Below are 144179 nucleotides of genomic sequence, written 5' to 3'. Positions count from 1 at the left end.
TTTTAGTAGCTTGTGTTGTGGTTGTGATCAATGTGTACCCCAAAATTTGTAATAATTTTTTTTCCCGTCCTTCTATATGTGTCTCTTGAAGGCAAATGATATTAGCTCCAATTGATCGGAGAGCTATAGCTACATTTTGTCTTTTGCATATATCATTTAATCCACAGATATTAGCGGAAACAATTTTTAGTGTGGCCATCGAAATTTGGGTTTTTTTCCCGAGTATTCTGGCTGTCTAAGTTGTATTTGTGGCCTTGACGAAAAGTTACTAGTATGTGTAATTTTATTAGTAGTTAGTAATGTAAGCTGGGTGAGCCCTGCCCCCTCCCTCCCCTCCCCTCCCCCCCTCTCCCTTCCTATCCCTCCCCGCTCAGAGTGAGCATGCACTCCCCCCCTTACTTGAGGCGTCTTGGGTCATGGTTCCCCCAAGTGTGTGTGTCTGGGCGGTCCGGTCTTCCCTGCCCACTCCGAGACCCAGCATCTATACCTTAGATGGCCCAATATACTAGTATGTAAGTGTTCTTACAAATATACAACTATTTATTCCTACTCTATTTGAGTTCAGTTCAAAAGTATGAAAAAGAGATGGGAAAGCAAAGGGTAGAGAATTACATTATTCGGTTTACATCCCCCTCCCGCCCATTTATACTTGAGGAGTCATTAAGTCCTTTAGGTTTAACATCATATCGGAGATTTATAGTCTCTGTCTTTAATTACTCTTTAGGATTAGTTGTGATTTTCGGGGAGCAATGAGAGCCAGTCTCGGTAAGTGCTTTCAAATATGCCTCTGCCAAAATTTCACTTGTAAAGTTTTTAGTTGATCCCTTATAAATGATTTTCAGACGTGCAGGGTTTTGTAGATATATACGGTGGCACCTATTTTTTCAAAAGGGGCAAAAAGTTGTCGCAGCCTCCACCGGCGTTCTACTGTCGCATGAGCAAAGTCGGGGCGTGCGAAGAAGCTGATTCCTTTAAATTCTCTTTTACTAGTTGGTCTGGCAATATCGTAAATAATTTCTCCCAAAAGAAAGTTCCCAAAGTGGACCAGCATAGCTCTTGGGTATTTGTTTGCCTTATGTGAATATTTCGGGGCTGTCAGGGGAAAGCGATGAGCCCGTTGAATCTCTCTCTCTAGATCCCACGATTGTATTTCTGGGAGGGCTGTCTTTAAAAGTTCCGATATGAACCCCTTTGGATCATTTCCTTCTGCTCCTTCTGGAATTCCCAGAATTCGTAGGTTGTTTCTCCTTCCTCTATTTTCCAAGTCTTCCACTTTGGTCATAAGATCGTCGATTGTGCCTGACTGTTGCTTTTCCTTAGTTTGTAGATTGAGTACATCTGACTCGAGATTCTCTGTACGAGTTTCAATTGATTTCATTCTATCCACTATTTCTGAACAAGTATTGTCGATTTTTTGGATGGAGCCCTGTAGTTTTTGAATTGCAACATGATTGCGTTGATTATCTATTTTCAAATCTGCATGAAAGTGCTTTATAGATTTGAGAACATCATTCAAGGATGTTTCTGAATGGTTTTCTAATCTTATACTATCTTTATCCATGCTTTCGGTTCCTCCTTCTTCGTTGGTCAATTGTTTATGATGGGGTGTCCCATCTAATTTAGGAGTTGAGTTTTTCTTTGTATGTCTTTTCTTAGCCTTGACTTGCTCAGGATTGCTACCCTGATCAGTGGTTTCTTCATAGATTGGTCGTTGCGCTCTCCTATATTTTGTCTTCCTTTTATCATCTCTTTTTTCGGGACTATTGTCTTTCCTTGAATTATTTGTTTCCTTCTCATCGTGGTGGTCTGGGACCACTATGGTTGTAGCATCCGGTTCTTGATCATCGCTCGTTCTATTGCTCTCTGTTGTATCACCGGAGATTGAGAGTCCGGTTTCGTATATATCAGAATCCCCCTCGTCAGCAGACTCTTCGTTTGACGTCCCCGAGCGACAGGGTTGTATTATCATGTAAGACTGTTCTGATTCCAAATTGTCTTTGCTCATAGATGTTGCTTTAGTAGATTCGTTATCATGAGGCTGATGTTGTAAGATCACATTTTCTAATGCTTCCACAGTGTCGATATCATTGCTGACACGTTTTGCTTTGATTCCTTTTCCAGGAGGGAAGTCGTTTACTGGCTCTTCCCGGTTTGGATCTGATTCAAGACTTTGGGTATCTGACAAAGTACATTGGGGTGTTCCATTTTTCCCTCCTACGTTGGAATTTTCACGAGGAAGTAGACTGAATATAGTAGAGATCCTAGGTTGGTTCTCCCCTGGTTGTCCGGTCATTTTAGCTGCTGCTTTTAGATCTTTGATAGTTTGTAGGCGTTTTGCTTTTTTAGCCATGAGTTCTAACTGCTCGTCAGTGTTAGCGTCATTATTATCTTCACTGTCTTCCTTAGTATCACTGTACTCGCAGTTATTTAATTTTTTATGTTTCTTCATTTCGCTTCTCGCTTCTTTTTTTTTTCTTTCTCATTTTCATTTTGACTTGTGTATTTAATCTTATTTTTTTCCTTGCTTTCTTTATTTTTTTGTTTTTCGTGACTTTCTTTCCTGATTTTAGCTATCTTGTCTGTTTTGTCTACTTGCGCTTTAGATCCTCTTGTCTCAATTCTTCTATGTGTACTATTGTTATAGATTAGTTTCTGAGAGCCAATCCCTGTTTCTTCCTTCGGGATGTCTTCTCTGTCCTCTATACCTGTATTTTTTAGGGTTACTTCACCTTGATTTGTATGTACCTCCGTCATTTCTGACGCTTTCTGGATTTTGGTTATCTCCTTCTGAGAGCTGGCTTGATCCATCATTTGAGTAGTTCTGCACCTCTTGGTCCTCTTGGTCCTCTCGCCTTTACCCCTTCTCTGTGTTACGCCCCTTGTTACGCCCCTTGTTGTAGACACAGTTGAAGTTGTGGCATTAAAGACTTTCCTTAGTCCAAACGAGCGTCTAGCGTTCTTCTTCTTCTTCTTTTTGACAAATTCTACAATAACCTCCGTTGGGTTGTTGGCTAGAGGTGCAGTTGTTGCCTCTCTTGTCTCTCTTGTCGTTTTCTTTCTTATCCTTGCTTGTCTGTTATTACTTGCAACTGCTATTGCTATGGCTACTTCAGATCGATTCAAGCCGGGCGCTATTCCAATCCTACTAGCTATTGCAATAGTAGTAGGGCTTATAGAGGTTGTAGTTTTCGACCATAGCGCTGCACGCACTGTATGTGTTTTAGCAGATGAGAGAAAAGATGTTGCTAATAGTACATGTATTAAATGTTTTGACAGGTTTGTCATGGGGGATGTCTCTGGGAGCTATGGACCAACACTCAGTTTTTCTGTCGCAGTTTCTATGTCTTTGATGATGCCCCTTAGAACCCTTAGGTGCCTTGCTGCCTTGTTTGTCCAGCTGCCTTATTGCCTTGTTATTATTTATTATTGTTGCCTATTTATTTTATTATTTGTTGTTTATTTGTTTGTTGCTATTTGTTTTTGTTGTTGTTTTTTTTATTATTTTGTTGTCCTTGCTGTCCTTGTTGCTTTATTCAATAAGCCCCTTAGGTACCTTGTTGCCTCGTTGCCTTGTTGCTTTTAAATGATCCTTCCCAGCACAAGCCGTCTGTCGTTGCAGCATTGGTCTGCTGTTAAAAAATTTTTCTTATCCAGATAGTCCCTATTTCACGGGGCTGCAGGAGTTAAGGCTGATACGGCTCCGGTATGGCTTCGATTTTGAGTGAGGGCGTGGGTGAGCGTTGCCTGGCAACAGAGAACGCAAGTCCTTAACTCTGCGCAACACCAGTGCGCAGATGACATTCAGTAGCAGCTGCAGAGCGAGCGAAGGTTGTCAGCGGAAGCTTGAGGCTCACGGCTTTAGGGGTGATGGAGATAACGAAGGCTGTAGAAAAAGGCAGAAAAAAGCGCTGAGAGGGCAATGATAGCCGGAGGCAAAGGGCAGAAGGCAGCGGAGAAAAACCACGACTGAAAGACGGTAAGAGTATGCAGCAGCAAGCAGACACAAAGGCTGAAGGACTAAAAGGCTGACGAGGGGTAGAAAAATCAGCACACCGTTTAAACTGGGTGTTAATTTTGACTCACATTTGTCTGTTCTCCCCCTCTGTAATGCGCTGTCAAGATATAGTCCGCTTTATTTCTGCTTTATTTCCGCTTTAGTCCTCCACCATCAAATCTCTCCTTGCTCCGTCACTCACTGAATCCGATCCAATCCAAGTGACAATCCAAGTGACAATACCATAATCGGTTTTCTCATTTTCCGTTTCTCAAGGCCTCACTTAATCCATCCACCTATCCATGTGTAGACAAACAGACAGGCAGGCATGTGTCTCATGAATTTTTTCTTTCTCACTTGGCTTATTTGAACTCACATTTGGTTTTAATTTTGTTAAATTGTCTTGGTAAGGAATTACAATAGCTAAAATTACCCAAAATACTATCAACAATCCCATACATATTGAACAACATCTACACCGTTTTCTAAATTAGAACATTTCGTTTTATGGTTATTCATTGCCATTTTTCTCCAACACAATTTTTCTTCGACCTTATGTCACTCACAAGTTGCACACTACTCAGTTCACTGACAAGTTTTCTTCGACCTTGTGTCAATCCTTTTCTAAAATATTCTATAGTTAAGTTTTTCTAACAAGTTTCTTCGACCTTATGTCAACTCCGACCTCTTCTATATTTACAATATCCGTCTCAAAGGACTTCAGACTTTTTACTTTAATATCATATACTTTGAGCACCTATCTCTTTCTCTAAAGTTGACTTCTTTACTCACTTTTTCCAATCGTCTTTGGGTTGTACAGGTTTTCTTGACTGCTATTAACCTCAACAATTGGTGGTAGGACAATGTATGTCCACTCAGGCGATTTATACCTCTGATTCAGACGTCTTACTCTTTTTGGCCTTTGAATAGTCTCTATTTTCTTTCCCAATGTTTCCTTCTGGCTAGTAATTTCATTCACTTGTTCTTCTGGTTATTTTGTTTTGTTCACTATTTTAAATCTCAATCCACCTGTTTCCTTAGGCCAGTTGTCTCCTTTGCAGACTTTCTTAGTCTTTGGCTCTACTGTGTTATGCTCCACTCTCCAAGCTCTTTTTCTTGTACTTTTTCTTAATGGAATTTCGTCTGCACTGTCATTAGTTTCACTTTCAGTATCTTCAACTGTATCATTGATTATTATTTTCACAATGTCTTTGTCTTCATCAGACTCAGCTTTCTCTTCTGTTACTCTGTTAGGAACACTTTCATAACTGGTATTTGGAATCTCATCCTTATCGTGAGTTACTTCCTCTTCCCCAGTCTCAGGATTTCCGTTCCTGCTTTCAGAGTTTTCAACTTGCTTTTTAGTTTTCTCCTTTTCCACAGCTTTCTCGTCACTTTCTTTTGCGTCTTTACTGGTGTCTATCTTTACCGATTCTCGATCTTCAGATTGATCTTCTGAATCTGGTATTTCCACAATCTCCCTGGCTTCTGATACTTCCAGATATCGACGTTCTTGTCGATCTTCAGTATCTGATGTCTTTTCTGGTTCAGCTTCAGAATCAGAGTCAGTTGTACTTTCACCGTCGTATGGGTATTCAGGTTCAGGCACACAAATGGTGTGACTAGCATGAACTCACCTTTTCAGTCCAGCACACTTAACTGCAGTAGTACTGACCAAGATAACTTGACGTGGTCTCTGCCACCGAGGTACCAAGCAATTTCACCTGTTATGCACTTTCACTGGAACCCAGTCTCCAGGGACTAGATCATGAGCTGGATTTTTCTCTTTGGAATTTGACTCAGTTCCCACCTGGTGGAGCACAGAAGTTACCACATCAGACAGATTTTTGCAGTAATCCAGTATGATGTCATCATTAATTGTCAACAACTTATCAACTGGTACATAGGCCTGTCTCATCACCCTGCCCATCAAAATCTCATGTGGACTTAATCCAGTTTTCCTGTCAGGTATGCTTCTTAATGTCATTAAGACAAGGGGCAAGACATTGGGCCACTTGAGTCCTGTTGCTAAACACAAATTTGCCCAATGCAGCTTCTGGCGAAGGTCCAGAGCTTTAAAGATCATCTGCATTTTGAAAATGAGGGCCTCGGTCTGACTCAATCGTCACCGGGAACCCGAACCGTGGTATTATCTCACGCAAGAACAATTTAGCAACAGTTAATCCATCGTTTCTTTGCGTGGGGAAAGCTTCCACCCATCGAGAGAACACACAGATTATCACAAGAATATATCTGAGTCTGTTGCATGGAGGCAGTTCAACAAAATCCATCTGAACTCTTGTAAATGTACCACCCTCCCGTCCTATGGTTCCCAAACTTACAACAGTTCTCCTGTTAGGATTAAATTGCTGACACACTAAACACCTCTGGCACAAACTCTCAGCAATCATCCTAAACTTGGGATTATACCAAGTCTGCCTAAAGAGACGAATCATAGCATCTCTACCAATGTGGGCTTGACCATGGTACATTCGGGCCATGTCTGAGATCATGCTATCGGGCAATACTGGTCTTTCATCTTTGTAAACTCAGATTTCATCTTCCTCCCTTTGTCTGCATCCTGACTTTAGCCAAATATGCTTTTCCTCTGCTTCTGTCTCGTCCTGCATCTGTTTCACTTCCTGCCAAGTCTCAACTACAATGGTTAGCATTAAAGGACTTGGAACATGTTCTTTTAACTTCTCTCGATTGATTGAAATTTGATTTTTAGTGTAATGCTTTGCAATTGCATCTGCGTAATTGTTTCCACGAGTAATGTAATCCTCACTCTTTTTATGAGCTGAACACTTCACCACTGCTATTTTTTCAGGTAGCTGTATCACATCTATTAGTGTCTTTACAAATTCAGCATTTCGAATAGGTGTTCCTGCAGAAGTCAAATAACCTCTTTGGGACCAAAGCTGCCCATAATCGTGTACAACTCCATAACCATATTGACTGTCAGTCACTATAGTTACTTTCACCTCTCTTTCCAGTTCACATGCTCGTATCAAAGCAATCAACTCCGGCACTTGAGTAGAATGAATTCCTTTCAAACAAGATGCTTCCAGCACTTCTGCCACTGTACAGACGGCATATGCAGCACTTAAAACACCACTCTCTGTTCTCAAGCATGATCCATCCACAAACATTACAAAATCTGATTCAGGTAAAGGTTCATCTCTAATGTCTGGTCGAGGCTTTGTGCAATACTCCAGAACATCCAAACACTTGTGATCAAGCTCACCTTTCACTTCTACCTCAATGGTGTCAGGTAACAATGTTGATGGATTGACATTCACACATCTGGTAATGGTCACATTCTCAGCTCCCAAGATTATTTTCTCATAACGGGTCATTCTGCTGTTAGTCATATACTGTGTCTTTGCTCTAGTAAGAAGAATCTCCACAGAATGAGGTACATATACTCTCACAGGAAATCCCATCACTATTCCCTCACTCTGCTCCAGACTTACACTGCTTGCTGCTACTGCTTTCAGACAACCTGGCAAAGCTTTTGTAACAGGGTCCAAAACAGCTGAGAAATACGCAATTGGTTTTCTCAAATTTCCATGTCTCTGGACCAATACTGACAAAGCACATCCTTCTCGCTCACTGCAGTACAGTTCAAATTCTTTCTCATAATCAGGCATTCCTAAAGCTGGTGCTTCACACAGTTTAGTTTTCAGCTGTTCAAATGCTTCCATCTCTGTTTTGGTCAGAACAATAGGGTCTCTGATGTCTGCTTTTGTCAATTTTTGTAATGGTTTTGCAATCAATGAAAATCCACTTACCCACTGTCTGCAATACCCTACCATTCCCAAAAACATTCTCACTTGTCTTTGAGTTTTAGGTGGCTGCATTCCTTGTATCATTTTGATTCTCTCAATTGAGACCTGTCTGATTCCTTTAGCAATCTTGTGACCTAAGTATTGTACTTCATTTTGACAAAACTGCAATTTTGATGGAGGCACTTTATGTCCCTCTTTAGCCAAATGATTTAACAACGCCACAGTATCAGTTATACATGCATCCTTTGTTTTTGACGCAACCAAAAGATCATCAATGTACTGTACTAACTAGCTCCAAGATGCCCTCGGGCATTCGCGCGCTCTATAAATTCAATAATCAAATCAAATCAAATCAAACACAGACTCTCCAGGCATGCTCAGATTCTCTAACGATTTCTTTATTAGCTGATTAAAAATCGATGGACTCTCAGTGTACCCTTGTGAAATTCTACACCATGCTAGGATACGATTCTGGAAACGGAACGCAAAAATTGGTTGGCTTTCTGGATGCAACGGATCAGTAAAGAACTCATTGCACAGATCAATCACAGTGTACCATTCTGCATCATGAGGTATCTGGTACAAAATCACTGCTGGATTCGGAACAATCGGACAACATGGGACAGCAATTTTATTAACCTTTCTCAGGTCTTGGACAATTCTAAAAGTTCCGTTTGGCTTTTTCAATCCCATAATTGGTGAATTGCAAGGACTGCTCTCTATTTCTCTCAAAATTCCCTGCTCAATCATTTTGTCAATCACTGGAGTTATTCCTTCAATTACTTCTGCAGTCATTTAATACGGAGGTATATTTGGGTAATTTGCACCTTCTTTTACTGTAACTTTCACAGGATCGACACCTTTCATTAGCTATATCTTTTCCAGTGAAATCCCACACTTTTTCTTTCATTGTCTCTTTCAATTCAACAGGAGGTGCCGCTCGTTAAGGAGTGTTGGACTTTGCGCTCTGTGTGTTTTGTGCTCGCTCGTTTGCTGCCAGGAGCCCCGTAGGGCACAGAAGCTGTTTGGAGGGTGAAAGGGCTGCAGGAGGACGGGACTGCGAGGCTCGTCAGGCTGTGCGTGTAACAGCCAGCACACCTGCCGCCTCTTCCCGTGTCTCCGCCCCCCCTGCCTGAGCCTTGAAAACTCCTCGCGGCCCCCGCTCCGCGGGAGCCGCTCGTTAAGGAGTGTTGGACTTTGCGCTCTGTGTGTTTTGTGCTCGCTCGTTTGCTGCCAGGAGCCCCGTAGGGCACAGAAGCTGTTTGGAGGGTGAAAGGGCTGCAGGAGGACGGGACTGCAAGGCTCGTCAGGCTGTGCGTGTAACAGCCAGCACACCTGCCGCCTCTTCCCGTGTCTCCGCCCCCCCTGCCTGAGCCTTGAAAACTCCTCGCGGCCCCCGCTCCACGGGTGCCGCTCGTTAAGGAGTGTTGGTCTTTGCGCTCTGTGTGTTTTGTGCTCGCTCGTTTGCTGCCAGGAGCCCCGTAGGGCACAGAAGCTGTTTGGAGGGTGAAAGGGCTGCAGGAGGACGGGACTGCGAGGCTCGTCAGGCTGTGCGTGTAACAGCCAGCACACCTGCCGCCTCTTCCCGTGTCTCCGCCCCCCCTGCCTGAGCCTTGAAAACTCCTCGCGGCCCCCGCTCCGCGGGTGCCGCTCGTTAAGGAGTGTTGGACTTTGCGCTCTGTGTGTTTTGTGCTCGCTCGTTTGCTGCCAGGAGCCCCGTAGGGCACAGAAGCTGTTTGGAGGGTGAAAGGGCTGCAGGAGGACGGGACTGCGAGGCTCGTCAGGCTGTGCGTGTAACAGCCAGCACACCTGCCGCCTCTTCCCGTGTCTCCGCCCCCTAATTACAGCCCCATATGTATCTTGGATTCACAACGCGTTAGCGGGACGCGTGTGCGGGACATATCCCGGGACAAAGCCCGGACTAAGGGCGGACCCTCTGAGACCCTCCGAGAGCCGAGGAGACCGGACTGGGCATAGCCATTTATCTACATTTGTCTACAGGTACTGACAGTTTATTTATTTAATCATTGTATCACCTTCATCAATTGATATACTAACCGACCCCTGTTATTCATACATGGCAACTGTTAATGTTGAGCTGCATGTGCAGGACAAACAGGGTTTGTTGCTCAATGGGACTCTGGACAGTTACTTCTCCAAATCATCGCCTGATATCTCTAGGGAGATTGTTTTGGCGGAGCGGCGGGCAGACCGCCGACGTTCAGTGGAAAGTATGAAGAATGGGTCCGGTTTACCACCTTTATCTCCTGTGATTGGACCCCCTGCTAATGCAACTGGGATAATAGTCAACGAGTCGATCCCTTTATTAGATAGTATACTCCTGGATGTAAATACGGCTGTCCTTTCACCAGAAACCGTATCTAGAGCGGATATGATCGATCTGTCCGTAACATCTATTGGAAGTAGCTTAATGTCATCAAAGGGAGACGCTTTGTCACAATTGCATGCAGCCCGCAATAAGGCTAAAAAATTACCATCTACAGGGAAAATTTATGGTCCACCGCCGAACAAAAAACGACGGAAAAGGAGGGATCCATTGCAACCCAAATTGAGCTGTTCTGATTTTGGTAAAAAGTTGACCACAATTGCCAAGAATCCCTGTGTTGTTCAATCTGATTCCGAGAGGATTGATACCATACCTGCATCCCCACTCCCATTGAACACATCTGTAGATAAGGAGGACTGTATGGATACTAGTGCAAGAGGCGATGTTCATGTTGAGAATAAGGGTCCTGTATCCCTACTTGATATTGAGAATCTGATTAGATCATACTCTGCATCTATTCTGGAGAGGTTAATGGAGGTGGAGTGTAGATTGTCTAAAATTGAAAATGCATTGCCCAAAAAAGATCTTGTTGGCCATAAAGATGTTAACAACGTAGACAGTCAGACATCTAACTGTGCATCACAGGTTTTGTTATCTACTGTCCATCCTCCTCCACCTACTTCTCCTTATGTTGTTCCTACTCCTTCCTCAATTTTATCTATACCCAAATCCTTGGGGAATACAGTATCAGCTATTGTTCATCACCATGCAGCTACTAAACCATCTCAAGCCAAAACTGGTGATCAACTGCTGGGTACTGTTGTTAGTAAAACCAGTGGTAATACATCTAAAAGTACTGGTAATGCAACCAATTTAGGTTTGTCAGATTTAACAAGGGAGGCGAGGGAAAGTAGACGCACCTGGGGGAAACCAAAAAGAGTTCCGTTGCCTGAACTTCCACCAGAGGCATTACCCTATGTGGTAGTCCTAACAGGTGTGCCGGTCCTTGAACAAAATAAGAGGGAGGGTTTTTTCCAACTAAAATACAAAATAACGCATTGGTTGAGAACACATAGGCCTATTGCAAATTATATCAATGGGGAAATAGTTCATGTCAGACGCCTCGAATGGTTGGGAGGCAGAACTAAAGATATCGAAGGTGACATAGTGGTTGTTAATTTCAGGGATCCAAATGCTGTTCACTTTATATTGAATTGGCAGATGGGCAACTCTAATAATACTATAATCCCAAGACCTCTAACGTATTTCTATCCAAGGTCAGTGGTGTTCCCATCTCAGTTTCCCCCTTCTCACTGTATAACCCAAACCCAGCCACCTAATTATTCAATTGTACAGAATGTTGGGAGTAGTCAATATGCTCAGTGCCCCCCGATTCAACAGAATATGAGAAATATGTCTTGTGTCCCTTGCCCTGTAACAGCCCCAGACCCCTTGGGATGGAACTTTGTCCCAGTTAGACATCAAAACTTCCAAAACGCTCAAGATAGAAGATGGATTATCTAAAACCCTTCACACCACTTGAAACGTCAAATCGATTTGATGTTTTCAGTGGTCTTGATAACTGCGATTGAAGTTTTTTGAGTGGGGGGGATGAGGGAAGAGACATAAGGAACCTCACTGCTATGGGAGTTGTAACTGAGTGTAATGTATTGCCAACTGCTGTACTTCGATCTCTGGCAGAAAATGTAATATGTAACGATAACATTCCTGAAGAACTGTTAGAACCAACATGTACTTTAAGACACTTACCTTCTGAGGGAATACCCTTGGCAACCGAACAAGTGATATATGCTGGTGATGAGATGCCAAGGGTTAACACTGTTATGTCTTCTGTACTAGGGGCTACGGTTAAGCTGGTTAGTTGAAATGTAGCCGGGGTTGCCAGCAATTTGAGGGATCCTGAGTGGGCTGTTTTTATGGAATCTTTTGACTTTTGCTTACTTCAGGAGACATGGGCAGTTGATACTCCCCATAGGGTGGGCTACAAGACTTTTGGTATTGGAGCAATCCCATCTAGGAGTGGTAGGTCATCTGGGGGTCTCTTGATCTGGGCAAAAATCAACCTAAGGGTTAACATTGAGGTGATAGACACAAATTCTTTAGATATCCTAGCATTAAAAATAACAACCTCCAATGGGAATAAATTATTCCTAATAAATATTTATAATAGGCCAACCCCCTCATCAAAGGAATCTCCGACTGTTCTTAAATTGGATTGCTTTCTGAGAGGGTTGGACCCTGGGGAGGATTTTGTCATCTTGGCTGGGGATCTGAATTGTAACTACGAACTTGTTTTGGGTATAAGTGAGATTTTCAAGGAGGAAGATCAGGCAAATAACATCCCCCTCCTCGGGAACATCAAATCGGTGAAATGTTCCACTCTGGCTCTCCAACTGATCAAATTATGTACAGAGCATCACCTTAGGGCTTGTAACGGTCGGTTACCGTCTGACACCTTAAAAAAACCAACCTTTGGTAGGAATACATATAGGAGTAACTTGGATTTTGTGATGGTTTCTATCCCCCTTTGGTCGTATCTTATAGATCTTGAAATAATGGAGAGGGCCGAAAGTGACCACTTTCCATTAAACTTGTCATTAAATGCTGTATTATTTAGCGATCCTTTTTTACCACTCCCCTCCGAGGAAAGCGTTGGAGATGGTAATGATATTCATATTAGTAATAACAGGAGATCGCTAAAATGGCCATTTATTTTGGATCGTGGCGATATTCTCAGCGAAATATACTCACTTTTTGCTGGGACTTTTGCTACATACCTAAGTTTAACTCCAGAGGAGGAAGCAAAAACTCCTTTTCTGACCATACATCAGGAGTTCTTTCTAAAATTAAAATTACTGGTAACCAAAATGCCTAAAAAACTTCAGCAGACGACTCAGAATCTGTCTCACAGTAAGCCGTGGTATGACAGATCCTGTAGAGAGTCCAAAAGGGAACTGTTAAATGCTATCAAATCCAGGTCGCAATTAGATGTAAAAATAGCAAGAAGCAACTACAAAACTGCCCAAAGGACATCAAAAATTGCGTGGGAGGAAGAGAAGTGGGCTGAATTGTTGTCAGCTGCAAAATCACACGATACAGTGGTCTTCTGGAAGTTGATAGCAAATGGGAATAAAGTAGGTAGGGTGGTCAAAGATACTTTTTTAGACGAGCAAACCTGGGTAACCCATTTTACCAATTTGTACAGGAAATATGATGACCCTTATAAAACATCCAATGCAGCAAGTTTAGAAATTCCAGCAGATCCGCTTGTTTTTACCCTGGGAGAAACAGAGCTGGCTATAAGCCAAGTAAAAACTGGGAAAGCCCCAGGTTTGGATAAAATCCCCGGGGATCTTTACAAGCATGACTTGAAAATATGGGCACCATACATCAATCATCTATGCAACAAACTGTCTCAAAGCTTAGATTTTCCTGAAAGCTGGAAAGGAGCTGAAATTGTTTTAATATATAAAAAAGGAGACAGGAAGGATCCCTGTAATTATCGTCCGATAAGCTTAATGGACATCCTTCAGAAAACTTACTCACGTCATATTTTAGTAAGAGTGAGTAATTGGTTGGATGAAAACTTATTTTCGACTAAATTTCAAGCCGGGTTCAGAACAAAAGTCAGCACTATAGATCAGTGCTTTAGATTCTGCTGCCTCTATTGGAAGTACGTAAAGATAAAGAAGGCCCACTTATATGTTGCCTTTGTTGATTTAAGGGCAGCATTTGATCTGGTCCCACGTGATCTTCTGGGGAAGTCGTTGAGTGCAGCGGGTATGCCAAACAATATAGTAGCACAGATTATAAAATTACACGATGGGAACTTTGCGAGAATTAGATGGGGACAAAATGGCGAATTATCACGGAAAATTCCAATTGAGCGTGGAGTTCGCCAAGGATGCGTCCTGGCCCCCACTCTTTTCTCTATTTTCGTGAATGATATTCCCTCATATTTAGAAAGATGCAAAAATGATGCACCTAAATTGAATGGCGAGAGGGTAGCATCTCTATTGTTATCTGACGATACTATTCTGATATCCCAAACAAAAAACGGCTTGCAGACTTTATTGAATACTTTTAACGATTATTGTAGTCAAAAGGGGCTAGAGATTAACGTAAAGAAAACGAAATACATCGCCCTTAATCCAACCAAACCAGACAAGGGTTGTCTAACTTTAAATGGGATAAAGTTGGAATCAGTGCCTCACTTTTCTTATTTAGGGGTGACGCTAGATTGCAACTTTACCTGGAAAGCTCAATTGGAAAAAAGCAAATTGCTATATGCTCAGAATGTCAAACCAATACTTAGAGAGCAAAGCTTAAGCACCAGTAAAGCGGTGCGTCCAGTTATGGAACTTTTTAAATTTACGGTTCAATCATCAGTGCTATATGGTGCTGAACTGTGGGGGCCAGGGTCCAAGGAGACCTTTAGTATCAACGATAACAACTTTATGCGAAGTTTGGTAAGAGTCCCGCGAGGAACCCCATTAGTACCTCTGCAATTGGACCTTGATCTTAAAAGAACAGATCATCACGTTCTAATTAGACCGCTTATGCTCTGGGTAAGATTGTGGCACGTTCCTGAGCTTCAAGCATATAGAGAAGGGCTGATAGAGATTATGGCGTTGGACAGTCACAAAAAAATCCTATGGCTCACACATGTTAGGACTTGGCTCAACATCATAGGCCTGAAACATTTTTGGGAGCATCCTGAGCTGTTACCACCCAATCCCAAATTAGCCCTGAAAAAAGCTTTTTGGTCCTATATAGCCAATATGATTGTAAACACAAATACTTGTACTAATGGCTCATTAGTTTCAAAATTCTTAAGCTTTAAGGACGAACCTTTATATGAGCCCTTTATGGACGAAATAGAGCCTCCACTTGCCAAAACACTATTTCTAAAGTTTAGATATGGCAATCTTTTATTAAAATCAACTTTGGCTCGTTGGGCAAGGAGTCGTGATCCATCCGCTGAGGTATTGGACGAAGCTTGCTCACTTTGTGAAAATAATCAAACAGAGAATGAGCTGCACATTCTTTTCTTCTGTCCTATCTACGCCCATGAAAGAAAAAGATGGATTAAACCAATATGCCTATTATTGGGGTTAAGGTCCTGCCCTCAGGCATTGCGAATTTTGACTACAAACACTTCACAACAGATAGTTTTTAGTGTTAGTAGATTTTTACTTTCTATTTGCTACTGTAGGAAGAAACTGGGCCATCAGCTGTGAATCGAGTTCCCGACAGCCTTGACTTTGATGTAAGAGTTGAATTTGTCATATTGGCACAAATAGCACTATTTAACTGAATTTGCTCATAGAATTATTGAGGTGTCCTCCTGTCTCATATGATTTTTATTGTTATGCTCCAAGTGTTTTCCAATATGTGTTGCATAGTTATATAGAATGTATTTTATATAACTTTTATCAATTGTAATGTTTAAACTGTTCTTTTATGGCGTAAAGCCGAAATAAAGATTTGAAATGAAATGAAAACAGGAATCTTTTCTTTGTCCAAAACAGGAAATAGTTTATCCTGCTCTGCCTCAATCATGAGCATTGTCATTTTATACAAACTATCTTCATCTGGAGTTTGCAATTCTATGCCATCCGGTGAACAATATATAGCACAGTTCATTTTGCACAGTATATCTCTGCCTAGCTATCGCATACCACAAATCAATGCATGTCTTTGAAAGTTCCAATTTCTATTTCAACTGGTTTTGTTAAAGGAGTTTTTATCTGTCTATTAGCTACACCTACAACTTGAATGGTCTCTCCCGAGAGAGGAAGATTTTGAACTTCCACTGATCTGACAGTACAACGGGTAGCACCAGTGTCCACTAGGAAAGTTATTTCCACATCATTCACTTTTCCACTCACAAATGGACCTGACTGATCTACCTCAAGAGTGGCTCCAAGTACACACCCTTCTTCCTCTCTCAGGCACCGTCATAAGCTCTCATCCGGCTCACTGCCATCCTCCTCTTGTAACCAATACTGAGGACACGCATTCACTCTTTGCGGTCTTTTTACCTGTTCACCTCTGCTGAATCCTGTCTCTGCACTGTATCTCTGTGGGTTTACACTGTATGGCAGTGGCGGTTGCGGCACCTGACTTTGCCGATTTGCTATCTGCTGTGCTGCGGTTGCTGTTGGTTTACCTCAAACTGCACCTGCGAATTCAATGAGTTATTTTCTTCTTTAAGTCTAGGCGGACATTTACACTCTTGTTTCCAATGCCCTAACTTGCCGCAATTAAAACATGGCCTTTTCTTTTTCAATTCATCAATATTCCCTACCAATTTGGGTTTACTTTTAAAGTTAATTTGATTCCCTGTAATCTTATTCTCCATCTGTGCTACTTGTTGCTCCGCTACCTTCACTTGTGCCCACACAGCTTTCTCCTTCAGCTTTTTCTGTTTCGCATCAATTTCCTCACTGCAATATTTTGCTTGTCTCAGTACTTTATCTACTGAGCTCGACTGCCATCCTACCATACGATGTCTAATCATGTCTGAAATCTCTGGTCTCAAACCATATACAAATCTGTATATAAAATGGCTCATATCCTTTTCATTCAACTCCTCATAACCACTATACTGTTTAAAAACTAACAACAGCCTTTCATAAAACGAATGTACAGTTTCCTTTGGTTCTTGTGTGGTCCTGTCTATTTTCACTCAATCAGTTTCTTTTGGAGGTATTTTATTTTTCAGCCACATTATCACTTGTAAATACTTTCTCATTACATCTGGTGATGGAGCTCCTGTTGCTTTGTGTCTGGGAAACTCTTCTCTGGGCCAATCTACCGATATTTTACATTCTTTCCATAGTCCTGCTGGCACTACTATGTCAAACAATCCATCCAAATTGATCGATAAAACTTTTGACACTTTTACAAATCTGTCTACCTGTCTGTACCATTCAACTGGTTTCTCTCTCAATCTAGGAAAATCATTAGTGAATGATAATATGTCTTGCCTGCTCCAGGGAACATGCACATATCCTCCTCCAGGTATCTGTCTCATGGGAAACTCAGCTGCTACTGTCTCTTTTTCCCTAATTGGAAAAGCTAATGTTGAGTTATCACTAATCTCTTCTTTCTTCTTTGCCCACTTAACCCTCCATTTACTTACATCACCCCATTTTTGCAACAGCACAATCAAGTCTTTTATTTGAGCTAATCTTCCGGCAGTATTCATATTTTCAATGTCTCTTTCTGCAAAATCTATTCGATATGTCTTCTGCAACGATTTTATTTTTGAAAACTCTATGCCATTTTCACTTGCCACCTCTTCTAGCTGATCATGCATTGTTTTGGCCTTCCATGTTATGCTTTTACATAAAAACATGAGCTCGTCATCCTGGTATGTTTTTAATCTGTCTGTTCCAATATTTCCAATTATTAATTCTTCCATATCTACTTTTAATTTAGCCACATCCAACACTTTTGATTCCTGCTCTTTTAATTTTAAGGTTTTAATCCAATGACTCAATTCTTTATCTGATGGTCCTGCAGGTGTTTGCGTTAAATCTATTTTGTCTACACTTCTCTCTGGGGTTGCAGAGTCAGATTCTGCTCCTGTCGGGTATATGCATAATGAACTTTGATTAAAAGTCAATTCTGGTGGATTTACATTTACATTCCGCCTTATTTCTGACAAATCAGGATAAATATTCTCTTTTACTTTCTGCAGACTCTGTTGTAACGGAATTGTTAAGCTCGGCTCTTTTATTCTCTGATTTTCAACTACTGGTATCCCAGGTCCTATCGTTACTGGGATAGTTACAGCTTCCATATTTTTAGTAAGGTTTTGAATCAATTCATGTGCAGAACGTTCATAATCAGAAATATCTGGCTGCACATCATTTCGTCTTTCAGCACTTGGCACAATTTTGCGTGAGTCATTACTTTGTACAGGAGTACCTGAAATTGTAGCCTCTCCTATCGGTGTACTTGGGACATATCTTGTCTCTACTCTCTCAGGGAAATTTCAGAAATTTGATGTTTGTCTTGGCGTTTCACTAACTCTTTCATCTGCTATTGGAGCATTCGGGGTAGTCCATAAAGAACTCGGTTGATATGGTGGCGGTCTCCTATTTAATATTTCTTCTAATACAGCATCCTCTGATTCACTTTTGCCATAACTTTGATTCCCTGATTCAACATTTTTTTTCTTCTCTGTGCATTTCCGTCCCTCATATTCTTCTACCAATCTGACTGGATACATGCCATCACACATGCTGCCATTCCTCCATCTCCGCATTCTAGTCTCATGGGTTTCTCCCCATAAATCTCGACCTTTACCTCTTGGTCTAAGATGCCTACTTAACCACTCACTCTCCATTTGATGCATCTCATCTTCCCACTCAACCAGTGCTTCAAATTGAGTTGGTCTAGGTCTCGGTTCAAGTTTCATCATTTTGTCTCTCAAATTTCTCAAAATTGTCAAATCAAAAGATCCTCCTTCTGGAAAAGATAACACACCATAGTCCTTGGTATATCGTACCCAATTCTCCAACCAAACACACGTATGGTAACCATATTTCGATATCATATAAGAAGCAGGTGTATTCGGTGAAGGAAGTATTTTTCCCTCTCTCGTAACTACCTCTTTGTCTTTTACACGCATGTTCTTCAGTTTTTTAAACCATGAAGGTCTCTTCTTGTCGTCATCATAATAGTAGAACGACATTTTCAGTAAACTCTCCTACTTTCAAAAGATTGCGTACAATTCTATTGCTGTTTCCGTAAAACCAACCTATCGGAGCGCGGTTTAGACTAATGTACCAATTAGAACACGATACGTCACTATAGTGCCTAACCAATAGCTTTTGCTGCTTTTTGTGATGAACCAATCAGCTCCTACTCTGTCTGGGTCACGTGGACCAATCCCAACACGACACTTTTGACGTCACCAGCGCTCCGGCTTCTGCAGCGCCGACTGACCCCTCCTTTACAAGGTTTTTTTCAAGAAGCCGTATTTACAAGGTATTTTACAAAATCAGTTAGTAACTTACACAAAACAATACCATTTGCCTGTTTCGCTAATAAAGTGATAGATTTCTCAATCATACAAGCATTCTGTAACCGGAGTAGGCGTCACTTATCTTCTCAGAATTTTTAGACTCGTCGATAAAGTAGTACTACCCTACCTTACCCTTCTATCGGGCAATAACGAACTCGTTTCTCCAGGAAAGCATATACAGAGATCTTTTTCACCTGCTTAGAGACAATCCCAGAGTTTCACCAGAACGCGTATTGCATATTATATTTCATTTACACACGTTCATACAGAAAACCCTATTCATATATACATGAACTCTGTATCGCCAGTAGGCAGCGCTTCCATCTAACCCACCACAGAATTCCTCTATCGCTAGTAAAGTAGACGCCGCTTCTTTACCCTTCTATCAAGCTTGGGTTAAGTTCTATTACTCTCCCAGCAGTACGTTTTAATCAGGATACGCAATGATCCCTGTGCTTGAAGGCTGAAATTTTATAGACTGTCCTCACTATACATTTATCCTTTCACACCTAATGTCCCTAAACAGTGATATGCGACAATACCACCGCAGTATACGACAATACTCCTTTTTTTTTTAAACAGCCCAATGCACTGTGCGACTTTCCTTGCCACACTTCCTCTGCCTGCAGACAGAGGCACTAGCTTCACGCAACACTTGGAAGCCTTTTCAGAACTACATAAAACGTAATACGAACTCAACAGATGTTAGTCATAATTTTGTACGTCAAATTCTATATAGTACTTTATACATAACCCTAGCTAATTTCCTTAGCAACCACTTCTCTGCTACCAAGATATAACTGCTACAGCGGAACTCCAAAAAATCATTTCTAATCAGCACTCACCATTTCCCTGAGACCTTCAAACACACACCCATTCGTCAGTGGGGCCCATAACACTGCACTTTTACTCTATTCACTTTAACTTGGCCTCAAGGCTTTTGGTGAATCACAATGGAGAAATGCTGTAACATTTGGCGGAGTTTCTAAAACCTATTTAATCAGTTACTATTTACACCTACAGTTTATACATTTTACCATGGTTTAATCAAACTTGAATTTTATTCAGACACACCAACATAGTGGCAATGGATCTGCTAGAAAGAAAATTAGGCGTATAAAAAATCACAAGACCAGCTTTAAAATTCCATTATCCCAACTTTATTAAAGCAGAACTTTAATATGTTTGACATTTAGGCATTGATTAATTCTTTATTCAGTAAAAATCTTAAACTTTATTTCAAAATGATCATTTTATTTAGAGCTCGGAAAAAGTCGCTTATTAAGAAATCAGTTAAAAGTTTAGCAAAGAACAGATAGTTCCAAATTCATTCTCTCCTAACATCCCTAACTAACGCCCTCTCTAATCCCTATATCCTGAAAAGAAAACAAGGAGAAAAAGGTTAAGAGTCTCTTACATCTAAGAATCGATCTTCGGTCCAGCAGCACTTTGAGAGGAAATCGAAAGAGCGACGCTTCTTAAGCAAAACCAGGGGTTTTTATACACTAATTTCCTAACTTAATCTATCTAAAAAGTATCTAACATTACCAATTCGGGTTCTGATTGGACAATTTGGGGTGGGTGAGCATCTTCTCACCATTACAACATCATCTTCACAATGATTCAGCAGAAAAATAAAGGGGTTTTGTTTAGGACAGTCCATGGCCTAGTCACTTCCTTCACTCTCAACTTCAGGACTTTTTCCCAGGATCAGAACATTTGAACGTGCATGTTTGGCACCCATCCTAGGTTCCGGGGCATGGTAGCCTTGAACCTCCCCGAGCAGAGGAGGTTCACTCTGACTTGCAGGCTTTAGGCGCGCCTGCGCTGTCCAGCACTTGCTCACAGTTTACCCGAGCAGTCATTTTCTGACAGGCCTCAGAGGCCACTTTTTGGAACTATCATAGAAACAAACACAAATTCATGTTAAATATGGAACCAAAACCCTTCTGTTTACCTCCCACCATTCTAATGTTTCCCCATTAGTTGTTACCTAGCAAATAAGCTACATAAATGCGCTTTATACTTACATATCCGACGACTTTTCTAGCACTAAACGTGTACAATAAGCACATTTAAGCTGCGTTTGTTTATATTTAAGCTGTGCATTAATTCACAACACGATAACAACACATATTAGTTAATTTTATGGCATCAAGCAGGCAAAATTCGTATTCCCATATGTAAAAATGTATGCAACTTACTCTATGGTTGATTAATTTTAACACAACATACCATTAGTAAATATTAACGTTATGGAACATTGACTTTACCAGGGGTACACAAAATTTTGTCTTGCCACCTTGCTCCATCAATTCCCTCATCTGGTGATTGTATCACCAAACATCTCTCAAAATGTTGATAAATTTAGCAGAACATGTTTCAAATTCTTCAGTTTAGTATCATCTACACTTTAGTATCTTTCTCCTTTGAGTCTTTGAAAATCTTTTCTCTTATCTCTTCCATTTCTATTTCATTTTTTTCTCTTATCCTGCCTGTTGCTCTTCATTCCTTTTTCTTATTGACTTTCTATAATCTCTTCTACCTTTGTATATACAGCATAAAATTACTATCACTAAGATTGTTATCGGTATTAGTATTTTACCTATAAACGAACTACCTATTTCTTGGAACCAATGCTTAATTGCTGAGAAACTTTTACCTAGCCTTTCAAGGACACCTTCAACCTCCAGTGATTCAATTTCTTTATGCAAATCTGTAATATTTATAATATACTTTTCAATATTCTCACTTTTATCTGGGATATAAGTACAACAATGTTGCACCTTCAAAATCCCACAGACTCCTCCCTCTTTTGCTAAAATTATATCAAGGGCAAGTCGATTTTGCATAACCATAGCTCTCATAGCAACCATTTCAGTATTAACCATCAGGAATCCTCCTGCTGTGTCTGTTGATAATCGATCAACTATTGTAGACAAATTTCTTATTCTATTTGCATTAAACGAAATTCCCACTGCTGGTATCAGTGCTCCAAATACATCACCTATTATTTCTAACACACTCTCTCTTCTTTTTTGACTTTACCTATCTCATGCTTTCCATTAGTACCTCTATCTACATGGATAATTTTAGGAAAGACCAAACCCACATAACATGTCCCATACCAATGGTCTGGTAACCTATAATAAGCTCTATTTCCACAAATAAAATAAATTCCAGGAAAAACAGGATCATCTCCTCCTTTAAACCCCCAACCTCCTGTAATTCTATAGGTGTCTTTGCATTGACTTGCGCCCACAAAATAATTGTCATACATTGAATTGTCTCTTCTAATACAAAATTGTCCTAACATTGGAGCATCTATATTAATTGCTACATTCACATTTTTATCCTCAATATTCTCATCATCAAATGTAAAGTATTTAGATTTCACATGTTTCATTTTCTCATTTCGTTTGTATGCAATACTTCTTTCCTCAACCATGTTTAAAAATGCCTTTTCCTCAATCCTCATTTTGCAGGTCAAGTTATTGTTAAAAGCATACTCATGTGTCAACTCATCTAATTCTAAGAAATATTCTCCCATTTCTTTTGCAGGTTTTCTTTTATTCAATGTACCATCAATTTTTAATTTTGCAAATATTTCATCTACATTGGAATAATGATATTCCAATTTCCCAGTCTGATAAAACAAACTTGCAATTACACTACAAGTTACTCCATATGTAAGAGGAAGGTGGTGATAGGTAACCCCTTCTGACACTGATGCTGTCAATTTTACACATACATAACAATCATAAACATTCATAGTTTTAATGTACTCAAGTAACAACTTTGAAAAGGTTATCTTGATGCAACTCTGGTTTCTACACATGTGTCTCATGAATTTTTTCTTTCTCACTTGGCTTATTTGAACTCACATTTGGTTTTAATGTTGTTAAATTGTCTTGGTAAGGAATTACAATAGCTAAAATTACCCAAAATACTATCAACAATCCCATACATATTGAACAACATCTACACCGTTTTCTAAATTAGAACATTTCGTTTTATGGTTATTCATTGCCATTTTTCTCTAACACAATTTTTCTCCGACCTTATGTCACTCACAAGTTGCACACTACTCAGTTCACTGACAAGTTTTCTTCGACCTTGTGTCAATCCTTTTCTAAAATATACTATAGTTAAGTTTTTCTAACAAGTTTCTTCGACCTTATGTCAACTCCGACCTCTTCTATATTTACAATATCCGTCTCAAAGGACTTCAGACTTTTTACTTTAATATCATATACTTTGAGCACCTATCTCTTTCTCTAAAGTTGACTTCTTTACTCACTTTTTCCAATCGTCTTTGGGTTGTACAGGTTTTCTTGACTGCTATTAACCTCAACAATTGGTGGTAGGACAATGTATGTCCACTCAGGCGATTTATACCTCTGATTCAGACGTCTTACTCTTTTTGGCCTTTGAATAGTCTCTATTTTCTTTCCCAATGTTTCCTTCTGGCTAGTAATTTCATTCACTTGTTCTTCTGGTTATTTTGTTTTGTTCACTATTTTAAATCTCAATTCACCTGTTTCCTTAGGCCAGTTGTCTCCTTTGCAGACTTTCTTAGTCTTTGGCTCTACTGTGTTATGCTCCACTCTCCAAGCTCTTTTTCTTGTACTTTTTCTTAATGGAATTTCGTCTGCACTGTCATCAGTTTCACTTTCAGTATCTTCAACTGTATCATTGATTATTATTTTCACAATGTCTTTGTCTTCATCAGACTCAGCTTTCTCTTCTGTTACTCTGTTAGGAACACTTTCATAACTGGTATTTGGAATCTCATCCTTATCGTGAGTTACTTCCTCTTCCCCAGTCTCAGGATTTCCGTTCCTGCTTTCAGAGTTTTCAACTTGCTTTTTAGTTTTCTCCTTTTCCACAGCTTTCTCGTCACTTTCTTTTGTGTCTTTACTGGTGTCTATCTTTACCGATCCTCGATCTTCAGATTGATCTTCTGAATCTGGTATTTCCACAATCTCCCTGGCTTCTGATACTTCCAGATATCGACGTTCTTGTCGATCTTCAGTATCTGATGTCTTTTCTGGTTCAGCTTCAGAATCAGAGTCAGTTGTACTTTCACCGTCGTATGGGTATTCAGGTTCAGGCACACAAATGGTGTGACTAGCATGAACTCACCTTTTCAGTCCAGCACACTTAACTGCAGTAGTACTGACCAAGATAACTTGATGTGGTCTCTGCCACCGAGGTACCAAGCAATTTCACCTGTTATGCACTTTCACTGGAACCCAGTCTCCAGGGACTAGATCATGAGCTGGATTTTTCTCTTTGGAATTTGACTCAGTTCCCACCTGGTGGAGCACAGAAGTTACCACATCAGACAGATTTTTGCAGTAATCCAGTATGATGTCATCATTAATTGTCAACAACTTATCAACTGGTACATAGGCCTGTCTCATCACCCTGCCCATTAAAATCTCATGTGGACTCAATCCAGTTTTCCTGTCAGGTATGCTTCTTAATGTCATTAAGACAAGGGGCAAGACATTGGGCCACTTAAGTCCTGTTGCTAAACACAAATTTGCCCAATGCAGCTTCTGGCGAATGTCCAGAGCTTTAAAGATCATCTGCATTTTGAAAATGAGGGCCTCGGTCTGACTCAATCGTCACCGGGAACCCGAACCGTGGTATTATCTCACGCAAGAACAATTTAGCAACAGTTAATCCATCGTTTCTTTGCGTGGGGAAAGCTTCCACCCATCGAGAGAACAAACAGATTATCACAAGAATATATCTGAGTCTGTTGCATGGAGGCAGTTCAACAAAATCCATCTGAACTCTTGTAAATGGACCACCCTCCCGTCCTATGGTTCCCAAACCTACAACAGTTCTCCTGTTAGGATTAAATTGCTAACACACTAAACACCTCTGGCACAAACTCTCAGCAATCATCCTAAACTTGGGATTATACCAAGTCTGCCTAAAGAGACGAATCATAGCATCTCTACCAATGTGGGCTTGGCCATGGTACATTCGGGCCATGTCTGAGATCATGCTATCGGGCATTACTGGTCTTTCATCTTTGTAAACTCAGATTTCATCTTCCTCCCTTTGTCTGCATCCTGACTTTAGCCAAATATGCTTTTCCTCTGCTTCTGCCTCATCCTGCATCTGTTTCACTTCCTGCCAAGTCTCAACTACAATGGTTAGCATTAAAGGACTCGGAACATGTTCTTTTAACTTCTCTCGATTGATTGAAATTTGATTTTTAGTGCAATGCTTTGCAATTGCATCTGCGTAATTGTTTCCACGAGTAATGTAATCCTCACTCTTTTTATGAGCTGAACACTTCACCACTGCTATTTTTTCAGGTAGCTGTATCACATCTATTAGTGTCTTTACAAATTCAGCATTTCGAATAGGTGTTCCTGCAGAAGTCAAATAACCTCTTTGGGACCAAAGCTGCCCATAATCGTGTACAACTCCATAACCATATTGACTGTCAGTCACTATAGTTACTTTCACCTCTTTTCCCAGTTCACATGCTCGTATCAAAGCAATCAACTCCGGCACTTGAGTAGAATGAATTCCTTTCAAACAAGATGCTTCCAGCACTTCTGCCACTGTACAGACGGCATATGCAGCACTTAAAACACCACTCTCTGTTCTCAAGCATGATCCATCCACAAACATTACAAAATCTGATTCAGGTAAAGGTTCATCTCTAATGTCTGGTCGAGGCTTTGTGCAATACTCCAGAACATCCAAACACTTGTGATCAAGCTCACCTTTCACTTCTGCCTCAATGGTGTCAGGTAACAATGTTGATGGATTGACATTCACACATCTGGTAATGGTCACATTCTTAGCTCCCAAGATTATTTTCTCATAACGGGTCATTCTGATGTTAGTCATATACTGTGTCTTTGCTCTAGTAAGAAGAATCTCCACAGAATGAGGTACATATACTCTCACAGGAAATCCCATCACTATTCCCTCACTCTGCTCCAGACTTACACTGGTTGCTGCTACTGCTTTCAGACAACCTGGCAAAGCTTTTGTAACAGGGTCCAAAACAGCTGAGAAATACGCAATTGGTTTTCTCAAATTTCCATGTCTCTGGACCAATACTGACAAAGCACATCCTTCTCGCTTACTGCAGTACAGTTCAAATTCTTTCTCATAATCAGGCATTCCTAAAGCTGGTGCTTCACACAGTTTAGTTTTCAGATGTTCAAATGCTTCGATCTCTGTTTTGGTCAGAACAATAGGGTCTCTGATGTCTGCTTTTGTCAATTTTTGTAATGGTTTTGCAATCAATGAAAATCCACTTACCCACTGTCTGCAATACCCTAGCCTTCCCAAAAACATTCTCACTTGTCTTTGAGTTTTAGGTGGCTGCATTCCTTGTATCATTTTGATTCTCTCAATTGAGACCTGTCTGATTCCTTTAGCAATCTTGTGACCTAAGTATTGTACTTCATTTTGACAAGACTGCAATTTTGATGGAGGCACTTTATGTCCCTCTTTAGCCAAATGATTTAACAACGCCACAGTATCAGTTATACATGCATCCTTTGTTTTTGACGCAACCAAAAGATCATCAATGTACTGAACTAACTAGCGCCAAGACGCCCTCGGGCATTCGCGCGCTCTATAAATTCAATAATCAAATCAAATCAAATCAAACACAGACTCTCCAGGCATGCTCAGATTCTCTAACGATTTCTTTATTAGCTGATTAAAAATCGATGGACTCTCAGTGTACCCTTGTGAAATTCTACACCATGCTAGGATACGATTCTGGAAACGGAACGCAAAAATTGGTTGGCTTTCTGGATGCAACGGATCAGTAAAGAACTCATTGCACAGATCAATCACAGTGTACCATTCTGCATCATGAGGTATCTGGTACAAAATCACTGCTGGATTCGGAACAATCGGACAACATGGGACAGCAATTTTATTAACCTTTCTCAGGTCTTGGACAATTCTAAAAGTTCCGTTTGGCTATTTCAATCCCATAATTGGTGAATTGCAAGGACTGCTCTCTATTTCTCTCAAAATTCCCTGCTCAATCATTTTGTCAATCACTGGAGTTATTCCTTCAATTACTTCTGCAGTCATTTAATACGGAGGTATATTTGGGTAATTTGCACCTTCTTTTATTGTAACTTTCACAGGATCGACACCTTTCATTAGCTATATCTTTTCCAGTGAAATCCCACACTTTTTCTTTCACTGTCTCTTTCAATTCAACAGGAATCTTTTCTTTGTCCAAAACAGGAAATAGTTTATCCTGCTCTGCCTCAAGCATGAGCATTGTCATTTTATACAAACTATCTTCATCTGGAGTTTGCAATTCTATGCCATCCGGTGAACAATATATAGCACAGTTCATTTTGCACAGTATATCCCTGCCTAGCTATCGCACACCACAAATCAATGCATGTCTTTGAAAGTTCCAATTTCTATTTCAACTGGTTTTGTTAAAGGAGTTTTTATCTGTCTATTAGCTACACCTACAACTTGAATGGTCTCTCCCGAGAGAGGAAGATTTTGAACTTCCACTGATCTGACAGTACAACGGGTAGCACCAGTGTCCACTAGGAAAGTTATTTCCACATCATTCACTTTTCCACTCACAAATGGACCTGACTGATCTACCTCAAGAGTGGCTCCAAGTACACACTCTTCTTCCTCTCTCAGGCACCGTCATAAGCTCTCATCCGGCTCACTGCCATCCTCCTCTTGTAACCAATACTGAGGACACGCATTCACTCTTTGCGGTCTTTTTACCTGTTCACCTCTGCTGAATCCTGTCTCTGCACTGTATCTCTGTGGGTTTACACTGTATGGCAGTGGCGGTTGCGGCACCTGACTTTGCCGATTTGCTATCTGCTGTGCTGCGGTTGCTGTTGGTTTACCTCAAACTGCACCTGCGAATTCAATGAGTTATTTTCTTCTTTAAGTCTAGGCGGACATTTACACTCTCGTTTCCAATGCCCTAACTTGCCGCAATTAAAACATGGCATTTTCTTTTTCAATTCATCAATATTCCCTACCAATTTAGGTTTACTTTTAAAGTTAATTTGATTCCCTGTAATCTTATTCTCCATTTGTGCTACTTGTTGCTCCGCTACCTTCACTTGTGCCCACACAGCTTTCTCCTTCAGCTTTTTCTGTTTCGCATCAATTTCCTCACTGCAATATTTTGCTTGTCTCAGTACTTTATCTACTGAGCTCGACTGCCATCCTATCATACGATGTCTAATCATGTCTGAAATCTCTGGTCTCAAACCATATACAAATCTGTATATAAAATGGCTCATATCCTTTTCATTCAACTCCTCATAACCACTATACTGTTTAAAAACTAACAACAGCCTTTCATAAAACGAATGAATGTACAGTTTCCTTTGGTTCTTGTGTGGTCCTGTCTATTTTCACTCAATCAGTTTCTTTTGGAGGTATTTTATTTTTCAGCCACCTTATCACTTGTAAATACTTTCTCATTACATCTGGTGACGGAGCTCCTGTTGCTTTGTGTCTGGGAAACTCTTCTCTGGGCCAATCTACAGATATTTGGTTCATCATTTCCCCGCGCCTGCTGTTGCCAGACGTACTTACCCGCCACCGGACATAGAGAGCCCTGCCGAACATCCTCAGGCAGGGAGATCTTTTAACACAAACCCTTCATGTATAAGATTCGAGAATCTTTTTTAAAATCACTCAAGATCTCTGAAGTACAAGAATTCGATTTTCTAGGCAAATAGGAAGCCACCAAAAGCGATACGCTGCTAACAGATCATATCCTAGAACGGAAGCCTAGGCTCAAGATATCAAGAAAATATTGCAAACTCAATAGATACCCAGAATATCCCTGGAAGGAGTCAACCTTGGATATTATCCAGCGCTACTCTACATAAAGGGTTCCGGTTGGCGGGCAATAATTATTTAACTTCCAAATCAATCAGCTTCGGCAACACCTGACGTTGAAAGAATCATAATAAGAAGCAGAAACCTTGCTTGATCGTTCCTTAAAACAAAAGTTTCCTACTAATATTACGTGGCTACTCCAGGAAGAAGGCGCTGGCCGCCGAAACGCGCGTAGAGACTCATTTTTCTGCCACTTATCTACTATAGATAAAGAATCCTTTTATACTGTTTGTTAACTTCTGTGTTATGGTGTTTATGATAATGTACATTGTGAATTTTTAACTCTAATTTTGTTTTATGTAAATGAATAGTCAACTGTTTTAATTACTAAATAAAAAACCATGTCTTTTAGTCAGCTGTAGCCAACTATTCATCATTTCTTACCATTAAGGTATTTTAAATATTAGTTGCCTAGGTTGTTATTTTTCAATTGTAAAAACTAACAACAGCCTTTCATAAAACGAATGAATGTACAGTTTCCTTTGGTTCTTGTGTGGTCCTGTCTATTTTCACTCAATCAGTTTCTTTTGGAGGTATTTTATTTTTCAGCCACATTATCACTTGTAAATACTTTCTCATTACATCTGGTGATGGAGCTCCTGTTGCTTTGTGTCTGGGAAACTCTTCTCTGGGCCAATCTACAGATATTTTACATTCTTTCCATAGTCCTGCTGGCACTACTATGTCAAACAATCCATCCAAATCGATCCATAAAACTTTTGACACTTTTACAAATCTGTCTACCTGTCTGTACCATTCAACTGGTTTCTCTCTCAATCTAGGAAAATCATTAGTGAATGATAATATGTCTTGCCTGCTCCAGGGAACATGCACATATCCTCCTCCAGGTATCTGTCTCATGGGAAACTCAGCTGCTACTGTCTCTTTTTCCCTAATTGGAAAAGCTAATGTTGAGTTATCACTAATCTCTTCTTTCTTCTTTGCCCACTTAACCCTCCATTTCCTTACATCACCCCATTTTTGCAACAGCACAATCACGTCTTTTATTTGAGCTAATCTTCCGGCAGTATTCATATTTTCAATGTCTCTTTCTGCAAAATCTACTCGATATGTCTTCTGCAACGATTTTATTTTTGAAAACTCTATGCCATTTTCACTTGCCACCTCTTCTAGCTGATCATGCATTGTTTTGGCCTTCCATGTTATGCTTTTACATAAAAACATGAGCTCGTCATCCTGGTATGTTTTTAATCTGTCTGTTCCAATATTTCCAATTATTAATTCTTCCATATCTACTTTTAATTTAGCCACATCCAACACTTTTGATTCCTGCTCTTTTAATTTTAAGGTTTTAATCCAATGACTCAATTCTTTATCTGATGGTCCTGCAGGTGTTTGCGTTAAATCTATTTTGTCTACACTGCTCTCTGGGGTTGCAGAGTCAGATTCTGCTCCTGTCGGGTATCTGCATAATGAACTTTGATTAAAAGTCAATTCTGGTGGATTTACATTTACATTCCGCCTTATTTCTGACAAATCAGGATAAATATTCTCTTTTACTTTCTGCAGACTCTGTTGTAACGGAATTGTTTAGCTCGGCTCTTTTATTCTCTGATTTTCAACTACTGGTATCCCAGGTCCTATCGTTACTGGGATAGTTACAGCTTCCATATTTTTAGTAAGGTTTTGAATCAATTCATGTGCAGAACGTTCATAATCAGAAATATCTGGCTGCACATCATTTCGTCTTTCAGCACTTGGCACAATTTTGCGTGAGTCATTACTTTGTACAGGAGTACCTGAAATTGTAGCCTCTCCTATCGGTGTACTTGGGACATATCTTGTCTCTACTCTCTCAGGGAAATCTCAGAAATTTGATGTTTGTCTTGGCGTTTCACTAACTCTTTCATCTGCTATTGGAGCATTCGGGGTAGTCCATAAAGAACTCGGTTGATATGGTGGCGGTCTCCTATTTAATATTTCTTCTAATACAGCATCCTCTGATTCACTTTCGCCATAACTTTGATTCCCTGATTCAACATTTTTTTTCTTCTCTGTGCATTTCCGTCCCTCATATTCTTCTACCAATCTGACTGGATACATGCCATCACACATGCTGCCATTCCTCCATCTCCGCATTCTAGTCTCATGGGTTTCTCCCCATAAATCTCGACCTTTACCTCTTGGTCTAAGATGCCTACTTAACCTCTCACTCTCCATTTGATGCATCTCATCTTCCCACTCAACCAGTGCTTCAAATTGAGTTGGTCTAGGTCTCGGTTCAAGTTTCATCATTTTGTCTCTCAAATTTCTCAAAATTGTCAAATCAAAAGATCCTCCTTCTGGAAAAGATAACACACCATCATCCTTGGTATATCGTACCCAAATCTCCAACCAAACACACGTATGGTAACCATATTTAGATATCATATAAGAAGCAGGTGTATTCGGTGAAGGAAGTATTTTTCCCTCACTCGTAACTACCTCTTTGTCTTTTACACGCATGTTCTTCAGTTTTTTAAACCATGAAGGTTTCTTCTTGTCGTCATCATAATAGTAGAACGACATTTTCAGTAAACTCTCCTACTTTCAAAATATTGCGTACAATTCTATTGCTGTTTCCGTAACACCAACCTATCGGAGCGCGGTTTAGACTAATGTACCAATTAGAACACGATACGTCACTATAGTGCCTAACCAATAGCTTTTGCTGCTTTTTGTGATGAACCAATCAGCTCCTACTCTGTCTGGGTCACGTGGACCAATCCCAACACGACACTTTTGACGTCACCAGCGCTCCGGCTTCTGCAGCGCCGACTGACCCCTCCTTTACAAGGTTTTTTTCAAGAAGCCGTATTTACAAGGTATTTTACAAAATCAGTTAGTAACTTACACAAAACAATACCATTTGCCTGTTTCGCTAATAAAGTGATAGATTTCTCAATCATACAAGCATTCTGTAACAGGAGTAGGCGTCACTTATCTTCTCAGAATTTTTAGACTCGTCGATAAAGTAGTACTACCCTACCTTACCCTTCTATCGGGCAATAACGAACTCGTTTCTCCAGGAAAGCATATACAGAGATCTTTTTCACCTGCTTAGAGACAATCCCAGAGTTTCACCAGAACGCGTATTGCATATTATATTTCATTTAAACACGTTCATACAGAAAACCCTATTCATATATACATGAACTCTGTATCGCCAGTAGGCAGCGCTTCCATCTAACCCACCACAGAATTCCTCTATCGCTAGTAAAGTAGACGCCGCTTCTTTACCCTTCTATCAAGCTCGGGTTAAGTTCTATTACTCTCCCAGCAGTAAGTTTTAATCAGGATACGCAATGATCCCTGTGCTTGAAGGCTGAAATTTTATAGACTGTCCTCACTATACATTTATCCTTTCACATCTAATGTCCCTAAACAGTGATATGCGACAATACCACCGCAGTATACGACGATACTCCTTTTTTTTTAAACAGCCCAATGCACTGTGCGACTTTCCTTGCCACACTTCCTCTGCCTGCAGACAGAGGCACTAGCTTCACGCAACACTTGGAAGCCTTTTCAGAACTACATAAAACGTAATACGAACTCAACAGATGTTAGTCATAATTTTGTACGTCAAATTCTATATAGTACTTTATACATAACCCTAGCTAATTTCCTTAGCAACCACTTCTCTGCTACCAAGATATAACTGCTACAGCGGAACTCCAAAAATCATTTCTAATCAGCACTCACCATTTCCCTGAGACCTTCAAACACACAACCATTCGTCAGTGGGGCCCATAACACTGCACTTTTACTCTATTCACTTTAACTTGGCCTCAAGGCTTTTGGTGAATCACAATGGAGAAATGCTGTAACATTTGGCGGAGTTTCTAAAACCTATTTAATCAGTTACTATTTACACCTACAGTTTATACATTTTACCATGGTTTAATCAAACATGAATTTTATTCAGACACACCAACATAGTGGCAATGGATCTGCTAGAAAGAAAATTAGGCGTATAAAAAATCACAAGACCAGCTTTAAAATTCCATTATCCCAACTTTATTAAAGCAGAACTTTAATATGTTTGACATTTAGGCATTGATTAATTCTTTATTCAGTAAAAATCTTAACATTTATTTCAAAATGATCATTTTATTTAGAGCTCGTAAAAAGTCGCTTATTAAGAAATCAGTTAAAAGTTTAGCAAAGAACAGATAGTTCCAAATTCATTCTCTCCTAACATCCCTAACTAACGCCCTCTCTAATCCCTATATCCTGAAAAGAAAACAAGGAGAAAAAGGTTAAGAGTCTCTTACATCTAAGAATCGATCTTCGGTCCAGCAGCACTTTGGCAGGAAATCGAAAGAGCGACGCTTCTTAAGCAAAACCAGGGGTTTTTATACACTAATTTCCTAACTTAATCTATCTAAAAAGTATCTAACATTACCAATTCGGGTTCTGATTGGACAATTTGGGGTGGGTGAGCATCTTCTCACCATTACAACATCATCTTCACAATGATTCAGCAGAAAAATAAAGGGGTTTTGTTTAGGACAGTCCATGGCCTAGTCACTTCCTTCACTCGCAACTTCAGGACTTTTTCCCAGGATCAGAACATTTGAACGTCCATGTTTGGCACCCATCCTAGGTTCCGGGGCATGGTAGCCTTGAACCTCCCTGAGCAGAGGCAGTTCACTCTGACTTGCAGGCTTTAGGCGTGCCTGCGCTGTCCAGCACTTGCTCATAGTTTACCCGAGCAGTCATTTTCTGACAGGCCTCAGAGGCCACTTTTTGGAACTATCATAGAAACAAACACAAATTCATGTTAAATATGGAACCAAAACCCTTCTGTTTACCTCCCACCATTCTAATGTTTCCCCATTAGTTGTTACCTAGCAAATAAGCTACATAAATGCGCTTTATACTTACATATCCGATGACTTTTCTAGCACTAAACGTGTACAATAAGCACATTTAAGCTGCGTTTGTTTATATTTAAGCTGTGCATTAATTCACAACACGATAACAACACATATTAGTTAATTTTATGGCATCATGCAGGCAAAATTCGTATTCCCATATGTAAAAATGTATGCAACTTACTCTATGGTTGATTAATTTTAACACAACATACAATTAGTAAATATTAACGTTATGGAACATTGACTTTACAAGGGGTACACAAAATGTTGTCTTGCCACCTTGCTCCATCACTGGTAACAATAGTTCTTCAAAATACAATAAATTAAGTATTTTTAATACTCAGGTATAGTAGATAACAACTGAGAATGACAATTGTTTACATGTTTGGCATTATACTGACAAAAATACAATTCACCTTACTCTATATACATGACATACAATGGAGTACTTTTGGGTGGATGGGATATCCTTAACCTTTCAAGACAATTGAATACACAATACTATATAAAATATGGCAAATCATATCCGTACTATTTTATTTTTGCTAAACTCTCTTAACGTTTCATGTAGCCATAGCTCTATGTATAGTGGTGAGATTTGTGGCCAAATTCATGCACCTGTATTCATTGCTATTGCTACATATATATCAAAACAATACCCTTTCAGGCTTAGAGTGCTGCAAAATGTATGAATAAAAGAAGCAGAGAACTCTGGCTCTGCGTAGTTTGTAAGTTTACATGGAGAACAGCTCCTGTATAGAGCACCCTACAACAACAGCAACACTCTGAATTCATTCACCTCAAATGTCTGTTTTTCTGTCAAAGTTGTTAAGCATAGGATTAGGACAGCAGCACCCACTCCAAGAAAACAAGGGACAAAGGGCCTGATTAAGAGGTTTTCGGTCTTGGAGCAGGCTGCCATGCCAGCGCCCTGCTCCAAGACTGCCAAACCGTAGTCAGATCATCCGGTGGATTACGAGTTGTAATCCTGGTGGGCAGTCCTGTGGCGGCGGTCCCACAGTGGTGTCTCTCTAAGGTTTATAGGGGAGCCATAGAAAGGCACCTCCATAGGATCACCTCAGCCCATTCCTGCATGTTCAGAAATGCATAATACTGTGCATTTCTGTCCATGCAAGAACAGAGGGTGCAAAAATACAGTGGTGTACAACATGTGCCTCCTTGCATGCACCCCTGTGCACAGAGGCAACAGGGGGCCCTTCCTCAATGCCACCCTTTAATTTCAGTCGCAGAAAACAAACTGACTTCTTGACCTCTGTTTCTGAAAGCTGAAAAAATGTTGCAAGATAACCATATTTAAAAGCATTGTCATTTCTTATTCAGTTTGCTGAGTAAGCAGGACACCGGTTGTCAATTTGCCATGGTAATCCTTTAAAATAGCTCGTTTACATTAAATCTTGCTCGACATTGTACAAGCCCTGCTAATGTGGTGCATGTTTTTCCCATTTTCAAAAGCTTTCATATTCATCTACCTTCTTTTTCTCTTAAAAAAACGTAAATACGGTATTTTTGTTTTATAATCCAAGGAGCCGTCCAGCAGCCACTCAAATCTTCATTGTCCTTTGCATATTTCATATATATAAAAAACTCTATTCCATTCCAAAGAGTCACCTCATATTTCACCTACATCCTCTAATTTAGAGGTAGGAAGCTGAGCGATCTGCTCAAATGTGGGTTTCCAAAACAACTTAGTAATGAGAAATGCATTTCCTTAGTTTACTCATTGTCCCCTAAAATCAGTGACGTTGACTAAATGAGAAAATTAATAACTCCAGTCTCCAATCTCCCAAAATGATGAGTGTCTCTAATTCAATTAACTGCGCAAGCATGCATTTAGAGCAAGGCTTGCCGACGAGTAGCTCGGGAGCTACTGATGGAGCGAGATAGAAAACAAAATTTTGTTTAAACTCGCGAAGTCATATTTCCATAACATAAATAATAGTATTAATGATTTGTGATATGTCGTGCTAATACAACTTAGATTAAACTTTACACATGGGGGACTAACATGTGTGCTCATAAACGTGCATAAATGTTGCATCTTTTTGTTCGTGCAAAATAATAAAATAATTTATTGTTTTCGTTTTTGTCATTACTAACTGCTGCAAACTTAAAAGAAGCATGTGCTTGTTTTGCTTTTCCTTGTCTGTGTAATGTCATTTCTACTATTCTAGGTGCATATGAGTCTCATGGAATAACGGAGACTGGTAGATATAAACGCTGCTTTATTTGTTTGCAATGGCTAGGTAACATTTTGATTAATCGGGTGGGTTAATTAATTAGTGAATCAAGGGGTGGATACAGAATCTACATTATTTCTTACATTAATATTTTTCTTGTGTTTGTTTTATACTAGAAATCATAAGTTGCCTGTTTTTGGGCCTAGTCACTTGAGTCGCAGAAAAGAGCTGACTTGTAATTCTGCAAAAGTCACGAGACGCCCATTCTGAATTAAAGCGTTATTCAAAAGCTGCGTTCACAAAGCAAAAACTAATGTGCTGTCATCATTCTGTCGGACATGGCCAAGGTCGAAAGTGAACATTTTGCCAGCCTTAACTTGGCATCCGCGGAAGTCAATCGAAAGTCAATGGACGCTGCGAGAAAAACTTTATACATTTGTTGCAAACTCAGGAAGCTTCTGGTTTCACGTGGAAGAGACAATGGTCTCTAAGAAATGTGATTTAATGGAAGTTTTGGAAAGTGGGTGACATGTCACTTGTCACTCTCAGCCAATGGGACGTCGAAGATTTCTGAAAACTTTCCTTTGCGTAGTTTAGTTAGCATAGAAAGGTATAAAAAGTCATGCCCCTAGGGATGGGCTGGCTGCTGCTTTCTGACTTTCCGATGAGGGTGAAGTGCTGACGGACTTTACTTGGAGCACGTAAGAATCCTCAAAGAACTTTACTTTAATTTCTATCTATTTAGCTAAGTTAGGGAATTAGGTTTTAGAAATGCTAAACTTTATATATTCACTTTAATTTTGATTTACTTGCTTAAATTGTAATTTCTCATATTTCTTTACAATCATGCTTGCTTTATTGCTAATAAAATTCATTTATAAAACTATCAACTTATATACCATAATTTAGTAAATAAAATCTTATTTTTGACAAACAAGCTGGTCTTGGTTATTCAGAAGTGTAGGTTACTATTAGCTAGATCACGTCGCCAATGGTGGTCGTTTAAATGGTCAAGTTTTATTCTAATGACAATATTCTTTCCGCAGATGTATAAAATGTATATAGTTTGTAGATAATGTATATATAGATTTAATCTGACCACCTGATTCAGTAGGCCCAAAATATGTCAGGTTTATAAATGGGTCCATATTTAGTATAGATTTTTGTTTATAGGTTATGAAGTTGGGTAGCGTTGTTTATGATATATTTTCTATAGGCCGCTGGATCAATTCTCTGGTAGCAGAAATTGATGGTTGCTAAGGGTAACCAAGGTAATATGTTGGTTGCTAAGGGTTACTAAAGTGTTATGGTATGGAAATAGGATCGATGTTTTAACGCATGTTAAGTTCGTTTTTCGTGCTATCTGTAAGCTATACCGGTATAGATTGTGTGGCGAGAAATTAGTCACGCAAGCCATCTGTTCTGTTTGTAGTGATATCGCCGAGTATCACAAGAGGTATCGCCGTATACCATAGTGTTGTCGCCGAGCAGCACAGTTTTAGGGCTAGGTCTGAATCTTGTAAAGTGAGGGTTTTCTAAGAAATTAGAACAGCATGAGAATAGGGACAAAGCGCCTTCCATAAAACTCACTGTGATGAGAGTATTAGTTATATCCGAGCTTGAGTGAAGGGTAAATTAGCGTCGGTGCATGATTATCTATAAACAGGTTAGAGTCCTGTACGGGTACATGTTTCATATCTATAAACAGGTGAGAGCCCTGTACGGATAACGTCGTTATTTTGCTAACGGTGCATGATTTCTATAAACAGGTGAGAGTCCTGTACGGATTTCATGTGTGTTTGAAATTAGGGAAATTTCAGTGTGAAAGTGCGAGTTTGAATTGTATTTTATGTTCAAGTGAAACTCTTAGAACTTTCACTTCGCGGTGGGTTCAGAGCAAAGCGAGTTCATAATTATACGTGTTAGAAGGGTGGGGTAAGGTTACTCTACTGACAATTGAATATTATCCTTAGTGTGAATAGCGCCGTCTATTCCGAAGTGTGGATACTTGAATGTATGTAAACTATCCTAAATAGTGAAACGAACAGATGTTGTCTTTATAGTCATTGTTAAGAATTAAAATACACTAAAAAGTGTTCTTAAAATGGCGCTGTGAAAAGATTTTGTGAAGGAGGGGTAAGCGCCAGGAGTGAGAAACGAGAAACCGCAGCTGCTGTGTACGTCACAGAGCCGCGCTGGGATTGGGTGACCTACGTCACAAGCTATATTCTGATTGGCTCTTGAGTCTCTGACGGCCTGTGAGCTGATTGGTCCTTCGGAAAAACTCTAAATTTATTGGTTGAGCAGAAAAGTGACGTAGCTTAACTGTCATTGGCTTGTTGGTGTGTTTCGCGCACGGATTGGTTGTTGTACGGAACATCCCGGAAATATTTTACGAACGATTTTGTGAATTAGATTTAACTCTTAAAAATGAGTTATCATTTTAAACATGTTGAGAAAAAGCCAACATTATTTCAGAAATTTAAGAATTTATTTTCACCTGACAAGAAAATCGAAACGCGAGGTGGTAAACTACTTCATAAGTATAAAACACCTGCAGCGTATATGGAAGGTGAATATGGATATCATACTGTCTTATGGTTCGATAGTTGGAAACGATATACTAAAAACGACGGTGTTTTAACTTGGCCTGATGAAGGTTCATTTAATGTAAAGGTTTTAAGAAATTTACGAGAGAAAATGAATGCTCTTGTTCCAAAACCGAGACCAACTCAATTTGAAGCTTTAGTTGAGTGGGAAGACGAGATGTATCAGTTACAAAGAGAAGCTAGTGGAATTAAAAGACCTTCTAAAATTCCATCTTGGAAAAGAGAAACTCATGAAGATAGATTGCGAATGTGGAGACAGGGAAACATGAGTGAAGGATTGTATTTAATTCATGAAATGGTAATGGGTTCTCCTACAGGGAAATCTATGGAAAGTGAATCTGAGGATGCAGTTATGGAAGAAATATATACAACTGCTAGAAAGAATCAGCCTTTGAGACCTCCTAGATCATGGTCTACTCCGGTGGTTTCTACTGAAACTTCACCGAGTGCACCTCCAATTAATGAAGCTCCTAAACTTTATCCAAATAATTGTGAAATCATTGAAACTCCTAGAAGACCAGAATTCGAGAATGCTCGAAATGAAGGTAGACATTTTACAATGGCTCCAAGAGCAAGAGAACCTCCAAAAGATTATACAAGAGAGGCAAGAAATGTTGAAGATGTTGATTATAATGAATATTTAAGATCAAAAGAAGAATTAATTAAAAGAATGACAAAAGGCATGGAAGCTGTGACAGTTCCAGTAACAATTGGTCCTGTTCAGCCCGTATTTGACCAAAAGGAAACAAACAAAACTGGATTAACTATTCCTTTAAATACAGAAATTCAAAAGGCTGCTGAAAAATTTTATTCAGATTTATCTGAAATAAACTCTTCTAAATCGAGAATGCCTGATTTAACATTTAATGAGGATTTATCTCCAAAAACACCAATGGGTGCTATATCAGATATAGGGAGTCCTGAAGTCAGGGTAACCACACCAAAACTTGATGTGGCCAAATTAAAAGCGAATATCGAAGAATTAATAATTGGAACAATTGGTCCAGATAGTTTAAATTACTATTGAGATGATGAACTACTGTTCATTTGCAAAAGCATTCAGTGGAAAACAAAAAACAAATATGATCAACTAGAGGATCTAGCAGCAGAACTTGAAATCGATGTGAGTAAACAAAAGAATTTTGCAAAACATTACAGATTAGACTTTTCAGAAAGTGACATTGAGAGTTTAAACTCAATGGGAAGAATAGTTCACATTAAAGATTTGATTGTCTATATCAAAAAGCTAGGAGCAGGTGGAGGATATGTTCATGTCCCTTGGTCGAGACAGGACATTCTGTTATTTACAAATGACTTTCCAAAATTGAGGGAAAAACCAGTTGAGTGGTACAGGCAAGTCGATAGATTTATCAAAGTGTCAAAAGTTCTGTGGATTGATTTAGATGGATTTTTTGATATTGTTGTTCCATCTGATCTTTGGACAGAATGTAAAATATCGATTAGTTGGCCAAAAACAGAACCTGAGAGAATCAAAGAAACAGGTGCTCCAAATCCACTTGTAATGGATTTTTATGAAAAAGTAATTGTTTGGATGAAAAACAAAATTCCACCCAAAGAAGTCGATTGGGTTAAAATAGAAAGGACAGAACAAGAAACAAAAGAATCAGTTCATTCTTTTTATGAAAGACTACTGTTAATCTTTAAACAATACAGTGGTTATGAAAAATTAGATGAAAAAGACATGAGTCATTTTGTCTATAGATTTGTTTATGGACTAAAACCTGAAATTGGAGAAATGATCAGAAATAGTATTGTCGGATGGCAATCACTATCTGTAGATGATATTCTAAGAAAAGCAAAGTATTGCAGCGATGAAATAGAAGTAAAACAGAAGAAGCTGAAGGAGAAAGCCATGTGGGCTCAGGTAAAAGTGGCTGAGCAACAGATTGCCAGCATGGGTAATAAGAACACTAATTTTGTTCAAACTGGAAATACAAACCAGATACAAGGAAAGTTTAAGAATAATAATTTCCCAAAGAAATTTAGCCCAAAGATTGAGGAATTGAAACAAAGATTACCTTGTTTTAATTGTGGCGAAATTGGACATTGGAGAGACGAGTGTCCTCATCCTCCTAAAAACTTAAAGAATCCCTTATTGAATCCACAGATGCAGAATGGTGTTGACCTGCAGCGACAGCTACAGATACAACAGGGGTTAAACGAATTTAATATTCAGCGACAGTTACAGCAACAGCAACAACAACAGGTGAATAATCGTCAAGACCAATTGCCACAACCACCTTTTCCGAATTGTGGGGGAGTTCAAAAATATAATCCAAATGTGGGATTTCAGGGAAGTGAACAGGTAATAAAACCACAAAAACAGCAAAAGCAGCAAAGGGTTCAAATGCAAAATGCTTCACAACAATTTTTGTTAACAGAAAGTCAAGACAGCGATTCTGATGATTATTGCTGACGGTGCCCGAGAGAGGAGGAAGAGTGTGTTGTTGGAGCCACTCTTGAGGTTGACCAGTCAGGTCCTTTTGTAAACGGGAAAGTTAATGATGTAGACATCACTTTTCTAGTGGACACTGGTGCTACCCGTTCTACTGTTAGATCAGTGGAAATTGAAAACCTACCTCTCTCTGGGGATACCATCCAAGTTGTCGGAGTAAGTAATCAACAAATTAAAACTGACTTAACTGATCCAGTACCAGTTGAAATTGGGAATTACAAAGACAAACACAGATTTGTGGTTTGTAATAGTAGTCCAGTGAATCTATTAGGCAGAGACATCCTATGTAAAATGAATTGTAGAATATATTGTTCTCCTGATGGAGTTGAGTTACAAACAATGGAGGAAGATGGTTTATACAGAATGACAATGATGATGATAGAAGCAGAAGAAACAAAATTGTTTCCTACATTTGAAGAAAAAGATTTACCTGAAGAACTCAAAGAAACAGTGAAATCTGAAATATGGGATTTTACTGGAAATGAGATGGGTCTGATGAAAAACGTAGATCCAGTAAAAATTACATTGAAACAGGGAATAGAATTTCCAAACACTCCACAATATAAAATGAAAACAGAAACAATTGAAGGTATTACACCTATAATTGAAAAATTAATCAAGCAAGGTGTATTAAAAGAAATGGAGAGTAGCTCTTGTAATTCACCAATTATGGGAGTTAAAAAGTCTAATGGAACATTTAGAATCGTACAAGATTTGAGAAAGGTTAATCAAATTGTCGTTCCATGTTGTCCTGTGGTTCCAAATCCAGCAGTAATTCTATTTCAGATTCCACATGATGCTGAATGGTATACAGTCATTGACCTTTGCAATGCATTCTTTACTGTTCCCTTACATCCAGACAGTTATGAAATATTTGCTTTCAGATTCCAAGGTAAGACCCTCGGATGGTCAAGAATCACTCAGGGCTATACAGAAAGTCCTTCAATCTTTAACGAATTGTTAAAAAGATCCTTAGAAGACCTAGACTTACCTGGTAGGTCTACGCTAGTGCAGTATATTGATGATTTATTAATAGCTGCAAAGACAAGAGAAAATTGTGTAACAGACACAATAATTCTGTTAAATCGCCTTGCAGAAGAAGGACATAAAGTGTCCCCAGCAAAACTACAGTTTTGCAAACAAGAAGTAAAATATCTTGGTCACAGAATTGCAAAGGGAAAAAGACAAGTAACAATAGAGAGAATAAAAATGATTCAAGCAATGTTACCACCAAGAACACAAAGACAGGTCAGAATGTTCTTGGGAATGGTTGGTTACTGTCGACAATGGATAAGTGGATTTTCAGTAATTGCAAAACCACTACAAAGACTGACAAAGTCAGATGTAAAAGATCCAATTATTCTTAATGATGCTGAGATGGATTCTTTTGAGAACCTGAAAAAGAGCTTATGCCAAGCTCCTGCTTTAGGTATGCCAAATTATGAGAAAGATTTTGAACTGTATTGCAGTGAGAGAGAAGGATGTGCATTATCTGTGTTAATTCAGAGACATGGAAATTTAAAGAAACCTATTGCATACTTCTCTGCAGTTCTTGATCCAATTGCAAAAGCATTACCAGGTTGTTTGAAAGCAGTTGCAGCTACAAGTATCAGCCTCGAACAAAGTGAGGGGATCATTATGGGATTTCCTGTGAAAGTTTTTGTGCCTCATTCAGTTGAAATATTACTGACAAGAGGTAAGACCCAACATTTAACAAGTAGCAGATTGACAAAGTATGAGAAAATCATACTGGGAGCAGATAATGTTTCGATTTCAAGATGTTTAAATCTGAATCCTTCTACATTACTGCCTGATTCTGAAATTGTTGATGACATTGAAACAGAACATGAATGTTTAGATGTCATGGAATTCTGCACTAAACCGAGAAAAGACATCAAAGACAGACCTTTGTCTGAATCGGATTTTGTCTACTTTGTAGATGGGTCATGCTTAAGATCCGAAGGAGGTGTCTTAAAAGCTTCATATTCAGTTTGTACAGTCGTAGATATTGAAGAAGCATCATGTCTTGAAGGAGTTCGTTCAGCACAAGTGGCTGAATTAATTGCTTTAATTCGTGCATGTGAAATATCAAAAGATATAAGAGTTACCATCATTACTGATAGTCAGTATGGGTACGGAGTTGTGCATGATTATGGACAACTCTGGTCACAGAGAGGATACATGACATCAGCAGGATCACCAATTAAAAATGCAGTTTTCATTAGGAGATTAATCGAAGCAATACAATTGCCAAAAGAAATTGCCATTGTTAAATGTGCAGCGCACACTAAAGGAACTGATTATATTTCCAAGGGAAATGCCTTCGCAGATGAAACAGCTAAATACTGCGCAAGGAAAAATTATTCATACAATCGGGAGAGAAGTAAAGAAACTGATTCAAATTCATTAATGCTAACAACTGTTGTAGAAACATGGCATGAGATTAGAGATTTACAAAACGAAGCAGAAGATGATGAAAAGGACTTATGGTTAAGATCAGATTGTAGACCACGTGAAGAAGATGGAGTGTGGGTTTACAAAGATGGCAGAGTAGTCTTACCAAATTGCTTGATTGCTGACATGGCCAGATTATATCATGGTCCAGCTCATCTGGGAAGAGATTCTATGGTTAGACTTTTCAGAGAAACATGGTTCAATACCAAGTTTAGAACTATTGCTGAATCTTTTTGTCAAAGGTGTTTGTCATGCCAACAAATGAATCCAAACAGAAAATCAGTGGTGGGGACAGGAATAATTGGTCGAGAGGGTGGTCCCTTTACCAGGTTACAAATGGATTTCATTGAAATGCCCTTACACAATTGTTTGAAATATGTACTTGTAATTGTGTGCTTATTTTCGAGATGGGTAGAGGCTTTCCCTACACGACATTGTGATTCAATTACAGTAGCAAAACTAATGCTGAGAGAAATCATCCCAAGGTACGGTTTTCCAGTCACTATTGAGAGTGATGGAGGAAGCCATTTTGATAACAAACTGATGAAATTAATTTGCGAAGCTTTGAGCATTGAGCAGAAAATACACTGTGCATACAGACCAGAGGCATCAGGAGTAGTGGAACAAATAAATGGAACTATTAAAAACAGAATTGGAAAAATGTGTCTTGAAACAGGTATAAAGTGGACTGACGCTCTTCCACTTGTTTTGATGTCATTAAGAAGTACACCAGATAAAAAGACAGGTTTGAGTCCTCATGAAATTTTAATGGGAAGAGTTATGAGGCAAGCTTTTGTACCTGTAGGTAAACTGTTGAGCATAAATGACAGTGCAATTTTGGATTACTGTAAAAGGTTATCTGATATGGTAACTTCTGTGTCTAATCAGGTGGGAACTGAAGCTCAATCAAATGAAAAGGTTTTGACACATGATCTGAGACCTGGCGATTGGGTCAGAACAAAAGTACATCGGAGAAGGAATTGTCTAGCTCCTAGATGGCAGAAACCTAGGCAGATAATTTTGATCACTACTAATGCTGTAAAGTGCAGAGGATTGAAACGTTGGATACATCCTAGTCATACTATTCCAGTACCAACTCCTGAAAGTTCTGACGTTGAAAGTGATACCACAGATGATTCTGATTCTGAAGCAGAAGGCAAAACAGAAGGTGAAATAATTCCAGATTCTGAAGATCGACAAGAAAGTCGACATCTGGAAACTGTGCCAGTAAATGGAAATCTGACAAGAAAAGACTTGGAAATAATTGAAATAGATTCTGAAGGTGAAGAGAATCTGTTGAAAGGAAAAATAACTGAAGATTCGGTTGTCTCCATTGAAGACAAAGAAGCAGAACAAAAAGAAGTTTCAGACCAGGAGAATATCGAAAGGCAGAGAACAAACTCTGAAGTAAGGAACAGAAATCCGAAATCTGGGAAGTTAGAAGTAATTGAGGAAGAGGAGGAAAACGAATTACCGAGTACCAGTGATGGAAGACAAAGTGAAGTTCCTGAAGGAGTGAAATTGCCGAATAGAGAAGTTCCTGAGTCAATTGAAATTTCAGACTACGAAACTGAAGAAAGTGACGTGGAAGGTGAAAGTGAAAACAGAAAGAAAAGGACTTGGAAGTCAGAATCAAATAATTCTGAACCAAAGAAGAAATACGTGAGAAAAGCAGACTACTGGCCAGGTGGAAGATTGAGAGTCAGATTGATCAAAAAGCCAAAAGAACAAGTTGAAGAAATCAGTAGTCAAAAGAGTCCTGGAAAAGAAGTTGGAGTTGGAAGAAAAATAGAAGTGATATCGAGAAAAGGGAAGAGAATAATAAGACCAAACCAAAAATACAAGTCTCCTGAGTGGACTTACTTAGTAATTCCACCTGTTATTGACATATATGATAGTAGTGAAGAAGAAAACGAAATCCAAGAAATTAGTGACAATGATTGAAGTACAGAAATATTAAATTGGCAAAAGGCTGAAGAAAATTTGTTAGTTGACACAAGGTCGAAGAAAAACTGTTTAGTTGAAGAAAACTTATGTATGACATAAGGTCGAAGAAATCTTGTTTAGGGTTTTAAAAAAAAAAAAAAAAAAAAAAAATATTTTAAAAAGGGGGGTGTAAATATAAATTTAGAATTTTAAAAATTTATTTTTATTTTTTAGGCTAAACTAACCAAAAATGCCTTATGTTAAGGAGAGCACTTCAAAGTGTTCTGTTTTTAAGAGATGCTGTAAGATGACTCTGGTGTGTCTGCTCATTTTAGTTCTGCTCTGGTTGGTTCTAGCTGTGATTATCCCTTTAGAAATGAATAGAGAATTACACAAAGTTAACTTAACAAGCAAAGCTCTGGTTAGCCAAACTAAACATAGTGCGTCTGCAAAAGTTATTGATCATCAGCCTAACATTCATCAAGATAAATCAATAGGTGATTTTTCAAGTAATACATTCACAAAGCTATTGAGTGAATATGTTAAGGTAATGGATGCAAAAGACTGCTATGTCTGCGTTAAGTTACCTGCTTCTGTTTCTGAGGGAGTAACATATAATATGCTTCCTCTTACTTATGCTGTAACATGTAGTGTATTAACTAGTTTATTTTATCAAACTGGACGTTTAGAATATTACTATTCAAATTATGATGAAATTTTTGCTAATATTAAGATTGATAATGCTTTGAATAAGCATAAGAAAGCAAAACAAATGAGAGAATTTTTCCTTGTTACTAATGAACTCACTTACGAGTATGCTTACAAGAATAATCTAACATGTAAATTAAGTGCTGAAGGAAAGAAATTTTTGAACATGGTTGAGGAGAGAAGAGCAATTTATAAGAGGAATGAATTAGTCAAGCAGACTAAGTCGGCTTTCTGGCAAAAAGAGGATGAGAAATTAAATGGCAAAATGCTTGAAAATATTGCAATTCACATAGACAAACCAGTTAGTGGAAAGCTTTGCATTAGAAGAGATAATACACTTTTTGACAATTATTTTGTAGGTGCAAGCAATTGTGAAGATACTTATCAGATTTTGGGAGGTTGGGGATTTAAAGGTGGAAAAGATCCTATCTTTCCTGGGATTTATTTTGTTTGTGGTGACAAAGCCTATTACAACCTTCCAGACCACTGGTATGGAACTTGTTATGTGGGAATTGTTTTTCCTAAAGTGTTTCATGTTGACAGAGATTCAGAAGGATTGTTTAAAATTCATAATTATGTAAATAGAGTTAAAAGAGAAACTTTTACTGAAGTTCTGGGAGATATTTTTCAAGCTGTAATACCTTTTGTTGGTATAACCCTAAATGCAGGGAGAATCAGAAAATTATCCACTATAGTTGATAGATTGTCAACTGACACAGCTGATGGATTTCAATTAGTGAATGTTGAAGTTATTGCAATTAGATCTATGGTAATTCAAGACCGCCTTGCTTTAGACATACTCCTAGCAAAAGAGGGAGGAGTCTGTGGCATTTTACATGTACAACATTGTTGTACATATATACCTGATGAAAGTAAGAATATTGAAATGTATATTAAGAATATTACACAAATGCATTCAGAGATAATTCCTTTAGAAGAAGAAGATTTCACAGGGAAACTTTCAAAAAGGTTTCAAGCAATTAAAAACTGGTTTCATAATATCGGAAGTTCAATTCTTGGCAAGATTCTAGCACCTTTGATTATAATAGTATTCATTTTTATTTTGACCAAAATAGGTTGTTTGTTACATAAAAGAAAGAAACAGTTGAAAGAAAAGAAAAGAATCTATAAACTTAGAAAAGAACAAGAAAGAGAGATTGAATTACAGGAGTTACATGGAGAGCGTTATACTAATTCCAAAGATTATGCAGAAACAGACTTTTAGGTTTACTGATACAAATGAATTTGAATCGATTTCTTAGAAATTTAAATTATCAAAATTTTGAGTGCTGGTGTGGTGATTTGTTAATCACCAGATGAGGGAGTTGATGGAGCGAGATAGAAAACAAAATTTTGTTTAAACTCGCGAAGTCATATTTCCATAACATAAATAATAGTATTAATGATTTGTGATATGTCGTGCTAATACAACTTAGATTAAACTTTACACATGGGGGACTAACATGTGTGCTCATAAACGTGCATAAATGTTGCATCTTTTTGTTCGTGCAAAATAATAAAATAATTTATTGTTTTCGTTTTTGTCATTACTAACTGCTGCAAACTTAAAAGAAGCATGTGCTTGTTTTGCTTTTCCTTGTCTGTGTAATGTCATTTCTACTATTCTAGGTGCATATGAGTCTCATGGAATAACGGAGACTGGTAGATATAAACGCTGCTTTATTTGTTTGCAATGGCTAGGTAACATTTTGATTAATCGGGTGGGTTAATTAATTAGTGAATCAAGGGGTGGATACAGAATCTACATTATTTCTTACATTAATATTTTTCTTGTGTTTGTTTTATACTAGAAATCATAAGTTGCCTGTTTTTGGGCCTAGTCACTTGAGTCGCAGAAAAGAGCTGACTTGTAATTCTGCAAAAGTCACGAGACGCCCATTCTGAATTAAAGCGTTATTCAAAAGCTGCGTTCACAAAGCAAAAACTAATGTGCTGTCATCATTCTGTCGGACATGGCCAAGGTCGAAAGTGAACATTTTGCCAGCCTTAACTTGGCATCCGCGGAAGTCAATCGAAAGTCAATGGACGCTGCGAGAAAAACTTTATACATTTGTTGCAAACTCAGGAAGCTTCTGGTTTCACGTGGAAGAGACAATGGTCTCTAAGAAATGTGATTTAATGGAAGTTTTGGAAAGTGGGTGACATGTCACTTGTCACTCTCAGCCAATGGGACGTCGAAGATTTCTGAAAACTTTCCTTTGCGTAGTTTAGTTAGCATAGAAAGGTATAAAAAGTCATGCCCCTAGGGATGGGCTGGCTGCTGCTTTCTGACTTTCCGATGAGGGTGAAGTGCTGACGGACTTTACTTGGAGCACGTAAGAATCCTCAAAGAACTTTACTTTAATTTCTATCTATTTAGCTAAGTTAGGGAATTAGGTTTTAGAAATGCTAAACTTTATATATTCACTTTAATTTTGATTTACTTGCTTAAATTGTAATTTCTCATATTTCTTTACAATCATGCTTGCTTTATTGCTAATAAAATTCATTTATAAAACTATCAACTTATATACCATAATTTAGTAAATAAAATCTTATTTTTGACAAACAAGCTGGTCTTGGTTATTCAGAAGTGTAGGTTACTATTAGCTAGATCACGTCGCCAATGGTGGTCGTTTAAATGGTCAAGTTTTATTCTAATGACAATATTCTTTCCGCAGATGTATAAAATGTATATAGTTTGTAGATAATGTATATATAGATTTAATCTGACCACCTGATTCAGTAGGCCCAAAATATGTCAGGTTTATAAATGGGTCCATATTTAGTATAGATTTTTGTTTATAGGTTATGAAGTTGGGTAGCGTTGTTTATGATATATTTTCTATAGGCCGCTGGATCACTACCAGTAGCTCACCAGTTGGCTGTAAGTAGCTCTCTTTTGTGCAGTCCACCACACTAAATTAGAAGCTTTTGCTCGTTTAATTATTATAGGTATTCCAAAATTGAAAAGGGTTTATTAGGGAAAAATGTGCTTATTTTCAGAACTCATAAGCTGATGTTTGGAGAAAAATGGTTGACATTATTTAAACGTCATGAAATTAATAAAAAAATCATCTGGCGGTGGGCAAACCTAATATTATTCTCACGAACTTGGGGCCAGGAGTATTGCTGCTGGCAACCCCGCCTGATGTAATAATATGAACCCTGTTGGTAATCTTGCATATGGTGGTCATTAATTTAATCTTGGCTGAAGTGGTCACTATTTAAGCTTTCATAATATGAGTAGGTCAGGTCGTTTTTCATTGAACGTAATTAGCTCTCCTTACAGAAGAGGTTGGAGACCCTGAATTTAGAGCAGCCTCACCAAGTGAAGGTGGGGGGGTGTAGGAGTAATTCATCCTCATGGGGGTCTGATCGTACTAAGGGGGTATATCGCATTGGATATTGGCCAGAGGCATTCTAGTTAATGTTCTTTATCTAGACATGCAATATTTTAAGCAACCTTCTCTTGTTATGACTCCGCCATACTGTCTTCAGGGGTCGGGCCTAAGCTCTCCTCTCTCTTTTTATAATTTCCTTCTTCCATAACTCCCAGGAATCAAACATGGATTGTCTAGATCTGCGCCCATGTGATTGAGCTTCTACTGTCTCTATTTTCTGAGGGTCGAAGGAGCCAAATTTTGGCCAGGTATTATCCCTATCCTTTGACGTGTATTTGTCCCATAATGTGCTGTACATTTGATGAGAAATACCGTACTTTATGTATATTTCTCAACTCGGGGTACCCTCCCGGGGAGCCGGCTGACTTTCTTCCAATATCTGAGATCAAGAGGTGTGACAACAACACCATTCGTGCAAACTTTACTAAATGCGGGCATGTTTTTCTAGTTTCTTAAAAAACGTCTCTACAAATTTCAGAAAACTGGACAAATAGTCCACCTTACCCGCTTAACTTTCGTTATTTGCAAATATCGAAATACCAAGTCTGGATAACTAAAATACCAAAAAAAGGTGTCATCAATAACCTTATCAAGCGGATTTACCAAGCACGGGCATGCTTTTCAATGTTATCTTAAATAATATGTCTACAAACTTCAAAGGTCGGACAAAAAGTCCTCACTACCCGTTTATCTTCAATCTTTGCAAAGAGTGAAATCAAACAAATCAGACAACCAAAACCAAGTACAAACAAAAAGGTGTCGCAAATCAGCGACCCTACCAGAATCCTTTGTCTCGTTCTCCAGGTGGTCTCTTTACTGCAAAGATCGTCCAAGTCTATCGGGAACCCGAGTCAGGACCGGAGCCACTTGCAGGGGTCTTTTCGGATGTAGTGAAGGTCGGGTGGTGGCTACGAGGATGAGGGTCTTTTTCACGTAGGCATGCCCCACCACCGTCCGCTCAACTTCCTCGTCGGGACCCCTCGACCGGGAAACCGCGTCTCTGATCGGCCTTACATTTGGGCGTCAATTGTGGATTTTGGGGGTCTTTTGGGGGACCACCCAAAAGGTGTCAGGGTCACCCTATAGTCCACGGGTCCGGAATACAAACTGAGACCAACACTGGAGCCAGAGAGAAAGGATATTTATTACTAACTAATGAGAGAGAAAGCATCAACAACAGACACCCATAGCTGTCTGAGGAGGCAGTCTGATCAGTGCTTTGGTTCTGCACCTTATATACCCTTCATCCCCACCCTGTGCTTGCCAGGTGAACAGTAACGAACACCAATAATTTACAGACAAATAATGGTCAGTTCTGATACAAACGGCATGTGTTGCCTGTTTGGCTCCTGCAGGGCATAGGTGAAAAAGGCATGATTATATGTCAAACAAAGGTTAATCTGATAAGCACAGAGGGTAGCAGTGAGGCCCCTGCAGGGTGTATGCGAAAAGCATGTTTATACAAATAAATCCGCAAACGGTAGTTGTATGAGTCCTGCAGGGTGTAGTGTGCAAGGTGAGGACGATAAACATCTGGGAAACTCCCTGCCCGACTGGTTGAGCATGGGCTGGTCAGTTTGTGGCAGGCCAAAACATGAACAGGGTGTGAGTGTTCATGCAGGAATGTGGCAGGTCAAAAGTGGAGCTCCAGAGTGTTTGTGATACAGAGAGGTCAGTCAAAAGGGTATAGCACAAAATGGCGGAGTGAATGGCAAGATAACAGATATAACTTTATACAGAGCGCAAAATGGCTGAGTGAGTGTCAAGATAAAAAGCCTATTTTCCACATCCTGTGCCTCGTGGGAACAGTCCAGCCGGAACTGCCAAGACAGGTCTTCACTGGACTGTAAACAAGTATCCTGGGACCGGTTTTGGGGTAACACCCCTCATCAGCTAGGTTAGCTTGAATCCACTGGCAAATTAAGCAAAGGACCCACGTCTGGGCATACGCTGCCAACTTAGGGCAAATAAAGCAAACACAAGGAGATGATAGACAGAGTGCTGAAACTTTTCAGGCACTCACCACCAGTCACCGATCTGTGTTGAATCCATCATCGTTCTTTACCTCACTTCGCCACCCCAGTTCAGACCCAGCCATATGTGAATCAGTATTGACCCTGTGGCTCATGGGAACAGTCCAGCCCGAACTGCCAAGCCAGGTCTTCACCTGAAACAAGCATCCTGGGACCGTTTTCGGGGTCACACCCCTCATCAGTCAGGCTGTCTTGAATCCAGTGGCAAAGTGAATGAGCAAGGGGCATACCCTGCCAACTTATGATCAGGGCTCCATCACAGTCAGCCTCAAATCACATCTAGGTCTCATTCAACGATTCCATATATTACCATTGGCACTATATCTATATTTAAAATTTAAAAAGTTATATATCTGGTTCCACTTACATTTTCCTTGTTAAATTTTGGATAACTTATAAAACTGGACTGTGCTTTTTACAGTCTTGTATCTTTGAAAACCAATTTGCTACTTTCAAATGCATATGTTAAGCCTGTCTGCTCATTTCTATTGCACATTTACATTTCTGTAAGTTTGGACTGCATCTAACATGTTAGTGACGTCATAACTTATGGTGGACTAATATCCAACATCATTAACTAATCAATTTCATACAGTGAGTATTAAAGGTATGTATTTAGTATTAATACTCACACAGGATATAGGGTAGCAAGGTGCAAATGTGGAAGGTGGTGGCAGGTGGGGTACAACAGTTGTTTGGACAAAACCCCTCACTCACCCGAGGGTGACATGCTTCATCATTGGGTTCCTCCAACACACAGGGACCGCAAGGTACCCAGAGTGGGCTACAACTTCTCCACAGGGAAGGAGCGGGAGTGTTTTTAGAGCATGTCAAGTTTCAGTACCTCAAGGGTAAAAGTGAGGGTCAGAGTGCAACAAAAAGTGTGTGTTTAAAACTATCTCAGTAGGGACAACAGACCTTATTATTACATCCAACTGGATAGTGGATAAAAACAGTGTGAGACAGGGTTATGGATGTACACCCTGTAGTGTGGTCAACATGTTTCTGCCCTATCTGACGCCATAGTTCATGGCATTCATCAGGACCAAGATCTTGCTACACATGGTTGGTCAAGAGTAGAGGCCTGAGTATCTTTCTATTTACTTTTGATCTAACTTTTGACACATTTTTTCCAGCAGAGTGACTGAAGATCTTGGTCCTGAGGATTTCTTGGAGGGTTTCCTGAGGGTTGCCAGTGTATTGGCGCAGTCGGAAATCCATAAGAGGAGGCTGTGTGGTGATGTGTGTTGTTCGCGGAGGTCGGCGATGGCGTCTTGCAGAGGGCAGTGGCAAGCTGGTCTTCGGAGACCTTGTTCCAGCATCTGTGTAGGAGATCTGGTTGCTTGTGGAGAAAATGGGGTCGAGCATGTGTCCTGCTAATTGCGTTGGGGAGGTGACCAGTTGTTTGTGTTCGATGGTGGTGTGGTTCTCCATTAGAGCTAGGTGTTTGGGTCGCTAAGTTGTCCAGGTAGAAATTGAGATAGCAGAGGAGGATGCAATCTGTTCAGGTGAGGGCATGGTGTGTGATGAAGTCGGCTATGGATTTGCTGAAAGGGGTTGGGGTCCAGGGGTCTGTAGATGAGGGTGCTGTGGAGGGTGGAGTTCGGATTGGTCTGATCTGGAAGTGGAGTTAGAGGTGCTCCATGTCTGGTGAGTGGTCGTCGGAGCTAGCTGTGAGGGTGTTTTTGTGTCTGCGATGGAGATGCCTCCTATTGGTTAGTTGGCACAGTCTTTGTGGATGATTTTCTATCTGTGAGGGATGACGGTAGAGGTATCTGGTGCAGAGGTGGGGCTCATCCAGGTTTATGCGAAGAAGGCGACATCGGGGGAGATGTAGTCGAGCAGTTTCCAGTTTCCACAGCGTGTTTGTTGAGGGAGCGTGTGTTAAGTAGGATGCATCTGAGGTGGTCGAGTCCGAGTATTGGGGGCCATGTGGTTGGTAGGTCTGGTGTGCAAGGGCAGGAGAAGGTGTGCCAGAAGTTGCGGCTGGTGAATGGTCCTTGGGTGTCATTTGGTAGGCGGTTGAGCTTTCGGCATTGAAGGCATTGAGGATGCTGCTATCATATCGTTGAAAGACGCGAGGACTACAGTCCGTGGCACTGGGTGCAGTTCAGGTGCAGGCAGGTGCAGACAGGCTTGCCTTTTGCACACCAACGGCGTGCCAGCAGCAGGGCCATGCAGCAGTCTTCATTAAGTAGTGTTAGGGAGGTGGGAGGGGCTGATCAGGCGGGAAGGTGCGCTGGAAGGGCCAGGGCCACAGGGGTCGAGCAGGAACAGGAAACAAAGAGGCACAGAATGACACAGAAAACAGCAAATGAAAAGGCACAGTAAAAGGCAAAGAACAAGGCACAGAAAAGGCACGGAATAAAGAGAAATACAGCAAAATTAAAAGATAGTAACGCAGAGAACAGCAAGGACAGAACTCATCGCTGGACCCCCAGGGATGAGGCACATGCGGGAGCTTGCGGGTGGAGGAGGGGCTCACACTCGAGGACTTGAGCGCAGAAGGGGCAACAGCTACCAGGTGGAGCTGCATGGCAGGAGAGCAACAGACACTGAGGGTCAGCAAGGCAGTCCTTTGCACCAACATTAAATACAGCAGATGGTTTTCAGTCAGCCAGACAGATCGATCAGTACCTCCGTGAGAGAGGAACATGGGTCCATTCTCCAAACTCTAAATCAGGCCTTTGGTGCTCCCCTTGCACAAGGCGACACTCATAGTTTCAAAAAAAGGAGGTGCCGTTGCATTAAAATTTGTATGATGCCCCAGAGCGATAGATTCCCTTTGTTTCACCTCTCCAAATCCTGCAATACTTTATCTCATGCAAAAACAGGTTATTATTAAGCTTTATATTTAGATTGTGTAATAGCCAGCCACGGTAAACAACATAATGGCTTTATACATTCAAAATACTTCCCATTTTTAGCTCTTTTAGCTGTAGTATGAAACCTATTGCACTGTATCCATCAACTCTTTATTTCCCAATTATCGTTTAGGGTTATTAAAAGAGAGTATAGTGTCATCTTGCTTGCTTCTGTGCCTATATTTCAATCTCCCAGGTACGACTGAAACCAATAAACCAAGGTTCTAATAGTAGGAATAATAGCGGGGAAGTTGGGGTATTAAGAGGGCATCCCTACTTTGCCCTCAGTCAAATTTGAAAGGGTTGTAAAATATAGCAATTTAAATATATGCCTAATTACCCATGGGTATCCCACCTGATCAAATCCCGATTGTAACCTACGAATCTGCCAAGGGATCAAACGTTGCTGCCTATCAGTCAGGGCGTCGCCAATACTGTGGAGTCAAAGCACAACAGAGATTTGGGTCTACAGAGATTTGTGTCTAAACGTTTGACAACACAAAATACCCCTATCAGCTTTGAGTGAAAGCAGCATCTTATTACATTCCACCAGGAGTAATCATTGTACTTCTGCTTTAAAGGTAGCTTTGTATAATAGGTGGGGCAACTGCTGTTCTCAAGACCTACAAACTTCATTCAAAATCCATCGTTGCTAGAGAGGAGGTGTTCAAGTTGGCACGCCCTGATAAGAAGAGAGCAGGGCCTGATTTTGAGTTTTTGGTTCGACCCAGTTGCAACAGTTAATTAGTCAATTTCAGGCTAAAGGGGGGCAGGCATACTTAATGAATCCTGCAAAGTTGAAGATTATATTTCACGAGCGCACTCAGTTTTTACTTCAGAATGTCTCGGCCAAAGAATATTTGAAAAATATGTCGAGTGAATAATGTCCTATGATGATATAATGTTTTTCAAGTGGGTACATTTGGTGATGCTTACCATTAATGTCACTCAAAGCTTCTTCTCTTCTTTTTCTTTCCGTTATTCTCTCATTTATTTGCGCCTGAAAAGTATTATTTAGTGAATGACTATTTGTCTGATGGACAGAGAGAGAGGTGTATCTTCCTGTTCTGGTTAAAGGAGTATCTAGTCTATATGCGGGCAAGGGTAGGGATTCACGGCAGCGGACATCTGCAGGACCATAAGTCCTAAAGCCTTGTTAATGGTGGGGGGTGGTTGTGGGGGTGTTGGAAGTTATGGGGTTGCGGGTGGATGGCGGGTGTATGGTGGTGGGGTAAAAGGGGAAAACATTTCACAGATTCAGCGAGAAAGAATGACATGAAAGAAAACAATTTATTAAAACACTTATTCTTCAATTTGCTCGGCAAAGAGGTATCTAGCCGTCTGTCATTGATTGTAGTTTGGTTAGCTGATGGCCGTTAGAGGGTTTAGAATTTGTTCTCTAAACGTTTCTGGCCTCAATAATATTAATAAAAGGAGAAGAATAACTGCAGAGCTCCGTAACATCCAACCAGATATTGTATGTGTGCAGGAAACGCACTTACCCTGGGACAAGCGTCATTTATTAAAGGACTTAGGATATTCAATTGTCGCTGCTTCTCAGTAATCAGTAATGGTTCAGGGGTGGCGATTTTAGCCAAATCTAACACATACATGTTTAATCGTAGCTTAGCTGACAAATTTGGTCGTTGGGTCATAACTGAATGTAAAGGGAATAATTGTAATTTCACCTTATGCACTATCTATGGGTCTAACTTAGATGAGGCTTTAATTTTGGAAGAATTGAACTTAGATTTAGTGACTTGGCCAGCTCCGCTGATTATTTGCGGAGATATTAATATCAATCTAGCCAATCAGGATCTTATGGTGGGTCCTCAGGGCTATAAGGATTGGAAGCCTCAAGGTTTTAAGGCCTTGTATAACTTGTTAAAAGACCATGGACTGGTGGAAGCCTGGGGTAAATTATCCCCAACAGATCCAGGATATACATTTTATTATTTTCCCCACAAAAAAATGGTGAGATTAGATTATTTCTTTTTATCTTCCACTCTCTTGGTGGGAGCGAGAATGCAGATATATCCTAGAATCTCGTCAGACCATGTCCCTATTTTATTAGAGATGTTAGGGTGGGGAGAGGTTCTGACACCCAAAAAGTTTTCTTTTGATCGGAAATTATGTGAAAATGATTATTTTAGAGAACATATCACCAGGTGGTCGAAGGAGTTTTTCAATAACAACAGGAATTCAGCCAGAATTGACGTTGTCTGGGATACATTTAGGGCCTGTTTCAGGGGCAAAGCACTGAGTTTTGGACTGTTTCATTAAAAAAAACTAAAAACTGAGGTGCAGGGCTTATATGGGGATTTGCAAAGGGCAGAGAAACAACTAACATATGGCATTTCGCAACAGTGTAATATACATGAGTTAAAGGAGAACGTCGCCAGGAAACGGGCTAAAATAAGGGGCATCTGGGACAAAGAGAACGCAAGGACATTTTTGACACACAGAAAGCAATGTCATGAATATGGTGAATCAGTTGGGAGATGTCTTGCTCTTAAATTACGTATGAAGGAAGCTAACCGACGAATCTCAGTTTTAAAGGATAATTTAGGAACATTAATATCTGATCAGCAAGGGATTCTGACTATTTTTCATCAATTTTATTCAGAGCTATATACAAAGCAGAGCGGGAGTGTAGAACCAGAAGTAGGAAGGTTGTTGGGTGGAGCCTTCCCAGAGTTAGATCCAGAGGTGGCAATCCAGCTTGACAATCCAATTACCATGGAAGAGCTAGAATCTGCAGTAAAAACTTTAGCATCAGGGAAAGCTGCAGGCCCTGACAGCATACTCGGAGAGATATATAAACTCTTCTTTGGTTTACTTAAAGATATGATGATCGCTACGTTTAGAGAGGCTCAAAGGGGGCGGGCACCACAATCTTTGGAGGAAGCCACCATAGTAGTCTTGAGCAAAAAGGGAAAAGACCTTGAGCTACCTAGCTCATACCGTCCTATCTCATTATTAAATTGTGATGGGAAAATATATTCCAAAATATTGGCTAATCGTCTTTCTAAGGTTATATCAACTATAGTTTCACAAAATCAATATGGATTTATTCCTGGGAGGGGAACAGTGGCACATATTAATAAGGTGATCACCCTTTTTGATATTGCGCAAGTCGAGGAGAGACAATTCGGATTAATTTTATTAGACGCAGAAAAAGCGTTCGATTGGGTGGAGTGGGATTACCCAGCCGCGGTGCGTCCATTGGGGCGTAGGGGCGTAGCCCCACCAGCGACATGGACCCGCATCGCGGCCACATCCACTCTGCTGTAGTGTGTATACATTTACAAGCAACTTGATTTATACAACGAACTAAGTCAGCCGCTGAGCCGCCGGGACACACCCGGCGATTTCGGACTGCGCAGGGGGGGGTGGCCTGCTGCAGCTTGAGTGACAGACACACTCAGGCTGCAGCGGACAGACCGTAGTGCGCAAGTGCAAGCTGGGTTCCAACTTGCCCAAGCATGCGCACTGGAAGATCCCCAGCGGGACCCAGGGGTACTTGAAGCCTGCCGTAGCCCGGGTTTAGAAGGGGCGACAGGGCGAGCAGCAAATGTGCCCCCCTAGCCAATCCTGGCACTGCATGCAGCACCAGGATTGGCTGGTCCACCGCGCAGCATCCATCATTGGATGCCGCACGTGGGGGTGGCACACACTGCCTCAGCCACAACTTAATGGCCAATCACTGCATGTCTTCACACAGTGAAGCCATGCAGTGATTGGCCATTTCACCGGGATGCGTGCTGTGACGTCGGTTCTTGTAGCGTGGTCCCTGGAGCTCCCCACACCTCGTCCGCAGCCGCAGGCAGAGACCGTGTCTGTGACCGACTCCCTGAGGCGCCTCTCTGACGTCACGATTTTCTGCTGCTGCCTGTGCTGTGTGCTGACTTCAGTGACTTCTGTGCAACGAAAGGTAACGCATCTATCCCTTCACTCTCTCTCAATGTCCTTCACTTGCCCCTGAACAGCTATCCTTTAAAAGCACGTATATGACTGATAAGATCACGAGCATACCTGATATGTGTTGACCAGATGGTCTCTGATTTAAACTTTCGCCTCTATTCGTAGCAAGCATTTCAACCTCAACTCTCTGAAACACACATCAAATTTAACACGACTGTGCACACACATGCTGGGTGTGGAGTTAGTGTTCGTGATGAAGTTTATTTTTAATCACTTTCAACAGCGGGGATGTACAACTCGAATAAACTGCTCGAAAACACGAGTAATCTCTGCTTTTGCTGAAGCCCCAGTTACAGTACCATGTAATGTCATAACTGTCTGTGCCTTGGAACGTATGTGCTGCAAGTCCAATGTTTGTTTTCATGTGTGTGCTTTCTATGAAACCAAACAAATACGTCACAGATTGAATACGTTGTACCCAAAACAAGCCAGACCTGTACAACTGCTCGTTAACACCAATTTTTATTCAAAATCCGGTAAGAGAGTATGAGTGATATTGTTGCGAATAATCAGACCTGGAAAAGTTTCGATTCTGAACATAACAAGTATGAGATTGTGAATTTAGCATTCATTCCAGTGGTCAGTGGAAGGAAGAGTATCACCCCGAGGGTCTCATTCACTCCCACCCTTCGCTTCGCATCACTTTCCCCTCACTCTCTTAGGGCCCGATGTAGGTAATTCTTATGTACCACTTCTTAAATACCGAATTTTACCGATTCGGTATTTAAGAAGTGGTAAATATGAAGGGGGGAGATGTAGGTATTTCAGAATCTGTAAATACCGAATCGTTAAGATTCGGTATTTACCGATTCTGTAAATACCGAATCGGTATTGCCCATTGATTCCTATGGGCTTTGAAGCCCATAGGAATCAATGGGAAATACCGATTCTGTAATTACAGAATCAGTAAAATTACCGAATTTGCAAGGGTGACAGGGTGTCACTTTGACACCCTGTTGCACCCCTGTTCCTGGCTTGTGTGCCATGTGACACACAGACATGCCCTTAGGGCATGTCTGTGTGCCACATGGTACAGGTGTACATGCACAGATGTGCATGTACACGGGAATTCGTTATTTACCATGGAATAGTATTCCATGGTAAATAACGAATTCTAAAGGCCCTGTAGCACTGTTTAAAGTGCTACCTATATAAGAAAATACAGATTCGGTAATTTTACCGATCGGTAATTTTACTGAATCTGTAAAATTACCGATTCGGTAAAATTACCGAATCTGTATGTTTTTCAAAGCCCTACATACCAATGTCCAAATACCGGTCGGAAACGGCCGAAAATCGGTATTTTTGGCCGTTTCCGACCGGTATTTAGACACCTACATCTGGCCCTAGGTCCCTTAGATCCATTTCTCTCCCCAGATCTGTTTCTGACGTCCCTACATCTGCAGGTTTCACACTTCCTTATCTTCCTCCTCACCCTTACTGTTCACTGTCCTCTGCATGCACTGTCTTTCATCTCATCTACACCACTCGCTAATTTCCCACGTCATACTTCCCCCCACATGTAAACTACATCATTATTTTCTTTTCCTTTGTCATCTTCACTATTTCAATATTTGAAGCTTAACACTCCATAGGCAGGACCACTAGAATAATGCGACATGGAAAGGTAATGCAGAAATAAAATGCAAATTATCAGGTGAGATGTGGCACATTTTGCAGCAGTATTACTTTTTATTGTCTTACATTTATACTAGCTGGACAACGTTTTCACCTCTTTAGTATCAGTTTTACACCTAAATGAACAAGTTACTTAACTGCGATAACACTCTTTCTGGTAGAGAATATGTAGCCGCAGATTCTGACTGAATCCGGAAAGGGTTAAACAGTACGTCTTCTCGCAGGTAAGTGATGCTGTGCGACTCTGCACTGATGCAGTTCTGCTCTGGAAATGAGGTGCAGTGCCTATATAGGCGCCACTCGAGCCGCTGACGTCACTTGCCTTCGGGGCTGTCCAAACACCAAGAGCAGAGCCACAAAAGCATTTTATGTGTGACCAGTCTGAAGATTTCTAAGTTTGGGACTTAGGGACAGAGTCCAATTCATAGAACAGGAGATGGGGGATGGAGAGTCAGTTAAGAACCTGTGAGTAAATAGAGTCTCTACCAGAAAGAGCATTACCGAAGGCTAAGTACCTTGTTCTTCTGACAGAGACCTCTAACCGAAGATTATTCACCTTTTGAAGAGATACCAAAGCAGTACCTATTTGGAGGAGGGTGTCTGAATGGAACCAAACCAGAAAGTCCTGCAGGACCGAGCCGGCAAAATACCCCTTCAGTGAACCTGACTGTCCAAGCAATAGTGCTTTGGGAACGTATGGAGGAATGCCCACTTTGTCGCCTGACAGATGTCTAGGACAAGAACTCCACGTGCTCACACAGTGGTAGCAGCTTTGGACCTAGTAGAGTGAGCACGCAGTCCTTCCGGAGACTACCTTTTAGCCAATGTATAGCAGATGTTAATGCAGAGCACGACCCAGTGGGGGAGAGTTCTCTTATGCATGGCCTTGTATATTTTCACTCCATTGAACCCCACAAAGAGCTGATTGTCTACCCAGTGTTCTTTGGGTGCCATCTATGTAGAAGCTCAGTGCTCTATTGGGGTCCGAGCAATAAAGCCTCCCCTCCTCCATAGAAGGGTGAGGCAAAGCATAAAACACCAGCAAGGTGATGTTACCGAGGCTCCTGCAAACGCAAGTCCTGGCCGGCTGCAACTGCTCTCTTGATAGTATGACCAGACCAGGCCAGCGCAACACATTTTCTAGAAAGCCGAAACTCCTTGCAGTAGCGGCCTGTCTTTCTCTGTATTGCTCTGATCACGATGTCTAGAGCAGTTGGTCATTTCTCCCAAACCCAGTGGCGATTTTAGTGGGTGTTGATAAGCATTAAGATGTGTGTTAGAAGTCCATCTTTACTCTTTTCCCCAACTCGCCGTGGCTATGGTGAGTCCCGATAGTCTTCAGGATCGTTTTTGAGTGCTAGTGGTTGGCCTCTTAAAGGCAAATCATTTACTTTGTGGGATGCTGAAAATTCTCGAGGTGGGCAAAGTTGTTGTTTAGTTAATAGTTCTCACACATACATTGCTGTAAATGTTGCAAGTTGAGTTGACTGTCTTTAGGGCGAGTGCTTGTGGTAAATATTTTAGTAATTTACCGTGATCATAATTTCTATATCAATAAGGTTAAGTATGAAGAGCAGAGTCCGTGGTGGTTCGAATTCAGGGTCTTTATTCAGTAACTCGAGTTAAGGGAGAGCTCCGTCACCTGAGGAGGGTCGGAAGAATCTCTAACTTTATTATCTGAACACACAGTATTTATAACAAGAAAAAGAGGAAGGAGCTTCCCTTCAATGCATGCCCGGATCGTGTGTTGCAATAAAACAGAAGTCATGTAGGCCCGGATTATATGTGGGAATGAATCAGAAGTCATGACCATAAAAGGAGGCAACGTTGTCAAAAAGGGCACGTGGTAGAAGAAATAAGGCTGAGTCATGATTCAGAATGAGGAAGCACAAGAGAGGCAAAGGTGTGAAGAAATAACGCTAGGCTGGTTCCTTAGGTAAGAGAAAGAGAGACGTGACAGGATGTCTGTTTGTCGTGTTTCAGCATTCGGGGGCTCTTCTTCTCGGAATTGGTTGTCGTGGTTTAACAGAACGGGGGCTATTTCTCGGAATCGGTCTGATTATAGGGAAATGGTTACAGATGGGGGGGGGGGGTCTTGTTCTCGGCATTGGCTTGACCACAGAAATGCACGGTTTAAGTGAGGAAACTGGTTCGTGGAATTGCCTTGAGCATGAAGATGTAATGTTGCCTTTGGGGGAAGGCGAGTGCGTGTGCAACTTTGTGAGGTGCATGATCAGCGCGTGATTAGTTCGTGTTCGTGTTTTAGCAAGATGGGCTCGGGGACGTGACTGAAGAGGGTGTATGATGGGACATAACCTACGATCCACATTCCCTCCTTGTCCCATAATATACCCTTCTAAAATTCTTTGTCTTTTCTAATCCACTTCTATACTCATTAGGCTGTTTACTTGTTCCTGCAACATAATTCTTTCCTTTTCTTTTCTTCTGGACTGGGTTTTGGGAATACAGATAGTGGCACAGGAACTACAGAGTGCTGGGCCGCACTGAATACAGAGGCAGCAGGTGAAAAGAATGGCTAGAGCGAGACCTATGACTGTAAGCGCCTTCCATCCCCATGTGGACAGGAGGCCCCAGAGCCAACCTGTCAGGGACCAGGCACCAGTGTCTGCATCTAGTTTTCTAGAGAGTATATGGAGGCGTGAAATAGCAGAATATACTGAGGGTGCATTGTCTGGGATAAATACACAACAGCTGGACCCGATCCGTTCACATACACCACCACGGTTAGCCAGTATGATATCTAAGACCATACGGTTCTGTAACGTCATGAGTCTGTCGGCAGCCATCTCAGCGGTGATGTTACTTATTGCACCAGCTGTTACGTTTATGGCTCCCTGGACTACACGAGTCAGTTGTCTTATGTGGCGGCTATTGATCATAGGCCCCCAGAATGGGATGAATCCTTTAAAGAAGTCACCGGCCTCTTGGTCCGCTGTATCGTCAGCATCTATGGCTCCCCTTCGCCGTCTATTACTTACGGTCGGAGGGTCACTGAGATGATAATCTGCTGGAGCGGTGTAGGTAGGGGGAAGGAGAAATGCAATGTAGCATTTTCCGGACCAGCCTTGAGGTAGCCAAGTGCGTGCGTGAGGTCCACAGATAAAGTATGTGTTGGGGGCAGTGGTCATCGTTGGGAAATTTGGATCAGGTAGGGTGTACGTCTTGTTACATTCACTATCTCCCATTTTCTGACCCTTGCCCTTTCCTCTTACGCAGAATAGGCCCTTATGGGACACAACCCATCCTCCCTGGTCTGTCTGTCTCTTCTGGACTGAGAATGTTTCCCTAAATGAGGTAGAGTCATGGAAGAGAGAGTAACTGGTGTTTTCGCTATTGTCTGCTCGCCCCCATGTAGTGGTAAGTGTTATCATTCTTTCTACGGCTCGTGCTGTCTTTGTCTTTATTTCATTCCAGGTACTAGTGTTCTTGGTCTGGGTCTCGGGAATGTTTCTGACAGAAGCGGAGAATATCATAGAGAATGCATAGGTAGAACCAGCATAGCCAAAAGGGAGAGGAATAAAAGGCATTCCTCCATGAACAGAGTGTGGCATTAGGCCGCAGATCCAACAATTGGTCTTGTTGATTACCAATTGATGTTGATGGAGAGTGGTGATGAACGTGTTATTGAAGTATTCACTTCGTCTGCTCTTGAGGTGTGGAGGAAGATCTATGTATGAGTGAATAGCAGTGTTGTTCAACGGTGTGGGAGAAGATGGTGGGAAAGCTAGATGAAGGAACCAACCTAGACAAGCCATGATGCAGAAAATGAGAATCGAGGTAGAAAGGAGAATAGAGATCTTGGTTGGAAATAAATTCGCACAAAGGGTCTTTATCTTCATAGTTTCAGCTGCTTAGTCTTTGAGAAAGGAGGAGAAAAAAGATGCACCAGTGACCGGACTCTTTCCAGCAACCGCTTCACCAAGCGTCCGTCTTGGGCTTAAATAGCCACTGGCAGGCCGGTTTCAGGTGCAAAGTCTCAAGTCTGTTTGGGATAGGATCGCAGCCGCGATTTGTACTCTTCTTGGGGTAAAAGTTCTGGAAGGGGTAAAACAAAGTCTGTCGTTTCAGTGTTTTTAGAGTCTGGTTTTTCAATGTCTCTAGTCTCTGGATCAGCAACGGTGTCCGAAGGAGTTGGTCCGTAGAAGGGCTTGCAATGGGAGATGTGGAGCCAGCCTTTTCGTCCTTCGACCTTGATGGCGGTCCTCGTCGTAAGCAGTACCAGCTTTGGGGATGTCCACCTTTTCTCCAGAGGGCTGGTTCGATCAAAATTTCTGACAAGCACCCAGTGACCAGGCTGAAGGGGGTGCTCGTCGGGCGTGGTCTTTTCTGGAAAGGCTGCAGCCACCTGTGAACGACAAGAACGTAGTGCAGACATCAAGGAAGCCAAGTAATCCGTCAATACATTTGCGTCAATGTCAATTAACTTTTTAGGAGACGGGACACCCCAGACATTCGGAGGCCTCCCAAAGGTGACCTCGTAGGGAGATAGACCCGTCCGGGAATGTGCCACCATTCTCATATAGAAGAGGGCAACTGGAAGAGCTGTCACCCAATCTATGCGTTTGTCAGCACAAATTTTTGCCAATTTTGTTTTTAATGTCTGGTTGTGTCGCTCAACTAGGCCTGCTGCTTGGGGATGCCTAACACAGTGGAACTTCCAGGTGTATCCTAGCAGTAAGGAGACAGCTTCCATCAATTTAGAGGAAAATGGTTGTCCATTATCAGAGTATATGACTCTTGGCAACCCATATCGAGGGAAAAATCCCTCACCAATTGTTTAGCTGTCATTTGGGCACCATAGTCTGGGACAGGGTATGCTTCAGTCCATCGGGTTAAGGTACAGACTACTACGAGGACATATTTAAATCCTCGACATCTCTCCATCTGTATGTAGTCCATCTGTAAGACTTCGAAGGGGTGATCAGGAGGGTGAAACCCTCCTTGTTCAACTGAGATACTTTTCCCTGGGTTGAACTGACAGCAAATCATACAGGTTCGTACTTTTTGTTTGGCTGCTGCACGTAGATGCTTGTTGTGCCATATCAAATTGAGACTGTCTAACATTCCTTTTTCTCCTAGATGTGCGGGACCATGGGCAGTTTCTATCATTACGGGAACCATAAGGTCAGGGAGAAACCATTTGGACCTGTCTTTGGTTACCCAACCTTGATCTGTACGTGAACCTCCCTCCTCCTCCCATTTTCTCTTTTCTGTCTCTGTGGCTTGGTTTTGGATGTCCACTACATCCTTGGTGGGGTCTACGACTGTACAAATAGTTCTAATGGTGGTTTCGGTGTTTAGTGTTCCCTGCTGAGCAGCGTGTTTAGCTGTGGCGTCTGCTAGAGCATTACCTCTAGTGATAAAGTCTGTGACCTTGGTGTGTGCTTTACATTTCAGTATGGCTACTTCTGTGGGTCTGTGTATTGATTCTAGTAGCTGGAGGATAAGATCTCCATGTTGGATTTTCGTTCCATGAGAGGTTAGAAAACCTCTTTCTCTCCAAAGTATGCCAAAATTATGGACCATCCCGAATGCATATTGTGAATCGGTGTAGATATTGACTCGTTTTCCTTTGGACCATTCACATGCTTCAGTAAGAGCTATTAGTTCTGCTGCTTGTGCTGAATGCACGGATATTCTGGCTGCTAAAAGGACTGAGTTCTCGGTAGTGACAGCATAGGCCGCCGAAAGTTCGCCTGATTGGAGGCACATACAGGAACCGTCTACAAACAGTGTGTGTTCTGGTGTACTTAGAGGGACATCCGTAAGATCAGACCGGGGTTTTGTGACAAGTTCGACTACCTCTAGGCAATCATGGATCTGATTGTCGACTGGGACAGTAGGCAGTAGTGTTGCTGGGTTGAGGATATTGCATCTTTTGATGATGATGTGGGGTTGGAACAGAGTGACTTTGTAGCCTGTAAGGCGAGCTATGGTCAGGTGTTGTGTTTGTGTCCTATTCAGGAGCAATTCTACTGCATGGGGAACTTGTACTTCAAGAGAGTGTCCTAATACTATAGAGTCACTTTGTCGTATTGCTAGGGCTGTAGCTGCAACCGACTTCAGACAGGCAGGCAAACCTTGTGCAACAGGGTCAAGAGTGCTAGAAAAATAAGCACAGGGACGATGTTTGTTGGCTTGTGTTTGTGTGAGGACTGACAAGGCTGTACCTTCCCGTTCTGTGACAAAGAGGACAAAAGGTTTGGCATAATCGGGTGTAGCTAGGACAGGTGCAGAGCATAATGCTTGTTTGAGTGTGTCAAAAGCAAAGGTATGATCAGGTGTCCATGGTAATGGGGAAGAGGTTGTGGTTGTTAGCTGTATCAGGGGTTTGGCCAAGTATGCGAACTGGGGAATCCATTGTCTACAGTAGGACGTGAGGCCAATAAAGGCACGGACTTCCTTTTGTGTCTTGGGTACAGGAATGTTAAAAATGAGTTGAATTCTTTCAGGTGTGAGTGCCCTACCCTCCTTTGACAGCAGGTGTCCTAGGTAGGCCACCTGCTGTAAAAATAGTTGTAATTTTGAGGGTGACACCTTGTGGCCATGCTGTGCAAGGAACATTAGGACAATTTGTGATGCTTGTTCACATTCCGGTTCGGAGCGTGCAGTGATCAGTAGGTCATCGACATATTGTAATAATGTCGTATTGGTGGGCAGGACAATATCATCTAACTGCCTTTTAAGTGCCTGACTGTAGATACTGGGGCTTTCTGTATATCCTTGGGGAGCTCTTGTGAAGCAGAAGCTACGACCTTGTAAGGAGAATCCGAATAGGTACTGACTGTCTTGGTGGATCGGTACACTGAAGAAAGCATTCTTCAGGTCGATTACAGTAAAATGTGTAGCCTCAGGGTCTATGGCTGTTAACAGAGTACTGATGTCTGAAACTACGGGGTATTGTGGTACTACACATTTGTTGAGTTTGCGTAAGTCAACCACAAGTCTGTAGACTGGTGGCGCACCATCATCAGTTTTCTTTCGGACTGGCAGAACTGGTGAGTTACATGTGTTGGAAGGTACTTCTCTAACTACTCCTTTTTGTATTAGGTCATCGATAATCTGGATAAGGGCTTGTTCTGCATCTGGAGGTAGTTTGTATTGTCGGACACGAGGTAGGACAACGCCTTCCTTCAATGTCACTAGGTGTGGTGTAATATCCATGAACCCTACATCTGTTGGATCAGTAGCCCATAACATGACAGGAATGTCTCTTAGTCTGACATCTAGTTCTCGTGTGGTGAAATGGCCTTTGAAATCTCGGAGGAATAGTCTGACTCCTTCCGGAGAACAACATATTATAGCACCTAGTTCTTTTAGTGTCTGAATACCTAGGAGATTCTCGGGACAGGATTTTGTGAGCACTAAGTCGGTAGAAGTTTTAAGAGGACCAACTTGTAGTGATATTGGTTCAGAAACTTTGTTGATGACAGGTGTACCTGAAAAACCCAAGGAAATACTATTTGAGCCAGAGAGGGGTACCTTGGGAACTTCGTTGTGTTGTACTGTCGTCCTACTAGCTCCGGTGTCGATCAGGAATTTTGCTTCTTTACCTAGAAGTTTAGCATGTAGATAGGGACCCTCTTGGTCAACCGGGACCAGGATCAGTGGACGACTATCGTGTTCCCCCCAGCTGTCTCATGAAATCGTGGGGAATTCAGGATAGGATGACACTGGGTACTGATAGAGTTGGGTAGTAGGTTTAGTATCAGTTTGAGGAGCAGAAGGTCGAGGGGGGTAGTTACGAGGTTGTGTCTTCCCAGTGGCAATATTATGTTGTAATACTGGACAGTCACGTACAAAATGACCTGGCTTTTTGCAATAGTTACAAGTAACTTTTTCCTGTGATACTTGGGGTTGTTTAGGAGTCTGTTGGATCGTATTAGTCTGTGCTACCAAGACCTTCATTTTAGTATCTTTTGTTCTTTTCTTCTCTTGTTCTTGTTCATCTCTGATTCTATTCTGATGATATTGGAGCATTTGAAGTGCTTGTGAAGGAGAGCTTGCTTGTCAAGTACTCTCTACCTTCAGTACTCTATTTCTAATCGTTGGTACGGCATTCTCTACAAACTTGGAGACAAATAATCGACTATAGGCGTCTCCACCTGAGGAGAGACCGCTGTTGATGAGAAAAAAATGTTCTAACCTTGTATAATAGTCCCCTATGTCTTCATCTGGTTTTTGTTTGCATGCAGAGATAGCATCCCAATCTTCTTTCTTAGTGGTCAGCAACTGGGATAGTATTTTAGGGAGACAGCGAGGGAGTTCTTGAACTAGGGGTCCTAAACCTTGTCCAGGATTGCGAGTAATGTCTTCTGTCTCTAATTCCGCCCATGCTATCTTTTTCCCTTCAATCTCCCAGTCCTTTCCCTTCAACTTGTCGTATGTTCCTTGTGGTAATAAGACCTTAAGTAGAATATTGAGATCTTTGTAAGTAAAGGAACCCATTTGGAGGATATCCTTGAGGTCCCTATGGAAACCCTAGGGATCCTTTTCATGAGAAGGGACCATTTTCTTCATTTCTAGTATCTCTAATTTTGTCAGAGGGGTGTAAACATACGTTTGTTGTAACTTCCCTGCGGAGTCTGCTACAGGATGTACTTCTCGGAGAGGGAATTGTCCTTGGTCATATTGATTAGCATTTATACTATAACTATCTGTAAAGCATTGAACATATCGTTGCTGTAGGTCAAGGAAAATATTTAGGAATTCTTGTCCCCTGGCCACCCACCTCCCTTCTAAACAGTCCCGTAAGAGAGAGTGTAACTTTTTTGGTGGGCAGCCAGCGTCTTCGTACATTGTAATGAGGTGTTGAACCATATAGATGCTTGCTATCCTTTGAGATGGCAGAGGGATTGATAAAAACATTTGGGCAACTATATCAGGGCCATATATATAGTATTGAGATACCCAATGTGTACTCGATTTAGTGAGTTCCTTTTCTTGTGTGGTGAGTGGAGGCTCGTCATCCATCCAATCATCTAGAGCTTCTTGTGTTCGTTGGAACAACTTATCTGTGGTGGCCGATAATTTTTTATTTTTAATTCTAAATTGTCCATTATTTTGAGAATGAGGGATACGGGAACGTACGGCCCCATGAAAAGAAGTTTCATCTTCCCTGCCTTTGTTTGTACTTTCATGTTCTGTTTCCTGGGCATGGGCATCTTTCTGATGATAATCGGAAACCTTGCTCGTGAAGAGTGGAATAAAAAGATCTATTATCTTTATTTTGTTATAATTTCCTGCAACTACTGCTTGATCTAGTTGTAATAAATCATCAGGAACTCTTTTTCCTGCACTAGCTATCATTCTGATAAAACAAGTGATCATGAATCGTGAGAGGCATTTTTTATGTGCTATGGGTCTATTTTTGATAGCTTCCTGTAAGGCTTCTAAATTCTCTCCTGTTCGGAGAGCCTCGTAAATTTTATTCAAGCAATTCGTAACATTCGGCATCTCTTGTAAACCTTCTATAGTCTCTCGTAGGCGAAGAGAGATACTTGCTTGTGGCCCTTCCCCTGGGGTTGGGTCGTAATCGCATTCTAACATGGGTGGAATGTCGCTTGAGGTGACAGGGGTGGGTTCAGTTTGGGTGACTGTTCGTCTGGTTATTATCTGATTGGTATAAGCAGGAGGAGGTTCCATTAAGTAAGTGGTGATAAAATCATCGGGTACGGACAGGACTTTAGGGCGCGGAGGTGCTATAGGGGCATTAGGATCTGAGCTAACCTCAGACTCTATTTTTGGTGAGAGGACAGGATATATACCCGTCGCAGAGGCCGAGGCCTCTCTTTTCTTTTGTTCGAAACAAATATCATCATTCTGGTCCTGTAACTTCTTCATCTTACTTTCTTCTGACATTCTTTTTGCTTTCTCAACTTTCCCTTGCTCTTTCTGTTCCCTTCGATGTGCTTCCTTTCGCCATATATCGACGCTTTCTAACATCGAGGGTCTTGCTTTCTTTTCCCAACACCTCTTTTCAACCGCTAGTATGCAATTTAAATTCCACGTACCACTCTTTGGCCATCTGATCGCAATGTCCAAATCCTTGGTATAGTTTTCCCAAAGATCCAGATACAAGATGGCACCAATCCCATACTTGGTGTACATAAAATACCCTGGAGTATCCTTCGGGGGGGACTGGTACAGATTGTTCCAGTAACCCCTTCCGGGTACCCAGTTTACATAGTTTAGAGAACAGAGGCATTGTATCAAACACAAACAAAGACTTACACTTGAAAAACTAGATATACTCTGAGTATCAGAGTACAAACATACCGTTTTCTAGAAACCTAGAACCCGTCTTTACCGTGCTCTGAAAGATCAGAACCCGTCTTTACCGTGCTCTGAATAATTCAGAACCCGTCTTGATACACTCCCAGCAGTACTCACCGAGGTGCAGAGAACTCGAAGATCTTGAAGATCTGGATACTTGATTTACGCAGCGCTCGTGGACAGGGACTGGTCGGGTTTCAGACGACCTCGGACTCGGCAATCTTCACAGGTTTCGGGCTCTGGGTCGAGACTTCCGCTGTCGTCCTCACCGCCTCGTATGGATGGCTAGGCCGTGGCTCGGTCCCTCATTGACACGAAGGAGTTCATGCAGGAACACCCTGCAGTGTGCACTTGGAAGTCCGTCGACGTGTTGAAGAGACCGGTCTAGGTCCGCATCACCGGCGTGTGGGGAGAAAGGGAAGTACCTGTTCGGGCGCCAAATTAGCTGTGGTAAATATTTTAGTAATTTACCGTGATCATAATTTCTATATCAATAAGGTTAAGTATGAAGAGCAGAGTCCGTGGTGGTTTGAATTCAGGGTCTTTATTCAGTAACTCGAGTTAAGGGAGAGCTCCGTCACCTGAGGAGGGTCGGAAGAATCTCTAACTTTAGTATCTGAACACACAGTATTTATAACAAGAAAAAGAGGAAGGAGCTTCCCTTCAATGCATGCCCGGATCGTGTGTTGCAATAAAACAGAAGTCATGTAGGCCCGGATCATATGTGGCAATGAATCAGAAGTCATGACCATAAAAGGAGGCAACGTTGTCAAAAAGGGCACGTGGTAGAAGAAATAAGGCTGAGTCATGATTCAGAATGAGGAAGCACAAGAGAGGCAAAGGTGTGAAGAAATAACGCTAGGCTGGTTCCTTAGATAAGAGAAAGAGAGACGTGACAGGATGTCTGTTTGTCGTGTTTCAGCATTCGGGGGCTCTTCTTCTCGGAATTGGTTGTCGTGGTTTAACAGAACGGGGGCTATTTCTCGGAATCGGTCTGATTTTAGGGAAATGGTTACAGATGGGGGGGGGTCTTGTTCTCGGCATTGGCTTGACCACAGAAATGCACGGTTTAAGTGAGGAAACTGGTTCGTGGAATTGCCCTGAGCATGAAGATGTAATGTTGCCTTTGGGGGAAGGCGAGTGTGTGTGCAACTTCGTGAGGTGCATGATCAGCGCGTGATTAGTTCGTGTTCGTGTTTTAGCAAGATGGGCTCGGGGACGTGACTGAAGAGGGTGTATGATGGGACATAACCTACGATCCACATGCTGGTGGTTTTATTTGTCTTCCGATGCATCATGGTTGCTATCTTGGGTCCCTGGCATGGGTGTATTAACTGCACTTTCACAATTGCTTTATTAACCTTCCTGCTTTCTCAAATTTGCTTGAAAATGCACGATTTTTCTTCTTTTTTTTCAAAATTTTCTTGGGGGTGTAATCCCCCAAACCCTCCGTTTGGGGTTCGGGCATGCTAGCTGCGCTCGCTCGCTATGGTGCAGTATGCTAATCACTTTGCGCCCCACCACTTTCAAATGTCACCCACCGCCCCTGGGATTACCTGTGGAGCTTGATGGAAATTATTGGATTTCGGAAAGGTTTTATGACAGCTCTGCAGGTTTTGTACGCTTCCCCGATTGATAGAATTGCGGTAATGGGTAGAACTTCGAAGGTAGTAAGAATTACCAGAGGGACGAGGCAGGGTTGTCCCTGTTCCCCTTTACTTTTTGCATTATATATTAATCCTTTTGTTGAAATGCTTTGTAATAGCAGAGCGATACGACCATTTATTGTTCAAGAAGTCCCTCATTCAGTATTTGCGTATGCAGATGACATCGTGGTGACGTCTGAAGATCCGGCCACTGCATTATTAGAAATTGAACGGTTGTCTTCTGAATTTGGTCTGGTGTCGGGCTATAAATTAAATATTACTAAAACGCAACTTGTTTGTACAGATAATGTGGTAATACAAGACTCCAGAGCAGTGGCTCAGGCCACATATTTAGGCATTAAAATTAGGAATTCAATGACCGCACTAGTAGAAGCTAATTGGGGAGCTTTAGTTTGTAAAATTAAAAATTCACTGGATAGATGGGGGCGGTTACATCTTACACTAATAGGCAGAGGGAATGTGTTAAAAATGAATATACTACCTAGGGTTTTATATATATTTAGATCCATACCGCTTGAAATAACAACAACTCAATTGCAAAGGTTACAATCACTCTGTTCTAAGTTTCTTTGGGCCCCAAGGAAACCCCGGAGAGCTATTAGATTTTTGATGCTTCCTATTGCAAGGGGCGGCTTTGCAATACCGGATTTTACGTTTTATTATTATGTTTGTTTTCTGCAAAAAATGCAGGCATTATTGAGTGGAGAAAAAGATGAATATATTGTGGTAGCTCCATCAATTTTTCAGTTAATCTTAGGATCTGAGGCAAACTGTTGTCTATTCAGAGAAATTGATGGGCTATTACAAAAGGACCAGGTTCAAGGTCTTGGAAGCAGCCTTTAAAGTTTGGAGGAGAATACGCAAATTAACTGACTTGGAAGGTTTGACATATTATACCCCAATGAATGTGTGGAACCTACTGCCTACAATATTTGGTGACAGGGTAGTTAGTGGCTGGAGAGACAAGGGTGTTAGGCAGCTAGGTGATTTATATGGTGATGGAGGACTTTTAATTCAGTATGAAGACCTGGTTAAGCAATATCAGGTGTCTCACTCATAGTTTTTTAAATACCTCCAAATCCGTGATTTCCTAAGCCGTAGAAAGTAGAAATTGAGGTCTAATCCACTAATTGAGGCTGTTAGATCTGGCGGGAAGATTGGTGCTCTGTATAAAATATTATCTTTATATAGAATGGATGATCTACAGAAACACAACTCACAATGGACTGCCCTATTGGGAGAGGAGATATCATTGGAAGAGGCAATTGTTATGTCTAATGAAGTTTTTTTGTGTGCAAATTTGAAAGTACAATTTTTTAAAACTATATTCAATTTGTACTATGCTCTGCACGAATGTACAAATGGGGAGACAGATATGATGGCAAATGTTTCCGCTGTGGTGGAGATGATGTAGATAGCCTGCACATATTTTTTAGCTGTGTTAAATTAAATAACTTTTTGCAGGATATTGAAAGTTATCTATCAAAGATGTTCAAAGCACTATTCGTTATTACATCAGCTTTAATGCTATTAGGGGTTGGACAAGGGGTTGATATGGGAAATGCCTTTTATAAACAGCTGTATTTTGTATTTCTGTCAATGACTGTGGCTCGATTAGTTATAGCTTCTGCGTGGCTCTCCCCAGAACCTCCAAGGTTTTGATTCTTGGCGCAATAAAATGTTTAATTTAGCAAATTTAGAAACTAGCCTGTATTCAATAAAAGATAATAGGAAACGAAAATTAGGAAAATCTATATGGGGAGCTTTCTCCGAATTTATGACTGTAGGATGTTAAGTCTTTTATTCGCTGTATGTTTTTTTTTTTCTTTTTTTGTTTCTCTTTCTCTTATTTTCGCTTCTTAAATGTTTTCAGTTTCAATGACATAATATTTATATATGTCTTGTTTTTGTAAATTTGGTTGTGGTTCCAAGTCTTTTTTCTGCTGAACTGTGATAATAAAATAATTTTTAAAAAAAACTGAAAATCCATTGTTGCCTGTGGCTTGTAAGTTAACATATCTGAGTGACTGCTTTATCTCAGTTTAGGGCTAGGCTTGCGCTCAGACTAATGCATTTCTGCATCCAACCGAGATATTCAGTAATGTATTTGAATGTGTTAGTGTGGAAGGGTGTGGAAGGTTCTTCATTTCGTTTGCCATCGTTTGCCATTTTGAAAGCTGCTGTATTTTTGTGAAGCTTCCAGCAGCAACCCGCCCCTCCTAAATGGATTACCAGGTGGCCCAAACACTACTATAACAAAACAGTGCATTCAGTAAGTTCAAAATATATTTGTAAGATGTTGGTTTTGATTTGTCCTGGAGATTTCTTTTTTTCACACATACTTGTGATGTCTGATAAAATTTAATGCTAGTGGTTTAGTAGCTAGCTCCTTTAACACAGGTAAGTGATCTATCACAACCTGGGAACATGAGCGTTGATTCAATAAAATGTTAGGGTTAGCGGAAGTGACATCACATACCCTTTGGCCTTAATGACATCACAGGAAATGACTTCATATGACCCCTGATATTTTCCAGGAAGGCATGTCACATGACCTTAACATCACAATAATCGAAGATTTGCATTAGATAGTATCCCAAAGTAACACAAATTTGTGCTATGCTGTGCTATGTTTTGCTTTATTCTGTATCAAGGGGGCATTCTATATGTGGTGCATGGGCATTCTCATTGTAACCACCCATGGTTTTTGACAAAAATAACTATCTTTAAAAGTTTGTAGGCATGAATTTTCATAAAAATCTTAGCCCTCTTCAAGGCAGGTATAACAGGGAGAATTCTTATAACTTCTCTTTAATTTTCCAACTTAGCATTTGCGCTGCATTGTACAGCATTCATTAAAAATATGGGAAAAGCCTTAAAGCTTATTCTTTGTAGTGGAGAGGGCCCATTCCAATACAAATCCTATGCTTCAGAGAACATTCACACCCTTGCACTGTGGCCAAAGGGTGAGTGCATTGGCACATGGCTCCCAAAAGTGGCAAATGTTTTCTCTATCTATCTTTGACACAAGGCAGTGCCGCAACTTTGGTGTGGTGTTGTCTTTCATCAAAGAATAGCCCATCTGGGTCACAATCTCACTCACCATATGCCACTTGACTCCCACTCACTTTCACTCACACAAAGCTCATCCTAGGGTCTCATTAGGGCCTCTGAGGGCCTCATTAGGAGTTGTGTTTTGATTCCCACTCAACTAGCATTAAAAGTTTCCAGCACTTTCGGGATTACAAAAGGCAGGCAGTAACCCAGCGGACCCCTTGTTTGCCACCCAGAGGATGCCAAAGTCTTCAGGTGAAACTATGGGGAGAAATGAGTCTTAACTAGCAGAACTCGGTCAGGTATTTATAACTCTGCTTGCGCTCCTCACTTCTGAGGAGACCCTGCTTGTCCTCCTCATAATCTCCCAATACCTCGGTACCTCATATTAAAAACTTTACAGAATTGCATAAAGAAATTATCCTACTGGAGGTTGATGGTGTTTTAGAGAAACTTGGTAAGAGTTTTTCTACTGTAAAGAAATGGTTCGCAGAAATAGGTAGCTCATTGGTTGGGGAAATACTAATAATAGTAACAATAGTAATAATGGTAGCATTAATGTTGAGATTAGGATGTGGCTGTATTAAGAGAAAAAGAGCAGAAACAAAAAATAAGAATAAATATTGAAAAGAATAAGCAAAGAGAACGAGAAATGGGTGAAAATGAGCTAGAAGAACTCAAAGATAAAATGTATGAAAATTCAAGAGGTCAAAATATGAAAGAAACTAAAGTCTAAACTGAGGAACCTGAAACATGTTCTTAGAATAATTTAGGTGGGATGATTGTGTGGTGATAAAATTACCAAAGGGGGGGAGTTGATGGAGCAGGGGAAAGACAACATTTTTGTGTACCCCTTGTAAAAATAAACTCGCATAACTTTAACGAAATTAACAGAATGAAGCATGTAAACTGATCAACAAAATTCACTTAAACATTTTTACATTACACGTGGGAAACTAATTGCTGTTTGCGAAAATAATATACTAATAAATTGTAAACGAGTCATACTAATATAGAACTGTAATAATATATATTTAATCAAATAAGCATGTGTATTTGTGCTTAAAAATAGGGAAAACTACTTTGTGGCATGAGAAAAATACAATTGGTAAGTAAAGTGATGCTATCTGTTTTCTTATGCGAGGTAATAACTAACTGGGAAATTTAGAATGGAGGGAGGTAAACAGAAGGGTTATACTTCTAAATCTAATTTCTGTTGTGTTTGTTTTCACATTAGTTCTCATTGAGGCCTATGCGGCTGACTGTGGAAAATGGCTGTTCATTGAATCGTTGACATCACTCCGAGAAAGGATGGCCTCCACGCGTGTGCGTTTGATAGATTGTGTGAATAGAGTGGCCCGTACACGAAGTGAGAGATGTCATGGTCAGCTTGGCCTGGAATGAGGAAGCATGCCAAAGGATGCTTGCTTCTAGTAACGTGGGAAAGGAAGCTCAATTTAAAAAAAGAAATATATGATTTGAGCGACAAATAAACTTTTGGATGATGCGATGAGAATACAAAAAGGATGACATTGATCAAATGCAAACTGGTTTGGACAAAAAGAATACATGAGGTGATCATCACCAGCCCTCTAATGGACCAATCAGAAAGAACTGTGGACTCTAAAAGTTTCAATCTTAAGTTAAATAGTTAGAGAAAAAGGGTATTAAAAAGTCTGTGCGAAAAGAAAATAGAGAGTTGCTCCAGATATTTATTTTGCACCAAGACATGCTGTCGGTTTGAACAATATTATGGTGCTAGAGACTTTGAAATATTTTTGGACTTTAACTTTGATGGAGCAGAGAAGATGATCGATTGCAGAGTTTTTATTTTGGAAGGGAGGAATTGAGGAGAATTGAGAGCCAGCTTTGGGAACCTGTGTGACTCTGTCATTCACTTATGACAGATGGTTAATATTCTTTTCTGATTTTTAATCTCTTTTAACATGTACTAAATAAAATGTTTAAAAATTTTGATTGCCTAATTAAATTGCTAAATTTTCCTTTCTCAAATGAAATAGATAAAATTATTTTTAAATTTAAACTCGAGTCTGTTTATTTTTTAATAAATGTCATGGCAGATTAAAATGTTAAAAGTTATAGGATTACTGTGATTGTGCTGGTTTTAATAGCCATCAACTGACTTCTACTAGTTGGTCCATCGACCAAATAGCAGAGTACCTTGATGTAATGTATTCCTATTAAACAAGTTAGCTTGATATCAGAATTTATAAATGTATATAATGTATAAAGTGTAAAATGTAGGTCCCCCACTAGCCAGCAGCTTGCCTTCTTTTTCACTGATTCAGGAGTAGAGTGGAGTATTTATGTGTGACTCGCGGTGCTATGGGCCCCACCGATGAGTAGAAATAAGTTGCTCCTGGGTTAAGTGGGATGTGTATTGAGGGTTGTTGGAGAGCTCCGCTGGATCAGGCCCCATCCACAGGCAGCTCCAGAGCCAATTCAGACTCTAGACTCAGGTTGCCCTCCACCTAAGGGATCTCCTGCTCTTCCTTTTCTAGGATGTTATCCCCTGCTTCCTGGGTCTCAGTCCAGGCCCACAAAGCATTCCGTAGCTGCAGCTTGCTGGTGAAGCCTCTTGAAGAAACTTGAAAGTCCTTCCAGAAATATTTCAGCTGCCGCACAGTGTAGCATTCTAAACTGTCCAGCTCAAACTCAATTCCTGCAGGTGCAGTTGTGGCATTACCGGAGAGAGGCATGATTTTGCTGAAAAATCAAGAAGGCTAATCAGAGAGAATTGAAAAATAAAAAATGCCAATTAGCACAAGACAAACAAGAAGTTTGCCAATCAAGAGGAATAGAGTTGTAGTGAACACTGAATTGCTATAAGGTATTAGACAAACATAGGTCCTATCCTCACCATTGATCACAATGTTAGAAATTGTGTCTCTAGTTGGCAGAGGTTTGCACCCTGTCCAAGCAGAGGCCACCACCCTAGTCAGAGTATGTTAAATACACATCCTAAATTCATCTGTGCTCACCCTCTGGAAGCTTGGAACAGAGCAGTCAGGCTTAACTTTTGAGGCAATGTCTAAAGTATTTTTGTAACACTTCAATTAATGTAACTCAATGGAAACACCATAAAAAGACTCCATACATGCCTAATAATTAGAGAATGTTTATCTGAGTAAAATAAGACCAAAACAATAAAAATCCAATAAGTGGAAGTCCAGATATTATTTTTTGAAGAATAAACCAAAAATGGTTTTAGAAATCACTAGCTGTCAAAAGGTTACTTGAGGTCAAGAGGTTCTGGTGCAAAGTCAAAGTGTGGGCCGATTGCATTTGATGGTAGGCTGGATGCCCGGACCTACACTGGTTTTCTTTTTCAGGTTGTGAGTAAGCAGGTTCTGTTGATGGCAAGCTCCTGCTAGCATAAGCCACAATATGTCTTGGGGCCTTGGGATGTCCTGTGTGCTGGGTCAGGATTGAACACAACCCCACTGGGTTTGCAACAACAACAACCTACATCTGCATTTTCAGATCAAAGTATGCCATTTCAGTGACGTTCTCAATTGCATTTTGATTTTTTGGAAGCTTTGTTCACATTCATATGACCATCAAAATGGAATATTTAGTTATGTTAAGTCTCTCAATGGCGCACTCACAGTGGCAAAGTCACTTATATACCTTGAACAGTAACTTGCAATACCAAGGAAGGAACAAGTGTACGAAAAACACATTTAGGAAGATAGAATAATATTCCTAGACCTAAACAATCTACAAATTACAGCACAATATAATATGAATGCAGCCTGTCAGATTCAACATAAACCACAGATTTCTTTTTTTTAAAAAACTTTGTTTTTACTTTGGAATGATAGATCGTACATAAGACACAGCACTCCGTACCCCGGAGGAACTGCCACATGTGTATCACAGTATAACCAGCGATCTATATAATTTCTGAAAACAAAACCCCGAACTCCCAACCCCCCAGCCTTCCCCTAGCACCCCCCCCCCGCCCTTAGCCCGGCCCCCCCCCAAACCCCCCCAGCATAATGTCTCTGTGTTCCAGTGAAAAAGAATTGCATATATATAGCAGTGTGTAACAGTTCGCCCCCATATCCCCATCACCTCTGCCCGTCTGCTTCTCCAAGCAATGCTGGCGGTTCCAGCCAGAGCCCCCTGTAATCTGCCCATCTTTTCCATATTTTATAATGTTTCCTGGGGCAGCCCCTGGCCTCAAATACTGGTTTCTCTAACCCCATGCAAAAATCGAGGCCCTTCTTCCACACTACCACTTTGGGAGCCCGAGGGTCTTTCCACGCCTGTGCCATATCGCTTTTTGCGACCGTCAGTCATAGCAGGAGTAGGTGTCTCTTATACATATTGCCACCAACGCCCTCAAGGACGTGAAGAAGCCCTAGTTTGGGGGTGCGAGGGAGGTCCCAGCCCAACACTTCAGACAAGCAGTTCCACACCCCAGCCCAGAATCCTATCAAGTTATCACAGTCCCACACCATATGCAGGAATGTGCCCACTTCATGTCCACATCTCAAGCATAATGGGGATTCAATCAAACCAGCCCGCCACAATCTCTCCCTGGTGTAATAGGCCCTGTGTAAATATTTAAACTGAATGAATCTCAGGTGCACTGCTATGGCCGCTCCTCTAGAGGACTCGAGTGCTTCTCTCCAATCTTCCTCCTCTAGTTCCCCCACATCCTTCACCCAGGTGTCACGCAAATGTGTGGAGAGAGGATGAACAATGTGTGACTAACGTTTGATAAATTCGGAATATTTTTTTTTCTTCTAGGTCCCCCATGAACACCTTCACCTCTATCGGGCTAAATTCAGGCAAAGAGTCCAGTCCCTCCAATGCTGGCGCGAGGGCATGACGAAATTGCAAATATCTAAAAAACTGCGTGCGGGGCATACAGAATTCTTCGCTGAGCTCCTGAAAGGATTTAAGTGACGTGCCCTTCAGAACATGTCCTAGCATGGAGATTCCTATAGAATCCCAGCCGCGAAAGCCCCACAGCGATGCCAGTTCCGGCAGCCGCCCATTATGCCATAGCGGGGTTTCCACCGTAAGCCTGCCCCACCATCCCATACGACGCAGCGACTGTCTCCAGATCTGGAAGACCACTTGGGTGGCCCTGGGTAGCGCCTTCCTCAACCGTGCTGAGTAGAGGACAGTGTGTAGCGTCTCCGGGTCCATTAGGTATCGTTCAAGGGCATAGGCTGGGTCTCCCCTGTCCCCACACCACCATTCATTCAGAACCAGAAGGTGGGACGCCTGTTAATAGGACAGAATATCCGATGTCGCCAGTCCCCCGCAGTACGTGGACAAAAAGCAGGTGGCAACTCGCACTGCCTCTCCCGCCCACAAGAACTGCCCCACAGCCGAATTGACTTGCCTGAACCACTACGAGATCGGAAATAGGTGATTTTGTAGTTGGTTTAAAAGGCGCGGGAGGGCAACCATCTTGAAGATAGCCGACCTACCGTACAGATTAAGGGGCATATGAGACCAGGACTTCATCTCCGCCTGCACTCGGTCCCAGACAGGTACTATATTGCGTTCCCACGCAATAGCGGGGGAGGCTGTCCAAAACACCCCCAAGTATTTAAGGCCACCAGTCGCTTCCTGCAGTATAGATGCCCACGATCCAATCCCCCCACGGTCTCCCAGCACCCAAAGGGTAGATTTACGCGGGTTCAAATACAATCCCGACACCTCACCAAATATTCTCATAATTTCCAACACTCTGGGCCCGGATCTATTCACATCTGTGAGAAAAAATAGGATGTCATCAGCATATAGTGCAATTCTGTCTGATGGTCCTGCCTCCCACTCAAAGCCCCGCATTTGCGCATCTATCCGAACCCACGCTGCCAGCGGTTCCATAGCTAGAGCGAATAGGTACGGCGAAAGGGGGCACCCCTGCCGAGTACCCCGCCCTATGGGGAAGGCCACAGACGTAGCCCCCGCTACCCTAACCAAGGCCGTCAAGTCAGTGTACAACAGCTTTAGATATGACAGAAAGTGCGGTCCAAAGTTAAGACGCGGGATGAGTGCAAAGAGGTAAGCCCAGCTTAAGGAGTCGAAGGCTCTGTCAATGTCCCCCAGTAACAGCGCCGCCTGGGTACCAGTCCTCCCAATTGCCTCCACCGCCACATGTGCTCGTCTGATGTTATGCCTCATCGCCCTGCGGAGCATGAAGCCGGCCTGATCGGGGTGGATCAGGTCCGTGATATATGGGAGGAGCCGATTCGCGAGCACCTTAGCCAATATCTTAGCCTCAATATTCAGAAGAGAGATTGGTCGATAGGACTTGTGTCGGTCAGGGGGTCGTACGGGTTTACAAAACACGACAATTTCTGCGTGTCTCCAGTCCGCCGGCAGGAGTCCCATGCTTCCAGGGCTGCCTTGTAGTGTGATCCTAACTGAAGGTGGTGTTTCTTGAAGAACTCACTCGGGAACCCATTTGGCCCAGGGGACTTACCTGTATTGAGCTCCCCCAGGGCCGCGCCCAGTTCATCCGCTGACAGCGGAGTCTCAAGTCACTCTCGCACATCCTCTGGGAGTGCGCAGGGCGGGAGGGCCGCAATAAAGCCATCTATATCCGGTACAGAGAGGTTCTCCGATGGAGCGTACTGGGCCGCATAGTACCGGGCGAAGCTATCTGCCAGCACTTTCGGCGCCGAAATCGAGGCCCCATCCTCGTCTCTAAGACCCGGCAAAGCCTGTGCCTGAAATGTGTGTTGGCAGAGCCTGTGCAGCATTGTACTAGATTTGTCGCCCCACTGATAGATTCTGCTCCGTGTCGCCAGCCATACCTGCCGAACCTCATCAAGCAATATGGACGCATAGGACTGCTGTGCCAGGAGGAGCTGTCCCACAGCTCCACCGTCTCAGGTCACCCCACATTGGGCTTCCAGCAGCTCTACCGCCGCTGCAGCCTTCACCAACTCCTCCTTCCGTTTCCTACGTGCCGCCGCGCACCAGGTAATATCCACGCCGCGGAGCGTGGGCTTCAGGGCTTCCCATAACATCCCAACATCTGACACTGTGCCAATATTATCTTCCCAATAGTGGGTTATGGCCTCCCCCATATGGCGCTGATAGTCTTCCTGCTGCAAAGTCCAGGTCGAGAGGCGCCACCGAAACGGCTGCCTCCCCCTGTCTAAAGTAATATCCACTGTCACTGGAGAGTGATCTGACAACCCGCGCGGTAAGATGGACGCTGCGGCAACCCTCCCTATCACTGTGCTGGGGACAAAAATGTAATTAAGCCTTGAAAACGATTTATGTACTGCTGAAACAAATGTATATTCCCGATTTTATACATGGAGATAGCGCCACGTGTCCACCCATCCCAGTCCCTGCACCATATCTCCTAATTTGGTGGATGTGTCTGCGACTTGGCCATCCCCAGGTCTGTAGCGGTCCATGCGTCATTGCATAACATCATTCCAATCGCCCCCTATTACTGCAAGGCTCTCAGGAATCTCCGCCCACACCATATACAACTTCTCAATCAACAATGACCACTGCAGTGGGGGCAGGGCGTACACACTCCCAATTACCAGCTGCTCCGTACCAATCATCCCTTTTATAAACACATACCGGCCCTGTGGATCAACCCACTGTGTTGAGTGGATATAGGACAATCTACGATGGACCAGAGTGGCCACTCCTCGGGACCCTCTCACAAACCCCGCATGATAGACCTGATCATAACCATACCTCTGCAGGCTGAGCGTTTTATTACCCAACATGTGCGTCTCCTGTAACAAGAGATTATCCGCTTTCTCTCTCTTCCCCAGTCTCAGAACTGCACCTCTTTTTATTTTATCAAGCATCGCCCTCACATTCCAGCTTAGTACTCTCATGGACGCCGCAGGCACCTCCCGTCCAGGACCCTCAACCTCCATCCAATCGCAAGCACATCACAGGGCACTGCAACGAGCACAGTGGGCATGCACACACCAATAACAGTAATCCAGACAACATTGTGCCACACAACCCTACCCCCCAACCCTCTCCAACCTCCAACCCCCCTACTCTCCCCCAACCCCCCGCAACTTCCCATCCCCCCCCATACATCAGCAACGTTGAAGTACCTGTTGCGGCATAGGGTATCGCCGACCCCCAACGGGAGGCCGGATACCTTCTATCCCAATGGATCCCCATGAACTGCCCACCCAGTCCCCAACCTACCCCCCTGGGATATGAACTTCTCCGAACTTGGGGTGTGTGTCCGCCCTCTAATTCGCTCCCCCCCACCCATACTCACATCTCGTGTCAGCAACACTATAAGCAACCACACTTCCCCCACAGTAATCCCCAAGTTCTTAGTCTATCAGTATCCGGAGCATGTATGTCCGCTGAAGCAGTGCCCGCAGATCCGTACGTTGAACCTTGAAACAGAGCGCCACGAAGCCTCACGGATCTGGCTTTTGAGCGTCCGGAGTGATGGATTCCCCCTTCTCCATGCCTTTGGAGGGAGTGCGTCTCGACGATATGGACCTCCAGTTACTCCGACTGCGCGAGCGTCTGGGGGTCCGTGGCCGCATCGACGTCGAGGAAGAATCAGAGTCTCTAGCAGGCGGAGTGTGCACCCTGACACAGACAGTCTCATCGGTCCAGGCAAACACTTCTTCTGGAGTATTAAAGAACAGTGTACGGGATTAGAATATCACCCGCAGGCGGGCCGGGTAAAGCAAGGCATATTGGATTTTGAGGTCCTTCAGGCGTGCCTTGGCCGCTGTAAAGGACTGCCGTTGTTGCTGCACCTGCCTGGTGTAGTCTGGGAAGATCAGGATCCTCTGATTATCGAACATGAGGGGCTATTTCGCTCATGCTTACCGCAGGATAGTGTCCCGATCATGGTAGTTGAGTAGCTTGGCTATCACTGGCCGGGGACAGGCGCCAACCGGAGGCTTCTGGGTTAACGCTCGATGCGCCCGCTCGATTATGAAGCAGCGCAAGAGGGACTCCAGCAGAAGCCATCCCTCCAGCCATGTGGTCAGTAAAGCCTCCATGTTGCCCTTTTCACAGTCCTCTGGAAGACCAACAAACCTCAGGTTGTTGCGTAGGGCCCGCCCTTCCGCATCTTCCGCATCTTCTGCCCTGAGCCTTTCTGAATCCCCTCCATGTTGGCTACCTTCTTCTTCAAGGTGGCTACATCATCCTCAACCCCCGTTATTCTGGTCTCAGCTTCTGTGATATGGGCCACGGCATTTCGTAGATCTTGGCGCAATAAGGTGACGTCCGCCCCCACGGCCCCAATCTTCGCATCCAACATGTCTCTTGATTGTGTAAAAGCCGCCATGAGGGCTGCATTGTCTTGTCCCGGGGCCTGGTGGCCACCAGAGGCCCCGGCACCCCCAATGGGGCAGGTGAATTTGTCTATTGGTCCTTGTTTCGAGGCACCACCACCACTGCCGCCCCTGGTCATGTTCGATGGTTGCCGGGATCTCCACTCTGGGCACACCGCACGTGTCCCCTTGATTCTCGGCGACGTTCCACTGGGGGAGGATCACTCACCCTCACCACACTCGTTCTCCAGGGTCGAGGGGGGCCAGCCAGCGCACCTCCAATGTCGTTCACCGCCCTAGTGCATCGCGTCTGTCCGCCGCCATCACCCGCGGTGCCCCCTGGCTCTCTTCTCAGCGTGACTATCAAGGCAGCCCCTCTAAGATAATCCCCGGCTGCAGTGTCTAGTCCCCGCCACCACTCCGTCCCCGTGGCCTGAACCTGGCCGTTAGGCCCCACTTGTGGCACCTCCCGTCTGCCCAGGTCTATAGCCGGCCCAGCCAAGTCCGGCCCAGCCAAGTCCGGTCCGGCCGCCACCTCCGTATCGCTGCACTAGGGGCCAGTACCTCACACCCCTCACCGCCAGTATCTCCTTTCGCAGCCGCTACTGGGGTCCCTGTGCACACTGGGTCACGGTCTCATCCGATTACGCAGGCTCCCCCGCTCCTGGTCACCAACTTGGGCCCTCAGACCCCCAAGCACATAAGGGACCGCTGACTGGGCCCACTACTCAGGGTGTGGGTGCGACGTTCTGCCACTGTCCTCGAGGCCAAGGGGGGGAGGAGGGGGCGGGTGGCATATAGTTGCAGGCACCAGGTGTCTCCTTGGGGCCCCCCCCACTTACTGCCGGAGGGGCGCCTCGCCCCACCTCACTGTCCACTGCCGCCAGGCCCACCGTCACCTCCGTCGATCCGTTGTGAAGCGTCCGGGCCAAATCAGCACATCTTGGGGCACCCTCCAAAATTTAGGCCCCGGCTTCTCCCTCTGGGCTAGGCCTCCCCGTCACCACCAGGCACCAGTCCGGCAGTCCAGCTGCACGCCCAGCACTCCTCCTGCTGTCCAGCGCCTTCGCGGGACCTGGCCGTGCCTCTCGACACCCGCTGTTGCTGCTCCTTGTCCGGGGGCGGCGCCGCTCCTCCCACCTGCTTCCGCTGCCGCCGCCGCAAGGACACTCGAAACTCGAGGCCCCTGGTTCCACTCACTTTACAGGCCTCAAGCCCCCGGGCCACCTTCGCGGACCCCCCAGGCCCTGGTTGCTGCCACAACTTTGCGTGGGGCCTCTCAGCAGAGTCCGACGCCGGATTCTGCCTTTTGTGGCGTTACAAGGTGAGAGGAGGCAAGATCATTTGGCGGATATTAGGACGGCAGGACGGAGCTCCTCTAAGCTGCGTCCGCCATGTTCGGCTCCTAGGCCACGCTCCCCAATTTTTTAGATTTTTGTTTTATTTTTAATATTATTTATTGGTAGTTTATATTCTTAATACAGAACTCTGAATGTCTATACTGATTCAAAGATTCAAATTTTTAAGACAATGTCTGACATTGACATTTTTAGGATTCTATTGCCTAATACATGTCTTATCACTGTGCTGCCATATTAATTCTCGTTTTCAAAGTGTTTACTGAAATCCAAAATTTAAACAAATTCTTAATTCATTAAATATAGAAAAACATTTACAGAATAGAAAAGACATTCAATTGTAGCATGGCTATTAAATTTTGTTAGATCCTACACGTGTTTCGGCTGTGAGCCTTCATCAGGAAGCCATGTATATGGTTCAGTTAGAACCTTAGCATGAATGTAGGGTGCTCGTACATCTAAATATTGAGCAAACAAATGTAACCCCACTGCCAGCGTGTTTATGATAAAAACTTTATTTATGGTAATGAACCATGGATATAACCAAAGTTGGTAACCATATAAATTTAGAGCAAAGGTGATTACCAACAGTTATTGGTAGTCCCACGTACCAGACTTCGCAGATCTGGGGGCATGGCATTTTCATGCCTGGCGCCTAAATACTGGAATAGTCTGCCGTTGTCCCTGCGAGAAACCCCCTCATACCTGATGTTCAGGAAACATCTTACGGCTCTATTGTTCTAATTTTCTTCTACCTTCTGTCTCCCTGCTTTTCGGGTTGTTCTAGAGTTAAGCGCCGAGATGCCCCCAGGTGATTCGTGTGCTATAAAAGAGAGAGTAACATAACATAACATAACATAACATAACATAACATAACATAACATTTTCCACCACCGAATGCCTGGTAAGTCATGAAAGATGAATTTATCAGAGTTCTGATGTTCATCAGACATACGGCATAAATATAGGATGTATGCAACCTCTGGGGAACGGACAGCGTTTGATTCGAGTTGGCCCTTAACTTAATAGTAATCAGCATTAAACAACGTCGATGCTAATCGAAAAACAGACCCCGGGCACTGAAGTGAATGATATGCGGCTAGAAGCCACGTAGTAGTGAGGGACCGTCTGACAAAAAGCAGTCCGGGCGTCAATGGAGGTAGTCTACCGATTACAGGTCACAAGACTGCAAAGAGCACTGTACCTGTGCTCGTCTCCATCTGGTTCTGCTCCTGCTAGCATAAGCCACAATATGTCTTGGGGCCTTGGGATGTCCTGGGTGCTGGGTCAGGATAGATCACAACCCCACTGAACTTGCAACAACAACAACCTCCATCTGCAGTTTCAGATCCAAGTATGCCATTTCAGTGACGTTTTAAAAAAAAAATTTTAAACCTTTATTGAGGCAAAAAGGAAGTACACAGCTGTTATCACCTACATCCTGCCACGTGCAGGCCGGCAGCGTTCATGAAGATGTTAATGCAGAGTATGTAGTAAGAGGATCATATCTGACACAGCAAGCCGCCTACAACCCTTCCGGGCCGGCCGCGTAAAGGACTATCAGGAGCCGTGTTTAGCAGCATTCAATAATGGTAATGGTCACAAAATACACATATCGAGAATGCATGAGGTTTTCGGGTTTTCTTTTGTCTATCCCTCCCTCCCGCCCCCCAGTACAAACAACAACCAACTACATCTCAATCCTATTATCCTGTTACCTAGTGTACCCAGTGTGTTCGGTCTGTCAACCTCGATCCCCCCCTCCCGTGTCTTGCGGAGAAAAGGGAGACACCCAGGTCCGAGAGCGAGTACCCTGCGCTCAATGGCCCTGGTTGTGAAACCACGTGTGAACGCTCCCCATCGTGTGGAGATGTGTGTGGTACGGGGAGGAGGGAGCTGCGGGGAGGCATAGTAAGTTAAGCAGCAGGAGGTCGGGGTGTGGGCCGTAGCCCATGTGCAGGGATCGTACCTGTCAGAAACCGGAAGAGGCTATATGTGACAGGGATAACCGTGGAACATTACATGCTTAATTCGCTAGGCTGTGGGATGGGATGCGTGTTTTCCATACCCCACGGGCATGTTGATCGTTATGGAGCATAGTACAAGTGAGTCGCCGGGCTAGGGGCGCGGCTTGTGGGACATGTCGCAAGCACGGTACATGGTTTAATGCGCGAGGTACAGACAGCAGGTATTAGGGAGTGTCCGGCTGCGCTGCGGTTTGGAGACGCAGGAGGTATGCCGTTAGTGGACCCCATATGTCTTTGGGCCGTGATCGCTGTGGGAGGAGCTCTGCATAATTCTGTAGTTGGTCCTGCCAAGTGGACATTGTCATGATCCAGTCCTTAAACTTGGGTGCTCTGCCACGACCCCAGCGGCATGCCACCTGTCGCTTCGCGAGTAGGATCCCCAAAGCGAAAAATTTACGGTGCGTATGCGGCGCTGGGGATGTCTGTCCCAGCAATGCAATCTTCGAACAAGGTGACGCATCCACCACAACCATGTCAGACATAGCCGCAAACACCTCCTCCCAGTAAGCCGCTACCTTGGGGCATGTCCACGCAAGGTGGAAAAAATCCGCGCCCTCCACTTTGCATCTAGCGCATCTGTCATCCTCTCGGAGTCGGAAGCGGTGAAGTTTGGCAGGCGTATAGTAGAGTCTGTGTTTAGGAATTTGTAGTGTACGAGCCGAAGGCGTGAGTTCCCTGTCACTGCCGCCGTATGTGTACAACTTTCCTCCCATTGTTCGTCTGTCATTTGGGTGTTTAGGTCCCGGTCCCAGTCATGCCGCGCTCTGAGGGCTGGTGGGGTCGGAGCCGCCTGCGTGTGTTTATAAAGCAGTGAGACGACGTGTTTCGGTGCTTCAGATTGGAGCAGGGAATGAAGAGGTTGTACCGTCTCTGGTTCATCCGGGAAGGCGGGGGTGACAGCCTTTACATTCTGCCTCAAACGTACATAAAGGAAGGTATCCATGACAGTTGGGGAGTTCCCGCCAAAAAATTGTGCTGATGTTCGGAAGGTGCCCTGTAAGTACAGATCTCCCCACGTGTATAGCGCAAGCTTAGTCAGCAGTTTACGGCCTATTTCCTCGCATGTAACACGGAGCCGGGGGTCATGAGCAAGGGTCATTAGTGGCGAGTATAGGAACGGCGTATTCATAGCGGCCGCGAGGCGCCTCCAGGCCAGAATAGTACAGTCCACCGTGCTGGGATCTCGGTCTACAATCTTCCAGTCAGTGTAGATGTAACCCGCAGGTTGCATTGGTCTCATGTAGCCGTCTTCTACCGCTAGATGAGCCATAAAGGGGGGGGGATGTAGCCAGTACACAGCAAAATGGGCCTGCGCACAGTTGCAGTATCTCCGGAAATTAGGGACATCAAGTCCTCCCTGGTGGTAGGGAAGCATCAACGTATTCATGCCAATTCTGGGCTGCTTTCCACCCCATATCAGCCGTGACATTTGCGACGTGAGTGCACGAAAAAAGTGGGGGCCCGGATTATATGGGATGTTGGTGAAGAGGTACAGTAGTTTAGGTAACACTACCATTTTAATCAGGGAAATACGGCCCGCCATTGATAGTGGGAGGTGGATCCGTTTGGTGACTTTGTCGGTTATTTTATCCAGGACTGTGCCATAATTCGCTCTGATAAGAGTGTCACGGCTTCTTGTCACATTGATGCCTAGATATTTGATTTCCTCTGCTTCCCAGACGAGAGGATAGTCTAGGGGGAAAGGCGTGGTAATGTCTGTCAGCGGAAACAGAGCTGATTTTTACCAATTTATTTGTATTCCTGCGAAACCACCAAATTTGGTGACCTCACGCAGTAGGGGGTTAAGATTCTCCTTGGGGTTATGGACATAGAGGGTCATGTCATCGGCATACAGTGCAACAAGCAGTTGTCTCTCCGGGTATATGAGGGATCGGTGGTTATGGTGCTGACGCAGCTTGGCCGCTAAGGGTTCAATTGCGATGGCAAAGAGTACCGGGGATAATGGGCAACCTTGCAGCGTACCGCGTTGGCTCTCAAAATGGGGGGAACGAGAGCCATTAAGTAGCACCGAGGCTATCGGCTTATGATATAGCAACCGAATCCAGTCTAAAAAGCTAAAAGGAAACCCCATCCGTTTGAGTAACGCCAAAAGGTAATCCCACTCTAGCGAATCGAACGCCTTCGTGGCGTCCAGAAAAACGGCAGCCGCTTCACACGTGGGAGTGATGTCCTGTATTACTGCGTGGAGCGTGCACAAGTTGTGGGATGTAGCGCGGTTAGGGACAAAGCCCGCTTGGTCAGGCAAGACCAGACGTTCCATCAGCAAATTAAGTCGTGTTGCAAGCACCTTCGCCAGAATTTTTATGTCAGAATTTAGTAGGGATAGGGGTCTGTACGAGTCACATGACTCCGGCGGTTTGCCCGGTTTTAGCAGCGAGGCTATGAGAGCTTCTCGCATAGTAGAGGGTAAGGTATCCTCCTCTAGAGCTGCGTAATATACGCGTAGTAGTATCGGGGCGAGGACGTGAATGTAGGCCTTGTAAAAGTCAATGGGAAGACCGTCTGAACCCTGCGACTTACCCGACTTCATGGACATTATGGCGTCTGTGATTTCTTCCAGTTCTAGCGTGTGGTGTAGGACTTTTTGTTGAGATGGACCTAGCCACGCAAGCGCTGTGTCTTCTAGGTAGGCATTTAGATTTATGGGTACAGACCGTTGGGAAGTGTACAGTGTGGAGTAATGGTCGACAAGGATCCGCAGTTGTTCCGGTGCGCTGTGCTGAGGTGTGTTATGTTCATCTAGCAGTGTAGTTATGTAATTATGATGTTTAGGGGGGTTCACCGCGGACGCAAGCGCCCTGCCAGGCCTATCTCCCTCACCATAGCTACGGGCTGTATGTGGTTTCCCCAGGAATTTACATTCTTTTTCGGAGAGGTCTGAGTACTCATTCAGTTTTTCACGCAGCTGAGCCTGAGCTGCATGATTGGGATTGACGCTAGCTATGTCTTTTTCGAGCTGCCCCAGTTCCTGTTCCAGTTTTCGCAACTCGCCCCGAAGGGATCTGAGAACGCCACCCCCCTTAGCAATACACCACCCTCTAACAGGGACTTTAAAGGCCTCCCATACTGTCGTTATGCTGGAAACTGAAGTCATGTTGCGGTCAAAGAAATCTGTTATGTCTTGTTCAAGCTCAGCCTTGAAGGCAGAGTCGGTTAAGTGTGCCGGGTTCAGTCGCCAGTTTAAGTAGGGAGAGACGTCTTGCGGGATACGGAGCGTTACCAGCACTGGGGAATGGTCTGAGAAGGTGCGAGCTAGGTGGGACGCCGCAACAACCCAAGAGGAAAGTCCTGTGGAACAAAATATGTGGTCAAGACGCGCCCATGTGGAGTGCACTGCAGAATAGAGGGTGCCTTGAGAGTGAGTTGGGTGGATGTGTCTCCAGGTATCAGTCAAGCGATAGTCTTCAACAATACTCAAAAGGGTGCGTTGGGTGTGCGTGTAGTGCAGCGCCTGGGGCTGGGACCTGTCTATAAGTGGACGTAGCGCTGTATTGAAATCCCCGCCTAATACAACATGTGCAATCCCCGTCGATTGAATCTTGCCCCATAACGTAAGGAGTATGGATGGGTCATCCGTGTTGGGTCCGTAGTAACATGCAAAAAGAACCTTATGCAAGTACAATCTGCCCCACATCATACAGAATCTTCCATTCACATCTGTTTCCGACCCCTCAAGGATAAAGCGAACACCCCGCTTAACCAAGATCGTTACCCCTCTAGCGTAGTTGGAGTATGAGGAAAATACCCTGCTAGATGCCCACCGAGCTGCAAATAGTGGAGAGTTGCCTGACATCAAATGCGTTTCCTGGAGCATTGCGACGGAGACCCCGTGCCTAGACAGGTAACTTAAGATTTGCCTCTTCTTCCGTGGGTCGTTAAGCCCACGGACATTCCACGACATTAAATGCAGTTGTTGGATAGGTCGCTCATCTGTCACGTCTCCCATTCCAACAAGTGCAGAGATAAACATTGAACAAGCTTAAAACAGCGGCACAGCACACAAGCCACTGCAACCATGCCGGAATATAACGTCAAGTTCAGTCCGACCAGTGGACACAAGCTCATTTCGCAATTGCAATGATTAGGATTTCGGGTAGTTGGAACCCCTTCCCACCCACTCCGGCCACCCCAACCCGCCGGGTATAGAACCTCCCTCCACCCACCCAACATTCCGTAATAACAAAATACAGTAAACCAACAGTTCAAAGTCATCTCTTCCTCAAGGAGGGAGAGGTTATAAAGGGGATCGCCCGATGGGGGTAGCATTGCTAGGGGGCACCCGACCTTCCCCCCACCTCACAAGTCACACCCAACGGACGCCAGTATATCACCGGGTCGACCTCCTTGGGATGGAGGTGGGCGTCGAGCCCATTTCAGTATTCATATCGGTAGAAAGAAAGACTAGAAAAGTACCTCACCAGGGATGTAGCTCCTGGAACAATGTAGTGCACTCATGTGGGATGTTGTCACACCTCCAGGTCACAGTCTAAGTCAGTCTTGTTGTTCCAGTGGCGAGCTTGATCTGGAGCGACGTTCCACTTCGTTGTTTTTAGCACAATCGTGTTTGTGCTGTTTCAGGAAGTCTTCGACCTGCTGTGGGTTGGTGAAGATATGTGGCATGCCTTGGAAGGAGAGTTTCAGTTTCGCAGGATAGAGCATAGTATAGGAGAGTTCCGATGCTTGCAATTTCTTTTTCACGGCAGTGAATTTACGTCGAGGCTCCTGTACAGCAGGGGTGAAATCCGGGAAAAAGGACAAGGTGGCATTTCCATAGGTCTCTGTGCCAAGTTCTCGGGCGCGACGGAGCACTGTGTCACGGTCTCTGTAATTCAAGAAGCGTGCAATTATGGGCCTAGGAGGAGCTCCTGTGGAAGGACGAGCTGCCAGAGACCTATGAGCACGTTCGACAATAAGGTGTGGGGAGAAGGACTCCTTCCCAAACAGTTCCACGACCAGGGACTCTACAAAGTGCTCCATTCTTCCTGTGTTCGTTGTTTCCGCCAGGCCAAGGATGCGGACGTTATTTCACCGAGATCTGGCTTCCAAGTCCTCATTCTTATCCGCAATAACTTTGAGAAGTCTGTCTATTTGGGAGGTACGGCGGTTCACAGCGGTGGCTCCATCTTCTAGGCCAGATATTCTTTCCTCAGCTTCTCTGAGGCGGGTGTCATGCTGGTCAATTTTCGCCACGATGCCGTCCATGCGTAGGTTCATATTGTCTATCTTGGCGTCTATACTGGAAAGGCTCTGTTTCATGCCCAGTAGTAGGGATTTCCAGTCCTCCTCTGGCGGAATGGGGGCAGTGGGGCTGTCCTCCGGCCCGGGCATCGTCTTGTTCGGTTTTTTGGCTTCGAACGGGATTTTGGATTGTCTGGCGTCGCTACGGCCCATGGCACGCCTCGGCGTTCGTAATGTCGCAATTTTGAGTGTCCGCTTTAAGCCAGGCCAGTGTCGAACCTAGGCCACAGAATGGGGAGGGGGGCCTGGTCAGGAGGATTGCGAAGTAGTCCTGTTTTTGTTCGTAGCTATGGTTCCTACAGAATGGCCGCTTCGGCGGGTAGAGGAGTAGTTCCCGCTCGTTGTCGCAGCTGGTCTAGGCAGTTAGGGGAATAGGCAGCTGTGGGTGCCTCTGTGTGAACGTCCGGCAGTATCCGCCAAGCTGCGTAGGTAGCAAAGGATGGGTGCCTCTTCGCATCTAATGCACGTGCGGAAGGGGAGTTCTTTGGTGCGGAGGCCTCCGCAAAATGGCCACTGCGGCGGGAGGAAAAGGGGACCCTCCGCGTTCCACCAGTTAGCCTGTGCGGGGAGAGGAATGGGAAGCAATGGCCTCCGTGCCAGAGGAGCAGGTATCAGTGCACGGCACCGCCAGGTCGCCCAGTACTGTCTGCGCAGTCAGGCCAGAGATAGGAGCTGCAGGGCGGTCGAGCTTTTTCGCGCCTGATGGCCGTGCGGGGGCGAAACTCAGCGGTCTGGCGGGATAGCGGTGTTTGCAGGCCCTTCCGATGTCACCGTGAGGCAAGTAGGACAGCCGGCAATGCGAAAGTTAGGAAATGCGCTCACTTCCTCGCCGTGGGTCCAGGCGCGGCAGCAGGACAGAGCGGTGGGTGCCGAACTCCGTATAGTCGCAGGCGGGTGTGGGCAGGGGAGGGGGGGAGATCCGCCGAGGATGCTGTTAGACTGGGGCCCCTTACCTCCACAAGCCTCCGCCGCGGGAGATCAGTAGTTGCCTCTGTGGCCCGCGGGCCGGTCCACGTCCGCAGGCCTCGAGACCGCGGTGTTGCGTAGTCCGGCTCCCAACAGGGGGTGGGTCTCGGAGGAGCGCGAGTTTCCGCCCGCAGGCTCTGCGCTGGATAACGGCGGCTGTGGTAGTCGGATTTGAGAGATGAAAACTCCGGAATGATCCTCCCAGCAATACCAGTTCGATACCGCTGTGTAGGGGTCGATTTTCACCGGTCAGGATGGGATGAAGGATCGTTTCAGGCTCGACTGGGCGAGAGCCTCACTGCGGTGCGGCCATCTTGGTCCGGCGCCACCTAGCGCCCCCCCCATTTCAGTGACGTTCTCAATTGATTTTCTTGAAGCTTTGTTCAGATTCATATGACCATCAAAATGGAACATTCAGTTATGTTAAGTCTCTCAATGGCGCACTCACAGTGGCAAAGTCACTTATATATGTTGAACAGTAACTGGCAATACCAAGGAAGGATCACAGAATAGTTAGAACTTGTGGGGGAGAAGTGGATGCCAAGGCCTGTACGTTATATGGAGCTGGTATCATTCCCCCACCAGAAAAATATAACCAAGAAACTTGAGTTTTGTTTTATGAAACTCACACTTTTCTGCATTTAAAGTGGGACAAGCATCATCAAGCCTACAACACACTTGTGTAAGAGCTTCATCAAGTTCCTTTCATGTGGCCCCGAAAATTAGTATGTCATCACTGTAATTGAAAGCATTTTTGACAGGCCGTATTATGCAGTCAATGACATCCTGAAAGAGTTCTCCAGCTGATGACACACCGAAACTTAGCCTCTTTTATCTAAACAATCCAACATGAGTTGAAAAGATAGTCATGTATCTGCAATGTTCTTCTAGTTTGAGTTGGTGATACCCTTTGTTCAAATCGAGATGGGAAAAGACTTTGGCTCCATTCAGCTGCATAATCATGTCAGCAATGGGCGGACCTGGATGTCATCCTCTTTCAATTCCTTGTTCTCTAGATGCATATCAAACCAGATGTGTACATCACCTCCACTGTCCTTTTTGGGCACTACCACTATGGGTGATACCTATGGCGTCGACCCAGAGGATCACTCGAAGATGTCAGGTTTTAATATTGTCTCAATTTCTTTCTCAACAGCCTCTTGTAAATAAAACACAAATCAACAATATTGTTGAGCAACAGGACAGATATCCTCATTTATGTGAAGCTGCACTTGCACTTTCTTAAGTCTTATTAGTCCATTACGGATGTTTGACGTTACAACGCATACTTTTACAACGACTACCATTACCACGCAATTTTTACAACGCAGGATCCATTACAACGAAGTACCATTACAACGCATGTATTTACAACACAGATACCTTTACAACGCATACCATTACAACGTAAGTATTAGTAAGTATATAATATTTTTTAAATGTAAATTAATTAAAATTAATTTAATTTAATTTAATTAATTTAATTTAATTTAATTTATTTTAATTAATTTAATTTAATTTAATTTAATGTAATTTATTTAATGTAAATAATTTAATTTAATTAATTTAATGTAATTTAATGTAATTTAATATAATTAATTAATTTTAATTTAATTTAATTAATCTAATGTAATTTAATGTAATTTAATGTAATTTATTTAATTTAAATAATTTAATTTAATTAATTTAATTTAATTTAATGTAATGTAATATAATTAATTTATTTTAATTTAATTTAATTAATTTAATGTAATTTAATGTAATTAAATTAAATTAATTAATTTAATTTAATTTATTTTAATTAATTTAATTTCATTAATTTAATTTATTCTAATTTAATTTAATTAATGTAATTTAATTTATTTTAATTTAAATAATTTAATTTAATTTAATTTAATTTAATTAATTTAATTTAATTTAATTTAATTAATTTTTTTAAATTTAATTTAATTTATTTTAATTTAATTTAATTTAATTTAATTATTTAATTTAATTTAATTTAATTTAATTAATTTTTTTAATTTAATTTAATTTAATTATTTAATTTAATTTAATTTATCCTGTACCCCTTTACCCCAAAAACCTAAAAATACCCCTGTACCCCAAAACCCATACCTAGCCCTGAAACCTAAAAATACCCCTGTACCCCAAAACCCATACCTAGCCCTGAAACCTAAAAATACCCCTGTACCCCAAAACCCAAACCTAGCCCTGAAACCTAAAAATACCCCTGTAGCCCAAAACCCAAACCTAGCCCTGAAACCTAAAAATACCCCTGTACCCCAAAACCCAAACCTAGCCCTGAAACCAAAAAATACCCCTGTACCCCAAAACCCATACCTAGCCCTGAAACCTAAAAATACCCCTGTACCCCAAAACCCATACCTAGTCCTGAAACCTAAAAATACCCATGTACCCCAAAACCCATACCTAGCCCTGAAACCTAAAAATACCCCTGTACCCCATATCCTAAACCTAGCCCTGAACCCTTAAAATGCCCCTATACCCCTAAACCCAAATTAAATAAATGATTAAAAAAAGATAAACTTACCTATACTTACGTTGTAATGGCATGCGTTGTAATAGCATCTGCTATGTAATGCCATGCGTTGTAAAGGCAGTCGTTGTAAAAGATCCTGCATTGTAATAGTAGCATTGTAAAAGTAGTCCGTTGTAAAAGTTGCGTTGTAACTGTTGTTTCCCGTCCATTACACAAGGATGGAAACTGATTCACTATCTCCTGCTAGACATTGAGGTTGTATTTTACAGAAATCAGCCCCATGTCAGCAGCAATGCTGTAACTAAGTAAACATGCACTTAATGAGGTTCCTGACTGGACATGAATTGGTGCTTGTACTTAGGTCTTTTTATGCTTCACAGTTGCTACAAATGAACCTTGACTTTGCAGTGGAGTCAAAGCAGCCGTTTGATTTCTGATGGGGTTAAACGGGGCACTAGAGACAGTTCATTGAACTTTTCCTCTGGCGTAATGTTTATTGATGCACCACTGTCTATTATAAAAGGTATGGAGCACCCATTCACTTTCAGTGTGATTTTGAAACAATGTCCACATTTATTTTGTACATTAACTTGTTGATCTAGCTTCGACCGGCATTCTTCCTTGCAAGAACTTAATCCTACGTAATCCAGTGGATGGCATTGACATTGCACACCCATCTTCCTTACTGTCACTTGATAATGGTGAACCTTTAGATAAGGAATTTGATGACAATTGATGTTGTTAAGTTTCTACTTGCTTCAACTGATGTTGCTGCTTGGTCTTTTAGGTGTGGTAGGAACATCTCTGGAACATTATGGCATCCATTTTATTTTCTCAATGTGAGGCACTTGATCTTTCTTTCATTTTGTTTTCTCAACGTGACGCACCTGATCTTTCCCTCACTTTGCAACCATTACAAAATGGCTCTCTTTCCTGCTACCTTTGCATATCTGTCCAATGACAGGACATTTACCTTCATGTGGAAAGGAAAAGCCAATTTGAAAACACAACTTCTTTTTCTTTGAAGACATTACTACTTCTGGTTTTCTCTCTTGTATTGTGACTTACTTTTACTCTCAGCGCTGATTCATTTTGGGCTATTCCATCCTCCATACTGGCACTAGCAGTTTGCTGGAAGACAGCAAATTCTCCGGAAGAGTCCTCTCGGTTCATCGGATTACGAGGTTTACTTAATCCCCTATCCTGTTGCCAGTTGTAGCATCCTCCCCTGCCCGGGTATATGTAAATGATCATGTCACACACGGAGCTGGGTATTACATGTTTTTATTCCTCAGCATGTAGCCATTAACTGAACATTCTACAGCATGAATTTTATCCCCAGGCCCAAGCACTCAAGTCACTGTTCTACGGGGTCCATTAGGGTCCGAAAGGGTCCTGTCATTACTAACTCACAAGACACTACAATAGTGTGCCTGATAATTTACCTCAGAAGACTGCTAATGCACTGCTAATCCAGATGCAAGGAGGACAAAGGTGGAACCTTTACTTGAGGTGCTTGAATATCTCCCTTCATGCTTTAACAACAAAGGTGACATGATCAGAGAACGGATCACAACGGAATTCAATGCACCTGAATGCTTGCTAGCCATGTAGGTAAAAAGTGTTAGCTCGACTTCTGTGATTGGATTGTTTTATGCCCCTCTGTATGACTGAGTTTTGAAAATTACTGTCCTCAAGCAAAGGCAGCAGTTCCCCCAGTGTTGCAATTCCAGCTAAGTATCTACTAAAGGGCTGTTACCACTTTTTCTGCGTTCCCTTCTTTTCCTCTCTATTGTGTATCCTATCTTCTCCCTTCTTGGGCTGCTTTTCTTTCCTGAGTAATGGGAGTCAGGTGAGAAGGGCAGCAGTATAAAGAACCTCTGCTTTCTAGAACAAACGCTTGACTTTACGAAAAGACCTGGGAGAGAACGCTGGAGCGTTTCTCCGAATTTTCCCTTGAATCTTCATTTTGATATTCATTCCCGCTCCGTCACCTTTAGGAAAGCAGCCTCTTCCGTGTGTGTACCGCGGTAACGCCACCCGGATTTGGACGTGGCTGAAAACCGCTTGGGGGCACGTTTGAATACGCCGCCAGGCATTGAACCGCCGCCTTGGATTCTAACGCGGCTCCCTCCGCAAGAACCGGAACGCAGCTGAAGCTGCTTGTGATTTACGGCTCCCGCCACGAGGATTGGACTGCGGCTGAAGCCGCTTGTGCATTTCGGCTCCCGCCGCAAGGACTGGAACGCGGCTGTAGCCGCTTGTGTATCGCGTCTCTCGCCGCAGGAACTTGAACGCGGCTAATGCCGCTTGAGATACACTGCAACCGCCGGCAAGAATTCAATGGCCAATACCGCTAGGGAAACATTTAATCCAGGCCATCATTGCAGGTGGAAGAAAACGGCCCGAGTTGCCGACTATTTTCAAATAAAACACGTGTTATGAGACGCCATGGATTACAAGCAGTGTGGTGAAGGAACTGTAACTGCTGGATGACTTGGCCTGGGAACAGTGACTTGAAAAGGTGCCTTTTTTGTATTTGGAAGCCCCTACAAAACATTCCTTGTTCGTAGCCATATAGTTTCAGTTTCTTCTGTAGCAAAAGCATTGACCTATCCCACTTTCTTTTCATTTATCTCTGAGGCGCACGACAGGAGCCGGCAGCACCGCCTCCTTCGCCTGGGATTGCGAGACTTTGCATTTTGACGTCGTGGCTGGTAATCAAGAAGAACCTTCTGTGCCAGGAAAACATTGCCTATCTGACCCCACGCTTTTGCCTTTTTTTTGGTAGGAAGACATTGTGTGTTTTATTTTTTTTATTTTTATACATTGTAGGGCAGGAAGTAAAACACATCCTTCCTTTTGGTTCTCCCTGTATCTTTGCAATAGCTTTCTTTTTTTTTTCTTTTCTCTTTTCTTAGGACTTGTTGCAGGTCGTTTCCCCAGACTTCATGTAAAACTCTCTCTACATTGAACAACACCCCGGACATTCAGAAGAAGTTATATTTGACTTAATAGACACTCCAGATTTTGGTGTGATCCTTGGGGTGCCCTGGTTACAAAAACATAACCCCAAGATAGATTGGGTCCGGAGAATGGTGACCTTGGATTCTAATTTTTGTATCCAAAATTGTTATCATGAGGCAATCGATTGGGCGTCTCATTTAGTTTGCGCCTCTTGTAGCGTACATAGGTTGGATCCCCTTCCCAGCTGCTATGACCAATACGCTGATGTGTTTGATGAGGGAAAAAGCCAAGGCATTACCACCGCATCGTGACTTTGATGCGGTGGCAATGCCGTGACGTTGACCTAGATCCCGGAGGCATCTTACCTTGCAGTCGTATATATAAACCCACAAGTGGCGGAAATCTCGCATAAGAGGTATCACTATCCAACGCAGAGTCTGAAAAAGAACTCATGGTCAGGAAGAGTGCGAACACGGAACTCCAACATGGCCACAAGGCTGGAGTCGAGGTTCGTGGTCTAGTGTTTTTTGGCTGACATCATCAGCCAAGTTCAAGTGAAGCGCGCGCTGGTAATATTCTGCGCACTTCACCTGAGAACGTTACCGAGGAGGAACGAATTATAGTCTTCAGAGTAAATACTACAGAAACCCTTGTTAATGGTTTGCGTTCACCCCGTTTAACCCAGAGTGTGAACTAGGTCGAGTGAATGTCAGCTGAGGTCAAAGACGACCGTGAAGTAATTTGAAGGCGGCTCGTTTCCAGTCATAGTTTATAAGACGTCCGCAAATTATGACACGCGGCTCGCTTACCATCCTTAAATCTAGCGCGAGTGCCCAAAAGAAAATAGCGAGTCCATAGTATTTTCAGTTCCGGAATTACAGAGAAACAATCCTGAGCCCAAGTTTACGTCGGTGATACGACGCAACAACACCAGACCGAAGTAGTCAGAAAAGGCAGCGTGGCAGTTGGAGTTCGTCAGAAAACGTCTGCAGGATCAAGAAGACGATAAGTGGAAAGACTATTGTTTTGTAATGACATTTAGAGAAGTAGAAAGTTACGTATGTTAAGTAAATACTTACCTTGAACTGGGTGGCAAAGAAATCCGATTTACATAGCCATACAGGAGAGAAGTCAGAACCATCATATCTAAAGGAAAGAAAAGACGAAAGAATTAGCTAAGAAGCAGAAGAGATAATAATCATAATTATAGAGGAGAAAAACAGAATTAAAATACAGTAAGTCAGGGCTACAAAGAAAATAATATACTAGTCCTAGCAAGAGGAGAGTACAGAGTAATAATAAGTGTTCAATTTAACCCTACAGATAAAACTAGGCGGTTGAAAGGACAAGGAAACATCTAGGATAGGTTAGGTGAAGGAGGACAGCACAGAAGTGAGTAAAAGAACAGAGAAGTTAAGGAGTCATTAGTTAAGGTTATTTGCGCATTAATAAAGAGGAAAAAACATTTCTGTATTGCCGATAATCAAAAGAGAGTTCTGCCAACCCCTGCCTAGAAAAGAAGCTTAGAAGAGAGGGCAAGACTCTTGGTAAAGAATGGGAGGTGAGAGTTCAGGAGGGAAGTTTCAGGAGTAAGAAGGAGAGAACACGCGTGAGAGCTAATTGTATTTCTTATTTCCAGGGTCCTAGTTAAAAGACGGTCTGCAGGTCGGACTGACGAGAGGAACCAGCCGAGAAAGTCTCTTCTCTTGTTGTTTGTTATTTTATCCAATTTCCCCCTTCCCTTTTGGGCAACAATTCGGAGACCTGTATATACGGGCTCTTGGGTTGTGACTCGAGGGGGATTCGGGAGTTAGCATCTCTGTTCCTGTGCAGCTATCAAGAGTATCCTTTGTTGTATCTGACAGAGTGAAGTGCCCAAGTTGCACCTTGCACCCGAACAGAGATGGCAGAGGGAATTGATTTGCAAGGTTTAGGAGCCATCTTAGATACTATTCAGAAAGAGTTAAGCGCAGTGAAAGAGGAAAATCAAAATCTTAAGTTAGAGATAGTAAATTCCAGAAAAATAACAGCAGAACTAGCACACAGAATTAGGCAACCCTTTGTTTCAGGTCAGGATGCTCAAAATCCCCTAGCAGAAAGTACAAATAGAATGAACACTCAAGTTATCCATTCCTTGTCCCCGGTTATTCCTTCAGCAGCCCCAGAGCGATTCAGTGGGGATCCCCAAAAGGCGCAAATATTTTTGACCCAATGTTCATTGCATTACATGTGTCGCCCTTCAATATTCCCTGATGCGCAATCCAAAGTCGCTTTCGCCTTGTCCTACCTAAGCGGAGATGCAGCAGCTTGGTCCCAGCCGCTTATAACCAGAAACAATCCGATCCTGAGGAATTATGAAGATTTTAAACAAGAATTTCTGCGAATCTTTGATAGGAGGAGAATTTCTCAAGTGGTCGACAACGAATTACTGGATTTGAAGCAGGGAAATCGAGATCTAGTCGCATATTTGGCACAATTTAACAAACTAGTGGTTGAGACAAATTGGCCGGAGAGTAAGCGAGCAGCAGTATTCTACCGAGGATTGAAAGACGAACTAAAAGATGCCTTGGCTGGGATACCTAACGACCCACTGAGATTTCGGCATTGGTTGATCTCGTGCTAGAAATAGACTTTCGACAGGGACAAAGAAAAGGTGAAAAGAGAAAAGAATTCCGGCCAACGATTCCAAGATTTGATCGTGTCAGATCAGAAAATAGTCGAGGTAATGAAGGGTCCTCGGGAGTCGAACCCATGGAAATCGGAACAATACGCGGTCCACTATCAAAAGAAGAGAAGGAGAAGAGGCGAAGTAGCAACCTGTGTATGTATTGTGGAGCAGGGGGTCATTTTGTTAGAAATTGTCCCAAGAAACCCAAGACAAGTTATAAGCCGAAGGAAAACTAGTTGCACCATCTGTTGGCGGAGTTGAACAGGTGGGTGCGATCCTAGAAAAAACTCCCGATCAACACAGAGTGGCCAACACCCTGCAGTTGGCGGCTCCTCATTTGAGTTTATCTATGGAAGTGAGGTTCAGGCATTCAATCCTGACTGGAGTTTCCGTAATGATCGATTCCGGAGCCACAGGGAACTTTTGTGACCTGAAATTTGCACAAAGAGTAGGGATCCAGGCAATTATGAAAAATAAAAGCGAACCAGTACGAGCAGTGGACGGAACAAATCTATCTTCGGGTCCAATTGTGAGTCATACAGAAGTCATTCATCTAATTTCGAACAATGGTCATGAAGAAAAGATCCAATTTAATTTAATCGACGCTCCTCAATTCGAACTAATCCTTGGTCTACCTTGGCTCACCGAGCATAACCCAACGATCAATTGGAGTGACAGAACCATAAGGATGGATTCAGAGTATTGTATCGGAAACTGTTTTGGAAAAAAAGAGAAGATGCAAGAGGTCAATCTAGCTCATTCTCTGTGCCACAATGGAGGATCGGTGTGTGTAATAAATGCGCCAGAAATTCCTGAGGAGTATGCTGATTTCCAAGACATATTCAACGAGACAGAAGCGGAGCGTTTACCTCCACATAGAGTCTACGACTGCAAAATCGATTAGAACCAGGATCAAATCTGCCCTGCAGTCGAGTGTATGCACTAACAGAAAAGGAACACAGTCACGTAAAAGAGTATCTGGATAAATATCTTGCTAATGGTTTCATCAGGCCCTCGCAATCCCCGGTCTCGTCGCCCTTATTTTTCGTGCCGAAGAAAGAGGGAGATCTGAGAACTTGTATAGATTATAGAGCGATCAATCGGATTACCAAAAAAAACAGGTACCCATTGCCTCTTATATCTGTGTTATTGGACCAAGTAAAAGGGGCACAGATATATACAAAACTCGACCTGAGGGGGGCCTACCATCTGGTCAGAATGAGGGAAGGCGATGAATAGAAGACAGCTTTCAGAACCCGATTTGGACTGTTTGAATATCAGGTCATGCCCTACGGTCTTTGCAACGCCCCTGCAGCCTTCCAACATTTCATCAATGACGTGCTTAAGGAATATATCGACCAGTGTGCCATCGTATATATAGACGATATACTTATTTATTCTGCAGATCAGGAGAGGCACCAAGATCAGGTCCGAGGTGTCTTACAGAAGCTACGAGAAAACAAGTTGTTTGTTAAGCTGGAGAAGTGTGCATTTAACGTTACCCAAGTGGAATTTCTAGGCTTCATCATTTCTCCAACTGGCATTCTCATAGATCAGCAAAATATTGAGGCTGTAATTAATTGGAAGTCTCCAGAGAGTGTGAAGGAAGTTCAGAGCTTCATTGGTTTTGCGAACTTTTACCGACGGTTTATCAATGAATTCTCTCACAAGATCTTGCCACTGACTAAACTACTAAAGAAAGGGATCCAATTCGAATGGACAGAAGAAGCAGAGAGGGCTTTCAGACAGTTAAAACAAGACTTCACATCGGCTCCAATTCTTCAACATGCTGATCCAACTGAACCTTTTTACGTGGAAACCGACGCTTCAGATCAAGCAGTTGGGGGAGTTCTGTCCCAACGAAACAAGGTTACTGGGCAGTTACAGCCTGTAGCTTACAGGTCAAGAAAGCTGTCTCCGGCAGAATGCAACTATACCATTACAGAGAAGGAGTTGTTGGCAATAAAAGACGCCTTTAAAGAATGGAGACTTCATCTCATGGGTGCCCAACATCAAGTGACAGTATTTACAGATCACCGAAACTTAAAGTTTCTAAAGACAGCCAGAATGTTAACTCCAAGACAGCTGTGATGGTCCCTGTACTTTGCCGATTACGATGTCGTGATTACCTACCGACCGGGAACACAGAATGGAAAGGCGGACGCCTTATCGAGAATTGATACTGAAAACAAAAAGACGCCACTAAAGAACCAATCTATCATCCCTGAAGAAAAAATAATTGGTGTTACCTCTTCAGTGATTTTGGAAACAAGCATTTCAGAAGTAATGAGCTCGGAAGGCATGCAGGAATGGATTAAGAAAAAGGAGGGTAGAAAAATTGTTAATCAACTTCCTTACTTTCAAGACCAGTTATACATCCCTACCAAAGAATTGCAGCAGCAAGTGATGCAAGAATGTCATGACGCAAAGTTAGCGGGGCATAAAGGAGAAACGAAAACTAAAGAACTAATAACGCGTCACTACTGGTGGCCAGGTATGGCTAAGGACATCGAGGAGTACGTCAAGACTTGTGAGATTTGCGCACAGGGAAAATCTGAACGGCAAGCCCCGAAGGGATTGTTACAGCCTTTGCCCACACCACCTTATCCCTGGCACACAGTCACCTTAGACCTCATAGTAGACTTGCCCCTTAGTCAGGGCTATGACACCATATTAGTAGTAGTGGATTCATTCTCCAAGATGGCACACTTTACAGCGTTACAGGGGCTTCCTTCCGCTAAACAGCTAGCTATACACTTCAGTACTGAAATAGTTAAACTACATGGAATCCCAAAGATTGTGATTTCTGACAGAGGATCGCAGTTTATTTCACATTTTTGGAAATCCTTTATGGAAAGTTTAAAGACAGAGGTGAGATTCTCTACCAGTTACCATCCTGAGATCGATGGTCAGACAGAGAGAGTGAACCAAGAATTGGAACAATACTTACGATTGTTCCTTTTGAAACAGGATGGGAACTGGTCAGAGTATTTATGGGCAGCAGAGTTTGCTTATAATAATGCCAAGAGTGTGTCCACGGGCTTCTCCCCCTTCTACATAAACTATGGAAGGCATCCAAATTCCACGCTTAGACAAACTGAAGTCACAGTCCCTGCTGTAAAAGATTTAGTGTCTCACCTAGAGCAGATTCACCAAAAGGCAATGGAAAGTCTGAAGGTAGCAAAGGAAAAGTATAAGAACGATGCAGACAAAAGGAGACGAGAAGGGCCAGTTTTGGAAATAGGGGACAATGTTTGGTTAAGCACTAAGAATCTCAGATTGAAGGGTAATCGAAAGTTCCAACCCCGATTCATAGGGCCTTACCCAGTGGAGAAAAAGATTAACCAGGTAACTTACCGGCTAGTCTTGCCGTCCAGACTAAAGATTCATCCAGTCTTTCATATCTCATTGTTGAAGAAAACTCCAAGTAATTTACGAAAAAATCTACCTCCAAAACCTCTTTGTCTAGAAACTGGAACAGAGTATGAGGTAAAGGAGATTTTGGACTCAACATTCTTAAAAGGACAATTGTTCTATTTGGTGGACTGGAAGGGTTATGGTCCTGATGAACGGTCTTGGGAACGAGAGGAGGATGTTCATGCTCCAAGATTAATCAAGGCTTTTCATCAACAATTCCCTTCAAGGCCAAGTCGGAGAGGATCTACCTTGTTGGGGGGTACTGTCAGGAGCCTAAACCCACAAGTGGCGGTAATCTCGCATAAGAGGTATCACTATCCAACGCAGAGTCTGAAAAAGAACTCATGGTCAGGAAGAGTGCGAGCACGGAACTCCAACAAGGCCGCAAGGCTGGAGTCGAGGTTCGTGGTCTAGTGTTTTTTGGCTGACATCATCAGCCAAGTTCAAGTGAAGCGCCCGCTGGTAATATTCTGCGCACTTCACCTGAGAACGTTACCGAGGAGGAACGAATTATAGTCTTCAGAGTAAATACTACAGAAACCCTTGTTAATGGTTTGCGTTCACCCCGTTTAACCCAGAGTGTGAACTAGGTCGAGTGAATGTCAGCTGAGGTAAAAGACGACCGTGAAGTAATTTGAAGGCGGCTCGTTTCCAGTCATAGTTTATAAGACGTGCGCGAGTTATGAAACGCGGCTCGTTTACCATCCTTAAATCTAGTGCGAGTGCCCAAAAGAAAATAGCGAGTCCATAGTATTTTCAGTTCCGGAATTACAGAGAAACAATCCTGAGCCCAAGTTTACGTCGGTGATACGACGCAACGACACCTGACCGAAGTAGTCAGAAAAGGCAGCGTGGCAGTTGGAGTTCGTCAGAAAACGTCTGCAGGATCAAGAAGACGATAAGTGGAAAGACTATTGTTTTGTAATGACATTTAGAGAAGTAGAAAGTTATGTATGGTAAGTAAATACTTACCTTGAACTGGGTGGGAAAGAAATCCGATTTACATGGCCATACAGGAGAGAAGTCAGTACCATCATATCTAAAGGAAAGAAAAGACGAAAGAATTAGCTAAGAAGCAGAAGAGATAATAATCATAATTACAGAGGAGAAAAACAGAATTAAAATACAGTAAGTCAGGGCTACAAAGAAAATAATATACTAGTCCTAGCAAGAGGAGAGTACAGAGTAATAATAAGTGTTCAATTTACCCCTACAGATAAAACTAGACGGTTGAAAGGACAAGGAAACATCTAGGATAGGTGAAGGAGGACAGAACAGAAATGAGTAAAAGAACAGAGAAGTTAAGGAGTCATTAGATAAGGTTATTTGCGCATTAATAAAGAAGAAAAAACATTTCTGTATTGCAGATAATCAAAAGAGAGTTATGCCAACCCCTGCCTAGAAAAGAAGCTTAGAAGAGAGGGCAAGACTCTTGGTAAAGAATGGTAGGTGAGAGTTCAGGAGGGAAGTTTCAGGAGTAGGAAGGAGAGAACAGGAGTGAGAGCTAATTGTATTTCTTATTTCCAGGGTCCTAGTTAAAAGACGGTCTGCAGGTCGGACTGACGAGAGGAACCAGCCAAGAAAGTCTCTTCTCTTGTTGTTTGTTATTTTATCCAATTTCCCCCTTCCCTTTTGGGCAACAATTCAGAGACCTGTATATACGGGCTCTTGGGTTGTGACTCGAGGGGGATTCGGGAGTTAGCATCTCTGTTCCTGTGCATCTATCAAGAGTATCCTTTGTTGTATCTGACAGTGGGTTTATTAGACATTCCTCCTTGCCTGTCTCTTCTCCCCTATTTTTTATAGCAAAAGAGGAAGGAGTCCTTCGCTCTTGTATTGATTGTAGGTCACTAAATAAAATTACAATAAAAAACAAATACCCGTTGCCACTCATTCCGGTATTACTGGATCAAATCAAAGACACCACTGTGTTCACAAAAATCGATTTAAGAAGAGCATACCACCTCATAAGGGTACGTGCCGGAGATGAGTGGAAAACGGCTTACCGGACCAAGTTCGGACTGTTAGAATATTGTGTAATGCCGTTTGGGCTGTGCAATGCCCCTGCGGCATTCCAATTTTTTATTAATGAAATATTTCGGGATTTCCTAGATAGATTTCTGATTGTCTACATAGACGATATATTGATCTTTTCCAAGAATCAGAACGACCACACAGAACACGTCAAACAAGCATTACAAAGGTTAAGAGAACATCATTTGTTTTCCAAACTCGAGAAATGCACTTTTCATGTGAGTACAGTGGACTTTTTGGGGTTTGTGATTTCTGCCAACGGGATAAGAATGGATAAAAAGAAAATCGAGGCTATTTTGTCCTGGCCTATCCCTACCAGTGTAAAAGACATACAGTTATTGCTGGGATTCGCAAAATTCTATCGGAGGTTTATTACACATGTTTCAGAAGTAGTGATACCCATAACAAGACTGGTTAGAAAGGGAGTGCCATTCGTATGGTCTATCAAAACACAAAAAGCCTTTGATACCTTAAAAAGGGCTTTTACTTATGCTCCTGTCCTTATACATCCTGATCCTTCCCTCCCCTTTTTTGTAGAGGCAGATGCTTCACAATACGCGGTCGGAGGTGTCCTCTCCCAAAGAGATACCAACGGACAGATGCATCCTATCGCCTTCTTTTCTCATAAACTATTGCCAGCAGAACAGAATTACACAGTGGCTGAGAGAGAACTCCTGGCCATCCGGAAGGCATCCTAAGAATGGAGGAATTACCTTTGGGGAGCCAAACATCCCATTACGATATATTCCGATCACAAGAACTTGGAATACTTTCGGACAGCTAGAACATTGACCCCCAGACAAAAGCAGTGGATTTCATTCTTTAACAAGTTTAATTTTGTGATTACATATAGGCCAGCAGCAAAACAAGTGAAATCAGATGCTTTATCTCGATTATGTGTGTCACTCCCGCACGAGAAAACTAACCCTGAACTAGAAGCATTTATTCCCCCAGGCCGAATCCCAGGGTATGTCTCCTATGATCGGTTTTGCCAAGATCTGAAAGAAGCGTTAAAGGAGATCGATTTGTCCCCCCTGGTTGGAACACCCCGAGTGTCATTTGATAAGGGGTTTACTATATCATGGAGACCAATTATGTGTACCAGAGGTGCTAAGAGAACAAGTACTACAATGGGTACATTCTTCCGCCTTGGTGAGCCACCCAGGGATTAATAAAACCCACAACATGTGTAACAGATGGTTTTGGTGGGAGACTCTGGTCAAAGATATCCAGAGCTATGTTTCCTCCTGCCCTATATGTGCCACACAGAAAGCCCCTCATGCTACTACAGAGGGGGTATTACACCCTCTTCCAGTTCCTCCTTACCCTTGGCATACAGTGAGTATGGATTTTATCACCGACCTCCCCCCAGAGGAAGGTATTACCGCCATACTAGTCATCGTAGAGTCTTTTACCAAGGTAGCGCATTTTGTGCCTCTACCCAAAGTTCCTACTGCTAGTGAGTTAGTAGCTGTTTTCATACATAATGTGATCTGATTGCATGGAATCCCTTCAGTTCTGGTGTCAGACTGAGCCCCCAATTTGTTTCTAAATTCTGGCACGAAATAGGTGCTGCATTACAAATGGATCTTCGTCTGTCTTCCGCGTATCATCCACAAACGGATGGACAGACAGGGAGGGTAAATCAAGCCATGGAACAGTTTTTACGGTGTTTATTAGCCACATTAACCAGTAACTGGGTTCAAGCTTTACCAATCGCAGAGTTTGCCTATATTAACAGTATTCACTCTGCTTTGGGGATGTCACCTTTCTATTGCTCCATGGGTTTTCATCCCAGAACGGTGCCCTTGCAACCCACTCTAAAAGTCCAATCTGTAGATACCTTGTGCACTAACTTAAAGGGGATATGGAAGGCCGCTTGTATACAGCTACAAGTAAACAAAGACAAGATGAAAGCAGCCGCTGACAAACATCGGCGCCCTGCACCAGAGTATCGCATTGGTGAAAAAGTATGGTTATCCTCAAAAAACTTGAAACTACCAGGTCCAAAAAAGTTACAACCCCAATATGTAGGGCCCTTTGAAATCAAACTGATTATACATCCTGTAGCCATGAAACTGTCCTTGCCAGATGAGTATCACATACATCCTGTTTTCCATACATCTCTTTTGAAACCTTTCACTTCTTCTTCACGTGATATGGTGCCACCCCCGCCTTTACTAATCAATGATCAAGAGGAATACGAGGTGAATTCACGTAGAAGAGGTGGGAAGTTGTACTAGTTAATTGATTGGAAGGGATACTCTCCCGAGGAGCGCTCTTGGGAACCTGCAGGAAATGTTCATGCTCCTCAATTGGTGCGGAGGTTCCATGCCAGTCATCCCACAAAACCTCGTCCTGTAAGAAGAGCCTTAAGGAGGAAGTAATGATGTCACTTTTTCTGCGTTCCCTGCTTTTCCCCTCTATTGTGTATCCTATCTTCTCCCTTCTTGGGCTGCTTTTCTTTCCTGAGTAATGGGAGTCAGGTGAGAAGGGCAGCAGTATAAAGACCCTCCCCTTTCTAGAACGAACACTTGACTTTAGGAACAAACTTCTTGTGTCAGACCTGGGAGAGAACGCTGGAGCGTTTCTCCAAATTTTCCCCTGAATCTTCATTTTAATATTCATTCCCGCTCCCTCACCTTTAGGAAAGCAGCCTCTGCCGTTTGTGTACCGCGGTAACGCCACCCGGATTTGGACGTGGCTGAAAACCGCTTGGTTGCAAAAAACACAGTTGATGGACAGAATGTAGAACAATGTCATACATTCACCCCAGTACAAGGATCTGGGCCTAAATCCATCGTTTTTTTGCACTCCACACCACCCCAGTTCAGACATGGCCATATGCAAATCAGCCTTGACCCTGTGCCTCATGGGAACAGTCCAGCCTGAACTGCCAAGCCATGTCTTTCCTGGACCGGAATCAAGCATCCTAGGACCGGTTTCTGGCTATCAGCCGTCTTCAGCCAGGATAGCTTGACTCCAGTGGTGTGGAGAGCATGGGACTCACGTCTTAGCATAACCATCCCACTCGGGCTGACAAATGCAAAACAACAGTTGATGGACAGAATGCTGAAGCCGCTTGTGATTTACGGCTCCCGCCGCGAGGACTGAAATACGGCTGAAGCCACTTGTGCATTTCGGCTCCCGCCGCAAGGACTGGAACGCGGTTGTAGCCGCTTGTGTATCGCGGCTCTCACCGCAAGAACTTGGACGCGGCTAATGCCGCTTGAGATACACTGCAAACGCCAGCAAGAATTCACCAGCCAATACCGCTAGGGAAACATTTCATCCAGGCCATCGTTGCAGGTGGAATAAAACGGCCCGAGTGGTATGAGACGTCATGGATTACAAGCAGTGCGGTGAAACAACCGTAACTGCTGGATGACTTGGTCTGGGAACAGTGACTCGAAAAGGTGCCTTTTTTGTATTTGGAAGCCCCTACAAAACATTCCTTGTTCGTAGCCATATAGTTTCAGTTTCTTCTGTAGCAGAAGCATTGACCTACCCCACTTTCTTTTCATTTATCTCTGGGGCGCACGGCAGGAGCCGGCAGCACCACCTCCTTCGCCAGGGATTGCGAGACTTTGCATTTTAACATCGTGGCTGGTAATCAAGAAGAACCTTCTGTGCCAGGAAAACATTGCCTATCTGACCCTACGCTTTTGCCTTTTTTTGGTGAGAAGACATTGTGTGTTTTTTTTTTCTATTTTCAGACATTGTAGGGCAGGAAGTAAAACATATCCTTCCTTTTGGTTCTCCCTGTATCCTTGCAATAGCTTTCTTTTTTTTTCTTTTCTCTTTTCTTAGGACCTGTGGCAGGTCGTTTCCCCAGATTTCATGTAAAACTCTCTCTACATTGAACAACACCCCTGCAGACGTCCCATTTTGGCAGCTACTCTACGCATCCTAAACCTACCTCACAAGTGAGGTACCTTCTCCCCCTTCCCCTAGAAATCCATCCCCCACACATATATACACCTTGTGTGACGGATTGGTTTGGAAGGGAGAGGGGAGGTTCTCTTCGTTCCTGCGGTACCTGGGTTTCAGGTGAGTGGAATACTGACAAGGGCAGAGAAATGGTCCCCTGACCATAGGGCTAGTAAATAACACATTGAGTATTGAATCCTTGAATGTATCCTTGATCAAATAAGCAAGAATTGACCCCTCCTTTAAAAAGACCACCTTGAAGGCCTACAACCTAGGCAATTTTTTGCCTATTTCTCTTTTACACTTCTTTGCGAAACCCTTAGAAACAGCAGTCACCTATCATTTGCAAGAGTTCACCACTATGAATTCAGTTTTCTGTTCTTAACATGCCATGTAATATTCCATGCTACATGGAAGTGCACTTTTGCTTGTTGATTTATCATCTATTGAACTCTTTTTGCACATTTGCTGCATTTACTGGGGTTTTCCCTGTTGATATATTGCTATGGCACACAGATGTTGTTGGACAAAGTTCCTTAACACTTGTCTCGGGTCCGGAGTTTTCCTCATGATGGATGAATGTTGTTTTCTATAGGCTTAACCCGTCTAATAGAGAGATTTTCCTAAGTATGAGGTCAACTTGAAGGATACCACTTTCTGACCTCAATAGATGGGTTTGGCACCATCTCTCACAAGTGAGATCAGGAATTTAGCAGTGCACGCAGGCACATGTCTGTCCTTACCTTCTCAGATTTCTGGTGTGACAAAAGATTGCATTTTCCAATAGAGAGGCCTTCATCTCATTCTGCCCTTCTTGAATGTGTCTTTCAGGCTATGGTAGTTAATGCTTTGCCTATTGTAGGCTGGATCAATGCTGGTGTCTAGCTGAGGCATATCTAGTCTACAGCATGTTCAAATCAAGCACTGCCAGAATTAAATCCTTGAACTGGTTGCCAGTATGTAAAAGGATCTTAATAAATTCTGCATGTGTTATGCACTGGACCATTTAACGGAATTTTCCTTTCAAATTGCACATATTTCATACCATTCTTCACCACCAACCAATGTGCGATCCAGTAATGCTTTTGTATTGGCCCTTCATTTAGACTCACCTGATGAGTGCAAGATCTGTTTTGGTTCAATGTCCAAATTGTTAGGCTCTCTTCCCCTCCACCTCAAGACGGAATTAAATGTATTGTTCTTTTGGAGGAAACCAAACTGCATTGTGAGAGATGAAGCATCCCTTTGATTGAATTAAAGGGATTCAAGTAATGCAGCTTGGAACTGAAAAGTTGTGTTCCAGGCATACATAGGTATCTCGTTTCTCTAGTCAAGCAGGATTATCTCAAGTGCTAGAAACACAACGCCCCCATCGTAAAATACCATACGTCTGGTAACAAAGGACCCAGTCATCAAGACTTAACACAATTCCAGTAAATAATTGACAGGAATTATCTGAACAGTCTAATTGCCCTCTAAATGTCATATTGACCCTGGAAATATTACCCTCTAGAATTACTCATTGCCCCAACCGGATTACCTCTATTCTTACTCCTAAGTACTGAAAGCTCTTCCACCTAGTTAGACATAACTGTTCCCACCTAGTTGTGCTCCTTGTATATTTCTCTGTATCCCTTTTGCCTCATAAATTCTATCATACCCCATATTTCGTATGCCCCATTCAATATAGTTACTCTTCTCCGCACCCCTGGAACCTGAGAAAAGCTGCATGCTCATTGACAAAGATCTACCTTAACAAGCTTATAACCTGAATTGCTCTGCATGACTTTATTTCATTAGTTCCAAGAGAACCTCTTCACTACTGGGTGGATAGTGTGCTTTGCAAATCATAGATAGATAGATAGATAGATAGATAGATAGATAGATAGATAGATAGATAGATAGATAGATAGATAGATAGATAGATAGATAGATAGATACATAGATACATAGATAGATCTGATATAATTGGTTGTTCATGGGGGTGGCAGCAGTGGCTGAACAATATAGTTTGGGGTATCGATAACACAGATGGGAGGCATGCAGGCAGAGTTTTAAATTGGGATATACATTACACTCCCCACCCCAATCAGCTGCAGTTCTCAGTAAAGGCAACCGTTGTCAATTAAATATCGTACTTCTGCTGTAGGAGTACTCTTTGCTGACATGGGCAACCCCTACCCTCAGATGTTTAATGGTTTCTAGCTCCCATGTTCTAGACACTTGGAATCAGCTAGAGAGCTCCATGGGCCATGTTCGTGTCGTCACAGCATGGGACTAAAGGCACAGCAGCAATAAAATATGACCCTTCTGCATTCACTGAATGTTCTCTTTCATATCTCTTGGTTTTGTGTTTAGAGTATAATGTGTTGTCTGTGTGTTCAGGCACAAGTGAGCATTGTTCTCGTCTTGTGCTGCTTCCAGTAAATTATAGACCTCTGTGTTTTTCTTTCTCCCACCACTGCTCTAAATAACTCCCTAAAAGCTTATGAAACAACACATTTTTGTTAATCGAAAGTAAACATCGCTGTGACTGAATAGAATATTGTCCAAATAACAAAACCCCTGCTTATTAGGCATGTTTCCTTGTGTAAATGTAAGCCTGGGGAAATTGACAAGAGAAAACGTATTGTGAATGCAAAATCTCATAAAGAACACAATCAGAAGCACCTGGTCAGGCTTCCATTTTAAGATCAAATCAAGGAAAACTGATTCATGCCAGGATTCCGATTGGTATTGAAAGGGATAGTCAAGGGGGGCGAGAGGTACCCCTCTTATTTTAATGACCTCTGTTTTCCTATCACCCCTCAAACGGTGTTTGTGTATTATTGATGACGTGTGTGGTATTCGCTCTCTTCCATTGCAAATATAACGATTTCTTGCATAAAAGTAACAGTTCATCTGCAAATCTAATACATCAAGCATTTATTACAAGCCCTCTATTGAATGCAATCAAAGATATTGTGCAAACGAAAAGCAGCAAATACCTATCAGTCATTGAATCCAAAAGGCATACTTCGGGAATGGTACAGACAGGCACTCTCTTGTCAAGTAAGTATGAGTTCAAACAATATTTGGAAACATTGTGTAAGTGAAGTGGCATTTGAAGAATTGTCATTGTAAAATGTGAAAAAGAACCCAATACACCACCGTCATACAAATTGAAGGTATAAATGATGAGCACATGGGTTTAACATGCTTGTGGAATGCTTTGAAAAAGCAACAAAGACAAGACCAAAATTAGCACAAGAAGCTATAGCCATCATCCCACTTTGTCTTTTGAATCCAGGAGCATGGATGTGGAGAATCTGGAGACTGAGAATCAGCTGGCAAATTGCTCTGAAAAATGCAGAATTTCAGGTGTCTACTGCCTAGAAGGGACTAAATGAAACAGTGACAAATTAGGAGACAAAATCCATCGCTTGGGATGATTATATAAAAGAGCAGACACTCACTATACCAGAGTACCTGTTTGCTACTCTCCCATTATATGTATTTTCTAGTGCTGAAAATGCTGGTACCCTTCCATTAAAATATTGTATCATTGGAGAGAAGTGCTGGTGCTCTCCCATTAAAAGCACTGGACCCCTACTGAGACGTGCTCGTGCTCTCCTTTACAGATCTAAGAAGTACAGGCATTTTGTTCCCAAGAGTACCTGTCTATTTAAAGCATTAACTATATAAAACAAGAATATCTTCAAAGATTGACAGTGCATGGGCATGGCTAGGAGTTGTTCCATACACTGCACAAGTTGAGGAAGGTTATTGAAGCATGAAATCATGAGGAAATCAGGAGCTCAGCCAATGCAATCTTTCCTTCCAGCAATCCAGGCAAGGGCAAGTGCCAATCCCTGGAATCCTAGAATGCCGCCCTGTCATAACATTCTGATGGAGAACCCCCACCAAAGCATGAGACACAAGTACCAAAAACCAGCAAAAAATATAATGCATACTTTGTAGCTTACGAATAAACATTACAACATGTACATTACAACACATGGCTTACAAGTTTTCAGTTTCCTCGCGTGTGATCTATCCATGTTTGTAATGAGTCTTCGGGCGAGACAGCACAGAATGAACATGCCGCAGTAAGAGCGAAAAGATGTGTTATTAGGGCAGGTTTGCAGCTCCTGGTGGCTCGCTGCACTGAGCAACCCCCACCCCGACAGACAATGCACACAACCTCTGCATCATATATCATTTACTAATGTGCCCCTTAGTTGGGATCAGAATTCTCTGTCAGAAAGCAATCATCTCACACGTAATTCTGCTCCTCCAAGGATCCCTATTCATTGGCTTGCAATTGACAAAGAGGCAAACAAGGGAGGAACTATGTGATAATGTAGTTCCATGTCGGCGCAAATAAGGCACAAACTGCGTTGGCTGATGCCTTACTGCTTGTTTTACAAAGAAGAATAAAAGACACTTAAAGGACTTGCTTAACATATTGTGACTTCTTTCCTGGTGCACCTTCCATGATCTAAAACCTTCTTGTCTGGATTCCAGAGAAGCACAACTGCGGCGGGTTTTGGAGGCGAATTGCACAGGACTCAACAGGGATTGATGTGCTGAACCTGTGGTCAGCTGCTGTTTGGAGTTTTTCATATTACAGGAAACGACAGAATGTTCATAACGCCGCAGCCAGACTGGTCCTCCACATTCCGCCCTGTAGCCACATAACTCAGCACCTCTAACAGCTCCACTGTCTCCCAGTCATCAAAAGAATCACCTTCAAGCTCCTCACCCACACCTACAAAGCTCTCCACAATGCAAGTCCAGCATATCTGAAAAACAGCCTCTCCTTCCATATACCCACCAGACAACTCGGCTCTGCCCAACTTGCCCTGGCCACCGTCCCACGGATCCACAAGACTAGAACCGGAAGAAGATCATTCTCCTACCTTGCCACAAAGACCTGGAACACCCTGCTCCCCACCTCAGCCAATCCCCACTGCTAACCCAATTTAGGAAGAATCTCAAGACCAGGCTCTTCGACTGAACCTCCACGCCCAGAAGGATGAGTAACCCCCCTTCAGCACCTTGAGACCCTCACAGATGTTTAGCAGCGCTTCACAAACTCCTGCTTGATTGGTTGAGCTGAAACTTTACATCAATTTCAACATATACAAACACCACCACACTAATTCAATTAATAAACCTATTCCCCCACCCTAAAACCTACCCCCAACCTCAACAAGCCCCCAATAAAATACCCAAACATTTAGTACCAACACTCTGTTAATTCATTCACTGTCCTTTCACACCTGATCCAAGCATCGCTCCTTTGAACTTCATCTGCCAATGTCCCAGGCGGCAAGGCCCCAGTCTTTCCAGCCTAGAGTGTGAGGCCTATGCTTGTGTGCCACCTGTCCAAAGTTGACAACTAAAGCCCAAGCCCAAACCTGGAAAAAAACAATAAAGCTAGTCCAAAGCAAACCATGCCAACTAACCCTGAAAAAACGTGGAGAGCGTGTCTACGAAACCACAGCCCACAGTACTGAACAGGACCAGAGGGCACTTGGCAATGTGCTAATCTGTCTAGTACATCCCTGTCACTTAAACCCCACCCCTGTCCCCAAACTGGGCAAACTTAACCCACCCTGGGCCTGGACTGCCCACTCGCTTGAAGCTTCCACTGGGACATCCCAATGGGGAACACCCCAGGGAGCACTCATTATATGACACTTTGAGCTGTATTTTATAGCGAGCTGACAGAGGACTCATGTTTACATAGCAAGGGTGATTTCACAAACTATAATTTTTTTGCAAAGCAATAGACTAGAAAGGGCCTAGGTCTGAAAGTGAACCTTTCCAGATGCTTTAAATGTAAGATTTCTAAAAACGACATTCTGTCTCCGTGGAGAGCCGCACTGACCACCCACAACAGGTGTCCCAGTCTCTGATAATACATTCCTCCAGGCAAATTGTGGCTTTCTTAGCACTTATTACCCCAGCATAGGGTAATCACATTACTCAATGCTTGTACTGCATTTTCCTGGCCTTAGACCTTTTTTTCTTTAAGATGGTGGTTACTTATAGCTACCAATATGGCAACTGGTGCAATGGCAGTGAGGGCCCACATACATGATTAAGGCTATGTTTTACTACCAAAATTTGGCAGTGGAACCTCATACTCCAAAATTCATGACACCCCAAATTTACGGAAGTATAGTTATATGCCATGAAAGCTCAAATACTATGTACAAAATCAGAAATCAGAATTATTCTAGCCCCTAGTGAAAGCAATTTCAAGAAGAAATCAGGCGGAATTCCTAGAGGAATATCCTAAAAGTTTGGCTCACCCCAAAAAATAAGTTTAAACAATAGAGTTCTTTCCTACAAAATTTGAGAAAACTGCAGTCTCATGGTGGCATAACTAAGAGTAACCAATGTTGGACTAATCAGAGTGGGCAGCGTCATCATAAGGCCTAAAACACAATCTAATTTTTAAGAAAACATGAAGCATCTATGATCTTCAGCAGCATGTTGTCACAGGAAATTCAGTTAATATGCAGCATTTCTAATGGGCTATGCACCAGTGGAAGAGTGGTAACCCAACAGCGGAACTATAGCAGAAGGACCTTGCAGGGGGGGTGGGGTTTGGGGGGGAGAGAGTGGGCGCAGGGGGGGAACGGGTCATAAAAATAATAATTTAAAAAACGTACCTGACACCATGACCGTGCCGGCTCGCTCTTGCTGGCCTCTTCCTGGGTCCCTGCAGCCCCAGGGACCCAGGAACAGACTCCCAGGCAATGCTCGTGCTGCAGAGCAGTGCAGGGATTGGTCTGAGCAAGCTGAAAGGACGCCCTGGTGGACGCCCTGCACAGACTAGGGAGTCTCTGGGGGTTTCTCACGCCCAGGTGCTGAATGCAGCCAGGCTAGAGAAACCAAAGTGTGCATCTGTGTTTAGCTCGGCCTGAGATGGCTGATCAAACACAAATGAGCACTTAGGGAGTGCACAAGCACTCCTCCTCCACCCGCCCATGCCCCCCGTCCCCCCATGCACAAGCTGGCAAGCGGAAAATAAAACCTGCTAGAGCATTGTTTTATTTTTCCTTTGCTGGCTCTGCACCAGGCAGTGAGGCGACGCTCCTCCGCCATTGCACAGGAGCCGCCACTGCAATACATGTACAAAACTACTGATATTACTCTGTCTCTGCTGTGAGAAACATGTTGAGAGATGTTCAGGGAGACAGGATGGGAGCGGGAATCATCGTATGTGAAATGAACAGCATCAGAGCAGCATCCATGTTAACTCAAAATAGAGTTTTCAGCAAAATGTGTCCTAATCCAAATATGTTAACCCCTTTTGTACATGATTTTAAACGAATCAACTGCATTAACGTTAGTTTTGTAATACCATATTGGATCCAATATTAAAATCCTTTATTCAAATACATTTACCCATTTTCCTTGCATGCAACGAGGAGGGCAGGTGCATAGGTACAGTAGATGTGTATCTACCTGCATTGCTACACAACTCTGCCTGACAACTTAAAAACACTCAAACACAGGCTATTTATCATACTAGCCAACATTTCGAATCAGGAAAAAGAGGGAGCTAGTGAAAAAAATCGGGGGAATTTATTATTTTCCCCCTCGACTAACATTGCGACAAAGGTTATTTCAGGCGGGTGAAAGCTAAAAAAAAAAAGGCTTTAAAAATCATGAGTCTCCGCATGAATCGGATTTGTTGACATGTATGGACTGTATTAATTCTCTTTAGGCGAATGTGGTGACCTGCAGCATGGGTATTGGTTGTCATCCAGCAGGGGGCGCTGCTCCTGGCTAAGAAGCAGGAAGTGAATTGCTGACATAACCGTGAGGCCAAGCGACTCGAGCGGTGGAATAACCAGTGTCGGGTAAATACGTTTGCATTCATATGAGTTTTCCCTCTAAAATAACGTCAAAATATTGGAAACAAGTTAACATTAGTGGCTGGTAAATATTATGAGAAAAAAAGAGTAGAATGATTACTGGGCCCTGGGTTTGACCCTTGCCCTTGACTAAAGACTGTTCCAGGACATTTGAAACTGTTGACAAAAATACCACTCTTCCATCTCTTACTTTCATATTTATGTACCATTAACTACGGGAAACAAGAACTGAAGGAAGTTCCCTGTGTAGTAGGATATTTTCTAAAATAACCCTTAAACATTTTCTGTCAACAGTCCGTCATCCCCACTTGTATTGTGAGAGGATAGACCTCGTATTTACGAAAAATACACCTCTACCTGCTAATACCTAGATTCTTTTATTTGGTAAATGTGGCGGGATAACTTAGTACCTTCTTATGGTAGAAACCCAACTAACTAACCCCAGGTGGAGTGAGTTATGAAGCCACAGATTATACTCACTAAATGTGCCTTCATGTAAGTTATTTACAGCCGTGCCATATATCCCACTTTTTGTTGCGATCATCTAAAAAAAAGAAAAACTGAACACTCATTTCGACAGCCAAAATATTATTTTAAGTCCAGGATTTCTGCTGTGACAATTGGAAGACAGGTGAAAATTGGTGTTGCATTTAAAGGAAAGCACGTGCACCTCCAACAGTGGTGTGCAATTTTGTGAGCTTGACTGCAGCGATAAAATACTGCAAATCTGCAGCGTTTAAGCGAAATGAGTTTTTCCTCACAGGTGTCGGCTTGGTAGTATAGCATTTCGCATCGCGTCTTGCCCCAGAGACCATACGAGCAGCTTCTGACATTGAAAATAACAGATGCAAAGGCTAATACAGTGTTTTCTGGGAAAATCATTAAAAATGCGATGCCTAGTTTTAGTAATAGCCTTATTTGATGTACTTGTAAAAAGTACACTTACGTATTAAGGGAACAATAATGCAAATGAGGACCTGGGTCTAATTGAAATTCTATGTATAGAAAGTGAGGTAGCCTGAAGTCCTTGTGCCCTGTGCAATGAAAAAGGCATATTCTAATAGCAGGATAACAAGCTAAGACTACTGCAGACAAAGTATTAACCTTAGTCATAAATGTTATCTATTGTCAGAGTAGTAGTGGTTTAGCTCTCTCAACATTGAGGCATGTAATTTATTTGTGGGACTCCTCTAAAATAATATATGTTCTTTGGAGACAATATTTCCATATAATGTCCTTTACTGACTAAAGCCGGTCATGGTCTGTTATGAAGTGTATTGTCTATAATATGACAATAACATATCATTCGTTAAAATAGATTCCATACTTTAAGGTCGAAGAGTACCATATTCTGAAGAGCATACTCATCCATTGCAAAGTCCTCTTATTTTGCTCAGGAAATGTACAACAAATTGTTTATGATGGGTCAAAGGCAGCTCAACTGATTAAAAATGATTTCACAGAATTGGGTTATGTAATAAACACCGATCAAACTCCCTTTTTGTGTGAGGTACTATTAAGATATGCTGGCATTAATTTAGAGCATTACAGGTATTCTCACCAGCTCCTTGCCTCTTGTCAATCTAAGATTTGCCCACAATGAAGCAGAATTATATTCCATTATGTGTTGCTTTCTGGGTTTCCTGTTTCTTGGTGCAGCCTGATCACCGCTTGACGTTTTAAATCATTCAATTAAAGTACTTTTGTTGAATAATTTTGTTTAATATAAATCCCTATAACATACACATTAATTACAGTGACATTGTTGATCGCTACCAAAGAGGCAGTGAGATATTCAAGCAAATGGGTGTAAGTTTAGAACATTCCAAAAGCAGCGCAAGATATAAAATTGTCCATATATACTCAGGTATATCATTCCAAATGAAGAGACCTTGGTAAGAAAATTTATTTTTGCACACTGCTAATATGATGCTGTTGTAGTCAAATATCAGAAAAACCTTCACCTTCACTTTCCAGAGTACCATTTTACTTTGATTTTCATGTTTACTGCTACAATTCCTAAGATGACTTCATGTAATGCTAACAACATAAATCTAATTTTGATTTCACTGATAACAGCGGAGCCTATCTCACACCTGTGCCACATATATCCTGATTTTAAAAAAAGGATGTTATCTGATGATCCAAAATGCCCGACCTCTGTACATGCCAAAAGCATTTGATCACGATGTTTAGAGGGACCGTAGGAGATGTGCAGCTGGCAGAGATACCTCAGTCTCTCCTATCAGGTCCCCAAGGTGCTTAAATGTGACTGGTCCCTCACTATGTATGCTGCAGTTAGCCCCATGAATGACTACCTTACAAAGTGGGATGGATCTTTATAAAAAACTAAGTACTGTCAACCTAACACACTGGGAAAATCTCCCAGCACGGTAGAGATAGGCTGGCATATCAGGGAAACTGTTTACGTGGCCAGTGACAAAGATCTCTCCTTCAAGGTGTAAATTGATTGTAGCCATAGCGATATCAGAAATTGTAACAGGCAACCAGTCTGATAGTGATTCCTCAAATATCGGTCTGCTTTGGTTGTGGTATCTCTGCCAGACTTCAAACTTCAGTGTAATCTCTACAAGTGTAGCAGATAATCTAGTTCTGTCCTACTAATGGATAAAAAATCAGCAGTGACAGATCAGCAAGCCTTTTCTCATCTGAAGGTTGCATTTTGATCCAATTGCATGTTTGCGCAAAAGGGCCTGCTGTGAAATTTACGGAGTTAATTAAAATAATCCTTCTTGGCAGCCTCCTTCATTGGAATACACTGCTTGAGGTTTTTTTGCATTATGGATATGTAAGAGTTCTCCTTAATGTTAATTTCTACTTGTTTCTTTGTGTGCTACCTATCCCTCTAGAGCTCAAAACACTTTGCAACAGAGAGAGGGAGTTTCCCAGTGGTGGAGGGAAAGAATTTGAGTGGGATTGTTTTGAAGAAAACATCTGTTCCTAGGAAAATATCGTACATTTTGGGTGTGTTTGGCTCCATTCAGCTGTTTTCATTCACCCATTTCAGAATATCAGGCCTTTTAGTTCAACAAGTCACATTGATCTAATTCTCCTCGGTAGTTATTTACAGCTTTGTATATTAACTGCTGTTAGTATACAATTGGCACTTTAGGCCTGAAGAGAAGATCAGATGAAGTAAAGTGATTGAAAACTGTATTTACAGGAATGGGGTGGGGACTGTGAGATTGGTACTTCACAGGACACACTATTAGAAGATGATTCAAATAGCCTGACTACTACCCTAATTAACCAGTGGGACAGGAAGGAATAACACCACCAAGTCCTCAGGCAACAGTTAGAGTACCTCACTGAGATTGAAAAGGGTATTTTGCATCACCACGCTATCACATGCTGGTCGGCCATATTAGGGTCAGTCCTCAGCTGTTTACAATCATCTCTTATATTTCCTTTTTGCATCATTTGAGGCAAGGCCGAAATTTCAATCATGGCAGTTCTGCATACCTCACGATTCCATACAACGGTTAGTATTATTTTTGTATGGAACTGATTGAATTCCTTTTAGAGCATTGTGCCATGTTGCACAAACGAGAATGCTGATTATTCAGAGGTCTGTTTGGGTGTGTCAGGTTTCCAACATTGGGGTCCATTAGGATGGCGGACGGTGGCACCACCGTGGTGTTGGCGGGGCAGAAAAAAGCCCTTTTCCGCCCGCGAGCAGTGGTACTCACGTCCGCCATATTAGTATAGCAAAATATAGGTCATTTCCCGACCGCCGCGGAGCGACGTGCACCGCCATCAAAGTGCGCCCTCCACAGTGGCGGTGGGAGCCAATGGAGACTCACCGCAGTGCGGAATGACATCCGGCCCGCTCCACAAATTAGGATGAGCCAAACAGGCAGATGCACTGCAGCGGAGACACCGCCCAACCAGAGACGGCGGAAACTCGACAGCAGAGCGCGATAGCAGAGACCCGGTACTCTACACCCGGCCATGAACGCCATGGACCCAGCTCTACATATGCATCCGGTGATGTACCTGCTACAGCACTACCATCAAATGGGCCGCCGCGGACGCCGCCGCAGTTACGCAAATACACAAATACAACACACGGGCTGACACAGAGTCCAATTCCACCACAGACACCCTGCTGGGGGTCACAACACATCTACAAGGGCACCCACACATTACCCACCTGCCAACAAGTCACCCCTCTGCATCCGGTACACACATCAACCGCGAACTAGCAGCAATGTTCCCTTCCCGGTCACGTCACCGCCGCCGTCAACACATGCGCACAATGCAGAAGGCAAGGCCACTACAAGGCATGGGCAGGGCACAAAGACCACAGGGACACACCACCCCCAACCACACATCAACACACCCCATCAAGTCTCAGGCCAGGCGCCCATCCTGTGCACCCCCATGCACAGCAACAAGCAAGCACAATACACACCCTGCACCACACAACAAACAACAAGTGAGACAACCACTGCAGGAGTGGCTGACAAGGAACACGCAACACCAGTGCCTCACACACTGAAGGCTGCCAATACTTCCCAGCACATACACAAACAAACACACACCATGGGTGTATCCACAAACAGAACAGACACACAGGGAAACCTGAACAGATGCCTACACACAAACTACACACAAACACCACAGGAACACACACACAAACCCAACAGAAACAGACATACCCTGTCAGCCAAGCTGTGGAAAGGCAATGGGAACACAAACACAACATGAGTGCACAACATCATCACTCAAGAACAAAACACACACACAACATACAACAAATCATACAAGAAGTGCACCTGCCCAGACCTACACTGCCACATCAAACCAACCACAGATGCCCATGAAAGCACAAATCATCAAACACCACAGGACATCAGGGGATGCACATCAGACAATGTGAAGCCCACATACACACAGCACTGTATGCACAACAAGTAGTGTGTGCATAACAAGCACAACAGCTACACGCAGACATGACTGACACAACCTCAACACACACACCACAAATCAGCACAGCACAAAAACAACAGCACACCCAGGAAGTTAAGCAATAACACAGCCAACACACAGACATCCAACACAACAACAACAGGATGCACCACTCTGGGATACAATAGCAGAACCACCTACACCAGAGCACTGGGCAGCACACACAGCCCAAGTGCACATGGGAAATCCTCACTGATAAATAGCTCAAGAACATCACACATAAACCATTGGGGCAATGTCCAGAGTGCAACATCAATCTTGGCCCAAGAACTGCACCCCAAGGCACAGTCTCACAAATGAAGTGATGGGGAGGCACATACACATGTAAACAAAGGGGACAGCTGACATCAAAGTCAACCGACTTGCATGTCAGTAGTTGACATGTAAGGGGTGTACCATACACAACTAGAGGGAGTGCAGACCCACAATGTCTAGGCACAAGTGGAACACATAGGGGATGGTATCACACCACACACATCATGCCATGCAGGAGGAGAAAAGGCACCATGTGCCTGCAATGCATAAGAAACACAAACACAATGCCAGTGAGGAGCAGCTGGGCCACACAGCCTAACCAAACACACTCAAGACACAATGATGATCAAACAAACACAACACTGATGTGCAAGTTACACACTTTGCACACTCATAAGTGACCAGAACAACAAGGAGGAGTCAGACAGAACTGCATGGACACACCAATACACTGCACAGTGCACAACAGACAACTCACACAAGTGCATACAATCATTTACACAGGGCAGGACAATCCAAACAACAGGCACACAACTCCTGGGTGACACATGTGTGTCTATCACAATACAGGGGCACACACCCACACCCACACCCACTACAAAGTCACACCCTTCACACTGCATACCTCCTCACCACCCAAGAGCACACATCTCATGCAGGCCAGGGCACCAGGACTAAGGGCCAACACAAAATGAACATACACATACACAGCTGGGCACAAATACAGGAATAACACACTTACATCATGGCATTGCCCAGGCTGCATGCAAACTTGTGCACAGCATCACACCCTGTGCTGGCAGTGTACCCCAACCTGACATGGCAACAACGTGTCTTAGGGATCACATATTAAAATAATTTTTTAGATACCCTTTTGGCACTTTTAATATATACCTCACCGCACGCCCTTCACACACAACCAGCTCCGCAGTCTCCTGGCGTCGTAGCACACCGAAGAGGCACTCGGCCTCTTTGGTGGGGCCCGATGATGAAGCATGACACCAACCAGGTCGGTGTGTGAGGGCTTTCTAAACCACCCAGAGTGGATGTGTGATTCCTGAGTGGCTTTGCTCCTTCTCTGTGGCGTATGAAGCTCACATAACCTCTCTTCTTTTGTTGATTTGATGGCAACAACGTAGCCAACAATAGCAAACCACTAAAAAGAGAACTGCATGACAGGTAAAAGAGCCAACACAGATAACACGAGTATCAGTGTTTGAATGGACTGAAGACCCTGTCACCCCTGTTTAAAAATATGATGCGGGCAAAGAGCTTGGCAATGTAGAAGTGACACATAAAGCATGGGGCACAGGTAACCAAATGCACACAACAAAATAACTTTAATCAGCAAGTACACTGACAAAACACACAACAGGAGTAACGGTCTTTATTCACATATTGCACAGATGTGACAGTAGAACAACCGTAGACAAGAGCAAGGCACAAAATGCTGATCATATGCAAGATAATACAGGAAGACCAGTGTCCATGGCAGTTGGCACAGCAGGTACACAAGAGGCTGCACAGGGGAGAGTCCAACACAGTAGAGCAACAGGGCCAGTGTCCATGGCACAGGGGAGAGAACAACACAGCAGAGCAACAGGGCCAGTGTCCATGGCAGGTGGCACAGCAAGTACATGAGAGGCTGCACAGGGGAGAGTCCAACACAGCAGAGCAACATGGCCAGTGTCCATAGCACAGGTGAGAGTACAACACAGCAGTGAATGTCAATATCAGTGGCCAGGGAGAAATGCGGATTCAGGACATGAGAAGCTGCACAGTGAGTGTGTTTGACTGTACCCTTCCATGACCAGCAACACACCCAGGTGGCAAACAATGGTCAGGACTAGCACACCTGTATGCGAGACAGGTGTATGAGGGGGACTGCCTCTCACATTTGTCTGTCAGGCGGACTTGGATTTGACTGTGTGTCGGGGACAGCAGGAACACTTGAGTGGGGAGACAGAGGCGCAGGTGATGTAGGGCTATCTGTAGTCTGGGAAGCTGGAGGGCTGTTTGGACCAGGTGGCGTAGTGGTACGTGGAGGTGGAGTCATGCAGACCTGTGACACAGTGTGGGTGGAAGAGGTTGGAGGGGTGCCCTTCCACTTTTTGAGAATACGAAATGGCTTCCCTGTCTTGGGGTTAATGGGAACTGGTGATGACATAACAGGAACACACACCAACTGTCCCGCATCAGGTGCAATCACTGGCACTACCTCTGGTGATGTGCTGGATCCTGCGGAACGCTTTGTCTGGCTGCGCCTCAGGACCACCTTCCCCTGTACAACACAGCAGTGAATGTCAATATCAGTGGCCAGGGAGAAATGCGGATTAAGGACATGAGAAGCTGCACAGTGAGTGTGTTTGACTGTACCCTTCCATGACCAGCAACACACCCAGGTGGCAAACAATGGTCAGGACTAGCACACCTGTATGCGAGACAGGTGTATGAGGGGGACTGCCTCTCACATTTGTCTGTCAGGCGGACTTGGATTTGGCTGTGTGTCGGGGACAGCAGGAACACTTGAGTGGGGAGACAGAGGCGCAGGTGATGTAGGGCTATCTGTAGTCTGGGAAGCTGGAGGGCTGTTTGGACCAGGTGGCGTAGTGGTACGTGGAGGTGGAGTCATGCAGACCTGTGACACAATGTGGGTGGTAGAGGTTGTAGGGGTGCCCTTCCACTTTTTGAGAATACGAAATGGCTTCCCTGTCTTGGGGTTAATGGGAACTGGTGATGACATAACAGGAACACACACCAACTGTCCCGCATCAGGTGCAGACACTGGCACTACCTCTGGTGATGTGCTGGATCCTGCAGAACGCTTATTCTGGCTACGCCTCTGGACCACCTTCCCCTGTTTGCCAGGTCTCCCACCTACAGTGCCCTCCTTTGCTCCTTTGCCAGGGGTGGTCCCTACAGTGTCCTCCTTTGCCTCTTTGCTAGGGGTAGCCCCTACAGTGCCCTCCTTGGCCTCTTTGCCAGGGGTGGCCCCTACAGTGCCTTCCTCCACCTGATTCACTGGGCTTGGAATTGGAGTTGATGTGGTAGGGGTATGTGACCCTGTGCCCTTCCTAGGTGTACCCTTGCTATACAACACCTCCTCAGTGGGCACAGACACTGCACGCCTAGCTCTGTGTGAAGTTTCAGGGACAGGAGAGTCCTTTGCTGGTGATGCCTATGAGGCATGTGAGCCTGATGTCAGCCTCATTGCTTTTTCGGCCTTGCACTTCCCTGATGGGCTCTTGTCCTTGCATTCTGCGGTGGCTCTGCTCTTTTGTGGGGATGGTATCTGTGGGCGGGACCGCTGGGGTTGTGTCTGCTGAGTGCTCCTTGTGCTGTATCGTGTCTGTGACGCATGCGAACCGTGGTCACTGTCATCTGATGTGGCCACGGACTGAGTGTTGGACAAAGGCACTTGAGCAGGAATGGGAGCATGTGCTTGTTGAAGGGCAGACGTCACTGCGGATGACAAAGCTTGGACTGTACGGTGTAGCCCACCCACGTCAGAGTGTATGCCCTCCTTGTAGGCAACCACCTGGCCTAATTTCTTGTCATGGTCTCTGAAGGCATTGAGCAGGCCGGTCTGGCCCGCACAAAGCTGGCGCAGGAGCTCAACAGACTCAGCACTGAGGGCAGCAGGGGGGACAGGTGCAGGCTCAGCGGTGCCAGGTGTGAATGTAACTCGTCCCCTCTTACTGACACGGACTCGTGCAGCACGAGATGAATTGGATGGGAGGCTGGGCACTGGCTGCTGAGTGGCAGATGATGTTGTAGACTCCCCATCCCCTTTGCCTGCTAACATGGATGCATCACTGCTGGCATCAGATGATGTAGTACTCTGTGTCTCAGCCACGGATTCCTCCGGCATACTACGGTCCCCTTCAGATGCGCTGGTGAGCTCTGTGTCACTGGCCTCCGGTGCAGCTGTGGTGCTACTCTTGCCCCTCTGGTTTCCGGCTCCCGTTCCTCCGTGTCCAGTGGCAAATCTGCATGAGAGGGAGATGCAGGGTTGTGTTACTGTCATCATCTGGACAAAGCAATCCAATCAATGCAGTACAGGGGATGCCCAAATCAACATGGCGACCACCACACCCTGCAATCATGTTGCAGCAACACACTACATAGACCACAACAGTGCCTGTAACCCTGAATATCTGCCATGACTGAGCCATGTAGAGGCCACACAGCACAACACCATGCCCGTGGATGAAGTGTAACAGACACACAACTTGCCCTGCCCACACCTATCATGTCCCAACACTCATTGCCACTGACAGACCTTCAGGGAACAGGAGGGGACAACACACACACCTATTAGGACATGACAGTTCACAATGTCAAGTAGGCCATACCAAGCACCATGTGGTACTCTGGGTCCCCTTGTTGTCAGATGTGTGGACCTCACCGATCATGGTGCATGCACAGTAGGCATACATGATCCTGCTGTTCAACCCCTAATACATTCCCCACACTACACCAATGCTGAATGAACATGTGGATCCTAACACATCTGGCTATGAGAAAGCACAACAGGGAGGATCAGCTTTGTAAGGCCAGTTTGTCCCAATACCTGACACCAGCACACATCCCAGCAGCCAGTCACATGACATAGCACAGCACCACCACATGAACTTCTCATGGGCCACCGCTGCCACAGGCCCAGTGCACATGCATCCGCTCCCAGCCAAAGTCACCCTTCCCAAATACTCACCCCTGCCTTGCTGGCGATGCTCCTTCAGACGTGCATCAATCTCAGGATTAGTCACTGCCAAAATGCGGGCCATCAGTGGTGTTAAGTTGTGCCATGCCAAACGCCCAGTGCGCGGTTGCAGCCCCAAAGTCATCTCAGCCACGTTCTTTGCCAGCCGGCTGATGCCGTCCCACCTCTTGTGGCAGTGGGTGCGTCGTCAGTTGGATACCCCCAGGCCTTTGCTGCAATGGTCCTCCACACGGCCTTACGCTGGTGTACCTTGAGCTGCAGGTAGGGGAGAAAAGAAGGGTAAATGAGAAGTTACACAGTGTCATGTACCAACATCTATCAGTACAGTGGCAAGACACAGACTCAGGACCTATTGTAATCTCCCTCCATCCCAAACTGGGGGACACCTCACAAGTGCACTCTGCATGGGCCAAACAGATGTGATTGCATGCATACATGAGGGCGTAGAGGGTACCTGATAATCACACACACATGCAGGATGACTGCACGGAACCCCCTCAGTGGCTCGCAGACATCACCAGTCCCATGCATGTCTGACACCCCCCCTGCGCCATCAGCTCCCTTAATGATAACGTACCACTACATTGGGGACACCATAAAGCCTTGGGTACTGTGCCAGCACCTCGTCCACTAGGACCTCCAGCTCATCGCTTGAGAATGAACTGGCACGGATTTTCTCTGTCCTTGCCATCCCTGTGGACATGGAACACCTGTGGTTGATGTGAGTGGTGAGGGGTCCTAGGCAGCAGGCACTTCAGGCAGCAGCAGGAGAGTGTCCCAGGCAGCAGGCTCTTGAGGCAGCAGCAGGTGAGGGTCCCAGGCAGAAGGCTCTTGAGGCAGCAGGAGGAGAGTGTCCTAGACAGCAGGCTCTTGAGGCAGCACTAGGAGAGGGTCCCAGGCAGCAGGCTCTTGAGGCAGCAGCAGGGGGGGGTCCCAGGCAGCAGACTCTTGAGGCAGCAGCAGGAGAGGGTCCCAGGCAGCAGGCTCTTTAGGCAGGAGCAGGAGAGGGTCCCAGGCAGCAGGCTCTTGAGGCAGCAGCAGGAGAGGGTCCCAAGCAGCAGGCTCTTCAGGCAGCAGCAGGAAAGGGTCCCAGGCAGCAGGCTCTGTGAACAGTGGAAATGTGAGGCTCACTCCCACCGATTTATAGCCCCCTGGGGTTATTTGTAAGGTGCAAAGCTGCAACAATTGGTTGTCCAGGTCTGCCTCATTCAAAAGCATCCAGTGACAGCCTCCGCAGTGGTGTAGCACGCCTTCCGCGATTTTCAAAAGTGCATCATGCCACCACAATCATCGCTCCCATTGGCTGTAGGCAATGCTCCATGGCGTGATGCACCGCACGGGCCCGGGTGCGCTACCGCGATGGTGCATCTTTCAAACCCATCCAATGACCGCCTCCGCGGTGGCGGAGCACGCCTTCCGCGATTTTCAAAGGTGCATCATGCCACCGCAATCATCGCTCCCATTGGCTGTAGGCAATGCCCCATGGCGGTGTCACACTGCCGTTGTCAGGCGGTAGCTACCGTGATTTGGGTGGCGGCGCATGCCCACCGCCATCTACCCATGTTTCCATGCCAGTGGCTACCGCACTTGTGAAGGGGTGGTGCTGGTGTCACATCGCCGTTGCCAGGCGGTAGCTACCGCGATTGTGCATCTTTCAAACCCATCCAATGACAACCTCCACGGTGGCAGAGCACGCCTTCCGCGATTTTCAAAAGGGCATCATGCCACCGCAATCATCGCTCCCATTGGCTGTAGGCAATGCTCCATGGTGGTGATGCACTGCAGGGGCCCGGGGTACGCTACTGCGATGGTGCATCTTTCAAACCCATCCAATGACCCCCTCCGCGGTGGCGGAGCATATCTTCCGCCATTTTCAAAAGTGCATCATGCCACCGAAATCACCGCTCCCATTGGCTGTAGGCAATGCCCTATGGTGGTGTCACACCACCATTGCCAGTCAGTAGCTACCGCGATTTGGGTGGCGGCGCATGCCCACCGCCATCTACCCATGTTTCCATGCCAATGGCTACCACACTTGTGAAGGGGGTGGTGCTGGTGTCACACCGCCGTTGCCAGGTGGTAGCTACCGCGATTTGGGTGGCTGTGCATGCCCACCGCCATCTACCCATCTCTCCATGCCAATAGCTACCGCACTTGTGAAGGGGGTGGTGCTGGTGTCACACCGCCGTTGCCAGGCGGTAGCTGCCACAATATTGGGCACATGCAATGGCAATGTCCATCGTGAACACTGCATATCAGTACACAGCAGCAACATGGTTAAGGGCACATCATTGTGCACACAATGCCATTATTCCATATTATGCACAGGTGGTTGCACGTTATGTGTGACGCACATTGGTCTGTGGTGCCTGCAATGTCACTTATGCATTTGATGTTTGATGAAGCTTCACAGTGCTAAGCTGGTGTCAATGATGTGTGACAAATCAATGTCTTGTGAGTCAGTGCAAGGCTTGTCTCACTGTCTGGTGTTGTTACTTACTTGTGCTACCATATCAGCTCATGCACACAAGTTACAGTTTTCCTGCTACTGTGATCGTTGGACTCTTGATGTGTGCCAAGTTCACATGATGCATTGAGCTGTGACAAGTACAGCAGATGGGTATGAGCCAGTCATGGTCATTTGACACACTTTTGTGGATGGTATGGTACGAGGCATGCACATGTGGAATGTGGTGTTCTGTATGTGTGCATTCCCATTGACCTATGTGTTGTTTGCGGCACTTGTGTATTGTAAATGGAGAGGTGTGCCCTCTGTGTGTCTCAAATGTCCACCCATGTAACCTGGCGTGCCACGCATCTCTCATGGCAGTCTTTGTTTTTGCATGACATCCTTAACGGTATGTGCTGTGGCCACCTCATGATGGTTGTCATTGACATTTGAACATTAACATCTCAACTAGGAGGAGGCCTAATCTCATACGTCACCTGACTGTGCTGGAGGACATGGAGGATATAGCGATCATTTGCAAATTCCACCTCGACAGACCGACCCTAAAGATCCTTTGTGATCTGTTGGAACCCCACCAGCAGCCTCGTCGCCACTACCCAACAGCATTCACACCCACATACAAAGTGATGGCAGCCCTCCACTTTTTTGCAACTGGTTCCTTCCAGGAGACCATGGCCAGCGCTGCAGGGATGTTGCAACCCATGTTCAGCATGGTGCTGAAGGATGTTCTTGCAGCCATGATGATATATAAGGATCGTTACATACATTTTCCCAGGGGAGCAGAATTGGCAGGTGTGAAGGGTGACTTCTATCCCCTTGGGCACATACCCCATGTTGTTGGTGCCATCGATGGCACCCATGTAGGTCTGGTGCCACCTCAGGCGGCTGAGCACATTTTTAGAAATCACAAACATTATCATTCGATAAATTTGCAGGTGGTGTGCCTTGCAGACATGACCATATCACATGTGTGTGCAAGATTCCCTGGCTCAGCCCATTATTCGTACATCCTGAGGAACAGCATGGTGCCCCCGATGATGGCAAATCTGCTTCCGGAGCGTGCTTGGATTGTGGGTGAGTATGCCTAGTGATATGGCGTGCTGTGTGAGCGTGACCTGCTGGCCTCTGCCTGTGCAACATTGCAATGTGTGTTTGTCATTCACAGGTGACTCTGCATATCCCAGTCGGCCATGGCTGCTGAGCCCACTACGGAATCCCAGGACCCCGGCTGACGTCAGGTACAATGAGGCCCATGGCAGGACCCGACGTGTCATTGAGCGGACTTTTGACCTGCTTAAGTCAAGATTCCACTGCCTTGACAGGACTGGAGGTACACTGGCATACTCGCCTGGGAAGGTCTGCAAGATCGTTGTGGCATGTTGTATGCTGCACAACATGGCCATTCACAAGGGTATTCCCCTACTCCTGGATGATGGTGAGGACCCAAGGCCCCCACCTGCCCAAGGACCTGAGTCCAGTGATGAGGACAGTGAAGAGTAGGAAGGAATTGACATGCGTCAACAGCTCATCACCCGCTACTTCACTTGAAGGTGGGTGAAGATGTACGACTTGTACATTGTCTGTTGTGATTGCTGTTGTTGTGACGGACTATGGGTGGATGGTACAGACAGGCACCTGTTGAGTCACCTGTGTGTGGAAAAGTGGCTGTGACATTTAACATGTGAACGTATGCAGAACTCTGTTTGTTGGCACTTGCTGCACATTGTGTTGTCTGCCTGTAGACTTATGTGTATGTTTTGTGTAGTGTTATGTCTGTGATGGCACACTGACGCCAGTGACTGTTATTCTGTTGTGTCTCCCTAGGTGCTTCAAAATTATCCTGCCCAACATACTGTACATCTTTTGGATACATCATGGACATTTTCAACACTGTAAATATGGCACTAAAAACAAAACAGCACAAATTCAAGTGAGTAAGCTATTTTATTTACAAAGGTGATATGTGAGGGGTGCAGGCATATTTACATGATAGTGGTGATGGAGCAGTGAGTTGACAGTCATGGTAGATGATATGCAAGAGTAGACACAACATGGATGTGGTGACCCAGTCCAACAGACAGGTGCCATTCATAATGCAGTGTGAGGAAGGACAGTCCAAACAGTCAATGCAGTGGGGAAGAGAGTTGCCACCAGGGCTGGCTCCGTGACTGGCATGTGGCTGGTGCTTTGCCTCCAGAGACTCCCAGGCTCTTCTTTAGACGCCCCCTTGATCGCTTTGGTGGGGGGGGGGCCTGCTGCATGGCTATCTGCGTCTGAGGACTCACCCCTCTCTGTGGCCACAGGAGAAGATGGTGCACTGTCATCCTGCAGCACAACAGAGGTGGGCGGAGGTGTTGTTTGGGACGCAGGCCTGTCCCTCAGCAACACCACTTGCTGGGCCATGAGGTCCACCATTTGACCAATGCGTGTGTCGATGGACCTCATCAGCAGGATGAGCTCACGTAATAGTTCGTCAGACTGGCCACTTTGTCCCTGGACCTGTTCATATGCCCCGATGACTGGTGAAGTGGTCCAGGGATGGTGTGCCAACCTACGAGGTCTGGGGGTGACAGTGGCCCTCCCACCTGCCCTGCTGCCACGGACCTGTTGCCGCACTACGGTGGGTCCCCGACACACTCTCCCTGGCCTCCATAGTTGGTGGTGTGTCCTGGTCATTCCCTGGGACAGGGAGGGTGCTGGTGGTGGTGGTGGTGGTGGTGGTGGTGGCGGCGGTGGAGGCACAGGGAGTGACTGCAGGGGTCTGCTGTTCTGTTGTTGGTGCAGCAGACATGGTGGTGGGGAGGATGGGGTCCTGGGACCTGTTGGTCCTTGGCACACCAGATGAGCCGGCCTGGAGCTCATCGTCCACACTATCCTGGGAGTCAACATTTGAGAGTCCATGGACCGGGGTGGAAACTGGCTCTGCTGGTCATTGTTGTCCTCAGCAGCGAGTTCCTCATCACCTGTGGATTAGATGGGGAATGGTCAGTGTTGGGCACTGTGCAAGTATTCTGTTAGCTGCATGTCAATCCCTGTCTGTACACTACACAATTGAGACAAATTCCCTATAATTGTTAAGTGCAATAGTGGGTGTTATTACATGGTGCAGAGGAACATCAATTACTCGTACATGTCAGGTATCGCTGCATTGCATGCAATTGGTGCAGTGTGTAGTGATGCAGGTCTCACATTCACAAACAGCCAGACCAGGGAAGATGGCTACCTACCTGTAAGTTTGTTTGGTGAACTGTGCAATGGCTGACATATGCTCCTGGGTGGGGGAGGCTTCCATGCTGCTGGGGAGTGGGACAGGGGGCATGGTGGGAGTAGTAGTGCATGCCACCCTCCCCCAAACAGGCCTCACAGTGAAGATGGCTACCTACCTGTAAGTTTGTTTGGTGAACAGTGCGATGGCTGACACATGCTCCTGGGTGGGGGAGGCCTCCATGCTGCTGGGGAGTGGGACAGGGGGCATGGTGGGAGTAGGAGTGCAGGCCACCCTCCCTCAAACAGGCCTCACAGTGAAGATGGCTACCTACCTGTAAGTTTGTTTGGTGAACAGTGTGATGGCTGACACATGCTTCTGGGTGTGGGAGGCCTCAATGCGGCTGGGGAGTGGGACAGGGGGCATGGTGGGAGTAGTAGTGCAGGCCACCCTCCCCCAAACAGGCCACACAGTGAAGATGGCTACCTACCTGTACGTTTGTTTGGTGAACAGTGCGATGGCTGACACATGCTCCTGGCTGGGGGAGGCCTCTATCCTGCTCAGGTGTGGGACAGGGGACATGGTGGAAGTCGTGGTACAGTCCTCCCACCCCCAAACAAGCCTCCCAAGCCAGATGGCTACCTACCCGCTAGGTGAGGGTGAACAGTGCGGTGGATGACACATGACCCTGGGTGGGGGAGGCCTCTATCCTGCTCAGGTGTGGGACAGGGGGCATGGTGGGAGTCGTGGTGCAGCCTTCCCACCATCAAGCAAGCCTCCCAAGCAAGATGGCTAACTACCTGTTAGGTGAGGGTGAAGAGTGCAATGGCTGACACATGCTCCTGGGTGGGGGAGGCCTCCATGCTGCTCAGGTGTGGGACAGGGGACATGGTGAGAGTGGTGGTACAGCCCTCCCACCCCCAAACAAGCCTCCCAAGCCAGATGGCTACCTACCTGTTAGGTGAGGGTGAACAGTGCAATGGCTGACACATGCTCCTGGGTGGGGAAGGCCTCTATCCTGCTCAGGTGTGGGACAGGGGGCATGGTGGGAGTCATGGTATAGCCCTCCCAGCCCCAAACAAGCCTCCAAGCCAGATGGCTACCTACCTGTTAGGTGAGGGTGAACAGTGCAATGGCTGACACATGCTCCTGGGTGGGGGAGGCCTCCATACTGCTCAAGTGTGGGACAGGGGGCATGGTGGGAGTCGTGGTACAGCCCTCCCACCACCAAACAAGCCTCCCAAGCAAGATGGCTACCTACCTGTTAGGTGAGGGTGAACAATGCAATGGTGTTTGGGTTGTGCAAGGAAGTACTTATCAGTGTGTTGGTTGCCATTTGTTTGTACTTACCAGCCTCCATTCCCCCGGCTACTCCTGTGAGACTCTCAGGATGCAGTATGGCAAGCACCTTCTCCCCCCATGGTGTGAATGTTTTCTGTGGGATGGGAGCGCCACTGCCAGTCCGGTTAGCCAGCTCCCAGTCCTTGCTCCTCCTCTCTTTGACAACCCTCTTCAGATAATGCCACCGCTTCATGATCTCCTTCTTGGATCGCGGGGGGGTCCCTACTGCATTGACCCTTTGAACTATCCTTTCCAACATTTGTGTCCATGTGGCTAATGGTGTCTGTTGGACCAGGCTACTAAACAGTTGTGGTTCCACTCTCACTATCTCATTTACCATGACTGTCAACTCACTCTCTGTGAATTTTGGCATTTTCTGTCCTGCCATGGTGCGTGGTGTTTGAAGTGTTTGTGGGTGCAGGGGTGGGTGTGATGGGTGTGGTGTTGATGTGTGAGGTGTGTTGTGTGCTGGGGGATTGTTGGTGCTGGTGTGATGGTGGTAATGGTGGTGGTGGTGGTGTGCGTGCTGTGTTCTTTTGCCTCTCCTATCAGATGTGGTGTATGCCCTTCTCTACTAGAGTGTTGCAAAGGGGCTGGTTTTATACTCGGCTGTGTGGGTGTGTCCAAATGGGATTTTTTTATTGGTGTGTGTTTTGTGTATTTGGAGGGCATGGCTACTTTGATTTGTGCTAGATTTGGCATTGTTGCGGTGTTTTGGCATCTTCCGCCATGATTTTCATGCTCCAACTGGGTTGGCGGCACACAATATTAAAGGAATTACTTTACATTGTTTATTAATGCTACCAGTAGAGCATGACAACAAATTACAATACCACAAGCTATCTGGAGAAGCTTCTTGTGAAGTTTCAAGAGTGTTGAAGAAAATGAAGCTTCTCATTATTGATGAGGTAAGCATGGTCTCAAACTTAATGCTTACCTTTGTGCATTTAAGAATGCAGCAAATTCTTAAAACAGAGTATGACATATTATTCGGAGGAAAACACGTCATAGTTTTTGGAGATCTTCTACAACTTACTCCTGTAAAAGGACAGCCAGTGTTTAAAACACTTGTGCATGAAGATACTAGAAAGTCTTTGGGGAGTATTGGCAATGTAAACATTTGGTCATATTTTCAGTATAAGGAACTTACTACAAATATGCGACAAGCAAACGATGTTGATTATGGAACTATTCTTCAAGATATAAGAATTGGAAAATTGACCGAACATGGAAAACAAGCTTTACAGACACGATTACTTTCCAAATGCAAATATTGTCCCAGAAAAAATATACATGAGAATTGCAGAAAACAAATCTGTAATCTGCTTAATGCCAACACTGCGTGAATGTTCTATATTCAATGAAGAAATGTTAAAGTTGGAAAATGAGGAAATTATAAAATTGGAAGCAATTGATAAAATAGAACATGAGAGAATCAGTATTATTTTGAGTGAAAACTTGAAGAGGAAATTGGATTGTTTAGAGAAATCGATAAGTAAAACTGCTGGTTTAGAAAATAATTTGTGTGCATGTGTAATTTGTAGAGTAATTTTGCAACGTAATTTGGATGTGCAAAAAGGTTTAGTAAATGGAGCAATGGGTAAAATTGTTGATTTTGTTAATTATGTAAACAGAGCTGGCATTGAATTTTTGAAAATCAAATTTGATGAAATTGCTGAAGTACAACAAGTTAGTCGTGGTGCAGCTCGTTTTTTGCTTGTAAAAGATTTGTATGTCTGCAGAAAACAGTTTCCTGCTTGTTTGGCATATGCGGTGACCATTCATTAATCTTAAGGTTTAAGGGGCACATGCATCAAGGTAAATTGCATTCGCAAACTGTGCGAATCGCAAAATTCGGCCGTTTGCGAATGAAATTACCCTTTTTGGGATGCATCATGTTTTGTTATTTTTTCGCTATTTAAGGAATCACAATTATGTTGTGATTTCTTAAATTGCGATTGCATTTAAGAAATCGCAATTTGCGATTTCTTAAATGCAATGCATCACACTTTAGAAATTGCGAATTCGCAAATAGGGAGAGTTAAATTATCATGAAGTTCACCTTCATGGTAATTTGTGAAAACGTTGAAAAATGCACAAAAGTGCATTTTTCAAAGTTTCATTTTACACACACACATGCCCTTGGGGCATGTGTGTGTGAAAAATGTTCTTAAAGTTAAATTTCAGGGGTGCAGGGTGGGTCCTTTGGACCCCCCCTGCACCCTTGAAATAGCATTCTCATTTTGCGATTCCTTAATTGCGAATCGCAAAATGAGAATGGCTTCCCATTCATTCCTATGGGCCTCCAGGCCCATAGGAATCAATGGGAAGGGATTCCTTAATTGCGATTCGCAAATTGTGAATCGCAATTAAGGAAATTTAAGAAATCGCAAAAAAAATTGCGATTTCTTGATGCATAGCCGTTTGCAATTTCTTAATTGCGATTCCTTAATTTTCGCAATTAAGAAATCTCAAACGGCAACAATGATGCATGTGGCCGTAAGTGTAGATTGTGCATTAGTGAATATTGGAAGTACCGTGTTTAAAGAAGGTATGGCATATGTTGCTTTGTCTCGAGTCAGAACTTTATCTGGATTGTACTTGATTAATTTTGATGAGACAAAGGTTTCTGCAGATACAAACTGTGTGAAAGAGTATAATAGGTTAAGAAGAGAATATGCACCCAATTTAGATCTATATCCAGTGATTGAAAAGTGTGTGGTAGGTAGAAAAAGAAGATTTGAGAATATCGGTTCTGAAACTGTAGAGAAAGAAAAAAAACAAGATGAAGTTGCGCCTCCAAGCAAAAAGACAAAGGACAGAGTTGAAGAGAATGTTGGTTATCGATTTGAAAATAGTTCTGGTGTCAACTGCTATGCTAATGTAGTTGTTAATGTTGTTTTTCTTAAAAGTTTCCAACAGCAAATTGTAGAAAATTGGGACAAAAGATTCTGTTCATTGTTGAATTCTGTTTATGAGAAATGTACTAGTGATAAAAGTAAAATACAAAGTGTTTCTGATATTCGAAATGTTTTGGACATATGTTCTGGTTCTACTCAATTTACGCAGAATATTCAGCAAGATTGTCAGGAATTTTTAATGTTTATGCTTGGTGTACTGGAAGATGAAGGTATAGATGTTGAAAACCTTTTTGGCCTTTCTTATAAATGGCATCATGACTGTCCAAATTGTTTGTTTGCATGTAGCACTAACATAGACAATGAGAGATTCATATATTTGACTTTACCTGACTGTGAATCAGTGTCTCTTAACAATCTAATTAGAGGAGCAAGTCAAAACATGGAGTGTAGCCAATGTAAATCAGAGATGTCATCAACATTATTTATACAAAGATATGGACAGTATGTTATTTAAATGCTGCAATGTTGTAGAACTGATGGAACAAAATTGAAAACTTTAATTAAAAATTTTGTAGATGGTCAATGTTCAATATCAGGAAGAACTTTTATAGCTGTTGCTATTATTTTTCATGATGGACCTTCTACCACATCTGGACATTACATTGCTTATTTAAAATGTCTGAAAGGTTGGATACAGTGTAATGGATAATCAATTAGTTTTTAAGCAATGTTTGCCCAAAGAGTTACCAAATTCTTACCTAATATTTTTAAAGACAAAATTTTAAGATCAAAATTTGCCCTTTAGGATTTGTGCTGTTAAGGTAGATTAGTCTGGTGTTGTAGAGTATTTTGTAAGTGAGACCGAGGAGCTTAAAGGTGATCATTTTCTTGATATTGAGGCAAAGTAGGTGTATCAGATGGTGGGTGATGTGGGCGCAGCCGGGGACATTGATGATCAGTAAGATAGTGGTCTTTTGGATTTGTTTTAGCTGTTGTAGGTGCTTGGCTAGAACTCATGTGTAGAGTGTTTTACCACAGTGTAGTCTGCTGCTGATGAGGGCCTGTGTCACTGTTCTTCTTTTGGTTAGGATCCACTTGTAAATGTTGCAGAGCGTGTGGAGGGTGTTATAGCAGTACGAGGACACGGTGTAGACTTGCTTACACATGGAGAGGGAGCAGTTGAGGTTGAATCCTATGTTGTGCACATGGTTAGTAGGTGTTGGTACTCTTCACACTGTAGTCAGGTAGCAGGAGTTGTCCGAAGCTGATGCAGTGGGTCTGAGGATGAGCACCTTCATCTTCTGACAGTTTGTGTTTACAGTGCTGCTCTTTATATAGTTGGTGACGTCCTTCATTGTGTCGTGGAGGTTCCTTTTGGTGGTATGTGGCTTTTTGGTGACGAAGAGGATGACCTGGGTGTTCTTTGTCTAATAGATGTTGTTGAAGTTGTGATGGTGGGCTACTTGTGTTAGGGTGGGCATGTAGATGATGAACAGCGTCGGATTGATGGATAAGTCCTGGGAGACCTGTAGATAAGGTTGGTGGTTTTGGAACAGAAGGCTGAGAGGCGAACATTCAGGATTACTATTGAACAACTTCCAAACAAAGGACTTGATGCATACTATTTGGCCGTAAGGAAAAAAGTGCGAAACCATTAAGGACTTATTGCTGTGTATTTTGTCAGCATCTATTTGTAAGTAATATTATTTACAGTGTAAGAAAATTAATCAGAATGTATTGTTATTTTATGATTGTTTGAGATATGTTATATTTACGTAAGAAATTGCTCTTAGAAAAAAACATTTAAGATATGTTTTATTTCTATTTTTTATATTGGTATTGACAATGTTGACTGGGTTTTTTAAGATATCCTTATGGATTTTCTTTTTTTTGCCCGCTGTTATGTGATGAATACTCTTGAACTCACTGTTTGTAGTGAAATTCAATATATTCTGAGAGCAGCAAAAAAGGCAAATGAAATGTTTTACAAATTATTTTGTGTTGTAAAATACATCTATTAACTGTGTTTTTTTGTATCTTCCACAGGTAACAATTTTACAATATATTCTTTTTGTATTATTTATTATGCTTAATGTAAGTACAAGTAACTGACTCAGCCGCGGCCCGTGGAGGGAGTTGTGATTAGGTAGGCAAATGGGGGAGGGGCAGGGTGGGGGGGTTAAAAACAGCGGAATCTGAATGATTGCAGGTAAGTTAAATTAATAAAATGAATTTCGTATCCTGCGCCCTGCATTGCAAAATGCGATGCAGGACACGGAACGAAGTCGCATATTATCAACAAAAGGCGATACATTATCGCCGCTTTTATCGGCAGCAAACATTCCGATAAAACGGCGATAATGGGCTTGATAATAGGGCCTTGGAAATTCCCATAGCAGCCCAGGTTCTGGTGTTAACTTGGGCTGTTATGGGAATTCACAAGGGGCTATTATCAAACCCTTTATCGCCGCTTTATTGGCAGTTTTCCTGCCGATAAAAGCGGCGATAATCTTAATAATATCTTTCTGTTGACGAACACGCGTTGCAATGCCTGTGACTTACGTCCTTCAAATTAGTTTTTAGGTATACGTGTGACCAAGTCTGATAACATCAGAGTTTAAGGACAAACACCATGGTGCCTGTGACTCGAAATCTCGTCGATCACAAAGAAAATAGGATGACGATAAAATGAAAGTAACAGATGTAATAAAAACAACGGTGAGAAACTACTAAAATGGCGGTGGACGGAGTACGTGATCAACGTTTGGCACCTTGGCACTAGTTCCAAATAAATGTAGATAAAATACGATTAATAATATATTACAAAAGTACAGCAGCGGATGACACACACAAACCGGGAAAACAAAGCGCCAAATGTAATACCTGAAATAAAGAAAGCTTTGTTTGTTGAACTTGAAGAAAAAGAAAAAAACGTGGGCTTCGAAACGATGCTGCGCATGCGTAGAAAGTACAACTGCTTCACAAAAAAAGGAAAATTTTACATACTATCATAGAAATGAAGGGGCATATTATCAACAAAAGTCGATACATTACCACCGCTTTTATCGCCAGTAACTGCCGATAAACCGGCGATAATGGGCTACATAATAAGCCCTTGTTAATTCCCATAGAAGCCCATGTTAACACCAGAACATGGGCTTCTATGAGAATTAACAAAGGCGTGTTATCAAGACCATTTTTGTCGTTTCATCGCCACTTTCATGCCCATAAAACAACGATAATTTTAACACCGATCCTTGATAATACGCCCGTCAGTGCCATATCATCACTAAAGGGCGATACATTATCGCCGCTTTTATCAGCAGAAAACTGCCGCTAAAGCGCTGATAATGGGCTTGATAATAGGCCCTTGTAAATTCTCATAGCAGCCCAGGTTCTAGTGTCAACATGAGCTTCTATGGCAATTCAAATATATATCAAGCCCATTATCGCCGCTTTATCGACAGTTTCCTGCCGAAAACAACAGCGATAATGTATCGCCTTTTCTTCATAATATGGCCCATTCCTCTTTTTATTGACCAGTAAACTTAGCTGCATATCATCAGCCACCGGTGTTATAATTATCGCCGTTTCATTGGCAAGAAACTGCCGATAAAACAGCGATAATGAGCTTCATAATACGGCCTTGGTATTTCCCATAGAAGCCTGTGTTAACACTAGAACATAGGCTTCTATGGGAATTTACAAGGACATATTATCAAGCCTACCCTCCCAACATTAATAAAAAACTCCAGACAATGCAAGTACCCGGAGCTGGAAGGTCATTTTACATATTACTGCCCCAGAAAGGTGGCGTTCCCCGCGACGTGTACGGGGAGAGAGAGAGAGCTCAAAACATATTTTTTTTTAAAAAGACCCCAGAGGTGCCGCTCACCGAGACTGCGGGGAATAGGACCGTAACCCCCCCCCCCACACACACACACACATACTTAAAAAAGAAACAGGAGTGCCCTTCCCCAGTGCTCGGGGCTCGGGGCACCTTACAAGCCCCCATTATGCAGAAAAATTGCCCCCGTACTTTGCCCCCCCCGGGACCTAAGGAGTAAAACAAACTTCTAGTTTTTTTTCACCTTTTCCACCGCGTACAAGAACTGCACGAGTACCCCGCCATTTTTTATAAAAAAAAAATACAAATTGAGCCTAAAGATCCATTTAACACCCCCTGACCAAGACTATAGGCTCAGAATGTTTCTACCCTGCCCCCTTTCCTTATTTCTCAACTTTGTTTTACTGAGAGAGAGAAGAACTCTGTTTATTTAGACCTTAGTCTTTAAACAAAATTGAAAAATTGTTTTATTGTTTTCTTCTGACTCTGATCTCCCGACAAACAACATGGCTGCCAATACTTCCTGGTTTGGAGTATTGACAGCCAATCGGCATGCAGCTCCTGCTCGTAATTGTAGGTATTTACATACGCGTGCGCCGCGATTTTTCTTTAAAAAAAATAACATTAAAAATAGAGCCTAAACATCCATGTACGACCCCCTAAGCAAGCCTAGAGGGTCAAAATGTCTCTACCCTACCCCCTTCCCTTATTTCTCAACTTTGTTTTACTGTTTTCTTGTGACTCGGTTCTAGCGAGGCACAAGATCGCCACCAACACTTCCTGGTTTCGAGAGTTGACATACAGTTCACAGCCAATCAGCATGCAGTTCGCGCTCGTAATTGAACATATTTCAGTACGCGTACTGAATTCCGACTCTAGATATCGCTATGATTTTACTTCCAATTTTCTCAGAAACTACTGAACGGATTTACACCACTTAACAAAAAGCACAATCTGCG

Source organism: Lissotriton helveticus, chromosome 10 (genome assembly GCF_964261635.1).
Source record: "Lissotriton helveticus chromosome 10, aLisHel1.1, whole genome shotgun sequence".
Taxonomy (NCBI): Eukaryota; Metazoa; Chordata; class Amphibia; order Caudata; family Salamandridae; genus Lissotriton; species Lissotriton helveticus.
Note: the sequence above shows the minus strand (reverse complement) of the source record.